We start from the raw sequence: 143,348 nt of genomic DNA, 5'->3' as shown, positions 1-143,348 counted from the left end.
GGAAAGATTTATGCAGAGAAACAACTTTGACCACAAGTCCACCAGGCAGTAACGTCCAAGAGGCCCTGAGGGAAAAGGAGAGGGTGGATCCTGTGGGATGGTTCCCCGAGCAGACTGTCAAAGTCATTTGGCAGAATACCTCATCACCAGAACTTTCCAACAAGCACAAAGACATAGCTTAACGGGTGGTGAGAAAGGTCCTCCCCGTCAGTTCCTTCCTACACACCAGGAGTCTCACCCTCTCTGCACGTTGCCCTCGAGGTGGCTGTGGTAGGGAAGAGACCGTTGTTCACCTCCTTGTAGATTGTGCCTTTGCAAAGAAGGTCTGGAGAGAGATGCAGTGGTTTATGCCGTGGTTCATCCCGAGCAGTTCTGTGACACAGGACTCTGTGCTCTACGGGCTGATCCCAGGGACAGGGACGCACATCGAGACAAACATCAGCTGCAGCTGGAGGATCATCTACTCAGTGAAAGACGCTCTTTGGTCTGCCCGAAACTTGTTGGTCTTCCAGCGCAAAGAGTTGTCCCTGACCAAGTGTTGCAGACTGGCACATTCCAACGCCCAGGACTATGTGCTGAGGGACGCACTAAAGCTTGGGGCAGCCGCTGCACAGGGGAAAGGTCGCTGTCTAAGACCTTTCAGCCGTAGTGCACCGAGGTGCTGGGAATCGTATTGACCCTTCAGGCTGTGTGACTCACATTGAATGTATGCAGTGAATATTACATGTATCACAATTGTACTGAAGCACCTCAGAGTGCAACATGATCTGCAAGGAAAAGCTGAATATTATTACTCTTTTTGTGAAGGCCATTTTGAAATGTCTTGTCATCTTCTATGTTCATAAAATATCTGAAAGTACAGTTTTGCACAAAAAAATCATTTTTCACTCCTCACTGGATACAGGCGAGGTACCAGAGCACTGGAGGTCTGTGAATGTTGTGCCATTGTACAGATAGGCCAAATAATTATAGACCAGTCAGTCTTACTTAGGTAGTATTCAGATTATTAGAATCAATTCTCAGACACAGAGAAAACTGTCAATTAGAAAGGCACAGATTAATCGGGGACAGTCAGCATGGTTTTCTTAAGGGAAAGCTGTGCCTTATTAACTTAACTGAATTTTTTGAGTAAATAACGAGGATTGATGAGGGTAGTGCAGTGAATGTTGTCTACATGGATTTTAGTAAGGTATCTGACAAAGTTCCATATGGCAGACTGGTCAGAAAAGTCAAAGCCACAGGGGACACAGGGGAATGTGGTGGGTTGGATCCAAAATTGGCTCAATGACAAGAAACGAATGGTAATGGTCGACAAATGTTTTAGCGAAAGGAAAGCTCTTTCCAGCGGTGTTCCACAGGGCTCAGTATTGGGCCCCTTGCTGTTTGTGGTGTGTATTAATGATTTGGACTTAAATGTGGGAGGCATAGTTGGGAAATTTGCCCATGTCACAAAAATTGTCCATGTCATGAATTGTGAAGATATCAATGGTTTGGCCGAGTGCGCAGAAAAGTAGCAAATGGGGTTCGATCGGAAATGTCTGAGGTAATGCATTTGGGGAGAGCAAACAAAGCAAGGGAATACTCAATAAATGGGAGGATATTGAGAGGGGTTGAGGAATTGAGAGTCCTTGGAATGCATGTCCAGAGGTCCCTGAAGGTGGCAGGACAGGTGGATAAGGTGCTCAAGAAAGCATATGGAATGCTGTCTTTTATTTGACAAGGTATTGAATATAAAAGCAGGGATGTAATGAGGGAACTGTATATAGCGCTGGTTAGGCCACAGCTGGAATTTTGTGCACAGTTCTGGTCACCAGATTACAGGAAGGACATAATTGCTCTGGAGAAAGTGCAGAGGTGATTTACAAGAATGCTGCCCGGGCATGAAAATTGCAGCTATGAGGAGAGACCGGGTAGGCTGGGGTTGTTTTCCTTAGAACAGAGGAGGCCAAGGGGTGACCTAATTGAGGTGTACAAAATTATGAGGGGCCGAGATAGAGAGGACAAGATGCCCTGTTTACCCCAGTGGAGAGGTCAATTAGCAGGAGGCACAGATTTAAGATGCTTGGAAGAAGGGTTCGAAGGGATATTAGGAATAACTGTGTCACCCAGAGGGTGGTGGGCATTTGGAATTTGTAGCCCAGATTGGTATCGAAGCAGGAACCCTAAAACCATCGGTTGCACACCGCGATTTTACGTGGGCGGGCCAATTACAGCCCGCCCAGCGTAATTCGTGCCTCCTGATATCTGCAGCAAGGGGCGGGCAGCGGCAGGAGGCCAATGACTGCCGGGTCCAATGGCGACCCGGCGGCCTATTCAAAAACGGTGCAGGCAGCCACTGAGTTCGGTCATCTGCTATGTATTGATTTCAGCCTCCAACATGGGATTCCCATTGATAATGGAAAGACGAGCGCATCCTGATCCGGGTGCCAGGCATGCACATTAACAGTGTAACTACTTCAACTAATCAAATGTCCTGGTTCTCCCTTTCAGCCTCACCAGAGCACGCCCGGTCTCAGGAGCCTGAGGGACCGCCGCTGACCCCTGAGACACAGATGATATGAACGTACCAGCGCCACACCCTCTCAGCCAGGCAGGCACCAGCGCCACACCCTCTCAGCCAGGCAGGCACCAGCGCCACACCCTCTCAGCCAGGCAGGCACCAGTGCCACACCCTCTCAGCCAGGCAGGCACCAGCGCCACACCCTCTCAGCCAGGCAGGCACCAGCGCAGATACCAGCACCTCAGTGAGAATAAGATTGTCAGCTAGAAACTCGGTGCACAGCGGTGAGGGCACTTCATACTTGCTTGAGGTGTAGGCGGAGGCAGAGCACGTCCAGGGCGCTGGCAGTTGGAGGACGGCTGGGGACCAGAAACATGCTCAGTCAGTGGCTGCTGATGAGCCTCTTGTGTCGTCCCTGAGACAGCAGATGCTGGAAGTCCAGCAGGTTGTGTGGGAGGATCTGACGGAGATACATGAGGGAATGCGTGCCATGGTCTACGTTGTGGAGGAGTCCATACGGAGCATGAGCAATGCAACGACCCTCATGGCCGAGTGCGCTGCCTCCTCCATAGAGAGAGTGGCAGCTCTCATGGAGAGGCTCCTCCAGGAGAACAACCAGGGCTTCCTGGGGATGCGCTCAGACCTGCAAGCCCTCAATGACCGGCAATGACCTCAGGTGGTCACTGTCAGTGTGGGAGATGGATTGGTACCCAGTATCCCAGCTAGGCGACTATCCATCAGTGGTGAGCAGGGAGGTCCAAAGTGACCTGACGGTGGCGCACCAACTGCCTGTCGTCTCTGCGAGCTCCTCTCAGGCCGCTCTGGGAGGCTCCGTGAGCAGCAGCTCCTCTACCCCTCTGCCAGTGACCGTGGCGTCTGGTGAGGCTACGGCAACTGGGGAGATGCCAGCCATGGCACTGGCCACTCCCTCCCAGGCAGGGACAGCATAGGCTCCATGGCCAGAGGATGCCCACCAAGGTCATCAAGGCCAACAGGACAGCAGAGTGAGCAGGCTGTCTGCAATGCCAGTGTCAACGAGGGGGGAGCACCAAGACGTAGCACCCGCCAGTGTAAATGTAAAGCACTTTATGCACAACACGGGCTTAACACTAGTCGTTTTCTTTTGTCCCGCTTTTAAGTTCCTGTTAAGTTGGTGCTGGTGTTGAACACATTTTCATTTAGTTTAATTTCTGTATGCCAAGCTGTAAAGCATTAAATGGGTTGGTTCTCAACAAGCCTCTGGGTGCTTCATTACTTCTGCAGGTGAAGGGGAATCCATGATGTTATGAGTGACTGTTTGTCACTGAGCTTTATTGAAATGGCACATAGTGCATGTTGCTGACCAAGCAACTATTGCTCTCAGGTATTGAGTATGGAGCCTCCAGCCCTGCCATGTGGTGGTGGTTCATGTGTGGTAGGCAAGCTGAAGGAACAGTAGATCAAAGCCTCCCGAGTGTCCCTGCTTCCCTGGAGGTTGCCCAGGTCGGCATCTATCTCTTCAGCGTTCTCCTGACCGTGTTCGTCCTCGGACTCACGACTGGACTCACTGTCTGCTGCCAGAGCAGCTGTGGCAACATCATCCTCCACTGATTCCCCCCTTTCCGATGCCAGGTTGTGGAGAGTCCAGCATGCAACCACTATCAGTGACACACGATCTGGGGGGTACTGGAGTGTGCCCCCTGGACGGTCCAGGCATCGGAAGTGCATCTTGAGAAGACCGATGGTTGTCTCTGTCACCGCCCTTGTGGTGCCATGACTCCTATTGTACTGCTGCTCAGCCTCTCTTCCTGGATGGCGGAGAGGCGTCATGAGCCACCTTCTGAGGGGATAGCCCTTGTCACCCAGCAGCCATCCATCCAGCCGGGCTGGAGCACTGAAGAGCTGCGGCGCCTGGGAGAGTCTCGGGGTGTACGGGTCATGGGAGCCTCCTGGGTACCTTGCACAGACTTGCAGAATCTGCATCCTATGGTCACACACTATCTGCACGTTCATGGAGTGGAATCCCTTCCTGTTGACGAAGGCTCCCGGCTCACCCGCTGGTGCCTTGATGGCCACTCGTGTGCAGTCGATTGCACCCTGGACGTGGGGGAACTCAACAATCACTGCAAAGCCTCTGGCTCGCTCTGCCTGACTGGCCTCGTCCGTACGGTAGTGAATAAAGTACAGTACCCGCCTGAACAGAGCATCCACCAGCTTGACACAACTATGGACAGCTGACTGGGGGACTCCACATAGATCACCCACTGACCCCTTCTATACCGGAGGGCATAGAAGTTGAGGGCCACAGTGACCTTCAGTGCCACTGGCATGGGGTGTCCACCCACACAGTTGGAACGGATCTCAGGGCCGATCATCTGACAGGTGGAGGTCACTGTCTCCCTTGAGACACGGAGCCTCCTTTGGCATTGCACCTCAGGCATATTGAGTAGCTGCATCGCCGTCTTTAAACCCTGGCAGCAGGTTAGTGGCATCTTCTGCGGTCCCTTCTGCCTCGGACGTCCTGTTGGCCCCGCACCCATGTGCCTGTGCCTCTCCTCCCACAGGTCAGCCTGGAGGCTGAATAGGGACACTTGGTCTCCTCCCTCTTCTACCCCTCTCTTCCTCTTCAGAATAGGGGCCTCCAGCGGAGATCACAATCCCTTTTCGCAGGGTAAGCCAAGGCTGTCTGATACCTGGAAGGCCTCAAATGTTATGAATCCTCCGGGAGCCTGGAAAACAAAACTGAGTCCTGAACTGAAGCCTCTTATTTCTGTCAAAGCACTTCTGAAGCGAAATGAAGATGCCTTATTCACACAAGCAACCAGCAGCAAGTTATATCCTAAACTACAAACTACTCACATTTACAAGCTCTCTGACCCCTCTTACCCCACTCGTGGATGAGGTTTTTGTCAATGTGGCCTGCACGCCAGCACATTTAGCCCATGCGGTAGCCTGAAAATCGCACGGGTTACGTAAAGTCCGGGACACTCAGTGTCTCAAGGGCCTTAACTGGCCAGTTAATTAATGGACGGTGCGCCTCCGACCCCATCGTACACCCACCTAGCGAAATATGCTGAGAGTGCGCTCGGCTGAGGTCAACTCGCTTTATATCACAGTCGGGCATGTCGGGCGGGCGCCTGCACACCGAGCTCAAAATTCTGGCCTGGGAGTTTTGCTCACCTTATACCTGGGCCTGTTGGAGACAAATTGATAAGAGTTTGATCGCTGTGATTAGTGAACAACTCCATCAACATCCTATCATGCAACTACCACAGGTGGTGAACTGGATGAACCTTAAGGGCAGAATTTTGCCCACGTTGGGCAGGATTTGCAGGGTGAGCGGGAGCGGCTGGGAAATGGACCACTGCCCACGAGTGGGCTGTGACCACGATTTCACACTGTGCGGACCAATTAAGGCCTTAACTGTCCCCCCAGCGTGAACGCCAGCTGCAGAAATGTTTGAGAAGGGGCAGGCGGGGGCCTGTTGGCCGCTGGGTCCAATGGCGACCCGGCAGCCAGTTCAAGAACGACGCAGGCAGCGCCAGGGAGGCTGCCCGGGTCAGAGTTGCTGCAAGGACATGGCTGCAAACGAGGATGCAGAGACCAGGCGGGAGAGGAGGTCGGCTGGTCACTCGGTACCCTGTTTTTCGGACGAGTGCCTCGTCGTCCTCCTGGAGGGGGTGGCTGCCAGGAGGGACACCCTTATCCCCAGAGATAGGAGGAGGAGGCCACTGCACCTCAGCAAGAGGGCATGGGAGGAGGTGGCAGCCCGGGTGAGCAGCCACGATGTGGTTTAATGACCTGCTGCGCTCAGGAAGGGCGAGTACCATGTTGGCATGGGTCAGTGTGGTGAAATGTTAAGGGCTGGCCGTCTCCTCGTGGAGCTCAGGGGTTTTACAGTGTGACTGCCAACTGTCTACGACACCGGAGCTGTCCCAGGGGCTGAGTCCTGGCTGCTTGGACTGAGTGCCTTGCGGCATGAGGCCCCCAACTCGGATGAGCCCTGTGAGGTGCTCCTCAGGTGGGGTTGGCCAGGCTGCAATGGTGCTGCAGGGAGAGAGTGGACCAATCAATGCTCCTCTGTCCTTTCAGGAAAAGATATCCTATAACAATATTGAGAGGTCACGGACAGGCGGAGGACCCCCACACCTTCTCAGCCTCTCCCACAATGAGCAGGAGGACTTGGAGCTTGAGAGGTGCCACGCATCTCAATTAACCAGCCATGGAGAGGCTGGGAGTGCCAGGTGAAGGTAAGAGTGCAGTGCACTGAGGTGAGAGTGTCGGATGGTGCAAACATGTAGTCTCATTATTCATGGTAGCCTCCAGACTGGAGTCTCCATAGGCCACTGAATGATGATGGCACCATGATGCACATCGCCATTGTCTCACCAGGGTGCCTGGCATGCATTAAACTAATGACTTGTCCTCATTCTCCCCTAGGTCTGCCACCAAGCAGCGAAGCACACAACCCCCAGGAGCTATACCTGACCCCAGAGGACCACCATGCTCCCCAAGCACATCCGCCACACCCACTCTCTGAACCAGACACCAGCGCAGATACCAGCACCTCGGTGGGCATCAGTTCGGCAGATAGTATCTCAGTGCACATTGGTGAAGGCACTTCACACTCGCTTGAGGTGTAGGCAGAGGCAGAGAGTGCTCAGGGCTGATGATGAGTCTCTGGAGTTGTCCATTAGGCGACAGATGCTGGATGTCCAACGGGATGTGCGGGAGGATCTGGCGGAGATACACGAGGGTATTCGTGCCATGGTCTCCAGTATGGAGGAGTCCCTGTGGAGCATCAGCACTGTGTTGACCCTCATGGCCGAACGCACTTCCTCCTCCATTGAGAGAGTGGCGACTCTCATGGAGAGGCTGCTCCAGGGACAGAATCAGGGGTTCCTGGGGTTGCGCTCAGGCCTGCAAGCCCTCACACAGACGCTAACCTCAAGTGGTCAGTGTCAGTGTGGGAAGTGGATGAGGCACCCAGTATCCCAGCTAGCTGCCCATCCATCAGCAGCAAGCAGGGAGGTGCACAGCGACCTCACGTTGGATCACGACCTTCTTGTTGTCTCTGCGGGCTCCTCTCAGGGCGCTCTGGATGATGGCAGCAGCTCCTCCATCCCTCTGCCAGTGACTGTCACATTTGATGAGGCTGCGATGACTGGGACGATGCCAGCCGTGGCACTGGCCGCTCCCTCCCAGGCGGGGCCAGCACAGGCTCCACTGGCCAGAGGATGACACCAAGATCATCAAGGCCAACAGGACAGCAGAGTCAGCAGGCTGTCTCCAATGCTGCTGCCAGCGAGTGGGGAGCACCTAGGCATAGCAGCTGTAAACATTAGTTTAAAGCACCTTAAGCACAAGAGGGACTGGTCATGGGTGATCTTTTGTTTCTCTTTTTGTTTTTCTTTACTTAATGGTGTGACCACCAACAGCGGATATTGTTCCCTTCAAAGCCATGTGAGTTCCAACATCAGACTAGATTTGCTTTTGTGTTATTGGCGTGAGTCTGTTTCATTTATTTTGTAGGTGCAGGGTACGCCGGTATGTAATGCTGGATGTGGGTGGCTCGAAACTTTATTGCACAGGCACTGAGTGTATCTTGGGGACCAGGGAAAGGGTGATTTCTGTGATCCAGGATGGAGGTGGCAGCCCTGGCATGTGGTGGTAGTTCTTATTTGGCAGCCTAGCTGAAGGAGCGTTGGATCAAGGCATCCCTGGTGTGCCTGCCACACTGGAGATTAGAGAGGTCTCCCTCCACACCCTCAGCGTTCTCCTCACTGCGCTCCTATTCTGACTCACTACGGGATTCATCATATGTGGCCTGTGGAGCTCCCTCAAGATCCTCTTCCTCCAGTGGGTCCCGCCTTGCCATTGCCAGATTGTGGAGGGTGCAGCGTGCAAGCACTATCAGTGACACCCGCTCTAGTGGGGTTATTGTGGTACTCCCCCTGAACAGTCCAGGCATCGGAAGCGCATCTTCTGAAGATATGGTCTTCTCTATCCCCTCCACCCTTGTGGAAGTGTGGCTCCTGTTGTAATGCTGTTCGGCCTCTGTTCTTGGGTGACGGAGAGGAGTCATGAGCCACCTTTTCAACGGATAGCCCTTGTCACCCAGCAGCCATCTATCCAGCCGGGCTGGAGCACTGAAAAGCCGCGGCGCCTGGGAGAGTCTCAGGGTGTACGGGTCACGGGAGCTGCCTGGGTACCTTGCACAGACTTGCAGAATCTGCATCTTATGGTCACACACTATCTGCACGTTCATGGAGTGAGATCCCTTCCTGTTGACGAAGGCTCCCGGCTTACCCACTGGCACCTTGATGGCCACATGTGTGTCAGGGGATGGCACCCTGGACATGGGGGCATCCACCAATCACTGCGAAGCCTCTGCCTCACTCAGCCTGGCTACCCTCATCCATACAGAAATGAATGACAGTCAATACCCGCCTGAACAGAGCTTCTGTCACTAGCTTGACACAACTGTGGACAGCTGATTGGGAGGCTCCACATAGATCTCCCACTGAGCCCTGGAAAGAGCCAATGGATAGAAGTTGAGGGCCACAGTGACCTTCAGAGACACTGGCATGGGGTGTCCACCCACAGTCAGATCTGCAGGTCCTTCAGCATTGCACCTTGGATATATTGAGGTAGCTGCATCGCAGCCTGTAAACCCTGGCAGCAGGATAGTGGCGGCACCTGCAGCCCCTTCTGCCTTGGACTACCTGCTGGCCCTGCGCCCCTTGTGCCTGCAACTCTCCTCCCGCAGGTCACTCCCCTGGAAGCTGCATTGGGACACCTGGCCTCCTCCCCCTTCTGCCCCTCTCTTCCTCCTCAGAGGAGATGCTGCCCAGCGGAGACCACAATCCCCATGACCAAGGTAACAGGAGGCTGTCTGATACCTAGAAGGGGCCACACGATCAAAATCGTCAGGGGGCCTGGGAGACACCAGTGAGTCCTGAAATGAAGCCCTGAACAGAGATGAAGCTGCCAAGTACCGATAAGCAACCAGCAACAAACTATTGCCAAAACCCCTCATTACTCACACTGGAAATGCTGCTGACCCTTATTATCCCGCCCGTGGATGAGGTTTGCGAATGGTCGGCTGCCCGAGCGATGAGCGCAAACTTGCACTGGCAACGTTAAATCGGTGTCACTTGGCTTAAGGGCCTTAACTGGCCTCTTAATTAATGGCGGGAGCGGCTCTGACTCCCATGCGTGCCCGCTGACTGAACTATCCGTGAGTGTGCGATGACGTTGGGACGCTCGCCCCAGGTCTTCGCGCGTCACCTTACGCTCGAGCGTGTTGGGCATGCGCCCGAACGCCGGTGCAAAAAATTCTGCCCCAAGTCTTCTTTCCATCCAGTAATTCCAATGTTCGTTTCTCACCAGTGATTGGAAAGATCATGGTGATTCTTTTGGTAAAAGGCAAATATCTTTACTTTTTATCTCCAAAATTATTATTAGTGTTGTTAGAAACAAGATTTGAGGTGATATTCAAAACACAGTGAACAGTGATGTGAAATAAACAACATGCATTTTAATTTCCAAATCTATGATTGTCCACCAGTGGGAACAGACTTTGGCCTTTTGTTAACTTTAACTGGTTTGAATTGGAATATAAAAGATATTGTTTGGTTTAATAAAGTTTCAGTCCAACAGGAGCCCCAGAGTCAACCCCGAGCAACACCCACCCACCACCTCCTGTTACTGGGCAGCGCGATGTAACCTCCCCTTCACCCACTGTCCTTATCACTTTAATATGTCACATTCAAGCCCAGATGGGCAGCCGATCATAAAATGATTGGGAGTAAAAAATGAAAATGCTGGAGAAACTGAGCAAGTCCTTCGGGCTGATACCTGGCAGGGAGAGACCATGATCATGTTGCTTCTGCATATGTGCAAATGTAGTTTTTGTGGGTATCATTTCTTTTACCGGGTGGTTTCAGCAAAGCTTTTGGCCTTTTTGCCCTTTGGTATTGGAGGCTCTTCTGTGGTTGTTTGTCCTCCTTTGAAGAGGCTTCAGTGCCGAACAGGAGTGATGGCTGCAACCAGTCAAGCCCCAAACCAGCGTTAGGGAGGCAGTGAAGGACAGCGAAAGAGGGACACCCATTGGCTGAGCCTTCTTCATTAAAAGAGTCCTTTTGGAATCCTGTGGAATTGAAGTTGCTGAGACCTACTGTCTGCAGGACTTGCCCAGCGCTGGATACTTCAATGTGACCTTCAAGAATGTTGCTGCCTGTGCCCAGTTCCTGAAGGTGTTTGAGGAGAAGGGAGACCAGCCACAGTTGAGAATCCTCACGGTGGAGCCACTCTTTACTCGGACTCCGCAATGGGACCATGTGGTGACTGTGCTTCACACTCGCTTGAGGTGCAGGCAGAGGCAGAGAGTGGGATATGCGGAAGGATCTGGCGGGGATAAATGAGGGAATGTGTGCCGTGGTCTCCATTGTGGAAGAGTTCCGGTGCAGCAGCGGCACTGCGTTGACCCTCATGGTTGAGCGCACTGCCGCCTCCATGAGGAGAGTGGTGAGTCTCATGGAGAGGCTGCTCCAGGGACAGAATCAGGGGTTCCTGGGGTTGCGCTCAGGCCTGCAAGCCCTCACACAGACGCTAACCTCAAGTGGTCAGTGTCAGTGTGGGAAGTGGATGGGGCACCCAGTATCCCAGCTAGCTGCCCATCCATCAGCAGCAAGCAGGGAGGTGCACAGCGACCTCACGTTGGATCACGACCTTCTTGTTGTCTCTGCGGGCTCCTCTCAGGGCGCTCTGGATGATGGCAGCAGCTCCTCCATCCCTCTGCCAGTGACTGTCACATTTGATGAGGCTGCGATGACTGGGACGATGCCAGCCGTGGCACTGGCCGCTCCCTCCCAGGCGGGGCCAGCACAGGCTCCACTGGCCAGAGGATGACACCAAGATCATCAAGGCCAACAGGACAGCAGAGTCAGCAGGCTGTCTCCAATGTCGGTGCCAGTGAGGGGAGAGCACCCGTAAACGCAAGTTTAAAGCACCTTAAGAACAAGAGGGACTGGTCACCGGTCATCTATTGTTCCCTGTTTTGTTTATCTTGTTTTAATGGTATGACCACCAACAGCGGATATTGTTCCCTTCAATACTATGTGACTTCCAACATTAAATTATATTTGCTTTTGTGTTATTGGCGTGAGTCTGTTTCATTTATTTTGTAGGTGCAGGGTACGCCGGTATGTAATGCTGGATGTGGGTGGCTCAAAACTTTATTGCACAGGCACTGAGTGTATCTTGGGGCCCAAGGAAAGGGTGATTTCTGTGATCCAGGATGGAGGTGGCAGCCCTGGCATGAGGTGGTAGTTCTTATTTGGCAGCCTAGCTGAAGGAGCGTTGGATCAAGGCATCCCTGCCTCCATAGACGTTACTGAGTCTCCCTCCACACCCTCAGCGTTTTCCTCACTGTGCTCCTCTTCGGACTCACTCCGGGATTCATCATCTGTGGCCTATGGAGCTGTGTCAAGATCCTCTTCCTCCAGTGGGTCCCCCTTTGCCATTGCCAGATTGTGGAGAGCGTAGCATGCAAGCACTATCAGTGACACCCGCTCTGGGGGGTTATTGTAGTGCTCCCCCGAACGGTCCAGGCATCGGAAGCGCATCTTCTGAAGTCTTTTGGTCCTCTCTTACCACCCCCCTTTGGAGGCTTGGCTCCTGTTGTATTGCTGCTCTTGGATGACGGAGAGGCATCATGAGCCACCTTTTCAGGGGATAGCACTAGTCTCCCAGGAGCCATCAATCCAGATGGGCTGTAGCACTGAATAGCCTTGACGCCTGGGAGTGTCTCAGGATGTAAGTGACATGGGGTCTGCCTGGGTACCTTGCATAGACTTGCAGAATCTGCATCCTATGGTCACACACTATCTGCACGTTCATGGAGGGGAATCCTTTCCTGTTGACGAAGGCATCCGGCTTACCCACTTGCACCCAGGATGGGAGGGCATCCCAGTAATCGCTGCAAAGCCTCTGGCTCGCTCAGCCTGGCTGGCCTCGTCTTACGGAAATGAGTGAAGTCAATACCCGCCTGAACAGAGCTTCTGTCACCAGCTTGACACAACTGTGGACAGCTGATTGGGAGGCTCCACACAGATGCTCCACTGAGCCCTGGAAAGAGCCAGAGGCATAGACATTGAAGGCCACAGTGACCTTCAGAGCCACTGGCATGAAGTGTCCATCCACGCAGTCGGAGGTCATCTCAGGCCCGATCATCTGACAAATGGAGGTCACAGTCTCGCTGGAACGATGGAGCCACCTTCAGCATTGCACCTCAGACATATTGAAGTAGCTACATCACTGCCTGTAAACCCTGGCAGCAGGATAGTGGCATCTTCTGCGGCCCCTTGTGCCTTGGACTACCTGCTGGCCCTGCGCCCCTTGTGCCTGCAACTCTCCTCCCGCAGGTCACTCCCCTGGACCTGCATTGGGACACTTGGCCTCCTCCCCCTTCTGCCCCTCCCTCCTCAGAGGAGGTGCCTCCAGCAGAGACCACAAGGCTGTCTGATACCTGGAAGGGTCCACACGATCCGAATCCTCAGGGGGCCTGGAAGACACCAACGAGTCCTGGAATGACGTGTGGAAATGCTCTGAATGAAGCCCCGATCAGAGATTCAGCTGACAAGTACCAATAAGCCACCAGCAGCAAGTTATCTCCAAAACTCCTCACTACTCACATCGACAATGCTGCTGACCCTTCTTACGCCGCACGTGGATGAGGTTTAGCGAATTGTGGGCTGCCCACCTGCCTGTGCAAGGACTGACAAGTCGCACGGGGAACATTCAATCGGCATCAGCTGAGTTGCTAAGGGCCTTAACTGGCCTCTTTATCAATGGCAGGCGCGGCTCCGACTTCTGCGTGGGTCCGCTGAGCGAAATATCGCACGAGTGCGCGATGACACCAGGACACTCGCCCGCCGCCATCGCCCGTCATTTTACACTTGTTCAAGTCGGGCGCACGCCCGCCCAGGTGAAAAGTCTGGCCTATATGTATTTCTGTAGACTGTATGTACCTTCTGTAACTTTGTAATTTCTGTAAGGCAACGTGTCACTCTGTACTTTCACCATTTTTTAAAATTAACTTGTACCAAGCACAGGCAGATAAGAACTCTAGAAGACATCTAGACATCAATTAAACAGTTAAGTTAGTGAGCCTCATACCGCTACCTGCACGTTGGTAGAGGAGAATATTGGCATCTTGAAGATGCGATTCTGAAGCCTCGACAGATCTGGCAGAACGCTCCAGTCCAATCCCCAGAGGGTCTCACAGATCATCGTAGCTCAGTGAATGCGGCCTAACCTGGCACTACAAAGGGGTGAAGACTTATTCGTGGGTGTGGACATCACTGCCTAGACCAGCATCTATTGCCCATCCCTAGTTACCCTTGAGAAGGTGATGGTGAGCTGCCTTCTTGAACTGCTTCAGTCTATGTGGTGTAGGTGCATCCATAGCACTGTTAGGGAGGGAGTTCCAGGGTTTTGACCCAGTGACAGTGAAGGAAAGGTGATATATTTCCCAGTCAGGATGGTGAGGGGCTTGAATGGGAGCTTCCAGGTGGTGGTGATTCCATGTGTCTGCTACCCTTCTCCTTCTAGGTGGTAGCGGTGGTGGGTTTGGAAGGTGCAGTACAAGGAGCCTTGGTGAATTTTTGCAGTGCATCTTGGGGATGGTACACACTGCTGCTACTGTGCATCGGTGGTGGAGGGAGTGAAGGTTTGTGAAAAGTCCAGCTAAACGCGATTAGAGATGGGCAATAAATGTTGGCCGAGCCAGCGACACCCACATCCCATCAATCAAAAAAACAAACACCTCACCCGGAGACTTCAGAGAGGCACAACTGATTTGAGCTGGGCTGCTCCAAAAAGCAGGGACAGAATTGTTATGTGAGCCATCGAATGCTGAAGCCTTTTATCCTCAGGGTGGGGATTTGTAGAAAGTTTAGCTTTAATAATTAGCTTGTAGTTCAGTTATGTTTAGTGATCAACCAATCGAAGTATGTTCATCAATTAACCCAACATGACTTTGCTGAATTGTAGTCAATACAGGACATTAGTGCATCACATGACTAGGCCCTTGTTAAAAGTCAGATCCACACTTGATCGAGTGGACACACCACACGGCCCCAAGCCAGTGCTCTGAAGTCAGTCAATGTTGATTCGATTAGAATGTAGCGTCATTGTGCTTCCTAGCAATTGAAATTCAGATTGCATTTCAAAATTTAAATGAAGAAATTTAAAAGGTTTATTGTGTGAAGTAAAACAACTGCAAGGTTCTAAACAATTAATCAGAACCAGCTTAGTCTTTTTAAACTGGGAGTGTTGTAAATATATAACCATCCTCGTCTCTGTAAATTTAGTGAAGTTCTGTAATCGGTTTTTGTAGCTGTGTAGTTCCTGTGACTTTTATTCTTTATGAACCTGTGATATATTAGTCTATATCTTGTACCTGTACCTTGTTACCTTAAGATAAAAGCAAAAAATTGCAGATGCTGGAAATCCAAAACAAAAACAAAAATACCTGGAGGAACTCAGCAGGTCTGACAGCATCTGCGGAGAGGAGCACAGTTAACGTTTCAAGTCTGTATGACTCTTCACCAGAACTAAGAAAAAATAGAAAAGAAGTGAAATATAAGCTGGTTTAAGGGGAGGTGGGACAGGTAGAGCTGGATAAAGGACCAGTGATAGGTGGAGATTGCCAAAAGATGTCATAGACAAAAGGCCAAAGAGGTGTTCACGGTGGTGATATTAGCTAAGAAATATGCTAATGGTGACATTAAGGGTAGAAAGCAGGACGAGCAAGGTACAGATAGCCCTAGTGGGGGTGGGGTGGGGGGAAGGGATCGAAATAGGCTAAAAGGTAGAGATAAAACAATGGATGGAAATACATTGAAAAATAATAGAAATAGGTGGGAAAAGAAAAATACATATAAATTACTGGAAAAAGGGGAATCGGAAAGGGGGTGGGGATGGAGGAGAGAGTTCATGATCTAAAGTTGTTGAACTCAATATTCAGTCCGGAAGGCTGTAAAGTACCTGGTCGGAAGATGAGGTGCTGTTCCTCCAGTTTGCGTTGAGCTTCACTGGAACAATGCAGCAAGCCAAGGACGGGCATGAGAGCAGGGTGGAGTGTTGAAATGGCAAGCGACAGGGAGGTCTGGGTCATACTTGCAGACAGGCCGGAGGTGTTCCTCCAAGCTGTCACCCAGTCTGCGTTTGGTCTCTCCCATTGGGAGAAGTGAATGCAGTAGACTAAATTGAGGGAAGTGCAAGTGAAATGCTGCTTCACTTGAAAGGAGTGTATGGGCCCTTGGACGGTGAGGAGAGGGGAAGTAAAGGGACAGGTGTTGCACCTTCTGCGGATGCATGGGAAGGTGCTGTGGGAGGGGGTTGAGGTGTTGGGGCTGATGGAGGAGTGGATCAGGGTGTCTCGGAGGGAACGATCCCTGCGGAATGCCACCGGGGGGGTGAAGGGAAGATGTGTTTGGTGGTGGCATCATGCTGGAGTTGGCGGAAATGGCGGAGGATGATCCTTCGAATGCAGAGGCTGGTGGGGTGACCTCAAGGTAACCTTGTTACCTTAAGTTTAATACAGCAGTAATCTCTATGCACTGATATATGCATTTGTGTAGACTGTTTGTACTTTCTGTAACTTTGTAATTTCTATGACGCTATGTACCAATTTGCACTTTCACTATTTTAAAAATTAATTTGTAACATTTAGGTGAATGAGTCTAAATGTTAATCAGTAGTGTTGGGCACCACACTCTCCTAACATAATCCAAAAATAGAACTCATCGTGCACATGGGTTGTACTTTGGAAAGAGTTAAAAGCACCAGCTTTAAGCTGTCAGGCACTATGAATTTGAAGATTGAACTGGGAGCAGAAGACCACAGAACTGATAGAGAAAAGGTGGGGGGAGGGGGAGAGAGAGAGAGAGGGGGGGAGGGGGAGTGAGAGAGAGGGAGAGAGGGGGGAGGGGGAGAGAGACGGGAGAAAGAGAGAGGGGGGAGGGGGAGAGAGAGGGAGAGGGGGAAGGAGGGGGAGAGAGAGGGAGAGAGAGAGGGGGGAGGGGGAGAGAGAGGGAGAAAGAGAGAGAGAGGGGGGGGGAGGGGGAGAGAGAGGGAAAGGGGGAAGGAGGGGGAGAGAGAGGGAGAGAGAGAGGGGGGAGGGGGAGAGAGAGGGAGAAAGAGAGGGGGGAGGGGGAGAGAGACGGGAGAGAGAGAGAGCAAGTGAGCCTAGCTTGAATGGAGAAGTAAAAACTGTATTAAGTCAGTAAATTCACTGCCTAATTGGTTAATTCTTATTTTTGGTGCTTAATAAACGTTCCTGAGTTACATTACTAGATTGTGTTCTGTTGCCTGAATGGTTAAAGTCTCAAAAGAACAAACTAATATTGGGTGAGTGGATTTGGAGGTTAAAACCCTGAAAAAACTTAGTGGCCATGTACTGAACAACTCCACACAGACACACACAACAGGAAGAGACCAGCTGAGCTGCTACTTGGATACAAAGCAACAGCAAGATGCCAGAGCTGAGGGAGATCAGTGTAGATCAGGAGGTCTGAGATCATGATGCTGAAAAAATGCAGAGGCTGCTGCAAAGCTTTATGGAGACCACTGAAGGCGGGCGGTGGGGGGGCACGAGACAGTCTGATCAAATACTGCTGAGACAAAAGAATCTGAGGGAGAACGGATACACCATTTTACCCCAAGCTGTACACTGTCATTGCCGAGAAGGGAAACCGTGCGAATCTCCAGCTGCCAGAAGCAGTACTGTGTGGCACAAATTCTCCATGTGTCGAAAAGGATTCTGGTGACAAAGGCATAAGCAGCAGATGAACCAGATGTAGGAGCTGAGGCAAAGCTGACATCCAGTAATCCACAAGCCCAGGTCAGCAATGCTGACGGCAGGCACACAGCTAGCTATCCAGAGGGAAAAGCACCAGTTCCAGAGGGGAACCTAACCCTGACATGATGGCCAGAGTTCCCAAAACAGCAGGCAGGGCCACGATGCGACAGGTTTGGCTCAAAGAAGGGCAGGACTGGGCATTAAATATTCTCGGTGTTTGGGAGAGACAGGAAAGGGGGGAAACGGCCGGGGGTGGATGGGAGCGGCGATATTGGTTAAAGGTGGCTTTACAGTACTGGAAAGAGAGGATGTCCCAGAGGGGTCAAGGACAGGATCTCTCTGGCTAGAGCTAAGGAATGAAAAAGTTGCAATGACATTGATCAGTGTAGTATATAGATCGCCAACTAGTGGAAGGGATGTGGAGAGATAAATTTGCAAAGTAATTTCATAGAGGTGCAAGAATTATAGAGTAATCGTAATGGGGGACTTCAACTATTCAAATTCACACTGGGATAGGAATAGTGCAAAGGGACAAGAGGGGCCAGAGTTCCTGGAATGTGCTTAAGATCATTTTCGGCGGCAGCATCTTTCCAATCCAACCAGAGGGCAGGCACTGCTGGACCTGCTTCTGGGCAATGAGTTGGCCCAAGTGGTCAAATATCACTGGGAGAGCCTCGAGGGGACGGTGATCATTGTATCATAAGGTTTAGATTGCCCATGGAAAAGGACAGAGAACAATCCAGAGCAGGGATAATTAATTGGGGGAAAGACAACTTCGATGAGATGACAATGCACCTGAGTCAAGTGAGTTGGAATCGAATGTTGGCGGAAAAGACAGTGGCTGAACAATGGACCATGTTCAGAGAGAAAGTATTGTAGACAATGTCAAGGTATATTCCCTTGCAGGGAAAGGTCGGACAAATAAATCCAGAACGCCCCTGGATGATGAGAGATGGAGGTGAGGTTGAAATGGAAGGAGTGCACATATGTCAGGTGGAAACTACAATCGACAATCAGGCTAAATATAGAAAGACCAAAAGGGAAGTGAAGAAACTAATAAGAAAAGCAAGGAGAGAGCCTGAAAAGAAGCTTCCAGCGAACATAAAAGGGAATTTCAAGGTCTTCTATCAACATGTATATAAAAAGAAAGGTTGGTAAAAGAAAGGGTAGGGCGGATTAGGGACAACAAACGGGACTTGCACGTGGAGGCTGGAGAAATAGTGGAGGTATTGAACAAGTAACGTCTGTCTTTACAAAGGAAGACGATGCTACCCAGGCCGAGGTGAGAGAGGAGGTAACTGGTACAGTAGAAGAATTTACAATTGATAGGAAGGTGGTGTTGGAAAGGCTATCTTTACTTAAAACAGATAAGGTACCAGGACCGGATGAGATGCATCCGAGTCTTCCAGTCTTCCTTAGACACCGGCGAGGTGCCAGAGGACTGGAGAATTGTGAATGTTACACCCTTGTTCAAAAAGGGTTGCAAGGATAAAGCTGGCAACTACAGACCAGTCAGTTTGACCTCAGTGGTAGGGAAACTTCTGGAAACTATAGTACCGGATAAAATCAATAATCACCTAGACAAGTGCAGGATAATTAAGGAAAGTCAGCATGGCTTCATCAAGGGAAAATCATGTTGAACTAACTTGGAGTTTTGCGGAGGTAACAGAGAAGGCTGATGAAGGAAATGCTGTTGATGTGGTGTATATGGATTTTCAAAAGGCATTTGAGACAGTGCCACACAACAGACTTGTGAGCAAAATTCTAGCTCCTGGAATAAAAGGGAAAGTAGGCACTTGGATAAGAAATTGGTTGAGTGACAGGAAACAGTAGTGATAAATGGTTGTTTTCCAGATTGGAGGAAGGTTTGTAGTGGGGTTCCTCAGGGGTCAGTTGTGGGGCCCTTGCTCTTTCTGATATATATTAATGCTCTAGACTGTGGTTTGCAGGGCACGACTTCAACATTTGCAGTTGATACAAAGATTCAAAATGTTGTCAACTGTGATGAGCATAGTCTTGAACTTCAAAAGGACATCGACGTTGAAGATGCAGAAAATTTGGATTTATTTTAAAGTACTAGCCAGGACCAGCAGCTAAGGCACCAAAGCATACACAAACAGTCGCAGCCTTACATGAAAGCTATAAACTTGTACAAAGGGCTCAGCTGTAAATTTGCAGTTAGGAAATGGGAGACACACGGGCGGGGACACGGGATAACTCAATCAAGAGATGGGGAAGCCCATTTCGCACCGTCTGATAGCAATCTTCAAAAGGACAATGCCCAGTCCCTGCACTGCAATCACTGTACAAGAACACAATTATCAGCCCACCGGGGGGGGGGTCATTGTGCTGTGGCCTTTGTCTAACGAATACCATTAAGTTGTAACTGATAGTAAAAGATATATAAACTGTGCTCATTTCATCCTCGGTGGAGAAGCGCCCGAATTTCCCAGCATTTTCTCCCTGCATGTGTAATAAAGGAACCACTTGAATATTGCATCTGGACTCCGAGTGTTGAAATTTTGTCCCAGAGTATTCCTCGGACCTTTCAATTGGTGCTGCGAGCAGGGCCCGAAGGATGCAGGACACCGACGGGGAAATGGGATGAGTCAGTGTGAATTCATTTTTATTCATACTAAATCCGACTCCGTCCCGATCCAGGAACCGTCAGGCGCCCCACGTATCAGAAACCTGGGCTCCAGGCAATAGTTCAAGGGGTGGTAAGGGTGGGGTAGTTCGCTTGTCTTATAGATTGTTATAATTACATCCGGTATTAGCCGCAAGTAACGAGTTCGGTCAGAAAGGACCCAGGGTAAGAACCGTACCGCTGACAACAACTATACCCCGACCGTCTTACCCAGAGATGGCCAGTGGTGACAAACTCGAGTGGGGACCAGAGGGATCCTTGACACAGCATTGAGCTGACAAAAATAAGAAATCGATAGGCAAAATGATAAAGAACAATTGGAACCCATTTGACTCACCCGCTGATCAGAGAAAATGGTGGGATAATCAGAAAAAAGACAAAGATGATGAAGCCTGGATCCTAATGTTAAGACAACACGTAGAGTTAAGTAAGAAAGTAAATCGAATGTTGGCCAACAAATCCCAAAATGAAGAGCTGGTCCAGGCAAAAAATCTCATGTCAGTTTCGGCAGCTTTACCACAGCCACCAGTAGCTGCACAATACGCAGATAATGTAGATTGGAACGGGCTGGTGGAACAAGCAGCAGGATATGAGGAACAACGGGAAGCGGGTTGGGAATCACCACCCCCGTAACCCGTGGCCCCAATTAAGATAGAGCATGTGCCCCTGGTGCCCGGACAACCAGGCAGACCAGGCACAGCAGCAAGCTGATTTCCGAGCCTTTAGAGCAGAAATGGCACAAGACTTAGGGCAAGCCCCAGTTAATTGGAATACAGTGACTGGAGTAAAACAAGAAAAGGGCGAGAGTGCCCATGAATATGGCAATCGGAGATTTGAGGCATATTGTAACTACAGGGTTGTAGGTGCTGCGCTGAACCGAGACGATGTACAGATTATGCAATTGTACAAGGATGGCCTTAGCCTGGCCCACCAGGCAATCCTAAACACCAGGCCTGGGCCCACCAGGCGATCCTAAACACCGGGCCCACCAGGCGATCCTAGACACCGGGCCCACCAGGCGATCCTAGACACCGGGCCCGGGCTAGTAGACAAGAACACATATGATCGAGGAAGATGGGCCACCGGGGTAGATAACCACATAGGGAAAACTAAGATAAAGGTGTCGGCAGTGAGGTTACAGACCCCACTGAAATGGTGGCCACTGCAGCAGCCGTTCCTAAACCCGAGGTGTGCTTTAATTGTAAAAACCCGAACATAAAATATTTACAGTGTTAGATGTAGCCAATGGATTTTGGTCGATACCACTGGACCAGGAATCCCAAGATAAATTCGCTTTCACAGTGGGAGGGAGACGGTGAACATGGGCGAGGCTCCCACAGGGATTCCACAACAGCCCCAACATCTTCCATCGGGTCACGAGTGAGAAGCTGAGTCCGTGCGACGTAGAGTCTAACAACAGTACAATCTTATAATATGCAGATGATATCCTAATAGCGTCAGAATCGGAAAGGGGCCACATCGGAGCTCTCCTCTGATAGTCATAAAGACACTGAAAAATGCTGGATTTAAGATAAACCCCTTTATGAGTTGCTGACCGGGAGGGCGATGCGCTTGCCAGAGGGCAGAGCCACCGGAAGTGAGGATATGGGACCCATCAGAGATAAAATTAAAAACGATATTAAGCAATTGGATGGACAGCTAAAGGAATTACAACAGGAAGTGAAGGACCAACAGGCTATCAGGGATTTAGAAGAGAGGACAAAAGGGGGACCCCCGTCACCACCGGCTGAGGTCGGAGACATGGTGTTTGTTCAAATCACCCCTAGCCAACCAGGTTTTGCCCCAAAATGGACTGGACCGTACGGAATTATTCACGTGCCTGCGCCGATATGAAGGGAAAAGCTAGGTGGAAACACTGGTCGCAACTGAAAAGGTATGATGTAAGTAAGAAAGACTAAATTACCAGGCAGCGGGGGGAAAACGGGCAACGAGCAGTCCGTACTGTGTAGGCCAAGTGGTTTAGGATTCATTCCCGATCTGGAGGACCGGCCATCTGAAAGACAAAAGGGGGAATCCTCAACTACGGGGAGGGTCACCGTGGGCTGTGCACAAGGAGGGACGTAAAGGAGAAAGCTACAGTGTGTGAGAGATTTTTCGCAATTTACCTTCACACCCCAGGAGAACAACAACTGGGGTCACTGTCCCGGGGAGGAAGACTTGGGAATGACAGATACCTGGCATTGGATCTTGAGGGCCAAACACGGAGAGTTGACTGCAACGGCGGACCCCCGGACCGACACCACCCTGCTATCACAGGACACGACGACACCACAGAGACTATCTTGCCCAGACATGACCCCTGGGCCACAGAATGGACTGGTACTGTATACGGACGGTGAACTCTTGTATGATAATGTTAAACATGAAATTGTACAGGTAATTGTGAACCTGGCAGGTATGCGACTGCCAGAGTATTGCAGAAACCAAGCGCCCCTACGAAAACTGTACAAATTACTGAGTAAGGCTGTGATTAATCAGCCGGCCGACGCCACGGGAGCCACTAGATTCAGGGCACCACCAGAAGAGAGAGTTAGTTAACAATGTACTGACAAGGGTGAACACAGGGACTTCCCTGGTAAACTCTCTCGACATTCAAGGAATCAACTCCGAGGTCACGAATCTTAAAGGGATCATGAGGCAGCTTGCTCATAAGAGTAGCGAGGGGTGGTGAAACGGCAGCGGCCCTAGGGGGCAAGAGTGTGGCATCTGTATTGGAAAGCGTACACGTTATAGAGACCCATGCTAAAGCCACCAGCCAATTAACAGAAAGGGAGGAACGACAAGAGGACAGCACCCAAAAAAGCCAGCTTACGGCCAGTGGCTGATCGGGCAATTAAGACACAATCTGGGCCAGATCCAAAGTGGGGAGGTACCGGGCTGGATCAACAGTGCCCGGTTGTGGGGGATGGACAAGAACCCAGGCGTCATCGACGCATGTACATTGAAAGGAGTGACCAGGGTGTATGCGGTGATTCAGAAGTGCACCTCAAACCAAATGAACGTGATAGGTATGGGCAATCCCCTCAGTCACAGCAGACACGGGCCCACACCCTCAGTACCAAGTGGAGAACATTGGGTTAATCTGAGACAATGACTCCCTCCGGTACTACCCCATAGATATGCATGCCATATGCAAGAATGAGGGCATACACGGGGAATCACTGAGCGGGTGCAGGAGGAAAGGTAGCCTCACAATTAGCTCCCATCCAGTTGGAACGGGGGGGGGGGTGCTGGACAAATGCGGGTACAACCGAACGGAGGGTTGTATATTAGAAATTACCCACAGAGAAAACCATCACACCCGCTCAGGATACAAGGGAACCCCGGCTCCCAGTTACTATCAGACACGCGTGAATGATGTACGTCCAACAAAGGGGTCAGGTCTCAGTCAACCCCTCCGACACACTCCACCATGCCCTGGAACACTATGACGAACCTAAGCAGGCCCCAATTCCCAACCTTCCCGAAAGTCTGACAAAGTTGAAAGGTGTCTTACGAAAGGTGAGGAATCAGCATTACGTGTTACAGGCGGTGTTTAAAAGGCTAATCAATGATATGGAAGAGCACTTGAGAGATCCGACATGGTGGGAGCAAGTGTGGGAATGGGGGCTGAATGCGGACATACACCCCTGGATAAGAATAAGCTCTCATATACTCGTCGCAGTGCAGCTAGTGTTAGCATTGTTTAACTCTAATTCTTTCAATGTCTTCTCCAGACAATCCAAAAAGTACCAGGAGACCATGAGTGGCGTACTGAGAGGCTGCGAGGAGACATTTGCGTTACATTATGGGACCAGCAACACTCACACACACACAGATTACACAATCCACACTGACATCACTAAAAATCACAGACGGAATCTCAGTAACAATCCACATGCTTTGCACAGTCTTGTGTTGGGGGTTTAGTGTTTGATATTTCGAACTGCAGTGACATTCCCGACAAGATGAGTTAAAGTTTTAACCTTAACCAGAAAATGGCTGAAACATTGTTTTCCTGGGATGAACACGTCAAAGGACAGGAAGAATCAGAAAGTTGTCCTGCCCTGGGATTAACATATCAATGGACAGGCCTCCTGGGGAGCAGATTGAGAGACATCCCAACATGCCAGGGGTGGAGTCTGCAAACTGCTCATTCAGGATATACCTGGCTAGGAACCCAATCCGAAAACCGCCTCCAGAGTGCGGAGCTAGTCCCCACTCTGGTTTAATGTGCGTGTGTGTTCCCTCTGTCTCAATCTGCTTTATAACTCTTTGACTTGTTTGTATTTGGATGTTGCTGAGTTGTAACTGAGAGTGAATCATTGGCTCTTGCGTTATTTTGTTTGAAAATGTTCTTTGCTCTCTGTTTTAATGGAATTAATTTTCTCCCCCACCCCTCAAAGAATTTTTATTTTGAAACCTGCAATCTGAAGATCCAGACTGGGACAAGGACTCTTCTTCTTCAGGAGTTTCCTAAGACCTTCTCCAAGGCCGTGCCCCATGGGCCCACGTGAGTTTGTGTCCGTTTCTTACCCTGAGATTTAATTTCCTCTCCGGGACCCTGGTTTTCGGTGGCTCCGGTTAACCAGTTCCTGTTGGACTGCGGGCCTGGAGTTTCAAAAAGAAAATCTTGGGGTTAAAGTAGCCCAGCCTTGCAATCTAAAACTTACATGTTAGCCTCCAGTGTGTGAGGAACAGGAGCCCCACAAGAGGAAATGAAAAGTCCTAAAGTGAAGCTGCCTAAAATCTTGTTATAATTCAGTGACAATGCGTGTATTTTGGGCTGTGCGATCATTCTGACGGTTAAACGGGATTCCCGGTGGTCATTTTACTGAGGGTTTAGATTTCTATCTGCCTTTCTCCAGTTTTCTTTCTGTTTATTTCTTCGCTTTGCGCTATTTAAGCCTTCAAGGAATAATCACAGGTGAATTGATGGGCCTACAGCAGGGCAAGTGAGCTGCAGAAGGGGCAGGGAAAGACTTTTACACATGAGGAGAGGGGGCAGGAGTTTCAGAAGGTAGGAGTCACACAGGGGGCTGATTAAGGGGGAGATTATACAGAGGGGGTGGGAGGCTGCTGTTCGTTTCGGAGGGGGATAATTAGAATGAACATGGGGACAGGGTGCTTGTTCATGTTTGAAATAGTGAGGGGTCGCTGCTACATGTTTAAAATGGTGAATGCATATGAGTTAATAGCTGATATGAGTTTGTATTTATACAGACGTCCAGATAGATAGGGGGTGGGGCGGTGCTGGGAGTGCGGGGACTGTTGTGATGGTGGGTTGGGTGTTAGATGGGGGTTGTTTGAGAGAGATTTTTGAGTGGGCAAACGCGGGGTTAAAAATGGCGCGAGTAATTTGGCGGCCACGAAACAAACGGTCTGGCGAAAATGATGCATAGATGGAATAATTGTCGGCTGATAATGACAGGGAGGAAAAGAATGGGGGTTGGATAATATTTGCGAGGAGGAAAGAAAAAGCTAAATAACCAGTCCAGTATAGATTTTGAAGAGCACACATTGGGGGTTATATATTTCTTTTTTCAGAAAAGGTTGCTGACAGGAAATAGAAGAGAAAATGAAAGATATGATGAAATCTATTTTTTGAATTGTGAATCGGGGAGAGCGCAAACGCAGTCCCCCACTACCACAAATTTTACAGTCGAGTATCCCGCATTTGGGGACATCGCAGGCGTCAGCACACCCGAAGTGCAATGGGCTAGCATCGTCCTGGGAGAACCTTTTTTTTTTGCAAAAATATACTTTATTCATAAAATATCTTCAACCACATTCCAAACCATTTCAAAAACACCATTACAAGGGTACAATCCGGTTCAACTTTAACAAAATGTATCACCAGGTGCATCAGTACAAACAATATTACAATCATTTACAGGCTTTCACTTTGAGCTGTACAGCCCGAGGGGCTCTAAACAGTTCCCAGTCTCTCGGTGCGCTGTGGCAGAAAGGTCTTAGACAGCGGCCCTTCCCCATTGCGCTTTTGCAGCAGCTGCCCCAAGCTTTAGTGCGTCCCTCAGCACGTAGTCCTCGGCCTTGGAATGTGCCAGTCCGCAACACTCGGTCGGGGACAACTCTTTGCGCTGGAAGACCAACAAGTTTCGGGCAGACCAAAGCGCGTCTTTCACCGAGTTGATGATCCTCCAGCTGCAGTTGATGTTTGTCTCGGTGTGTGTCGCTGGGAACAGCCCGTAGAGCACAGAGTCCTGTGTCACAGAACTGCTCGGGATGAACCTCGACAGCAACCACTGCATCTCTCTCCAGATCTTCTTTGCAAAGGCACCAACTACAAGGATGTGAACAACGGTCTCATACCGACCACAGCCACCTCGAGGGCAACATGCCAAGGGGGTGAGACTCCTGACTTTGACAGTCTGCTCGGGGAACCATCCCACAGGGTCCACCCTCTCCTTTTCCCTCAGGGCCTCTAAGACGTTACGTGCTGACCACTGCCTGATGGACTTGTGGTCAAAGGTGTTTTTCTGCATAAATTTTTCCACCAGGGACAGGTGGTACGGCACGGTCCAACTACTTGGAGCGTTCAGCGGCAGCGTGGCCAGACCCATCCTTCGCAACACCGGGGACAGGTAGAACCTCAGCACGTAGTGACACTTGGTGTTTGCGTACTGAGGGTCTACGCACCGCTTGATGCAGCCACACACAAAGGTGGCCATCAGTATGAGGGCGATGTTGGGCACGTTTTTTTCCCCTTTATCTAGAGGCTTGTACATCGCGTCTCTGCGGACACGATCCATTTTCGACCTCCAGATAAAGCGGAAGATGGCTCGAGTGATCGCCACCACGCAGGAGTGTGGAATGGGCCAGACCTGCGCCACGTACAGCAACAGCGAGAGTGCCTCACACCTGATGACCAGGTTCTTACCCGCAATGGAGAGGGAGCGTCGCTCCCACATGCCCAGTTTCCTTTTCACCATAGACACTCGCTCCTTCCAGTTTCTAACGCATGCCCCGGTCCCTCCGAACCATATCCCCAGCACCTTCAGGCCGTCAGCCCTGACAGTGAAGGGGACAAAGGATCGGTCAGCCCAGTTCCCAAAGAACATGGCCTCGCTCTTCCCACGATTTACCTTGGCTCCCGAGGCCAGTTCGAACTGGTCGCAAATGTGGATCAGTCTGCGCACCGACAGCGGATCCGAGCAGAAGACGACGACATCGTCCATGTACAGGGAGGCTTTTACCTGAGTGCCTCCACTGCCTGGGATCGTCACTCCTCTTATGCCCGGATCCTTCCTGATGGACTCGGCCAAGGGTTCTATGCAACACACGAAAAGAACAGGCGAGAGAGGTCAGCCCTGCCTGACTCCAGATTTAATCGGAAAGCTATCTGTTTCCCACCCATTGATTGAGACTGCGCTACTGATGTTAGTGTAGAGCAGTTGGATCCAATATCGAATTCCCTCCCCAAACCCCATTTTGGAAAGCACATCCACCACGTAGGTGTGCGATATTCTGTCAAAGGCCTTCTCCTGATCCAGGCTGATGAGGCAAATGTCCACACCCCTATCCTGCACATAGGCAATCGTATCCCTGAGCAGCGCCAGGCTGTCAGAGATCTTCCTGCCCGGCACAGTGCAGGTCTGGTCATGGTGTATCACCAATTCCAGAGCGGATTCGACCCGATTGGCGATGACCTTGGACAGAATCTTATAGTCCACATTCAACAGTGAAATGGGTCGCCAAATTCTAATTTCCTCCCTTTCTTCCTTGTGCTTGTAGATGAGGGTGATGATGCCTTTCCTCATGGATTCTGACATGCTGCCGGCCAGGAGCATACTCTCGTACACTTCTAGTAGGTCTGGGCCCTTCCAGTCCCACAGAGCCGAATACAACTCCACCGGCAAGCCGTCGCTTCTGGGGAGATTTACTCTTCTCGAAGGACTCAAGGGCCTAAGTCAGTTCGTCAGGAGTTCGCGGTTTGTCAAGCCTCTCCCGTGTACTGTCGACTAAGACCTCCGTGATAGAGGACAAGAAGGACTGGGAGGCCGTGCTGCCCGTGGGCTTCACGTCATACAATCCGGCATAAAACGATTTGCTGATCCTCAAAATGTCGGACTGCGCTGACTTTACTGAGCCGTCTTCTTCCTTCAGGCTGCTGATCACAGAGCTCTCTCTCTGTACCTTTTCGAAGAAGAAACGTGAGCACGTCTCATCCTGCTCCACGGAGCGCGCTCCGGAATGGAAGATGTTCTTGGAGGCAAAGGGCTAGGCTTGCTGGCTCTTCACCTCTTAGAGTTCCTCCTTGACATCGACCCCCACCGACTGCAGCCGGAGCAGATTCTGCATGTATTTCAGGAGTCGGGACATTTCCCTCTGTTCCTTTCTAGCTTTCTGGGTGCCTTTGACGATGAAAAACCTCTTGATGTTTCCCTTGATCGCTTCCCACCAATGTGTCAGGGACTCAAAGAGGGGTTTCATGGTTCTCCAACCTTTGTAATCCCTCTTGAGCTCCTCAATGTTCTCTGGGGTCAGCAGTTGCACGTTTAGCTTCCATGCCCCCCTGTCCACCCTCTGGTCTTCCTCTAAGTGACAGTCAACCAGTAGGAGGCAGTGGTCAGAGAACACCGGCTTGACATCGGTGGATCTGACTGCGAATGCGCGGGACACAAACAGTTAGTCTATCCTGAAACGGATGGACCCGTCTGGTCGCGACCGGGTGTATCTATGCTGTGCTCAGTCTGCAGGGTTGCTGAAGACGTCGTGCAGCTTGGCATCCTTAACTGTTTCCATCGGGGATCTGGACGTAGCGTCCAACCTTCTGTCGGCCCTGCCGGATCGTCCAGCCGCATCGATGTTGCAGTTGAAGTCACCGCCCACAATGACCGGCCTGGACGTCACCAACAGCAGTGGGAGCTGCTGAAAAACCGCCAGCCGGGCGGTCTTTTGTGCCGGGGCATACACGTTAATTAACCGGAGTGGAGCATTCTTGTACATTACTTTTGCTACGAGGAGGCACCCACCCATGACCTCCTTAACCTCGGAGACAGTGAAGTTGCCTCCCCGCAGCAGAATACCAAGGCCGGAGGAACGAGAGTCGTATCCGTCCGATCAGATCGATGGCCCGTATGACCACCACCGTGACCATTGTCTGTAGTAGCTGAGGTGCGGTATCGCACACTCCTGCAGAAACAACAGGTCAGCTTTGACCTTGGCAAGGTAATCCAAGGTCGCTACACATCGCGTAGTTGATTTAATGCTATGCACATTTATGGATACCATCTTTACACCCATTTTAAAGCATTTAGTCTCTTACCAAACCTGTTGCCTCTGAGAGTCCCAGGCCTTTGGTCTGCTCCTGCATACCCATAGTGTTTACAAATTGCCTCACTTTGGATGGGCTGAGGAAACTGTCCTGAACATCCCCATTGGCAATGTTCTGCTCAGGTGGCATCTGGGGTTCGTGCAGAGAATGGGATTTGAAATGTCCTCTGTTGGAGAAGCTTCTCCAATCCTCTCCCTCTCTGGGGCGTTGCTACTCCCGGCTTCCCGGAGCTGGGGTGCGCTGAGCGCCTCACTGCTCCCAGATTCCTGGGGCTGGGATGCGCTGGCCTCTTCGGGTTGTGGGCAAAGTTGGGGTGCGCTGGTCTCCTCATTGTCTCCAATGTTCTGGAGCTCAGGTGTCTCGTCCTCCAACTCCCTAGAGCTTTGCCGCTTCTTCTGCAGGTGTCGCCCAGGCACTTCTTCGTCCGAAGAGCAGCTGCCCTTGTTATCCGTGTCGGATGGGAGACGCCTCTTGCCTCTTGTCTGGGAAGTGGCTTGGTCCCTTCTTCCTTTTGGCTCTCTTCACCAGCTGCCACTCCCCCTGCTGATTTTCCGCTGCTTCCTCCTCCTCCATTGATTCGCTCTCCTGAGGAGTGGGAGGTTCAGGGGGCAGTGCTGTTGATCGGTTGTCTGCTGCCTCAATCTTTTCCTCCACCTTGTCTCTCCCTGTGTCCTCCTTTGTCCCCTTGTTTTCACTGGGGGCCATGGTGGTTGGAGTGTTGCAAGTGTCCTTGGTAGTGGTGACTCGAAGCATTTCTGCTGCTTCCCCCTCTTTGGCTTTGGCTGCCTGTGCATAATTGAGGCAGCGTTTGGGGCAGGTCCTGTAGAGGTGAGCTGCCTCGCCACACAGGTTGCAGCTCTTAGTCTGTTTGCAATCCTTTGTCTGGTGCCCTTCCTGTTTGCAGTTCTTGCAGAGGGCGCCGATGCAGTTGGCCGCCACATGACCAGACTTGCCGCATGAGCAACAAAGTTTGGGTTGCCCAGCGTAAACAAAGTAGCCATGGCTTCTCCCGATAGCGAAGCTGGAAGGAGGGTGGAAGATGGTTCCCTTACCGTCGGGGTCTTGAGCGTGACCTTAACCTGGCGTTTGCATGTCCAAATCCTGAAGGCGTCTCTATCCTCGCTGGAGCTCCCAACTTTGTTGACGTACCTGGCGAGGAAGGTGAACACGTCGGCGACAGGGTCGTAGGGGTTACAGAGACGCACCGTCACCACATGGTCCCGTTGCAACGGCGGAGCAAAGAGCGGCTCCACCGTCAGGATCTTCATCTCCGGCTGGTCTCTGTTCTCCTCGAACACCTTCAGGAACGTGACGCAAGCTGCCACTCGCTTGAAAGTCACATCGAAATGTCCAGCGCTTGGGAAGTCTTGCAGGGAGTAGATCTCCTCCGCTTCAAATCCACATGCCTTCAACAGGATCCGCTTGATGAAGAAGGCCCGATCCATGGGTGCTCCTCCTTCGCTGCCCTTCACCGTCACCCGAACAGTGTTACGTACCCCATCATATGGGGCTCGACTGGTTATAGCCATCGCTTCACGACTACACTTTATCTTAGCCAAAAGGCCGAGTCAATCGAATGTTGGCCAACAAATCCCAAAATGAAGAGCTGGTACCGGCAAAAAATCTCATGTCAGTTTCGGCAGCTTTACCACAGCCACCAGTAGCTGCACAATACGCAGATAATATAGATTGGAACGGGCTGGTGCAACAGGCAGCAGGATATGAGGAACAACGGGAAGCAGGTTGGGAATCACCACCCCCATAACCCGTGGCCCCAATTAAGATAGAGCATGTGCCCCCGGTGTCCGGACAACCAGGCAGACCAGCTCAAGCGGCCGTACCGGCACAAAATGGGCAGCCGGCCCAGGCGCCAATACACGGACAGAGAGCTATAACGGGGGGTTCCTGGCGCAACTGAGAACCACGTATGTGTCCCTGTCACCTAGCGACACTATGAAGCTATTGGAAATAAATTACCCCAACTAAAACCTAGACACGGAATGAGTCGTTTTGGCAAAAATTGAGGGAAATAAGGCAATGCCACCGTCTCCATAACAGGGACGTTCGCGGGTTAGTCCGGATAAAACTACCTGAGGCGTTTTGGGGACGGCTGCGGCGAGCGTATCAGGACGGAACCTGGTGTAATGATATCGCTGCAGACCAGGCACAGCAGCAAGCTGATTTCCGAGCCTTTAGAGCAGAAATGGCACAAGTCTTAGGGCAAGCCCCAGTTAATTGGAATACAGTGACTGGAGTAAAACAAGAAAAGGGCGAGAGTGCCCATGAATATGGCAATTGGAAGTTTGAGGCATATTGTAACTACGGGGGTGTAGGTGCACTGGAGGTTCACTAGAGCTTTCCCCACCAGGGACTGCAACGCCACCACGGCCACAAAGATCCTCGCTTTTGAAGTAGTACCAAGGTGGGGAATCCCTTTACAGATAGATTCGGATCAAGGAGCGCATTTTACGGACAGTATTATGAAAAGGACGTGTGAGCTGCTCGGAGTAAAACAGAAATTTCACGTACCTTACCATCCACAAAGCTCAGGAATGGAAGAATGTATGAACCGCACGTTAAAAAATGCTATTGCAATGGCAAACACAGCAACTAGTAGGGGATGGGTGGATGTGCTCCCCCGCATATTGATGCGACTGAGGGCTACCCCCAACAGGACAACTGGTTTAACCCCTTATGAGTGGATGACCGGGAGGGCAATGCGCTTGCCAGAGGGCAGAGCCACCGGAAGTGAGGATATGGGACCCATCAGAGATAAAATTAAAAACGATATTAAGCAATTGGATGGACAGCTAAAGGAATTACAACAGGAAGTGAAGGACCAACAGGCTATCAGGGATTTAGAAGAGAGGACAAAAGGGGGACCCCCGTCACCACCGGCTGAGGTCGGAGACATGGTGTTTGTTCAAATCACCCCTAGCCAACCAGGTTTTGCCCCAAAATGGACTGGACCGTACGGAATTATTCACGTGCCTGCGTCGATATGAAGGGAAAAGCTAGGTGGAAACACTGGTCGCAACTGAAAAGGTATGATGTAAGTAAGAAAGACTAAATTACCAGGCAGCGGGGGGAAAACGGGCAACGAGCAGTCCGTACTGTGTTAGCCAAGTGGTTTAGGATTCATTCCCGATCTGGAGGACTGGCCATCTGAAAGACAAAAGGGGGAATCCTCAACTACGGGCAGGGTCACCGTGGGCTGTGCACAAGGAGGCACGTAAAGGAGAAAGCTGCCTCTTATATCCAACCTAAACCCTGGTGATCACCAGCAGTGTGCTTCATTACAGAAATAACAATAACCGGGTAACCTCCACGCCAAGATGGAAAAAAGCTGGGTGTCCATGATCATTACCAGGGCCCTGGCTATCGCAGCCACCGGCATACAGAATGTAAACCGTGAAGCAGTGGCCGGTATGGGCTTATACTACAAGAATGTCAGCGACGGATATTGCGTGAAAGGTGTGAATGTCACAACGGAAAGGTCAATGCTCTTCAAGTGTGGCACCGGGCTTACGCAACTATCCATTGGAACGAGCGATGGTGAGAGCCTAGGGCAGAGCTCGCATTCGGGAACGGAACTCCGATGGAAAAATGAGGGTCCACTATGCTTCCAGATCAGCGATGGTTCGGACGGACCCTGGACATGTGCGAAGGGGGCACAGGTCCAGATACAGTGTGTGAGAGATTTTTCGCAATTTACCTTCACAAGGAGGACTTGGGAATGACAGATACCTGGCATTGGATCTTGAGGGCCAAACACGGAGAGTTGACTGCAACGGCGGATCCCCGGACCGACACCACCCCGCTATCACAGGACGCGACGACACCAAAGAGACTATCTTGCCCAGACATGACCCCTGGGCCACAGAATGGACTGCTACTGTATACGGACGGTGAACTCTTGTATGATAATTTTAAACATGAAATTGTACAAGTAATTGTGAACCTGGCAGGTATGCGACTGCCTGAGTATTGCAGTAACCAAGCACCTCTACGAAAACTATACAAATTACTGAGTAAGGCTGTGATTAATCAGGCGGCCGACGCCACGGGTGCCACTAGATTCAGGGGACATCCTGCTTTCCACCGCCAGAAGAGAGAGTTAGTGTGGAAGAATAAAATACATCTACAGGTCAACTAAGGGTTAAACAGTTAGCACCATCGTGGAATACTACAGCACTGTTCCCTCTCTCGTTAGCACCATCGTGGAATACTACAGCACTGTTCCCTCTCTCGTTAGCACCATCGTGGAATACTACAGCACTGTTCCCTCTCTCGTTAGCACCATCGTGGAATACTACAGCACTGTTCCCTCTTTTGTTCTAGCAGGTACACCTGCAGCTGCCAGCTAATTGAGCAGGAGGGGAGAAAGGGAGTGTCATGGGCAGGCTTCCTGGAGTCATTAAGACGGGGCTGGGATGTCTGCCCCCAACACAAGGAGACAGGATCAAGCAATGGTCATCTGTTCTCTAGAGTGTACACTGCCTAGCACTAAAGATAAGGTCAAGCATGGTTATCTATTCTCTGTCTCACTTTTTATTAGTACGTGAGCTTCCCCTAATATCCTGTATAGTCATAAACTTAGAATAGACTAATTGTGTGACAATGATTCTCAATGTAATTGATCATTGAAAGTTAGACAGTCTTATCACCTTCAAGCTCTTTGATATGTACAACCTCTACTATAAATATGTGTGTGCTCTGATGCTTCCTCAGAGTGTGCTTGTATGTTACTGGGCTCTCCGTGATATCACGATTAATAAAGGCTTCCGAGACAAACCTCCTGGGTCTGAGTGTTCACTCCGATTTCCGCGACAGTTAGTTAACAATGTACTGACAGGGGTGAACACAGGGACTTCCCTGGTAAACTCTCTCGACATTCAAGGAATCAACTCCGAGGTCACGAATCTTAAAGGGATCATGAGGCAGCTTGCTCATAAGAGTAGCGAGGGGTGGTGAAACGGCAGCGGCCCTAGGGGGCAAGAGTGTGGCATCTGTATTGGAAAGCGTACACGTTATAGAGACCCATGCTAAAGCCACCAGCCAATTAACAGAAAGGGAGGAACGACAAGAGGGCAGCACCTAAAAAAGCCAGCTTACGGCCAGTGGCTGATCGGGCAATTAAGACACAATCTGGGCCAGATCCAAAGGGGGGAGGTACCGGGCTGGATCAACAGTGCCCGGTTGTGGGGGATGGCCAAGAACCCAGGCATCATCGACGCATGTACATTGAAAGGAGTGACCAGGGTGTATGCGGTGATTCAGAAGTGCACCTCAAACCAAATGAACGTGATAGGTATGGGCAATCCCCTCAGTCACAGCAGACACGGGCCCACACCCTCAGTACCAAGTGGAGAACATTGGGTTAATCCGAGACAATGACTCCCTCCGGTACTACCCCATAGATATGCATGCCATACGCAAGAATGAGGGCATACACAGGGTATCACTGAGCGGGTGCAGGAGGAAAGGTAGCCTCAATTTGCTCCCATCCAGTTGGAACGGGGGGGGGTGCTGGACAAATGTGGGTACAACCGAACGGAGGGTTGTATATTAGAAATTACCCACAGAGGAAACCATCACACCCGCTCAGGATACAAGGGAACCCCGGCTCCCAGTTACTATCAGACACAGCGTGAATAATGTACGTCCAACAAAGGGGTCAGGTCTCAGTCAACGCCTCCGACACACTCCACCATACCCTGGAACACTATGACGAACCTAAGCAGGCCCCAATTCCCCACCTTCCCAAAAGTCTGACAAAGTTTGAAGGTGACTTACGAAAGGTGAGGAATCAGCATTACGTGTTACAGGCGGTGTTTAAAAGGCTAATCAATGATACGGAAGAGCACTTGAGAGATCAAGGGGAATGTCCCCCCACCCACTCAGGGAATGGCTCAGGGAATCCCCCCCCCACCACACAGGTAGCTCTCAGCGATTGCGAGCGAGCATCACGCTGCCCGGGCCTTAATTGGCCCACCCACATAAAATGGCAACTCGCCCTCGATTGGGGGCGTCAATTGGGTTCACGCCGGCCCCTGCACAACTCCCCCCCCCCCGATGGGGGGAAGATTCAGCCCATGAATATATTTCAATCTGCGTCACTCGGCAGTGAGAGAAAAGCTGAAAGGATCAATGATATCCTCAGGCTCGGTGTTCATACTTGAATTGTTGGCCTTTGTGTCATCGCATATCACATTTAGACAAAATGCTTTATAGTAAGGTTGATATAAATTGGAACTATTTCTTCCCTTCTATCACTTTACAGATAAACTGCTTTATGCAATGTGCTGCTGACAGTGGAGAATGGCCTTGGCTGACCTCTTTCTCCGGACATGCTTATTCGTACTGTCCACTTTAACAGGCTTCTCGTGGAACCCGCTCAACAGCTACCACCCAGCAAAATAGATGTGGCTGACTTCTTACCTTCCCACTAACTTCCTCATTTTTAAATTAATCCACTGGCCGTCGACATTTTGTTCAAATCGATGGGATTTTACTTTGTCCGAAAGCCTTGCAGATCCGACTAATAATAATGGATCTTTCTGATGGTGATCAGAGAAACAATGAGCGGGACATCCATCGATGTTTGTCCCCCTGTTGGAGCCACTGTCCTGGGTCATGGGAGAAACTCCGTTTCCTGACCACTGTTTCCATCCCTGGCATCTGTCGAAATCTGAGCTCCTTTATTGACAAGAAATCTTGACCCCAAGATGAGCTTCTGAACACTGAGCTGGACCCGGATTTTCCTCCACTCGTTTCTTTCCGCCCACCCAGCCTTTTTCCAGCTCCCACAAACTCTAATTTTCCTAATGACGGTTTTCCTTTCATTCCCCAATAGCTTGTGACTCCAGCCCCCTCCCCTCCTCCTCTCCCCCGAGCTCTCCCCTCCCCCGCTCCCTCCTCCCCCCCAGCACTTCGCCACGCCCCCCCCAGCTCCCCTCCTCCCCCTCCAGCTGTACCCCCCCCCCGAGCTCCCCTCCTCCCCCCCAGCTCCCCTCCTCCCCCTCCAGCTGTACCCCCCCCCGAGCTCCCCTCCTCCCTCCAGCTCCCCTCCTCCCCCCGAGCTCCCCTCCTCCCTCCAGCTCCCCTCCTCCCCCCCCAGCTCTCTCTCCCCCCCAGATCTCTGCCCGCCCCCCCCCCCCCCGAGTTCTCTCCGCCCCCCCCCCCACCCCCGCCGCTATTTCTATATTTTGTCCTCGGTCCTTTTCTCTCCCGTTTGATTCTCCATCGCCGCGCACACCATTCAGTTTACCGCCAAAACCAACCGCCGCCTCCCGATCCCCGGCAACGGCCGCGTGACCCGCTCAAACCTCGCGAGAGGGCCCCGGAGCGGCCGCCCGTCTCCCCGGCAACGGCCGCGTGACCCGCTCAAACCTCGCGAGAGGGCCCCGGAGCGGCCGCCCGTCTCCCCGGCAACGGCCGCGTGACCCGGCTCAAACCTCGCGAGAGGGCCCCGGAGCGGCATCACGTGACAATGGGTATTTAAGGCGCCGCCGGAGCCCCCCCTTCCCTCCAGAGGGGAGGGTTTGGGAATTTGTGACTCTGGAAACTCTCTTGGGGGAAAGTGAGGGGGAGGCAGGGAGGGAAAAACGGGCCGAATGGTCTTTAGTCCGATGAGGCTGTGTGGAGAGCTCGGGCTCGGCCACTGACATTAACACTCGATGTCCGGCTCTCTCCGCTCTTTCCAAAGCTTCTTGTGACATTCAGGCTTTTTCTTCTCTTTCCATCCGGATGAAGCAAATGTGGCTGCAACAAAACAAGGCCAATGCGGTCAGACATTGTGGAGAATGTACTGCCTGGAAAGATGCTGGAAGCCCATGCAATGATTTCCCTAAAGGAATTGGACATCAGCTTGAATAGGAACAATGGCTGGGGTTGGGGGGAGAGCAGAGGAATGGGATCAATTGGATCTTTTAAAGAGCCAGCACAGCCTCAATGGTCGAATAGCTGCCTTTTTTAATGTATGATTTTAGACACTGAAGAATCAATGGGAATCTGCATTGGTGCAAGAATTCATCACATTAATCCTCATTAATTTAGCATTTAATTAGTTCCCTGATTCAAGAAGCTGCTGATCATTTCCAGAGAGTATTTATATTTTCCTGATGCTCTGGACATTGGTGAGAAGTTGTGTAAACATCAACAGCTTGTGTTTTTGTGCAGGCTCTCCCCATAAAAGGATGCCCCAAACTGCTGAATTGTTTAAGTGCTGTCACTTATTGTAAAGAGTCAACACTAAAATGGAGGCCCTTTGGCAAAACTGTTCACTGATTTTAAACTCCTCAGGAGTTCCCTCCCACTCTGAACTGTTTCCACCTGCCTGTATTTCTCTGTTCCCCTCAGGCTCCCCTTAAATGTTTGCAATCTGTTCTACTACTCTGTGGTAGTAAGTTTCATCAGAGTATGCAAGTATTTTCTCTTTAAAATCTTGATTTGATTTTAGTGGTTCTTGTGTTCATTTAAGCAAATGTGGGACCCCTTTCCCTCAGCAGACTGTCACTGACAGCAATGAGTGTTCATCTGTCCTTGTCGTGTAATTGATCTCCCTATATTTTCTGAACATCAACTTGAATAGGCAAACAAAGCACCCCTCTCAACATCTTTTGCTTTTGGGGGATTTCTGATAGTACGGTGGACACGTGTTGGGGAGTAAGAAGCTGGGGGAAGTCTGGAGGGTATTAAATAATAAAAAGGTACATGTCTTTATTACATCATCTGATTTCTGGATTGTTTAAAAGAATGCAGTCTATTGCATTGAGCTAAAATGAATTGGTGCCAATATTCTACTCTTATTAGGAAGTGAAAACAATTTGGGTACAGTTTCCAGAGATGCTCAACTTGATTTCCAAACCATTAGTATTTTGGCTGTCAACACTGGCAGGGCACCTACAATCATGGCCCTTAAGGGTGTCAAAAATCAATTTCCAGACTTTGTAAACAAACATCCAGCTCTTGGTGCATGAATGGTTTCTTCAGAAGAGCCATTGCAAATCGTTGTAAAGCCTTTTTTATGGTGAAGGAGGGGCAACAAAAGAGAAGGGGCAGCATAGGACGTGAACATGTCCCAACACCGTGCCCTACCCTGCATAGAATGCAATGTACAGGTAACAAAATCACAAGGGCCTTGGTGAGATGTGCATTAGAATTGTATACCTCAACATAGGGGGTATATGTCATCTCTGCCACCTACTGCATGAAGACCAGCAGCTTATCACCTGTCCAGTTTGAAGGTGTTGACCAAAGTACGTTTATAGCACAGACTCTGAAATGGGGGGGCCTCTGGGACATCTCTGTAATGCCTGAGTCTGTGGGACAGGAGAGCAGGGAAACTGGTCACATTTGTCACCTCAGCAAAGTGGTAGCAAGATGTGGCCATTCAGTCTCACGAGGTCACTGGCTTACTTATGGTCCAGGCTACGTAACTAATGCCATCAATGTTGTGTTTCATTCTCAAATAGAAAAGCACCTCCAAAGGACTTTTACACCCAGAATATACATTGTGCGTGACAACACATGAGGTTTCGGTCAATGTGAAGGATGCTGGAAATTATGATGTGTTCCTTCCAAATTTCTCTTGATCTCATCTTCAAAACAAAATCATTTCAATGGATGGCTTGTGGTTGACCTAAGTTTAGCTCCTCTGCCATGGCTCTGACCTCCAGATGAGTGCTCCAAATGTTACCTGAGGTGTGCCAGTGACAAATTGTGTGTGTGCCTCTACAACAGGATTGGTCATTTACAGATTCTTTGGGATTTTAAAGGGGCCACTTTTGCTGCCTACACTAACCTGTAGAGGCTCTGCAGTATCTTTAGTTTGTGAATATGGGGATATTTGAAACCTACCGCATGCAGTACAAATTCATCATGCCAAAAAAAGGCCTGAGCTGCTTCATTTGAAGTGCTCGGTAGAACGCAGTTTACCTTGTTGTAGAAGGTGTTGAGCTTCTTGTGTTGTTGGAGCTGCACTCGTCCAGCCAAGTGGAGAGCATTTCATCACACTCCTGACTGGTGTCACAGAATTCCCTACACCCATTAGCAATAATGCCGGTAGTTGCAAACGTGTTACAAGAAATTAACAGCGAGTTGTCAACCCCCTGATCTTTCCTTCTAGTAGTTGACCCAGGCTGCTTGGTTAAGCACTTTTATTTTTATTTATTTATTTTTTTGCAACAATTTTTATACCATTGGATGGGCAGGATATTCCATTGACAAGGTCATTTTTAAAAAAATTCATTTATGGGATGTGGGCTTCGCTGGCTGGGCCAGCATTTATTGCCCATCCCTGAAGGAGGAGGAGGAGGTGGTGGTGGTGGTGAGCTACCTTCTTGAACCACTGCAGTCCATGTGGTGAAGGTGTACCCATAGTGCTGTTAGGAAGGGAGTTCCAGGATTTTGACCCAGCTATGGTGAAGGAATAGCAATATATTTCCAAGCCAGGATAGTGAGTGGTTTGGAAGGGAACTTCTACGTGGTGGTTTTCTCATGTATCTGCTGCCCTTGTCCTTCAAGATGGTAGTAGTCGTGGGTTTGGAAGGTGCTGTCGAAGGAGCCTTGGCGAATTCCTGCAATGCATCTTGTAGATGGTACACGTTGCTACTGTGTGTTGATGGTTGAGGGAATGAATGTTTGTGGACAAGTGTAGCTTAAGCTCGATAGGACAACGTGCTCCTTCAGAGATCCAGCACTGATCTGATGGGTAGAATGTCCTCCAGTGCTGTAACCAATGATATTAGATACTCTGTCCATATCCTAGGCTTTCCCTGTCTATCATCCCAGCTGTGTATGATCTGATGGTGTTCCCTTCACAAGCCCCTGTCGAGGTGCTATGTGTTTGCCTTATTTCAATATTAACTGTGTGCAGTCTCTTTGACCTTATACTGTGACTGAGTGCTTGAGAAAGCAGTTCATACATCACCTTCCTCCCTCTTGAGACTTTGGCCTGCTCTGCAGAGCTCTTTCCATATCCAGAGTATTGATCTCAGTCAGACCTCCCACTCATACCATGCTAACTGGCACTAAGTCTCACTTTCTTATGCTGTGCTCAGCACTAAATTTCTTGGCGTTGTGGGTGTGTTTTCCATAGCCTGGCTCTTTCTTTTCCCAGGAAGCCTTCGTAAACGGCCTCAGCATACAATCTGGCAACGTGCTCTCTTTTCCCCAGCTGCTCTACAAAGGTGACAACTTTACACCCCTGGTGGCAGAAATGTTATTCTTGAATCTGCAGCCTTAGCTGAATGCAGCAATTTCTCAGTTGCAGGATGTACCTTTTTTTTTCCTGAGTGAGCTTGAGAATGAATGAAAATTTTTCAGAGCAAATGGATTTGCCATCCTCCTTCAAATTCCTCAGGAAGCGCACCCTTTTGTGAGCAGGGCTAGAAGGGGTGGAATGTACAGAAGAATGGGGAGAGAGCAGTCCCCTCGCGTGACTCAAGGGGTTCACACAGACTCGAGGGTCAAATGGCCTCCCTTTGCATTGTTACATTCCATGATGACTCCAAAGCAGGATGGTGTGTTACTCAGCAAGGCTTGCAGGCAATGCTATTGTGAACTGGGACAATCAAGATTGTCTGTCTGTACAATTTGTTGCAGCATCAACTACAGTTGTCATCTGAAGCTTCATATGGCAATGTTCATTTAGTGAAATGCTTCCTTAGAGTAGATCAGGCAGGCATCAATTTGCCCTAAAATCCTGGAGCTGTGTAAAGTCTGAACAAGTGCATGACCTAGATGTTAAGTGTTCTGAATGGGTGCATCACATTTACAACACTTGCATTTGGCAGGGCAGTGATGAGTTCATTTTTGTTTTAAAGAAAGGAAACATGGGCTAGGGCGAGTCCTGAGCTCTGGTAATTAGGACACAAGTGATGTGGTGGGCAGATGCTGATACTGGTCAGATGGAATATTGGAAGTGGAGATGGAGGTGAAATGGGTGCTGTGCCACCACCAATTTTAACATCATTTTAACTTCCCAGTGTTTAATGCAGTTTGTTCGTGTAATACAGGATTAAGTTTAAAAACAAACACTGGAATATGACCTTGGAAACTCAAAAAAAGCCCAAATTTTTAAAGAGCACTACTCTGGTTTGGTTTTCCCTTTTCTTTAACAGTAAGATATGGAGCTGTAACATGGGCCTTCTAAGCAGTGACTCTTGGCAGAATGTTTAGTGGCCAGTTTCTGCTGTGTGATTTCTAGCATTTCCAGCGACTTTCTGCCCTGGGGTTTCACCTCAGCATACGTATTGTGCACCTCTTGTGCACACTTCACAAGCTTGCTACTGCCAGGATTACTACTTTTGCTTTACTTTGCAAAGTAAGCTACACTTGACTGATCCTCTGCTCAGTGCTAATTTTGCTGTTTGGATGGCGCTGAATATGCTAAAGTTCATCCAGAGGCATCCAAGTCCATGATATTACCCTCGCTGCTTAAGCAACACTTGGCCATAGGCACATACCTGCTGCATAATCCATTTGGTCAGCATCAGCCCTGATAATTTTTGTGTGTTAAATAAACCAATATCATTAGAGGATGATGGTAATACTCAAAAGTATAGCACGCGTGCAATTTCCCTTGTTCTCCAGTCTGAAGTCGCTGGCCATTAGTGACTGATACTGATAAACATTTTGATTATTATCAATGACTCAGAATCCTTGCATTTGAAGAACACTCTTTTTTTCAATTTGTGTGATTACGTCTAATAATGACCCTGGAACAAATTCCAGGCAGATTCTGTGAATCTGCTTTTACAAGCTCCGCTCCTTCTTCCAATCACAGCACCTCTTGCAGATGGAGAGCTTCAAATGCAAAGGGGAATGAGCTGGTTGAGTGGGTGAACCTGCTGAAAGTAATGTCTGGGAAGAGTGGAATCAGATTAAAGCTTAACTGTTTTTATTGTTAATTCAACAATTTACAGACTTTATTATATCCTTTGGGAGGAAGGGACTTGCCTGAAGGTGGCAGCTCCAAGTTTTACTTCGCAGACTTTTTTTGTACAATTATCACATGAGAGATCTGGATTTTGCTCATCGTGTCCAGAGGTGAAATGAGAACTACCAGAATGTTGACTGAAGCTTTGCACTTTCACACCGATTTTAATTTGGCGGGGAGGTTTTCTTTCCGGGACAGAGATGAGCATTTTAGAAGATGCAGGCAGCAAATCAACTTGCAGATTCACACTGTCGGCATGAAGCTTAAATGACCAAATAGTGTCTATGGGGGAGAATTGTTGATACACGTACCTATAGGTCCTATAGGGTGTAATAGACAGAGATACCTTGATGTCAACTGACCCACAAGTTTCAGTTCCCAGCATGTGCACCTTTTGTATGGAAGCTCAGAGCTGGCAATGTGAATTCATAACTTGCACCTTTTATGGAGCCTGCTATTACATACTGACTCAGCTACAATTAACAATTAATGTTTTCAAAAGCACTTGAAGTTATTAAGCAATTAATTAATTAAGACATTAATTGCGTAAAAAGACAGACAATTAAGCACAGCTTGCTTTTGTGTCTGTCTGGGGGTTGAGTAACTGGAATTTTGATGTTGCTGAAATTGTCTGGAGTTGGATTCCAGACTTTGATTTTTCTTGCATCCCCTCCAAAACTTTCAAGAAAAGGATCATTAAAGGAAATTGCATGATGGTTCAAACCACAATGCAGGTGCTGTAGTGTCCGGACTGTCACATGACCGGCTGCGAGAGAAACACAGCTGGGAAGATGCTGGGTTAACAGCAGTGCAGTAATATTTTAACAGGAGCAATTACAGCACGAAGATATCGGGATTGGGAGGGTCCAAAATAACAGGCAACACTGAATTAACGCAAGAGTTATTTGAATTCATCTCTGAAAACAATACTGTTGTGACTTTCTTAATTCATTGGAGCACTTCTAATGCAGTAACTTTAAACTGGTGCTGAAAACTGACAGGTATGTTGGCTGTATATTTCTGCTCTGTTTCTCTGCAGCATCCTTCCTGCTGCACTAATACTGGTTTCAGGCTAGCTGAGCACTGATCAAACAATCAAACCATTACCAACTGAGGCAGGAGGGGATCTCCTAGAAAAGTTTCAGGTTCTCTTGACATATGAATGATTTCATATTTTGCAATTTACATTAACTAATGACGTGAATGTGTTCAATCCCAAGTACCAATACTTGATAGTAATGCAAAAGGGTTTCACCCTTACAGTAAACAGCTCTTAAACTGCTGTTGGAATTGATTTTTAGTTTCACCCTAGATGAAAGCCAATCCAGTAGATTCCAGATAAATTTTTCCATAAGCCCATTTTCATACTCATAGGTTGCTATATTATTCGATACGTAAACATTGCAAAGAATATGATCGAACCTCTCCAAAATATAGGATTGTGGGAGTGAACAAAGCATTTTGAGAAGCTCTTTGTCAGTATAAAAACTCGTGGTCTTAGATTGACAGGTGGCAATTAAACGGTGGAGTTATAATAGGCCCTGATATCTTGGAATGATTTAATAGTAAAAGACAGCCAAGAGTATAAACCGGTACCCAACACTTTCCCTTTCCATCCTCCTTTTTCACTGTCAGTGGTAAAGTAAGAGCTTTCAGCCCAGAGATCAATTAGTGCAGAGGGATTACTGTACATTGAAAGACACGGCATGTCTAACCCAAGCAAACACTTTCAATGTTTCCTGTCATCCAGCCAGCAGTGATCTGCAGCTGGATATTATCATCTCCACACAGAATAGAATCATAGAAAGTTTATGGCACAAAGCGGCCACTTGGCCCATTGTGTCTGCTCGGGCTGAAAAACGAGCCACCCAGCCTAATCCCACTTTCCAGCATTTAGTCTGTAACCCTGCAGGTTCCGGCATTTTAAGGTGCATATCCAGACACGCTTTTAAATGAGTGTTTCTGCTTCTACTAATCTTCAAACTTCTTGATCATTCCCCCTACATTTACATCCAAATTATTAGATATACCTCAAAAAGCAGGGGATCTAATACACGTCAACCCACAAATGCAACTATTTATATGGAAGTATTTCTTCTAGAGCGGCTGAGGTGGGATGTGGTCGTGTTTTATGGAGAAGGTGATGGTTGGGACTGAGCACAAAAAGATCAGTTCTATTGATTTGAAATTTTCACTTGAAATAATAAAGTAATAACGAGCATCACTGCGGTCCTGCAGCTGAACCTTGTAGAGTTTAAAGACTTTCCATTCTGGAACTACCTCACTCATTAAAAATTGGTTCCAGTGTCATTATTAGACCTGCATGTTAAGGACTAGCTGACTACACCTTTTGTAGCCTTCATGTGTACTGTGTATGGAAAAGCCTCAAACCATCCTTGTTCCTGTGAAAGGTCTTTGCATTTTGGTGATGTTTCTTTAACAGGATGTGCACAGCAGCTTGACCAGCTCCAGCTCAAAGGATTTTCCCAGCAGTGGCTGCTCTCACTCCAGGCCTTTATCTGTACCTCAGATCAGCAGGAGCTGAATACAAGATTTGTGCCAGCAGGTACAGGCTAGGTTGGGAGTGGACAAAACTGCAGCATTTCAGGTTCTACTTGGAATTTACTCAGATATAAAGAGTCAAATGTTTCTCCTTTAGCAGCCACTACAAAAAGAGTACAGAGCACTGATCTATTACAGAGCATTGTAAACTGTGAGGAGGACAGTATAGAACTTCAAAAGAACATAGACAAGTTGGTAGAGTGGGCAGATAGGTGGCAGATGAAGCTCAATGCGGAGAAGTGTGAGGGGATGCACTTTGGTACAAAGAACATGGAGAGACAATATAAAATAAGGGGTACAATTCTTAAGGACGTGGCGGAGCAGAGGGATCGGGGTGTTTATGTGCATAGGTCATTGAAGGTGGCAGGACAGTGGTGCGAGCAGTTAGTAAAGCATGCAGTATCCTGGGCTTTATTAAGAGGAGCATAGAGTACAAGAGTGGAGAGGTTATGCTGAGCTCATATAAGATGCTATTTAGCCCTCAGCTGGAGTATTGTGTCCAGCTCTGGGCACCACACTATAGAACGGATGTGAACACATTGGAGAGAGTGCAGAAGAGGTTTACAAATATGTCTCCGGGGTAAGAAACTTCAGTTACGAAGATAGATTGGAAACGTTGGGACTGTTCTCCTTGGAGAAGAGAAGGCTAAGAGGAGATTTGATAGAGGTGTTCAAAATCATGAGGGGTCTGGATAGAGTAGATAGGAAGAATCTGTTCCCGCTCTGAAAAGGATCGAGACCGAGAGAGCACAGGTTTAAAGTGATTTACAAAAGAAGCAAACGTGATGTGAGAAAAATCTTTTTCACACAGCGAGTGGTTCGAGTATGGAATGCACTGCCTGGAAGTGTGGTGGAGGCAGGTTCAATCGAGGCATTCAAGAGGATTATCACTAGATGATTATTTGAATAGAAACAATGTGCAAGGGTAAGGGGAAAAGGGAGGAGAATGGTGCTAAGTCATAATGCTCATTCGGAGAGCTGGTGTAAATATGATGGGCCAAATGGTCTCCTTCTGAACCCTAACAATTCTGTGATTCTGTGACATTATCTGATTGGTTTTCCTTGTGGGAACTTTTATGTTTTTCATTCTAATGGTTCAGTTTCTGCTGTGTTTCTCAGCCAAGAGGCAATCATTTCTATTCCTGCTCGCTACTGGATGGTGCAAAATACTTCAATCAATTAAATATTTTTGAAGTGCTGATATCTGTTGTGATGCTGGAAATGTGTCAGTTAATTTACTCACAGCAAAGTCCCACATACAGAAATGACATCATGACAAATAATGTTTTCAGTAATGTTGGTTGAAGGAGAAATATTGGCCAGGAGACCAGGGAGAATTCGGCCACTCTTTCTTGAATAGTGCCATGGAATATTTTGCATCCAGTTATGATGTTAGCTGGAATATCTGCTCAATTCTCTGGGGTGATACTAGATCTCACACAACCCTCTTCCCACAGAAAAACAGCAGTTTAGAGGTCTACTAATGGAAGTCAAATTACTTTTGGTTATTTTAATGGACTATCTCTTTAAATCTATGAGCAGTGGGCAGCCCAGCTCCACAAGCTTTTCACACACAATCTGGAAACAGGCTTTTTATTGGGGTGTGGGGAGCTGTGTAGCTGTTGGGATGAGGCTCTTTGTCAGAACACAGTACTCTCCAAACAAAGGGTCAAAGGGACTCGAAATGTTAGCTGTGTTTCTCTCTCCACAGATGCTGCTGGACCTGCTGAGCTTTTCCAGCATTTTTTGTTCTTGTTTCAGATTTCTATCTGCATCCAGCATCCATCAGCAGTATTTTGCATTTACTCTCTGATCAAATCATGAGTTGTCTGCAATTTTCCGTTTGAATGTCAGACCTGATCTGCAGGGTGTCTTTGTTTTCAATGTGTCTCACTTCTCACTTCCTTGCATGTCTGACCTATCCACATGTTCTTTGTTTTGCTAATGTCTTTAATTTCTTCAATGCTTCTTTCCATTGTTTCCATCTCACTCAACAATGCAGCAGTTTACATCACAGAAACGAGCTGAGATAATTTCACTTTGGGTACAATCGGGAAATTGCACGGGAAGAACACTTGAAATTGTGCAGGTTAGGTTAGGCTTCTGGCCACCAATTCATTTGGAAAATCATGAATGCAAAATCTCCCTGAACCAACGCAACAAGGCAGAATAATAAAAAGTAACTTTATTTTCTCTGTATTCCTTGATGCATTTGAATGGTAGGTGACAGATAATGTTTCAGTGATATATCTGAAACTGGTTTATTGTAATAAAATGAGAATTTGTAATCTGGGTGACCAGTTGTCCCTGAGTAAGCTGATTTAAAATGGCAGAAAAAAAATTATACTGAACCACTTAATTGTTTCATTGGGACACATCAGTAAGTTTCTTATTAAATTAAACAATTCTGATGCGACAAAAACTTTTAAAACATGCCGATGTCCACTACATGCTTTAACCTGGTCTTGCAGGGTATAGCAGAATGGTGCAACTCCCCTGTTTACGATGAGCAGATGTAACAGTCAACAGAACAATGTTTTTACAGCTGCCTGACCATGCTTTACATTTCTTCTGAAACTGCTCCTCATTAAGAGTTGCTTTTCTCACCTTCAATGTGCCATTTACATGTGGGTATTTGCGCTGAAGTTCAGCTCAGGGCCTTGCAATTTTTCTCCTGTGCAGCTAGGCCAGACACTGCCCCCTGTTGGATTTCTGTGCAACTGCAGGCACAACCACACTAAGGCAGTTGTCCACGTTAGAAAATAGGGTGACAGCACCTGTACCCCGCTTCACCCTGTTGGCTGCAGTTTCTTTTGCCTGTGCCAGCCTTCCTATCCTTTGTGCTGTACTCTCCTTCCCTCCACTTTCCTCAGCACAGCCTTAGCGAACCCAAGACCACGGCTCATTCTTCTAAACTCCAGAAAATATTGGCCACTCCATTCAATCTTTACTGAACCATTGTTGCATCCCTACTATGGAAAATATATCCTTCATTTGGTGAGGAGACCAAAACAATGGTACACAATACTCTGGGTATGATCTCGCCAAAGCTCCGTTTGTTGCAGCAAGAATTCATGTAAACACAAATAAGGATCCTCGGCTTTATAAATTGAGGCGTGGAGTCCAAAGGGAAGGAAGTTATGCCAAACCGTTATGATACACTGGTTAGGCTACAGCTGAAGGAACAGGAAGTGACGGAAGGTAAGAAATGCTTTATCTGATTGTGCTGTGCAGCAACACAAAGGTTGACAATTCTTCAGGTGTGAACCCTGGTGAGCACCACTGATCTTTTCCAACTATTAAACCACTGTCCAATAGCACAGAGTGAAATGTGCTCCTGTTACATTTTCCTGAAACTGAAGTCGGTTAAACACAGCAGCCCATGTTGAGCAATGTACATTGAGTTTGGCTGCTGGGTAGTGATGCAGCAATGATGTCATTAGCACAGTGACCTAAGACGCCCCAATGCTCAGGCCCAAGAATCCAGGCCCAAGTGTCACTCCGTGCTGAGATTCTACCTCTTCCCGGTGTTGGGAAGAATGGATATGGCTATGTTACCAGAGAACGCTCCATTCAGTTGGAACCTGCTGTATCACCTATCCCTTGTGGAACAGTTTATGCAGAAAAACCTGTTGACCACAAGTCCATCAGGCAGTGGGCTGCACATATTGTAATGTGGTCCTGCGGGAAAAGGAGATAGTGAATGCTGTCGGGTGGTTTCCTGAGCTGACTGTCAAAGTAATTTGGAAGAATGCCTCATCACCAAAACTTTCAAATTAGCATTAGGATGTAGCTTGGCTGATAGTGACAAAGGCCCTCCCCATCATGTGCATGACGGGTGTGGACACCTGCCTCATCAGCTTGGATCAGGAGAAGGCCTTTGACAGAATATCGCACACCTACATGGGGGATGTGCTCTCCAAAATGGGCTTTGGGGAGGGAATTCGAAATTGGATCCAACTGCTCTACACTAACATCAGTAGCGCAGTATCAATCAATGGGTGGGAAACAGATAGCTTTCCGATTAAATCTGGAGTCAGGCAGGGCTGTCCTCTCTCGCCTGTCCTTTTCGTGTGTTGCATAGAACCCTTTGCCGAGTCCATCAGGAAGGATCCGGGCATAAGAGGAGTGACGATCCCAGGCAGTGGAGGCACTCAGGTAAAAGCCTCCCTGTACATGGACGACGTCGCCGTCTTCTGCTCGGATCCGCTGTCGGTGCGCAGACTGATGCACATCTGCGACCAGTTCGAACTGGCCTCGGGAGCCAAGGTAAATCGTGGGAAGAGCGAGGCCATGTTCTTTGGGAACTGGGCTGACCGATCCTTTGTCCCCTTCACTGTCAGGGCTGACGGCCTGAAGGTGCTGGGGATATGGTTCGGAGGGACCGGGGCATGCGTTAGAAACTGGAAGGAGCGAGTGGCTATGGTGAAGAGGAAACTGGGCATGTGGGAGCGACGCTCCCTCTCCATTGCGGGTAAGAACCTGGTCATCAGGTGTGAGGTACTCTCGCTGTTGCTGTACGTGGCGCAGGTCTGGCCCATTCCAGACTCCTGCGCGACGGCGATCACTCGAGCCATCTTCCGCTTTATCTGGAGGTCGAAAATGGATCGTGTCCGCAGGGAAGCGATGTACAAGCCTCTAGATAAAGGGGGAAAAAACGTGCCCAACATCGCCCTCATACTGATGGCCACCTTTGTGTGCGGCTGCATCAAGCAGTGCGTAGACCCTCAGTACGCAAACACCAAGTGTCACTACGTGCTGAGGTTCTACCTGTCCCCGGTGTTGCGAAGGATGGGTCTGGCCACGCTGCCGCGGAACGCTCCAAGTAGTTGGACCGTGCCGTACCACCTGTCCCTGGTGGAAAAATTTATGCAGAAAAACACCTTTGACCACAAGTCCATCAGGCAGTGGTCAGCACGTAACGTCCTAGAGGCCCTGAGGGATAAGGAGAGGGTGGACCCTGTGGGATGGTTCCCCGAGCAGACTGTCAAAGTCATTTGGCAGAATGCCTCATCGCCAGAACTTTCCAACAAGCACCAAGACGTAGCTTGGCTGGTGGTGAGAAAGGCCCTCCCCGTCAGATCCTTCCTACACGCCAGGAAGCTCACCCCCTCTGCACGTTGCCCTCGAGGTGGCTGTGGTGGGGAAGAGACCGTTGTCCACCTCCTTGTGGATTGTGCCTTTGCAAAGAAAGTCTGGAGAGAGATGCAGTGGTTGCTGTCGAGGTTCATCCCGAGCAGTTCTGTGACACAGGACTCTGTGCTCTACGGGCTGTTCCCAGGGACACACACCGAGACAAACATCGACTGCAGCTGGAGGATCATCAACTCGGTGAAAGAGGCGCTTTGGTCTGCCCGAAACTTGTTGGTCTTCCAGCACAAAGAGTTGTCCCCGACCGATTGTTGCGGACTGGCACAATCCAAAGTCCAGGACTACGTGCTGAGGGACGCACTAAAGCTTGGGGCAGCTGCCGCAAAGGCGCAATGGGGAAGGGTCGCTGTCTAAGACCTTTCTGCCACAGCGCACCGAGAGACTGGGAACTGTTTAGAGCCCCTCGGGCTGTACAGATCAAAATGAAAGGCTGTAAATGATTGTAATATTGTTTGTACTGATGCACCTGGTGATACATTTTGTAAAAGTTTAACCTGCATTGTACCCTTGTAATGTTGTTTTTGAAATGGTTTTGAATGCGATTGAAGATATTTTATGAATAAAGTATATTTTTACCAAAAAAAAAAAAAATCTGTTCTTATCAGTTTAGGCAGCTGCCGCAAAGGCGCAATGGGGAAGGGTCGCTGTCTAAGACCTTTCTACCACAGCGCACCGAGAGACTGGGAACTGTTTAGAGCCCCTCGGGCTGTACAGATCAAAATGAAAGGCTGTAAATGATTGTAATATTGTTTGTACTGATGCACCTGGTGATACATTTTGTAAAAGTTTAACCTGGATTGTACCCTTGTAATGTTGTTTTTGGAATGGTTTGGAATGTGATTGAAGATATTTTATGAATAAAGTATATTTTTACAAAAAAAAAAATCTGTTCTTATCAGTTTAATATCTGATACGTCCCTTATCTGGGGACCATATATTAAATTGATTTTTGGAGCAGGGAGATGGAATAGGGGCTTGCTCCGTCCACTCCACGCATCGACCCGGTATTGCAGTATCTCTGGGAATGGTGCACCACCCCTTTCCAGGGGATTTTCAATGCTAAAAATAGTTTTCTTACAAACATCTGCTTTCTTTACTTTTCAACATGCACATCTTTCAAAACACAACTTTCTTTCTTTCTCATCGCTTCTCGGCCTTTTGGCTAAGATCAAGTGTTGCAGGGGCGACACCATGGTCCTGCCAAGGCAAGGTCGGGATGGAAGGGCGATAACCAATCGCAATCCAAATCCATACCGTGGGCTACCTATCACCGTCCGAGTCACGGTGAACCACAGCGAAGGAGGATCACCTATGGATCGGGGCTTCTTCACCAGGAGGATCCTGTTGAAGGCGTGCGGCTTCCAAGCTACGGAGATCTTCACCCTGCACGACTCCCGCAAAGGCGGTTATTTTGACGTGACGTTCAAGCGGGTGGCAGACTGCGTCCGGCTCCTGAGGGTGTTCGAGGAGAAGAGAGACCTGCCGGAGATGAAGATCCTGACGGCGGAGCCGCACTTTTCTCTGCCGTTGCAACGGGAACGTGAGGTGATGGTGCATGTGTACAACCCCTTCGTCCCTGTCGCCGACGTGGTCACCTTCCTCACCAGGTACTTCGATAAGGTGGGGAGCGGCACCGAGATTCGAGACGACTTGGGGATCTGGACAGGCAAACGCCTGTTTAAGGTCACGCTAAAGACCGACGGTAAGGGAGCCATTTTCCACCCTCCCTCCAGTTTCGCTATCGGGGGAAACCGGGGCTACCTGGTCTACGCTGGGCAACCCAAGCATTGTCGCTCATGCGGCAAGGCTGGTCATGTGGCGGCCAACTGCAGCGCCTCCCTCTGCAAGATCTGCAAACAGGAAGGGCACCAGACAAAAGACTGCAAACAGGCCAAGTGCTGCAACCTGTGTGGCGAGGCAAGTCACCTCTACAGGACCTGCCCCAAACGCTGCCGTACTTACGCACAGGCAGCCAAAGCCGACCAGGGGGAAGCAGAAGAAATGTTCCGTGTCACTCCAACCACCAAGGCCCCCAGGGTGCTCAACGGGACAAAGGAGGACACAGAGAGAGACAAGGTGGAGAAAGAGATTGAGGCAACAGAGAGCCAATCAACAGCACTACCCCCTGAACCTCCCAGTCCTCAGGACAGCGAATCAATGGAGGAGGAGGCAGCAGTGGAAAAGCAGTAGGGGGAGTGGCGGACGGTGAAGAACAAGAAAAGTAAGAGGGAGCGAAGAAGAAGCAAAGGCGTTTCCCAGAGAAGCGGCAAGAGGCGTCTCCCATCCGACACGGATGACAAGGGCAGCAGCTCTTCGGATGATGAAGTGCCAGAGCGGCACCGACAGAAGAGGCGGCAAAGCTCCAGGGCGTTGGAGGACGAGACACCCGAGCTCCAGAAAATTGGAGACAACAAGGAGACCAGCGCACCCCAACTTTGCCTGCAACCTGAGGAGGCCAGTGCACCACAGCCCCTGGAATCTGGGAGCAGTGAGGCAATCATCGCACCCCAGCTCCAGGAAGCCGGGAACAGCAACACCCCAGAGGGGGTGAGTTTTGGAGAAGCTTCTCCAGCAAAGGTCATCTCAAAACCCGCTCTCTACGTGAACCTCCAGATGCCACCGGAGCAGAACACGGCCAAGGAGATCTACCTCAGCCCATCCAAAGTGAAGGAATTTGAGCTCACTACGGGTATGAAGGAGCAGACTAAAGGTCTGGGACTCTCAGAGACAGTGGGTTTGGTAGGAGAATAAATGCTTTAAAATGGGTTTAAAGATTGTATCCATAAATGTGCGTAGCATTAAATCTACTACGCGATGTGTTGCGACCTTGGACTACCTAGCCAAGGTCAAAGCTGACCTGTTGTTTCTGCAGGAGTGTGCGATACCGCACCTCAGCTCCTACAGGCAATGGTCACGATGGTGGTCCCACGGGCCATCGGTCTGGTCGGGCGGAAACGAGTCTCGTTCCTCCGGCCTGGGTATTCTGCTGCGGGGAGGCAACTTCACCGTCTCCGAGGTCAAGGAGGTGGTGGGCGGGCGACTCCTCGTAGCAGACGTAATGTACAAGAACGCTCCACTCCGGTTAATTAACGTGTATGGCCCGGCACAAGGGGCTGAGCAGCTGGAGGTTTTTCAGCAGCTCCCACTGCTGCTGGCGACCTCCAGGCCGGTCATTCTGGGCGGGGACTTCAACTGCATCATCGATGCGGCTGGACGATCCGGCAGGGCCGGAAGCAGATTGGACGCTACGTCCAGATCCCTGATGGAAACAGTTAAGGATGCCAAGCTGCACGACGTCTTCAGCAACCCTGCAGACGGAGCGCAGCGTAGATACACCTGGTCGCGGCCAGACGGGTCCATTCGTTCCAGGATAGACTTCCTGTTTGTGTCCCGTGCATTCACAGTCAGATCCACCGAGGTCAAGCCGGTGTTCTTCTCTGACCACTGCCTCCTACTGGCGGACTGCCACTTGGAGAAGGACCTGAGCGTGGGCAGGGGGACATGGAAGCTAAATGTGCAACTGCTGACCCCAGAGAACATTGAGGAGCTCTAGAGGGATTACAAAGGTTGGAGAACCGTGAAACCCCTCTTTGAGTCCCTGACACACTGGTGGGAAGCGATCAAGGGAAGCATCAAGAGGTTTTTCATCCGCAAAGGCACCCAGAAAGCTAGAATGGAACAGAGGGAATTGTCCCGACTCCAGAAAAAGATGCAGAATCTGCTCCGGCTGCAGTCGATGGGGGTCGATGTCAAGGAGGAGCTCCAAGAGGTGAAGGGCCAGCAAGCCTCGCACTTTGCCTCGGAGGCCTCCAAGATCATCTTCCGTTCCAGGGTCCGCTCCGTGGAGCAGGATGAGACGTGCTCACGTTTCTTCTTCCAAAAGGTACACAGAGAGCGCTCTGTGATCAGCAGCCTGAAGGAAGAAGACGGCTCAGTAAAGTCATCACGGTCCGACATTCTGAGGATCAGCAAATCCTTTTATGCCGGACTGTATGACGTGAAGCCCACGGACAGCACGGCCTCCCAGTCCTTCCTGTCCTCTATCACGGAGGTCTTAGACCACAGTACGCGGGAGAGCCTAGACAAACCGCTAACTCCTGATGAACTGACTAAGGCCCTCGAGTCCTTCGAGAAGAGTAAAACCCCCGGAAGCGACGGCTTGCCGGCGGAGTTGTATTCGGCTCTGTGGGACTTGATCGGCCCAGACCTGCTAGAAGTGTACGAGAGTATGCTCCTGGCCGGCAGCATGTCAGAATCCATGAGGAAAGGCATCATCACCCTCATCTACAAGCACAAGGGGGAAAGGGAGGAAATTAGAAATTGGCGACCCATTTCACTGTTGAATGTGGACTATAAGATTCTGTCCAAGGTCATCGCCAATCGGGTCAAATCCGCTCTGGAATTGGTGATTCGCCCTGACCAGACCTGCTCTGTGCCGGGCAGGAAGATCTCTGACAGCCTGGCGCTGCTCAGGGATACGATTGCCTATGTACAGGACAGGGGTGTGGATACCTGCCTCATCAGCTTGGATCAGGAGAAGGCCTTTGACAGAATATCGCACACCTACATGGGGGATGTGCTCTCCAAAATGGGCTTTGGGGAGGGAATTCGAAATTGGATCCAACTGCTCTACACTAACATCAGTAGCGCAGTCTCAATCAATGGGTGGGAAACAGATAGCTTTCCGATTAAATCAGGAGTCAGGCAGGGCTGCCCTCTCTCGCCTGTCCTTTTCGTGTGTTGCATAGAACCCTTTGCCGAGTCCATCAGGAAGGATCCGGGCATTAGAGGAGTTACGATCCCAAGCAGTGGAGGCACTCAGATCAAAGCCTCCCTGTACATGGACGATGTCGCCGTCTTCTGTTCTGATCCGCTGTCGGTGTGCAGACTGATCCACATCTGCGACCAGTTCGTACTGGACTCGGGAGCCAAGGTAAATCGTGGGAAGAGCGAGGCCGTGTTCTTTGGGAACTGGGCTGACCGATCCTTTGTCCCCTTCACCGTCAGTGCTGACGGCCTGAAGGTGCTGGGGATATGGTTCAGAGGGACCGGGGTATGCGTTAGAAACTGGAAGGATCCAGTGTCTATGGTGAAAAGGAAACTGGGAATCTGGGAGCGACGCTTCCTCTCCGTTGCGGGTAAGAACCTGGTCATCAGGTGTGAGGCACTCTCGCTGTTGCTGTACATGGCGCAGGTCTGGCCCATTCCAGACTGCTGCGCGACGGCAATCACCCGAGCCATCTTCCGCTTTATCTGGAGGTCGAAAATGGATCGTGTCCGCAGGGACGCGCTGTATAAGCCTCTAGATAAAGGGGGAATAAACGTGCCCAACATCGCCCTCACACTGATGGCCACCTTTGTGTGCGGCTGTATCAAGCTGTGCGTAGACCCTCGGTACGCAAACACCAGGTGTCACTACGTGCTGAGGTTCTACCTGTCCCCGGTTTAGCGAAGGATGGGTGTGGCCACGCTGCCGCGGAACGCTCCAAGTAGTTGGACCGTGCCGTACCACCTGTCCCTGGTGGAAAACTTTATGCAGAAAAACACCTTTGACCCCAAGTCCATCAGGCAGTGGTCGGCACGTAACGTCCTATAGGCCCTGCGGGGAAAGGAGATGGTGGATCCTGTGCGATGTTTCCCCGAGCAGACTGTCAAAGTCGTTTGGCAGAATGCCTCGTCTCCAGAACTTTCCAACAAGCACCAAGACGTAGCTTGGCTGGTGGTGAGAAATGCCCTCCCCGTCAGATCCTTCCTGAAGTCTCACCCTCTCTGCATGTTGACCTCGAGGTGGCTGTCGTGGGGACGAGACCGTTGTTCACCTCTTTGTGGAATGTGCGTTTGCAAAGAAGGTCTGCAGAGAGTTGCCGTGGTTTTTGTCGCGGTTCATCCCAAGCAGTTCTGTGACACAGGTCTCTGTGCTCTACGTGTTGATCCCAGGGACAGGGACGCACATCGAGACAAGCAGGTGGAGGATCATCTACTCGGTGAAAGACGCTCTTTGGTCTGCCCGAAACTTGTTGGTCTTCCAGTGCGATGAGTTGTCCCCAGCAGAGTGTTGCAGACTGGCTGGCACATTCCAAGGCCGAGGACTACGTGCTGAGGGACGCACTAAAGCTTGGGGCAGCCGCCACAAATGCGCAGTGGGGAACGGTCGCTGTCTAAGACCTTTCAGCCATAGTGCACCGAGGGACTGGGAAAGGTATAGACCCCTCGGCCTGAAAGACTCACATTGAATGTATGCAGTGAATATTACATTTATCACAATTGTATTGAAGCACCTCAGAGTGCAACATGATCTATGTAGATAACTTGAATACTATTGCACTGTCTGACTGCCTGTAATGAGCATGTTGAAATGTCTGTAATGTTCATTGATCGTATTGAAGCGTCGCAGGGTGCGACATGATCTATTTGAAAAACTGGAATATGATTGCACTTTTTGCGATGGCCATTTTGAAATGTTTTGTAATGTTCTTTCAGATATTTTATGGATAAGGTATATTTTTCCACAAAAAAACGACAACAGTTACAAAGAAAACCAACAGCAGCAACAACAGCTCTTCTCCACAGTCTGAATTAGAATTTCAGAGTCAGAAAACAGAGCAAAAAAACACGCAGCGTCCTGAAATGACAAACCTGAAATGAAAGTGTACTTAGTGTATCAAGCCTTTAAACTGCATTGCTGAAAACTCCTTCCTGCCTGCTAGTGCAACAAGATGCTGCAAAGTATATTACACAGCGAATCAGGCCTTCAGTCGTCTTGACTTGTGCAGCTCCAGTGACTTCAGGCCTCCAAAAGCAGGCCAGTATTTGAAAGGGCTCCTCTTGACAAGTGTAAGACCCTGATCAAACTAAATATTTTAATTTTCTTAACCAGTGAGATTGAACGAACCGTGATGCATGTCCAAGACAAAATAGAATATAAAGCAATGTAAAGTAAATTAATAACAAATTGAGAAAGTAAATATGGAACACAAAATATTTTAAAACTAGGGCACAGGTTAAAAACATGATCCTAATTTCTGTTGAACTGAATGAGGCGAGTCATTACAGTGCGTGACCGATTTGTTTAAGTGTGCGGGCCCATTAAACTTTTTGCACAGCCGCGCAAATTTAAAGGGGCTTATGTGGCGGTGTGTCTGTGAGGAAACCTCTCCTCATATCTTGTATCCCACTGTGAAATCGTCTTCAGCTCCCAAATTGCACTCAGACAATGTGCTACATTTGCATATTGTGCAGGAGTCGGGGGAGGGGTCATGGGGCTGCCCCTTGTCTCTGTACTTGAAATGGCAGCCAGGCAGCAACTGTAGTGCTTCCTCAAATCCAACCTGAAGAAAAGGCAAGACATGTTGGGTGCTGAGAGGGAGAAGCATTGCCACTTTAGGTTCTACTTGGATTTTACTGAGGTAAAAGGTGATTGAAAAAGTCAAGCCTTTCTCCCCTAGCAGTTACCACTGAGGACAGAAATAATACCGAGCGCTGATCTATCACCGAGCACTGAGGCCGGCCAAGGGGAGGCATCTGAAAGCTGCAGAGAGAGCAAGAAGCCAGGATGGACGACTGAGAATACTGGCTGAGATAGACAGCAAAAACTGTGACACAAGCTCAGGTAAGCGTGGTGTTTTGCAGTTCAAGTTCATCACTTTGTGACAGTATAGGTATTTTTCACTTTCCTAGGATAAGGCTGTTCCCTTTCTAGAAGTTAGAAACAGCCGTGCAGATGTATTTTCTGCGCTCCTTTGCTTGCCTGCTGAATAGGACTGATGGGAGGGGAAAAGGTGATTAAAAGAGAGCCGACATCATTGCAGGCTGGCAGATGGTGTGCTGTGCTGTGCACGCAGGTGGTTTTGTTGTTTGGCTTGTGTGTGACTTCTGGTTGAAGCTGAAAGATTTCTAAAATTTTGAAGGAAATAATCTTCGAGAAGGGGAGAAACATTTTCAACATTTTAACAGGATCTAAGGCTGTTCGCTGTGTCGTACCTGTACTTATCCTTGCTGCCACCTGCCTTCTCACTGCTGATCATCATCTTGTGTTATTATAATGATATAATGCATTGGACTTATTTACTGTGACTTCATAACATGACACATTTCCCTTCTGGTGATGTCATGCTGACATCCCGTAAAGGAAATAGACCAACAGTCAGCCCAAAAGAAGGCCCAATGCCAAGCAAAGGAAGCCCATAAACGAGGATGCTAGACACCTCGTACAAAAGAAAGCAGGGCATCAGGAAACAACTCAACAGCAGCTGACGTAGTACTCTCCAGGTTCAGTGCAGGAGAAGCACTGGAATCAGTAAAAAGTAATGCCCCTACATGTCTGAACATACAACTTAGGAGCAGGAGTAGGCCGCTGGGCCCCAAGAGCCTGCTCCACTACTCAGAAGATCATGGCTGATCCGATTGTAACCTCAACCCCACATTCCTGCCTACCAGCGATAACCTTCCAACCCCGCCTTGTTAATCTATCCAGCTCTGTCTTGAAAATATTCAAAGACTCTGTTTCCACCACCTTTCGAGGAAGAGAGTTCCAAGGACTCTCTACACTCTGGGAGAAACGCTGCTGACTTTGCCTTCCCTGTAGATGTGGAAGGACTTTAGCTGCATACCTGGTCAGCTGGCAAGCTCCACAGACCGATCGGCGCAGGCTTGGAGGGCCGAAGGGCCTGTTCCTGTGCTGTACTTTTTTTTCTTCTTTGTTCTTTGACTGCTCAAGCTGAAAGCAAAGACAAAAATACAGCAGGCCTCGATCGAAGAACTCCTCTGCGCTGTGAGCTAGTTGCTCACACGGAAACTCAGCTACAAAGACTCATGGATTGTCTCTCATGCCTGTCACGTGTTCTCCCTTGTGACTGAGTGTTTCTCGAAATTTTCCATTACCTGCCAGTTACACGACACATCTAGCGCAACCGTAGACAGCGACCTTTCTCCATTACGCCTTTGCCCCAAACTTTAGTGCGTCCCTCAGCACGTAGTCCTGGACCTTGGAATGTGCCAACTCTTTGCAATGGAAGACCAACAAGTTTCGGACAGCCAAAGAGTGTCTTTCACCGAGTGGATCCTCCGGCGGTAGTTGATGTTTGTCTCGGCGTGTGTCCCTGGGAACAGCCCCTGGAGCACAGAGTCCATACCTGTGTCACGGAACTGCTCGGGATGCACCTCGACAAGAACCACGGCCACTCTCTTCAGAGTTCTGGTGATGAGGCATTCTGCCAAATGACCCTGACGGTCTGTTCGGCGAACCGTCCGCCGGAATCCACCATCTCCTTTTCCCGCAGGGCCTCTAGGGTGATACGTGCTAACCACTGCCTGATGGACTTGCGGACAAAGGTGTTTCTCTGCATAAGTTTTTCCACACGGGGCAGGTGATACGGCACTTGGAGCGTTCCGCGGCAGGGTGGCCAGACCCATCCTTCGCAACACCAGGGACAGGTAGAACCTCAGCACGTAGTGACGCTTGGTGTTTGGGTCTACACACAGCTTGATACTGCCATACACAAAGGTGGCCATCAGGATGAGGGTGATGTTGGGCATGTTTTTTCCCCCTTCATCCAGAGTTTTTTTACATCATGTCCCTGCAAACAGGATCCACTTTTGACCTCCAGATAAAGCGGAAGATGGCTGGCGTGATCGCCACAGCGCAGGAGTGAGGAATGGGCCAGACCTGCGCCACGTACAGCAACACCTGTCCCTGGTGGAAAAATTTATGCAGAAAAACACCTTTGACCACAAGTCCATCAGGCAGTGGTCAGCACGTAACGTCCTAGAGGCCCTGAGGGAAAAGGAGAGGGTGGACCCTGTGGGATGGTTCCCCGAGCAGACTGTCAAAGTCATTTGGCAGAATGCCTCATCGCCAGAACTTTCCAACAAGCACCAAGACGTAGCTTGGCTGGTGGTGAGAAAGGCCCTCCCCGTCAGATCCTTCCTACACGCCAGGAGGCTCACCCCCTCTGCACGTTGCCCTCGAGGTGGCTGTGGTGGGGAAGAGACCGTTGTTCACCTCCTTGTGGATTGTGCCTTTGCAAAGAAAGTCTGGAGAGAGATGCAGTGGTTGCTGTCGAGGTTCATCCCGAGCTGTTCTGTGACACAGGACTCTGTGCTCTACGGGCTGTTCCCAGGGACACACACCGAGACAAACATCGACTGCAGCTGGAGGATCATCAACTCGGTGAAAGAGGCGCTTTGGTCTGCCCGAAACTTGTTGGTCTTCCAGCACAAAGAGTTGTCCCCGACCGATTGTTGCGGACTGGCACAATCCAAAGTCCAGGACTACGTGCTGAGGGACGCACTAAAGCTTGGGGCAGCTGCCGCAAAGGCGCAATGGGGAAGGGTCGCTGTCTAAGACCTTTCTACCACAGCGCACCGAGAGACTGGGAACTGTTTAGAGCCCCTCGGGCTGTACAGCTCAAAATGAAAGGCTGTAAATGATTGTAATATTGTTTGTACTGATGCACCTGGTGATACATTTTGTAAAAGTTTAACCTGGATTGTACCCTTGTAATGTTGTTTTTGAAATGGTTTGGAATGTGATTGAAGATATTTTATGAATAAAGTATATTTTTACAAAAAAAAAAAAAAATCTGTTCTTATTGTTTGTACTGATGCACCTGGTGATACATTTTGTAAAAGTTTAACCTGGATTGTACCCTTGTAATGTTGTTTTTGAAATGGTTTGGAATGTGATTGAAGATATTTTATGAATAAAGTATATTTTTACAAAAAAAAAAAAAAAATCTGTTCTTATCAGTTTAATATCTGATACGTCCCTTATCTGGGGACCATATATTAAATTGATTTTTGGAGCAGGGAGATGGAATAGGGGCTTGCTCCGTCCACTCCACGCATCGACCCGGTATTGCAGTATCTCTGGGAATGGTGCACCACCCCTTTCCAGGGGATTTTCAATGCTAAAAATAGTTTTCTTACAAACATCTGCTTTCTTTACTTTTCAACATGCACATCTTTCAAAACACAACTTTCTTTCTTTCTCACTCACCCGCACCATCTACACACAAAAAACACGCACGCTCACCCAACGCTCACAGACACCACTCTCATCTCACAAACACTCTACCTCACTCATACAAAAACATCTTTCACTTGCAAATACACCTCTCAAACACTCTCTCAGCTGCACCTTTCGCCTCACAACATTTTCAACCAGCTCTCTGCTGCCGCTCCCGCCCGCTGCTGCTGCTGCTGCTGATACAGCAACAGTCAAAACTCACACCTCAAAGCTCACACACTTTACACAGCTACTCGGAAACGTCTACATCCACGTTCACACAATCCTTACACTGCACAAGGAGCCCATTCCGCCCGTCGTGACTGCACCAGCTCTCCCAATGAACATTTCACTTCGTGCCATTCTCCTGCCTTCTCCACGTAACCCAGCACATGCTTTCTTTTCAAATAATCATCTCATTCCCTCTTCAATTGAACCTGCCTCCGCCACGCTATCAGGCGGTGCATTCCAGACCCTGACCACTCGCTGCTCCTATCACTTTTGCTTCTTCTGCTAGTTACTTTAAACCTGTGCCCGCTCCTTCTCGATCCTTTCATCGGTGCAAGCAGTTTCTCCCTATCTACTCTCTCCAGATACCTCATGATTTTCAATACCTCTATCAAGTCTCCTCTCAGACTTCTTTTCCCCAAGGAATACAGTCCCAACTTCTCCAATCTTACTTCATAACTCAACTTCCTCGCCCCTGGAACCAAACTCGTAAACCTCTTCTGCACTCTCTCCAATGCCTTCACTACCCTCCTAAAATGCAAGTCAAAATGCAATCCATCAGAGTCAGCATGGCTTTATGAAGACTAAATCGTGTTTGACTAAATTGCTAGAGTTCTTTGAAGATGTGACAAGCAAAGTGGATAATGGCGATCCTGTAGATGTAGTATGTCTGGACTTCCAGAAGGCATTTGATAAGGTGCCGCACAAAAGATTAATACACAAGATAAGATCACACGCAGCTAAGGGTAATATATTTGCTTGGATAGAGCTTTGGCTAACCAACAGAAAGCAGAGAGTCAGGATAAATGGGTCTTTTGTGGATGGCAAGCTGTAACTAGTGGGGTGCCACAGGGTTCGGTCCTTGGGCCCCAACTATTTACTTGGATTCAGGAGTAGAAGGTACCATAGCTAAATTTGCAGATGACACCAAAATAGGTGGGAAAGTAAGTTGCAGTGAAGAAATGAGAAATTTACAAATGGATATGGACAGGTTAGGTGAATGGGCCAAAATTTGGCAGATGGAGTTTAACGTGGATAAGTGAGGTTATCCAGTTCAGCTCCTACAGGCAATGGTCACGGTGGTGGTCCCACGGGCCATCGATCTGGTCGGGCGGAAACGACTCTCGTTCCTCCGGCCTGGGTATTCTGCTGCGGGGAGGCAACTTCACCGTCTCCGAGGTCAAGGAGGTGGTGGGCGGGCGACTCCTCGTAGCAGACGTAATGTACAAGAACGCTCCACTCCGGTTAATTAACGTGTATGGCCCGTCACAAGGAGCTGAGCGGCTGGAGGTTTTTCAGCAGCTCCCACTGCTGCTGGCGACCTCCAGGCCGGTCATTCTGGGCGGTGACTTCAACTGCATCATCGATGCGGCTGGACGATCCGGCAGGGCCGGCAGCAGATTGGACGCTACGTCCAGATCCCTGATGGAAACAGTTAAGGATGCCAAGCTGCACGACGTCTTCAGCAACCCTGCAGACGGAGCGCAGCGTAGATACACCTGGTCGCGGCCAGACGGGTCCATTCGTTCCAGGATAGACTTCCTCTTTGTGTCCCGTGCATTCACAGTCAGATCCACCGAGGTCAAGCCGGTGTTCTTCTCTGACCACTGCCTCCTACTGGCGGACTGCCACTTGGAGAAGGACCTGAGGGTGGGCAGGGGGGCATGGAAGCTATTCGTGCAACTGCTGACCCCAGAGAACATTGAGGAGCTCAAGAGGGCTTATGAAGGTTGGAGAACCATGAAACCCCTCTTTGAGTCCCTGACACACTGGTGGGAAGCGATCAAGGGAAACACCAAGAGGTTTTTCATCCTCAAAAGCATCCAGAAAGCTAGAAAGGAAGAGAGGGAAATGTCCCGACTCCAGAAAAAGATGCAGAATCTGCTCCGGCTGCAGTCGGTGGGGGTCGATGTCAAGGAAGAACTCCAAGAGGTGAAGAGCCAGCAAGCCTCGCACTTTGCCTCCAAGAACATCTTCCGTTCCAGAGTCCGCTCCGTGGAGCAGGATGAGACGTGCTCACGTTTCTTCTTCCAAAAGGAACAGAGAGAGAGCTCTGTGTTCAGCAGCCTGAATGAAGAAGACAGATCAGTAAAGTCAGCGCAGTCCGACATTTTGAGGATCAGCAAATCCTTTTATGCCGGATTTTATGACGTGAAGCCGACGGACAGCACGGCCTCCCAGTCCTTCTTGTCCTCTATCACGGAGGTCTTAGTCGACAGTACACGGGAGAGGCTTGACAAACCGCGAACTCCTGACGAACTGACTTAGGCCCTTGAGTCCTTCGAGAAGAGTAAATCTCCCCAGAAGCGACGGCTTGCCGGTGGAGTTGTATTCGGCTCTGTGGGACTGGAAGGGCCCAGACCTACTAGAAGTGTACGAGAGTATGCTCCTGGCCGGCAGCATGTCAGAATCCATGAGGAAAGGCATCATCACCCTCATCTACAAGCACAAGGAAGAAAGGGAGGAAATTAGAATTTGGCGACCCATTTCACTGTTGAATGTGGACTATAAGATTCTGTCCAAGGTCATCGCCAATCGGGTCGAATCCGCTCTGGAATTGGTGATACACCATGACCAGACCTGCACTGTGCCGGGCAGGAAGATCTCTGACAGCCTGGCGCTGCTCAGGGATACGATTGCCTATGTGCAGGATAGGGGTGTGGACATTTGCCTCATCAGCCTGGATCAGGAGAAGGCCTTTGACAGAATATCGCACACCTACGTGGTGGATGTGCTTTCCAAAATGGGGTTTGGGGAGGGAATTCGATATTGGATCCAACTGCTCTACACTAACATCAGTAGCGCAGTCTCAATCAATGGGTGGGAAACAGATAGCTTTCCGATTAAATCTGGAGTCAGGCAGGGCTGACCTCTCTCGCCTGTTCTTTTCGTGTGTTGCATAGAACCCTTGGCCGAGTCCATCAGGAAGGATCCGGGCATAAGAGGAGTGACGATCCCAGGCAGTGGAGGCACTCAGGTAAAAGCCTCCCTGTACATGGACGATGTCGTCGTCTTCTGCTCGGATCCGCTGTCGGTGCGCAGACTGATCCACATTTGCGACCAGTTCGAACTGGCCTCGGGAGCCAAGGTAAATCGTGGGAAGAGCGAGGCCATGTTCTTTGGGAACTGGGCTGACCGATCCTTTGTCCCCTTCACTGTCAGGGCTGACGGCCTGAAGGTGCTGGGGATATGGTTCGGAGGGACCGGGGCATGCGTTAGAAACTGGAAGGAGCGAGTGTCTATGGTGAAAAGGAAACTGGGCATGTGGGAGCGACGCTCCCTCTCCATTGCGGGTAAGAACCTGGTCATCAGGTGTGAGGCACTCTCGCTGTTGCTGTACGTGGCGCAGGTCTGGCCCATTCCACACTCCTGCGTGGTGGCGATCACTCGAGCCATCTTCCGCTTTATCTGGAGGTCAAAAATGGATCGTGTCCGCAGAGACGCGATGTACAAGCCTCTAGATAAAGGGGAAAAAAACGTGCCCAACATCGCCCTCATACTGATGGCCACCTTTGTGTGTGGCTGCATCAAGCGGTGCGTAGACCCTCAGTACGCAAACACCAAGTGTCACTACGTGCTGAGGTTCTACCTGTCCCCGGTGTTGCGAAGGATGGGTCTGGCCACGCTGCCGCGGAACGCTCCAAGTAGTTGGACCGTGCCGTACCACCTGTCCCTGGTGGAAAAATTGATGCAGAAAAACACCTTTGACCACAAGTCCATCAGGCAGTGGTCAGCACGTAACGTCTTAGAGGCCCTGAGGGAAAAGGAGAGGGTGGACCCTGTGGGATGGTTCCCCGAGCAGACTGTCAAAGTCAGGAGTCTCACCCCCTTGGCATGTTGCCCTCGAGGTGGCTGTGGTCGGTATGAGACCGTTGTTCACATCCTTGTAGTTGGTGCCTTTGCAAAGAAGATCTGGAGAGAGATGCAGTGGTTGCTGTCGAGGTTCATCCCGAGCAGTTCTGTGACACAGGACTCTGTGCTCTACGGGCTGTTCCCAGCGACACACACCGAGACAAACATCAACTGCAGCTGGAGGATCATCAACTCGGTGAAAGACGCGCTTTGGTCTGCCCGAAACTTGTTGGTCTTCCAGCGCAAAGAGTTGTCCCCGACCGAGTGTTGCGGACTGGCACATTCCAAGGCCGAGGACTACGTGCTGAGGGACGCACTAAAGCTTGGGGCAGCTGCTGCAAAAGCGCAATGGGGAAGGGCCGCTGTCTAAGACCTTTCTGCCACAGCGCACCGAGAGACTGGGAACTGTTTAGAGCCCCTCGGGCTGTACAGCTCAAAGTGAAAGCCTGTAAATGATTGTAATATTGTTTGTACTGATGCACCTGGTGATACATTTTGTTAAAGTTGAACCGGATTGTACCCTTGTAATGGTGTTTTTGAAATGGTTTGGAATGTGGTTGAAGATATTTTATGAATAAAGTATATTTTTGCAAAAAAAAAAGGTTCTCCCAGGACGATGCTAGCCCATTGCACTTCGGGTGTGCTGACGCCTGCGATGTCCCCAAATGCGGGATACTCGACTGTAAAATTTGTGGTAGTGGGGGACTGCGTTTGCGCTCTCCCCGATTCACAATTCAAAAAATAGATTTCATCATATCTTTCATTTTCTCTTCTATTTCCTGTCAGCAACCTTTTCTGAAAAAAGAAATATATAACCCCCAATGTGTGCTCTTCAAAATCTATACTGGACTGGTTATTTAGCTTTTTCTTTCCTCCTCGCAAATATTATCCAACCCCCATTCTTTTCCTCCCTGTCATTATCAGCCGACAATTATTCCATCTCTGCATCATTTTCGCCAGACCGTTTGTTTCGTGGCCGCCAAATTACTCGCGCCATTTTTAACCCCGCGTTTGCCCACTCAAAAATCTCTCTCAAACAACCCCCATCTAACACCCAACCCACCATCACAACAGTCCCCACACTCCCAGCACCGCCCCACCCCCTATCTATCTGGACGTCTGTATAAATACAAACTCATATCAGCTATTAACTCATATGCATTCACCATTTTAAACATGTAGCAGCGACCCCTCACTATTTCAAACATGAACAAGCACCCTGTCCCCATGTTCATTCTAATTATCCCCCTCCGAAACGAACAGCAGCCTCCCACCCCCTCTGTATAATCTCCCCCTTAATCAGCCCCCTGTGTGACTCCTACCTTCTGAAACTCCTGCCCCCTCTCCTCATGTGTAAAAGTCTTTCCCTGCCCCTTCTGCAGCTCACTTGCCCTGCTGTAGGCCCATCAATTCACCTGTGATTATTCCTTGAAGGCTTAAATAGCGCAAAGCGAAGAAATAAACAGAAAGAAAACTGGAGAAAGGCAGATAGAAATCTAAACCCTCAGTAAAATGACCACCGGGAATCCCGTTTAACCGTCAGAATGATCGCGCAGCCCAAAATACACGCATTGTCCCTGAATTATAACAAGATTTTAGGCAGCTTCACTTTAGGACTTTTCATTTCCTCTTGTGGGGCTCCTGTTCCTCACACACTGGAGGCTAACATGTAAGTTTTAGATTGCAAGGCTGGGCTACTTTAACCCCAGGATTTTCTTTTTGAAACTCCAGGCCCGCAGTCCAACAGGAACTGGTTAACCGGAGCCACCGAAAACCAGGGTCCCGGAGAGGAAATTAAATCTCAGGGTAAGAAACGGACACAAACTCACGTGGGCCCATGGGGCACGGCCTTGGAGAAGGTCTCAGGAAACTCCTGAAGAAGAAGAGTCCTTGTCCCAGTCTGGATCTTCAGATTGCAGGTTTCAAAATAAAAATTCTTTGAGGGGTGGGGGAGAAAATTAATTCCATTAAAACAGAGAGCAAAGAACATTTTCAAACAAAATAACGCAAGAGCCAATGATTCACTCTCAGTTACAACTCAGCAACATCCAAATACAAACAAGTCAAAGAGTTATAAAGCAGATTGAGACAGAGGGAACACACACGCACATTAAACCAGAGTGGGGACTAGCTCCGCACTCTGGAGGCGGTTTTCGGATTGGGTTCCTAGCCAGGTATATCCTGAATGAGCAGTTTGCAGACTCCACCCCTGGCATGTTGGGATGTCTCTCAATCTGCTCCCCAGGAGGCCTGTCCATTGATATGTTAATCCCAGGGCAGGACAACTTTCTGATTCTTCCTGTCCTTTGACGTGTTCATCCCAGGAAAACAATGTTTCAGCCATTTTCTGGTTAAGGTTAAAACTTTAACTCATCTTGTCGGGAATGTCACTGCAGTTCGAAATATCAAACACTAAACCCCCAACACAAGACTGTGCAAAGCATGTGGATTGTTACTGAGATTCCGTCTGTGATTTTTAGTGATGTCAGTGTGGATTGTGTAATCTGTGTGTGTGTGAGTGTTGCTGGTCCCATAATGTAACGCAAATGTCTCCTCGCAGCCTCTCAGTACGCCACTCATGGTCTCCTGGTACTTTTTGGATTGTCTGGAGAAGACATTGAAAGAATTAGAGTTAAACAATGCTAACACTAGCTGCACTGCGACGAGCATATGAGAGCTTATTCTTATCCAGGGGTGTATGTCCGCATTCAGCCCCCATTCCCACACTTGCTCCCACCATGTCGGATCTCTCAAGTGCTCTTCCGTTTCATTGATTAGCCTTTTACACACCGCCTGTAACACGTAATGCTGATTCCTCACCTTTCGTAAGACACCTTTCAACTTTGTCAGACTTTCGGGAAGGTTGGGAATTGGGGCCTGCTTAGGTTCGTCATAGTGTTCCAGGGCATGGTGGAGTGTGTCGGAGGGGTTGACTGAGACCTGACCCCTTTGTTGGACGTACATCATTCACGCGTGTCTGATAGTAACTGGGAGCCGGGGTTCCCTTGTATCCTGAGCGGGTGTGATGGTTTTCTCTGTGGGTAATTTCTAATATACAACCCTCCGTTCGGTTGTACCCGCATTTGTCCAGCACCCCCCCCCGTTCCAACTGGATGGGAGCTAATTGTGAGGCTACCTTTCCTCCTGCACCCGCTCAGTGATTCCCCGTGTATGCCCTCATTCTTGCATATGGCATGCATATCTATGGGGTAGTACCGGAGGGAGTCATTGTCTCAGATTAACCCAATGTTCTCCACTTGGTACTGAGGGTGTGGGCCCGTGTCTGCTGTGACTGAGGGGATTGCCCATACCTATCACGTTCATTTGGTTTGAGGTGCACTTCTGAATCACCGCATACACCCTGGTCACTCCTTTCAATGTACATGCGTCGATGACGCCTGGGTTCTTGTCCATCCCCCACAACCGGGCACTGTTGATCCAGCCCGGTACCTCCCCACTTTGGATCTGGCCCAGATTGTGTCTTAATTGCCCGATCATCCACCGGCCGTAAGCTGGCTTTTTTGGGTGCTGTCCTCTTGTCGTTCCTCCCTTTCTGTTAATTGGCTGGTGGCTTTAGCATGGGTCTCTATAACGTGTACGCTTTCCAATACAGATGCCACACTCTTGCCCCCTAGGGCCGCTGCCGTTTCACCACCCCTCGCTACTCTTATGAGCAAGCTGCCTCATGATCCCTTTAAGATTCGTGACCTCGGAGTTGATTCCTTGAATGTCGAGAGAGTTTACCAGGGAAGTCCCTGTGTTCACCCTTGTCAGTACATTGTTAACTAACTCTCTCTTCTGGTGGTGCCCTGAATCTAGTGGCTCCCGTGGCGTCGGCCGCCTGATTAATCACAGCCTTACTCAGTAATTTGTACAGTTTTCGTAGGGGCGCTTGGTTTCTGCAATACTCTGGCAGTCGCATACCTGCCAGGTTCACAATTACCTGTACAATTTCATGTTTAACATTATCATACAAGAGTTCACCGTCCGTATACAGTACCAGTCCATTCTGTGGCCCAGGGGTCATGTCTGGGCAAGATAGTCTCTGTGGTGTCGTCGTGTCCTGTGATAGCAGGGTGGTGTCGGTCCGGGGGTCCGCCGTTGCAGTCAACTCTCCGTGTTTGGCCCTCAAGATCCAATGCCAGGTATCTGTCATTCCCAAGTCTTCCTCCCCGGGACAGTGACCCCAGTTGTTGTTCTCCTGGGGTGTGAAGGTAAATTGCGAAAAATCTCTCACACACTGTAGCTTTCTCCTTTACGTCCCTCCTTGTGCACAGCCCACGGTGACCCTCCCCGTAGTTGAGGATTCCCCCTTTTGTCTTTCAGATGGCCGGTCCTCCAGATCGGGAATGAATCCTAAACCACTTGGCCTACACAGTACGGACTGCTCGTTGCCCGTTTTCCCCCCGCTGCCTGGTAATTTAGTCTTTCTTACTTACATCATACCTTTTCAGTTGCGACCAGTGTTTCCACCTAGCTTTTCCCTTCATATCGACGCAGGCACGTGAATAATTCCGTACGGTCCAGTCCATTTTGGGGCAAAACCTGGTTGGCTAGGGGTGATTTGAACAAACACCATGTCTCCGACCTCAGCCGGTGGTGACGGGGGTCCCCCTTTTGTCCTCTCTTCTAAATCCCTGATAGCCTGTTGGTCCTTCACTTCCTGTTGTAATTCCTTTAGCTGTCCATCCAATTGCTTAATATCGTTTTTAATTTTATCTCTGATGGGTCCCATATCCTCACTTCCGGTGGCTCTGCCCTCTGGCAAGCGCATCGCCCTCCCGGTCAGCAACTCATAAAGGGGTTTATCTTAAATCCAGCATTTTTCAGTGTCCTTATGACTATCAGAGGAGAGCTCCGATGTGGCCCCTTTCCGATTCTGACGCTATTAGGATATCATCTGCATATTATAAGATTGTACTGTTGTTAGACTCTACGTCGCACGGACTCAGCTTCTCACTCGTGACCCGATGGAAGATGTTGGGGCTGTTGTGGAATCCCTGTGGGAGCCTCGCCCATGTTCACCGTCTCCCTCCCACTGTGAAAGCGAATTTATCTTGGGATTCCTGGTCCAATGGTATCGACCAAAATCCATTGGCTACATCTAACACTGTAAATATTTTATGTTCGGGTTTTTACAATTAAAGCACACCTCGGGTTTAGGAACGGCTGCTGCAGTGGCCACCATTTCAGTGGGGTCTGTAACCTCACTGCCGACACCTTTATCTTAGTTTTCCCTATGTGGTTATCTACCCCGGTGGCCCATCTTCCTCGATCATATGTGTTCTTGTCTACTAGCCCGGGCCCGGTGTCTAGGATCGCCTGGTGGGCCCGGTGTCTAGGATCGCCTGGTGGGCCCGGTGTTTAGGATCGCCTGGTGGGCCCAGGCCTGGTGTTTAGGATTGCCTGGTGGGCCAGGCTAAGGCCATCCTTGTACAATTGCATAATCTGTACATCGTCTCGGTTCAGCGCAGCACCTACAACCCTGTAGTTACAATATGCCTCAAACCTCCGATTGCCATATTCATGGGCACTCTCGCCCTTTTCTTGTTTTACTCCAGTCACTGTATTCCAATTAACTGGGGCTTGCCCTAAGTCTTGTGCCATTTCTGCTCTAAAGGCTCGGAAATCAGCTTGCTGCTGTGCCTGGTCTGCCTGGTTGTCCGGGCACCAGGGGCACATGCTCTATCTTAATTGGGGCCACGGGTTACGGGGGTGGTGATTCCCAACCCGCTTCCCGTTGTTCCTCATATCCTGCTGCTTGTTCCACCAGCCCGTTCCAATCTACATTATCTGCGTATTGTGCAGCTACTGGTGGCTGTGGTAAAGCTGCCGAAACTGACATGAGATTTTTTGCCTGGACCAGCTCTTCATTTTGGGATTTGTTGGCCAACATTCGATTTACTTTCTTACTTAACTCTACGTGTTGTCTTAACATTAGGATCCAGGCTTCATCATCTTTGTCTTTTTTCTGATTATCCCACCATTTTCTCTGATCAGCGGGTGAGTCAAATGGGTTCCAATTGTTCTTTATCATTTTGCCTATCGATTTCTTATTTTTGTCAGCTCAATGCTGTGTCAAGGATCCCTCTGGTCCCCACTCGAGTTTGTCACCACTGGCCATCTCTGGGTAAGACGGTCGGGGTATAGTTGTTGTCAGCGGTACGGTTCTTACCCTGGGTCCTTTCTGACCGAACTCGTTACTTGCGGCTAATACCGGATGTAATTATAACAATCTATAAGACAAGCGAACTACCCCACCCTTACCACCCCTTGAACTATTGCCTGGAGCCCAGGTTTCTGATACGTGGGGCGCCTGACGGTTCCTGGATCGGGACGGAGTCGGATTTAGTATGAATAAAAATGAATTCACACTGACTCATCCCATTTCCCCGTCGGTGTCCTGCATCCTTCGGGCCCTGCTCGCAGCACCAATTGAAAGGTCCGAGGAATACTCTGGGACAAAATTTCAACACTCGGAGTCCAGATGCAATATTCAAGTGGTTCCTTTATTACACATGCAGGGAGAAAATGCTGGGAAATTCGGGCGCTTCTCCACCGAGGTTGAAATGAGCACAGTTTATATATCTTTTACTATCAGTTACAACTTAATGGTATTCGTTAGACAAAGGCCACAGCACAATGACCCCCCCCCCCGGTGGGCTGATAATTGTGTTCTTGTACAGTAATTGCAGTGCAGGGACTGGGCATTGTCCTTTTGAAGATTGCTATCAGACGGTGCGAAATGGGCTTCCCCATCTCTTGATTGAGTTATCCCGTGTCCCCGCCCGTGTGTCTCCCATTTCCTAACTGCAAATTTACAGCTGAGCCCTTTGTACAAGTTTATAGCTTTCATGTAAGGCTGCGACTGTTTGTGTATGCTTTGGTGCCTTAGCTGCTGGTCCTGGCTAGTACTTTAAAATAAATCCAAATTTTCTGCATCTTCAACGTCGATGTCCTTTTGAAGTTCAAGACTATGCTCATCACAGTTGACAACATTTTGAATCTTTGTATCAACTGCAAATGTTGAAGTCGTGCCCTGCAAACCACAGTCTAGAGCATTAATATATATCAGAAAGAGCAAGGGCCCCACAACTGACCCCTGAGGAACCCCACTACAAACCTTCCTCCAATCTGGAAAACAACCATTTATCACTACTGTTTCCTGTCACTCAACCAATTTCTTATCCAAGTGCCTACTTTCCCTTTTATTCCAGGAGCTAGAATTTTGCTCACAAGTCTGTTGTGTGGCACTGTCTCAAATGCCTTTTGAAAATCCATATACACCACATCAACAGCATTTCCTTCATCAGCCTTCTCTGTTACCTCCGCAAAACTCCAAGTTAGTTCAACATGATTTTCCCTTGATGAAGCCATGCTGACTTTCCTTAATTATCCTGCACTTGTCTAGGTGATTATTGATTTTATCCGGTACTATAGTTTCCAGAAGTTTCCCTACCACTGAGGTCAAACTGACTGGTCTGTAGTTGCCAGCTTTATCCTTGCAACCCTTTTTGAACAAGGGTGTAACATTCACAATTCTCCAGTCCTCTGGCACCTCGCCGGTGTCTAAGGAAGACTGGAAGACTCGGATGCATCTCATCCGGTCCTGGTACCTTATCTGTTTTAAGTAAAGATAGCCTTTCCAACACCACCTTCCTATCAATTGTAAATTCTTCTACTGTACCAGTTACCTCCTCTCTCACCTCGGCCTGGGTAGCATCGTCTTCCTTTGTAAAGACAGACGTTACTTGTTCAATACCTCCACTATTTCTCCAGCCTCCACGTGCAAGTCCCGTTTGTTGTCCCTAATCCGCCCTACCCTTTCTTTTACCAACCTTTCTTTTTATATACATGTTGATAGAAGACCTTGAAATTCCCTTTTATGTTCGCTGGAAGCTTCTTTTCAGGCTCTCTCCTTGCTTTTCTTATTAGTTTCTTCACTTCCCTTTTGGTCTTTCTATATTTAGCCTGATTGTCGATTGTAGTTTCCACCTGACATATGTGCACTCCTTCCATTTCAACCTCACCTCCATCTCTCATCATCCAGGGGCGTTCTGGATTTATTTGTCCGACCTTTCCCTGCAAGGGAATATACCTTGACATTGTCTACAATACTTTCTCTCTGAACATGGTCCATTGTTCAGCCACTGTCTTTTCCGCCAACATTCGATTCCAACTCACTTGACTCAGGTGCATTGTCATCTCATCGAAGTTGTCTTTCCCCCAATTAATTATCCCTGCTCTGGATTGTTCTCTGTCCTTTTCCATGGGCAATCTAAACCTTATGATACAATGATCACCGTCCCCTCGAGGCTCTCCCAGTGATATTTGACCACTTGGGCCAACTCATTGCCCAGAAGCAGGTCCAGCAGTGCCTGCCCTCTGGTTGGATTGGAAAGATGCTGCCGCCGAAAATGATCTTAAGCACATTCCAGGAACTCTGGCCCCTCTTGTCCCTTTGCACTATTCCTATCCCAATGTGAATTTGAATAGTTGAAGTCCCCCATTACGATTACTCTATAATTCTTGCACCTCTATGAAATTACTTTGCAAATTTATCTCTCCACATCCCTTCCACTAGTTGGCGATCTATATACTACACTGATCAATGTCATTGCAACTTTTTCATTCCTTAGCTCTAGCCAGAGAGATCCTGTCCTTGACCCCTCTGGGACATCCTCTCTTTCCAGTACTGTAAAGCCACCTTTAACCAATATCGCCGCTCCCATCCATCCCCGGCCGTTTCCCCCCTTTCCTGTCTCTCCCAAACACCGAGAATATTTAATGCCCAGTCCTGCCCTTCTTTGAGCCAAACCTGTCGCATCGTGGCCCTGCCTGCTGTTTTGGGAACTCTGGCCATCATGTCAGGGTTAGGTTCCCCTCTGGAACTGGTGCTTTCCCCTCTGGATAGCTAGCTGTGTGCCTGCCGTCAGCATTGCTGACCTGGGCTTGTGGATTACTGGATGTCAGCTTTGCCTCAGCTCCTACATCTGGTTCATCTGCTGCTTATGCCTTTGTCACCAGAATCCTTTTCGACACATGGAGAATTTGTGCCACACAGTACTGCTTCTGGCAGCTGGAGATTCGCACGGTTTCCCTTCTCGGCAATGACAGTGTACAGCTTGGGGTAAAATGGTGTATCCGTTCTCCCTCAGATTCTTTTGTCTCAGCAGTATTTGATCAGACTGTCTCGTGCCCCCCCACCGCCCGCCTTCAGTGGTCTCCATAAAGCTTTGCAGCAGCCTCTGCATTTTTTCAGCATCATGATCTCAGACCTCCTGATCTACACTGATCTCCCTCAGCTCTGGCATCTTGCTGTGTGCTTTGTGTCCAAGTAGCAGCTCAGCTGGTCTCTTCCTGTTGTGTGTGTCTGTGTGGAGTTGTTCAGTACATGGCCACTAAGTTTTTTCAGGGTTTTAACCTCCAAATCCACTCACCCAATATTAGTTTGTTCTTTTGAGACTTTAACCATTCAGGCAACAGAACACAATCTAGTAATGTAACTCAGGAACGTTTATTAAGCACCAAAAATAAGAATTAACCAATTAGGCAGTGAATTTACTGACTTAATACAGTTTTTACTTCTCCATTCAAGCTAGGCTCACTTGCTCTCTCTCTCTCCCGTCTCTCTCCCCCTCCCCCCACTCTTTCTCCTCTCTCTCTCCCCCTCCCCCCTCTCACTCCCCCTCCTTCCCCCTCTCCCTCTTTCTCCCTCTCTCTCCCCCTCCCCCTCTCCCCCTCCTTCCCCCTCTCCCTCTCTCTCCCCCTCCCCCCTCTCTCTCTCTCTCCCCCTCCACCCCTCTCTCTCACTCCCCCTCCCCCCCTCTCTCTCTCTCTCCCCCTCCCCCCACCTTTTCTCTATCAGTTCTGTGGTCTTCTGCTCCCAGTTCAATCTTCAAATTCATAGTGCCTGACAGCTTAAAGCTGGTGCTTTTAACTCTTTCCAAAGTACAACCCATGTGCACGATGAGTTCTATTTTTGGATTATGTTAGGAGAGTGTGGTGCCCAACACTACTGATTAACATTTAGACTCATTCACCTAAATGTTACAAATTAATTTTTAAAATAGTGAAAGTGCAAATTGGTACATAGCGTCATAGAAATTACAAAGTTACAGAAAGTACAAACAGTCTACACAAATGCATATATCAGTGCATAGAGATTACTGCTGTATTAAACTTAAGGTAACAAGGTTACCTTGAGATCACCCCACCAGCCTCTGCATTCAAAGGATCATCCTGCGCCATTTCCGCCAACTCCAGCATGATGCCACCACCAAACACATCTTCCCTTCACCCCCCCGGTGGCATTCCGCAGGGATCGTTCCCTCCGAGACACCCTGATCCACTCCTCCATCAGCCCCAACACCTCAACCCCCTCCCACAGCACCTTCCCATGCATCCGCAGAAGGTGCAACACCTGTCCCTTTACTTCCCCTCTCCTCACCGTCCAAGGGCCCATACACTCCTTTCAAGTGAAGCAGCATTTCACTTGCACTTCCCTCAATTTAGTCTACTGCATTCACTTCTCCCAATGGGAGAGACCAAACGCAGACTGGGTGACAGCTTGGAGGAACACCTCCGGCCTGTCTGCAAGTATGACCCAGACCTCCCTGTCGCTTGCCATTTCAACACTCCACCCTGCTCTCATGCCCGTCCTTGGCTTGCTGCATTGTTCCAGTGAAGCTCAACGCAAACTGGAGGAACAGCACCTCATCTTCCGACCAGGTACTTTACAGCCTTCCGGACTGAATATTGAGTTCAACAACTTTAGATCATGAACTGTCTCTTCCCCTTTTTCCAGTAATTTATATGTATTTTTCTTTTCCCACCTATTTCTATTATTTTTCAATGTATTTCCATCCATTGTTTTATCTCTACCTTTTAGCCTATTTCGATCCCTTCCCCCCACCCCACCCCCACTAGGGCTATCTGTACCTTGCTCGTCCTGCTTTCTACCCTTAATGTCACCATTAGCACATTTCTTAGCTAATATCACCACCGTGAACACCTCTTTGGCCTTTTGTCTATGACATCTTTTGGCAATCTCCACCTATCACTGGTCCTTTATCCAGCTCTACCTGTCCCACCTCCCCTTAAACCAGCTTATATTTCACTTCTTTTCTATTTTTTCTTAGTTCTGGTGAAGAGTCATACAGACTTGAAACGTTAACTGTGCTCCTCTCCGCAGATGCTGTCAGACCTGCTGAGTTCCTCCAGGTATTTTTGTTTTTGTTTTGGATTTCCAGCATCTGCAATTTTTTGCTTTTATCTTAAGGTAACAAGGTACAGGTACAAGATATAGACTAATATATCACAGGTTCATAAAGAATAAAAGTCACAGGAACTACACAGCTACAAAAACCGATTACAGAACTTCACTAAATTTACAGAGACGAGGATGGTTATATATTTACAACACTCCCAGTTTAAAAAGACTAAGCTGGTTCTGATTAATTGTTTAGAACCTTGCAGTTGTTTTACTTCACACAATAAACCTTTTAAATTTCTTCATTTAAATTTTGAAATGCAATCTGAATTTCAATTGCTAGGAAGCACAGTGACGCTACATTCTAATCGAATCAACATTGACTGACTTCAGAGCACTGGCTTGGGGCCGTGTGGTGTGTCCACTCGATCAAGTGTGGATCTGACTTTTAACAAGGGCCTAGTCATGTGATGCACTAATGTCCTGTATTGACTACAATTCAGCAAAGTCATGTTGGGTTAATTGATGAACATACTTCGATTGGTTGATCACTAAACATAACTGAACTACAAGCTAATTATTAAAGCTAAACTTTCTACAAATCCCCACCCTGAGGATAAAAGGCTTCAGCATTTGATGGCTCACATAACAATTCTGTCCCTGCTTTTTGGAGCAGCCCAGCTCAAATCAGTTGTGCCTCTCTGAAGTCTCCGGGTGAGGTGTTTGTTTTTTTGATTGATGGGATGTGGGTGTCGCTGGCTCGGCCAACATTTATTGCCCATCCCTAATCGCGTTTAGCTGGACTTTTCACAAACCTTCACTCCCTCCACCACCGATGCACAGTAGCAGCAGTGTGTACCATCCCCAAGATGCACTGCAAAAATTCACCAAGGCTCCTTGTACTGCACCTTCCAAACCCACCACCGCTACCACCTAGAAGGAGAAGGGTAGCAGACACATGGAATCACCACCACCTGGAAGCTCCCATTCAAGCCCCTCACCATCCTGACTGGGAAATATATCACCTTTCCTTCACTGTCACTGGGTCAAAACCCTGGAACTCCCTCCCTAACAGTGCTATGGATGCACCTACACCACATAGACTGAAGCAGTTCAAGAAGGCAGCTCACCATCACCTTCTCAAGGGTAACTAGGGATGGGCAATAGATGCTGGTCTAGGCAGTGATGTCCACACCCACGAATAAGTCTTCACCCCTTTGTAGTGCCAGGTTAGGCCGCATTCACTGAGCTACGATGATCTGTGAGACCCTCTGGGGATTGGACTGGAGCGTTCTGCCAGATCTGTCGAGGCTTCAGAATCGCATCTTCAAGATGCCAATATTCTCCTCTACCAACGTGCAGGTAGCGGTATGAGGCTCACTAACCTAACTGTTTAATTGATGTCTAGATGTCTTCTAGAATTCTTATCTGCCTGTGCTTGGTACAAGTTAATTTTAAAAAATGGTGAAAGTACAGAGTGACACGTTGCCTTACAGAAATTACAAAGTTACAGAAGGTACATACAGTCTACAGAAATACATATAGGCCAGACTTTTCACCTGGGCGGGCGTGCGCCCGACTTGAACAAGTGTAAAATGACGGGCGATGGCGGCGGGCGAGTGTCCTGGTGTCATCGCGCACTCGTGCGATATTTCGCTCGGCGGACCCACGCAGAAGTCGGAGCCGCGCCTGCCATTGATAAAGAGGCCAGTTAAGGCCCTTAGCAACTCAGCTGATGCTGATTGAATGTTCCCCGTGCGACTTGTCAGTCCTTGCACAGGCAGGTGGGCAGCCCACAATTCGCTAAACCTCATCCACGTGCGGCGTAAGAAGGGTCAGCAGCATTGTCGATGTGAGTAGTGAGGAGTTTTGGAGATAACTTGCTGCTGGTGGCTTATTGGTACTTGTCAGCTGAATCTCTGATCGGGGCTTCATTCAGAGCATTTCCACACGTCATTCCAGGACTCGTTGGTGTCTTCCAGGCCCCCTGAGGATTCGGATCGTGTGGACCCTTCCAGGTATCAGACAGCCTTGTGGTCTCTGCTGGAAGCACCTCCTCTGAGGAGGGAGGGGCAGAAGGGGGAGGAGGCCAAGTGTCCCAATGCAGGTCCAGGGGAGTGACCTGCGGGAGGAGAGTTGCAGGCACAAGGGGCGCAGGGCCAGCAGGTAGTCCAAGGCACAAGGGGCCGCAGAAGATGCCACTATCCTGCTGCCAGGGTTTACAGGCAGTGATGTAGCTACTTCAATATGTCTGAGGTGCAATGCTGAAGGTGGCTCCATCGTTCCAGCGAGACTGTGACCTCCATTTGTCAGATGATCGGGCCTGAGATGACCTCCGACTGCGTGGATGGACACTTCATGCCAGTGGCTCTGAAGGTCACTGTGGCCTTCAATGTCTATGCCTCTGGCTCTTTCCAGGGCTCAGTGGAGCATCTGTGTGGAGCCTCCCAATCAGCTGTCCACAGTTGTGTCAAGCTGGTGACAGAAGCTCTGTTCAGGCGGGTATTGACTTCACTCATTTCCGTAAGACGAGGCCAGCCAGGCTGAGCGAGCCAGAGGCTTTGCAGCGATTACTGGGATGCCCTCCCATCCTGGGTGCAAGTGGGTAAGCCGGATGCCTTCGTCAACAGGAAGGGATTCCCCTCCATGAACGTGCAGATAGTGTGTGACCATAGGATGCAGATTCTGCAAGTCTATGCAAGGTACCCAGGCAGACCCCATGTCACTTACATCCTGAGACACTCCCAGGCGTCAAGGCTATTCAGTGCTACAGCCCATCTGGATTGATGGCTCCTGGGAGACTAGTGCTATCCCCTGAAAAGGTGGCTCATGATGCCTCTCCGTCATCCAAGAGCAGCAATACAACAGGAGCCAAGCCTCCAAAGGGGGGTGGTAAGAGAGGACCAAAAGACTTCAGAAGATGCGCTTCCGATGCCTGGACCGTTCGGGGGAGCACTACAATAACCCCCCAGAGCGGGTGTCACTGATAGTGCTTGCATGCTACGCTCTCCACAATCTGGCAATGGCAAAGGGGGACCCACTGGAGGAAGAGGATCTTGACACAGCTCCATAGGCCACAGATGATGAATCCCGGAGTGAGTCCGAAGAGGAGCACAGTGAGGAAAACGCTGAGGGTGTGGAGGGAGACTCAGTAACGTCTATGGAGGCAGGGATGCCTTGATCCAACGCTCCTTCAGCTAGGCTGCCAAATAAGAACTACCACCTCATGCCAGGGCTGCCACCTCCATCCTGGATCACAGAAATCACCCTTTCCTTGGGCCCCAAGATACACTCAGTGCCTGTGCAATAAAGTTTTGAGCCACCCACATCCAGCATTACATACCGGCGTACCCTGCACCTACAAAATAAATGAAACAGACACACGCCAATAACACAAAAGCAAATATAATTTAATGTTGGAAGTCACATAGTATTGAAGGGAACAATATCCGCTGTTGGTGGTCACACCATTAAAACAAGATAAACAAAACAGGGAACAATAGATGACCGGTGACCAGTCCCTCTTGTTCTTAAGGTGCTTTAAACTTGCGTTTACGGGTGCTCTCCCCTCACTGGCACCGACATTGGAGACAGCCTGCTGACTCTGCTGTCCTGTTGGCCTTGATGATCTTGGTGTCATCCTCTGGCCAGTGGAGCCTGTGCTGGCCCCGCCTGGGAGGGAGCGGCCAGTGCCACGGCTGGCATCGTCCCAGTCATCGCAGCCTCATCAAATGTGACAGTCACTGGCAGAGGGATGGAGGAGCTGCTGCCATCATCCAGAGCGCCCTGAGAGGAGCCCGCAGAGACAACAAGAAGGTCGTGATCCAACGTGAGGTCGCTGTGCACCTCCCTGCTTGCTGCTGATGGATGGGCAGCTAGCTGGGATACTGGGTGCCCCATCCACTTCCCACTTGAGGTTAGCGTCTGTGTGAGGGCTTGCAGGCCTGAGCGCAACCCCAGGAACCCCTGATTCTGTCCCTGGAGCAGCCTCTCCATGAGACTCACCACTCTCCTCATGGAGGCGGCAGTGCGCTCAACCATGAGGGTCAACGCAGTGCCGCTGCTGCACCGGAACTCTTCCACAATGGAGACCACGGCACACATTCCCTCATTTATCCCCGCCAGATCCTTCCGCATATCCCACTCTCTGCCTCTGCCTACACCTCAAGCGAGTGTGAAGCACAGTCACCACATGGTCCCATTGCGGAGTCCGAGTAAAGAGTGGCTCCACCGTGAGGATTCTCAACTGTGGCTGGTCTCCCTTCTCCTCAAACACCTTCAGGAACTGGGCACAGGCAGCAACATTCTTGAAGGTCACATTGAAGTATCCAGCGCTGGGCAAGTCCTGCAGACAGTAGGTCTCAGCAGCTTCAATTCCACAGGATTCCAAAAGGACTCTTTTAATGAAGAAGGCTCAGCCAATGGGTGTCCCTCTTTCGCTGTCCTTCACTGCCTCCCTAACGCTGGTTTGGGGCTTGACTGGTTGCAGCCATCACTCCTGTTCGGCACTGAAGCCTCTTCAAAGGAGGACAAACAACCACAGAAGAGCCTCCAATACCAAAGGGCAAAAAGGCCAAAAGCTTTGCTGAAAAGAAATGATACCCACAAAAACTACATTTGCACATATGCAGAAGCAACATGATCATGGTCTCTCCCTGCCAGGTATCAGCCCGAAGGACTTGCTCAGTTTCTCCAGCATTTTCATTTTTTACTCCCAATCATTTTATGATCGGCTGCCCATCTGGGCTTGAATGTGACATATTAAAGTGATAAGGACAGTGGGTGAAGGGGAGGTTACATCGCGCTGCCCAGTAACAGGAGGTGGTGGGTGGGTGTTGCTCGGGGTTGACTCTGGGGCTCCTGTTAGACTGAAACTTTATTAAACCAAACAATATCTTTTATATTCCAATTCAAACCAGTTAAAGTTAACAAAAGGCCAAAGTCTGTTCCCACTGGTGGACAATCATAGATTTGGAAATTAAAATGCATGTTGTTTATTTCACATCACTGTTCACTGTGTTTTGAATATCACCTCAAATCTTGTTTCTAACAACACTAATAATAATTTTGGAGATAAAAAGTAAAGATATTTGCCTTTTACCAAAAGAATCACCATGATCTTTCCAATCACTGGTGAGAAACGAACATTGGAATTACTGGATGGAAAGAAGACTTGGGGCAGAATTTTTTGCACCGGCGTTCGGGCGCATGCCCAACACGCTCGAGCGTAAGGTGACGCGCGAAGACCTGGGGCGAGCGTCCCAACGTCATCGCACACTCACGGATAGTTCAGTCAGCGGGCACGCATGGGAGTCAGAGCCGCTCCCGCCATTAATTAAGAGGCCAGTTAAGGCCCTTAAGCCAAGTGACACCGATTTAACGTTGCCAGTGCAAGTTTGCGCTCATCGCTCGGGCAGCCGACCATTCGCAAACCTCATCCACGGGCGGGATAATAAGGGTCAGCAGCATTTCCAGTGTGAGTAATGAGGGGTTTTGGCAATAGTTTGTTGCTGGTTGCTTATCGGTACTTGGCAGCTTCATCTCTGTTCAGGGCTTCATTTCAGGACTCACTGGTGTCTCCCAGGCCCCCTGACGATTTTGATCGTGTGGCCCCTTCTAGGTATCAGACAGCCTCCTGTTACCTTGGTCATGGGGATTGTGGTCTCCGCTGGGCAGCATCTCCTCTGAGGAGGAAGAGAGGGGCAGAAGGGGGAGGAGGCCAGGTGTCCCAATGCAGCTTCCAGGGGAGTGACCTGCGGGAGGAGAGTTGCAGGCACAAGGGGCGCAGGGCCAGCAGGTAGTCCAAGGCAGAAAGGGCTGCAGGTGCCGCCACTATCCTGCTGCCAGGGTTTACAGGCTGCGATGCAGCTACCTCAATTTATCCAAGGTGCAATGCTGAAGGACCTGCAGATCTGACTGTGGGTGGACACCCCATGCCAGTGTCTCTGAAGGTCACTGTGGCCCTCAACTTCTATCCATTGGCTCTTTCCAGGGCTCAGTGGGAGATCTATGTGGAGCCTCCCAATCAGCTGTCCACAGTTGTGTCAAGCTAGTGACAGAAGCTCTGTTCAGGCGGGTATTGACTGTCATTCATTTCTGTATGGATGAGGGTAGCCAGGCTGAGTGAGGCAGAGGCTTCGCAGTGATTGGTGGATGCCCCCATGTCCAGGGTGCCATCCCCTGACACACATGTGGCCATCAAGGTGCCAGTGGGTAAGCCGGGAGCCTTCGTCAACAGGAAGGGATCTCACTCCATGAACGTGCAGATAGTGTGTGACCATAAGATGCAGATTCTGCAAGTCTGTGCAAGGTACCCAGGCAGCTCCCGTGACCCGTACACCCTGAGACTCTCCCAGGCGCCGCGGCTTTTCAGTGCTCCAGCCCGGCTGGATAGATGGCTGCTGGGTGACAAGGGCTATCCGTTGAAAAGGTGGCTCATGACTCCTCTCCGTCACCCAAGAACAGAGGCCGAACAGCATTACAACAGGAGCCACACTTCCACAAGGGTGGAGGGGATAGAGAAGACCATATCTTCAGAAGATGCGCTTCCGATGCCTGGACTGTTCAGGGGGAGTACCACAATAACCCCCCTAGAGCGGGTGTCACTGATAGTGCTTGCACGCTGCACCCTCCACAATCTGGCAATGGCAAGGCGGGACCCACTGGAGGAAGAGGATCTTGAGGGAGCTCCACAGGCCACATATGATGAATCCCGTGGTGAGTCAGAATAGGAGCGCAGTGAGGAGAACGCTGAGGGTGTGGAGGGAGACCTCTCTAATCTCCGGTGTGGCAGGCACACCAGGGATGCCTTGATCCAACGCTCCTTCAGCTAGGCTGCCAAATAAGAACTACCACCACATGCCAGGGCTGCCACCTCCATCCTGGATCACAGAAATCACCCTTTCCCTGGTCCCCAAGATACACTCAGTGCCTGTGCAATAAAGTTTCGAGCCACCCACATCCAGCATTACATACCGGCGTACCCTGCACCTACAAAATAAATGAAACAGACTCACGCCAATAACACAAAAGCAAATCTAGTCTGATGTTGGAACTCACATGGCTTTGAAGGGAACAATATCCGCTGTTGGTGGTCACACCATTAAGTAAAGAAAAACAAAAAGAGAAACAAAAGATCACCCGTGACCAGTCCCTCTTGTGCTTAAGGTGCTTTAAACTAATGTTTACAGCTGCTATGCCTAGGTGCTCCCCACTCGCTGGCAGCAGCATTGGAGACAGCCTGCTGACTCTGCTGTCCTGTTGGCCTTGATGATCTTGGTGTCATCCTCTGGCCAGTGGAGCCTGTGCTGGCCCCGCCTGGGAGGGAGCGGCCAGTGCCACGGCTGGCATCGTCCCAGTCATCGCAGCCTCATCAAATGTGACAGTCACTGGCAGAGGGATGGAGGAGCTGCTGCCATCATCCAGAGCGCCCTGAGAGGAGCCCGCAGAGACAACAAGAAGGTCGTGATCCAACGTGAAGTCGCTGTGCACCTCCCTGCTTGCTGCTGATGGATGGGCAGCTAGCTGGGATACTGGGTGCCTCATCCACTTCCCACACTGACACTGACCACTTGAGGTTAGCGTCTGTGTGAGGGCATGCAGGCCTGAGCACAACCCCAGGAACCCCTGATTCTGTCCCTGGAGCAGCCTCTCCATGAGAGTCGCCACTCTCTCAATGGAGGAGGAAGTGCGTTCGTATTCATATTCATAAAATATCTTCAATCACATTCCAAACCATTTCAATAACAACATTACAAGGGTACAATCCAGGTTAAACTTTTACATAATGTATCACCAGGTGCATCAGTACAAACAATATTACAATCATTTACAGCCTTTCATTTTGATCTGTACAGCCCGAGGGGCTCTAAACAGTTCCCAGTCTCTCGGTGCGCTGTGGTAGAAAGGTCTTAGACAGCGACCCTTCCCCATTGCGCCTTTGCGGCAGCTGCCCCAAGCTTTAGTGCGTCCCTCAGCACCTAGTCCTGGACTTTGGATTGTGCCAGTCCGCAACAATCGGTCGGGGACAACTCTTTGTGCTGGAAGACCAACAAGTTTCGGGCAGACCAAAGCGCCTCTTTCACCGAGTTGATGATCCTCCAGCTGCAGTCGATGTTTGTCTCGGTGTGTGTCCCTGGGAACAGCCCGTAGAGCACAGAGTCCCGTGTCACAGAATTGCTCGGGATGAACCTCAACAGCAACCACTGCATCTCTCTCCAGACTTTCTTTGCAAAGGCACAATCCACAAGGAGGTGAACAACGGTCTCTTCCCCACCACAGCCGCCTCGAGGGCAACGTGCAGAGGGGGTGAGCCTCCTGGCGTGTAGGAAGGATCTGACGGGGAGGGCCTTTCTCACCACCAGCCAAGCTACGTCTTGGTGCTTGTTGGAAAGTTCTGGCGATGAGGCATTCTGCCAAATGACTTTGACAGTCTGCTCGGGGAACCATCCCACAGGGTCCACCCTCTCCTTTTCCCTCAGGGCCTCTAGGACGTTACGTGCTGACCACTGCCTGATGGACTTGTGGTCAAAGGTGTTTTTCTGCATAAATTTTTCCACCAGGGACAGGTGGTAGGGCACGGTCCAACTACTTGGAGCGTTCAGCGGCAGCGTGGCCAGACCCATCCTTCGCAACACCGGGGACAGGTAGAACCTCAGCACGTAGTGACACTTGGTGTTTGCGTACTGAGAGTCTATGCACCGCTTGACGCAGCCACACACAAAGGTGGCCATCAGTATGAGGGCGATGTTGGGCACGGTTTTTCCCCCTTTATCTAGAGGCTTGTACATCGCGTCTCTGCGGACACGATCCATTTTTGACCTCCAGATAAAGCGGAAGATGGCTCGTGTGATCACCACCACGCAGGAGTGTGGAATGGGCCAGACCTGCGCCACGTGCAGCAACAGCGAGAGTGCCTCACACCTGATGACCAGGTTCTTACCCGCAATGGAGAGGGAGCGTCGCTCCCACATGCCCAGTTCCCTTTTCACCATAGACACTCGCTCCTTCCAGTTTCTAACGCATGCCCCGGTCCCTCCGAACCATATCCCCAGCACCTTCAGGCCGTCAGCCCTGACAGTGAAGGGGACAAATGATCGGTCAGCCCAGTTCCCAAAGAACATGGCCTCGCTCTTCCCACGATTTACCTTGGCTCCCGAGGCCAGTTCGAACTGGTCGCGGACGTGGATCAGTCTGCGCACCGACAGCGGATCCGAGCAGAAGACGGCGACATCATCCATGTGCAGGGAGGCTTTGAACTGAGTGCCTCCACTGCCTGGGATCGTCACTCCTCTTATGCCCGGATCCTTCCTGATGGACTCGGCAAAGGGTTCTATGCAACACACGAAAAGAACAGGCAAGAGAAGACAGCCCTGCCTGACTCCAGATTTAATCGGAAAGCTATCTGTTTCCCACCCATTGATCGAGACTGCGCTACTGATGTTAGTGTAGAGCAGTTGGATCCAATTTCGAATTCCCTCCCCAAACCCCAATTTGGAGAGCACATCCACCATGTAGGTGTGCGATATTCTGTCAAAGGCCTTCTCCTGATCCAAGCTGATGAGGCAGGTATCCACACACCTGTCCTGTACATAGGCAATCGTATCCCTGAGCAGCGCGAGGCTGTCCGAGATCTTCCTGCCCGGCACAGTGCAGGTCTGGTCATGGTGGATCACCAATTCAAGAGCGGATTTGACACGGTTGGCGATGACCTTGGACAGAATCTTATAGTCCACATTCAACAGCGAAATGGGTCGCCAATTTCTAATTTCCTCCCTTCCCCCCTTGTGCTTGTAGATGAGGGTGATGATGCCTTTCCTCATGGATTCTGACATGCTGCCGGCCAGGAGCATACTCTCGTACACTTCTAGCAGGTCCGGGCCCATCCAGTCCCACAGAGCCGAATACAACTCCGCTGGCAAGCCGTCGCTTCCGGGAGTTTTACTCTTCTCGAAGGACTCAAGGGCCTTAGTCTGTTCGTCAGGTGTTAGCGGTTTGTCCAGGCTCTCCCATGTACTGTCGTCTAAGACCTCCGTGATGGAGGACAGGAAGGACTGGGAGGCCGTGCTGTCTGTGGGCTTCACGTCATACAATCGGGCATAAAAGGATTTGCTGATCCTCAAAATGTCGGACTGCGATGACTTTAGTGAGCCGTCTTCTTCCTTCAGGCTGCTGATCACAGAGCTCTCTCTGTTACTTTTGGAAGAAGAAATGTGAGCACGTCTCATCCTGCTCCACGGAGCGGACTCTGGAACGGAAGATGATCTTGGAGGCCTCCGAGGCAAAGAGCGAGGCTTGCTGGCCCTTCACCTCTTGGAGTTCCTCCTTGACATCGACCCCCATCGACTGCAGCAGGAGCAGATTCTGCAGGTTTTTCTGGAGTCGGGACCTTTCACTCTGTTCCTTTCTAGCTTTCTGGGTGCCTTTGAGGATGAAAAACGTCTTGATGTTTCCCTTGATCGCTTCCCACAACTGTGTCAGGGACTCAAAGAGGGGTTTCACGGTTCTCCAGCCTTTGTAAGACCTCTTGAGCTCCTCGCTGTGCTCTGGGGTCAGCAGTTGCACGTTTAGCTTCCATGCCCCCCTGCCCACCCTCTGGTCTTCCTCCAAGTGACAGTCAACCAGTAGGAGGCAGTGGTCGGAGAACACCGGCTTGACGTCGGTGGATCTGACTGCGAACGCGCGGGACACAAACAGGAAGTCTATCCTGAAACGGATGGACCCGTCTGGCCGTGACCAGGTGTATCTACGCTGCGCTCAAGCGGCCGTACCGGCACAAAATGGGCAGCCGGCCCAGGCGCCAATACACGGACAGAGAGCTATAACGGGGGCTTCCCGGCGCAACTGAGAACCACGTATGTGTCCCTGTCACCTAGCGCAACCATGAAGCTATTGGAAACAAATTACCCCAACTAAAACCTAGACATGGAAATGAGTTTTGGCAAAAATTGAGGGAAATACGGCAATGCCACGATCTCCATAACAGGGACGTTCGCGGGTTAGTCCGGATAAAACTACCTGAGGCGTTTTGGGGACGGCTGCAGCAAGCGTATCAGGACGGAACCTGGTGTAATGATATCGCTGCAGACCAGGGACAGCAGCAAGCTGATTTCCGAGCCTTTAGAGCAGAAATGGCACAAGTCTTAGGGCAAGCCCCAGTTAATTGGAATACAGTGACTGGAGTAAAACAAGAAAAGGGCGAGAGTGCCCATGAATATGGCAATTGGAAGTTTGAGGCATATTGTAACTATGGGGGTGTAGGTGCACTGGAGGTTCACTAGAGCTTTCCCCACCAGGGACTGCAGCGCCACCACGGCCACAAAGATCCTCGCTTTTGAAGTAGTACCAAGATGGGGAATCCCTTTACAGATAGATTCGGATCAAGGAGCGCATTTTACGGACAGTATTATGAAAAGGACGTGTGAGCTGCTCGGAGTAAAACAGAAATTTCACGTACCTGACCGTCCACAAAGCTCAGGAATGGAAGAATGTATGAACCGCACGTTAAAAAATGCTATTGCAATGGCAAACACAACAACTGGTGGGGGATGGGTGGATGTGCTCCCCTGCATATTGATGCGACTGAGGGCTACCCCCAACAGGACAACTGGTTTAACCCCTTATGAGTTGCTGACCGGGAGGGCTATGCGCTTGCCAGAGGGCAGAGCCACCGGAAGTGAGGATATGGGACCCATCAGAGATAAAATTAAAAACGATATTAAGCAATTGGATGGACAGCTAAAGGAATTACAACAGGAAGTGAAGGACCAACAGGCTATCAGGGATTTAGAAGAGAGGACAAAAGGGGGACTCCCGTCACCACCGGCTGAGGTCGGAGACATGGTGTTTGTTCATATCACCCCTAGCCAACCAGTTTTTGCCCCAAAATGGACTGGACCGTACGGAATTATTCACGTGCCTGCGTCGGTATGAAGGGAAAAGCTAGGTGGAAACACTGGTCGCAACTGAAAAGGTATGATGTAAGTAAGAGAGACTAAATTACCAGGCAGCGGGGGGAAAACGGGCAACGAGCAGTCCGTACTGTGTAGGCCAAGTGGTTTAGGATTCATTCCCGATCTGGAGGACTGGCCATCTGAAAGACAAAAGGGGGAATCCTCAACTACGGGGAGGGTCACCGTGGGCTGTGCACAAGGAGGGACGTAAAGGAGAAAGCTGCCTCTTATATCCAACCTAAACCCTGGTGATCACCAGCAGTGTGCTTCATTACAGAAATAACAATAACCGGGTAACCTCCACGCCAAGATGGAAAAAAGCTGGGTGTCCATGATCATTACCAGGGCCCTGGCTATCGCAGCCACCGGCATACAGAATGTAAACCGTGAAGCAGTGGCCGGTATGGGCTTATACTACAAGAATGTCAGCGACGGATATTGCGTGAAAGGAGGTGTGAATGTCACAACGGAAAGGTCAATGCTCTTCAAGTGTGGCACCGGGCTTACGCAACTATCCATTGGAATGAGCGATGGTGAGAGCCTCGGGCAGAGCTCGCATTCGGGAACGGAACTCCGATGGAAAAATGAGGGCCCACTATGCTTCCAGATCAGCGATGGTTCGGACGGACCCTGGACATGTGCGAAGGGGGCACAGGTCCAGATACAGTGTGTGAGAGATTTTTCACAATTTACCTTCACACCCCAGGACAACAACAACTGGGGTCACTGTCCCGGGGAGGAGGACTTGGGAATGACAGATACCTGGCATTGGATCTTGAGGGCCAAACACGGAGAGTTGACTGCAACGGCGGACCCCCGGACCGACACCACCCCGCTATCACAGGACACGACAAGAGACTATCTTGCCCAGACATGACCCTTGGGCCACAGAATGAACTGGTACTGTATATGGACGGTGAACTCTTGTATGATAATGTTAAACATGAAATTGTACAGGTAATTGTGAACCTGGCAGGTATGCAACTGCCTGAGTATTGCAGTAACCAAGCGCCCCTACGAAAACTGTACAAATTACTGAGTAAGGCTGTGATTAATCAGCCGGCCGACGCCACGGGTGCCACTAGATTCAGGGGACATCCTGCTTTCCACCGCCAGGAGAGAGAGTTAGTTAACAATGTACTGACAGGGGTGAACACAGGGACTTCCCTGGTAAACTCTCTCGACTTTCAAGGAATCAACTCCGAGGTCACGAATCTTAAAGGGATCATGAGGCAGCTTGCTCATGAGAGTAGCGAGGGGTGGTGAAACGGCAGCGGCCGTAGGGGGCAAGAGTGTGGCATCTGTATTGGAAAGCGTACACGTTATAGAGACCCATGCTAAAGCCACCAGCCAATTAACAGAAAGGGAGGAACGACAAGAGGGCAGCACCCAAAAAAGCCAGCTTACGGCCGGTGGATGATCGGGCAATTAAGACACAATCTGGGCCAGATCCAAAGGGGGGAGGTACTGGGCTGGATCAACAGTGCCCGGTAGTGGGGGATGGCCAAGAACCCAGGCGTCATCGACGCATGTACATTGAAAGGAGTGACCAGGGTGTATGCGGTGATTCAGAAGTGCACCTCAAACCAAATGAACGTGATAGGTATGGGCAATCCCCTCAGTCACAGCAGACACGGGCCCACACCCTCAGTATCAAGTGGAGAACATTGGGTTAATCCGAGACAATGACTCCCTCCGGTACTACCCCATAGATATGCATGCCATACGCAAGAATGAGGGCATACACGGGGTATCACTGAGTGGGTGCAGGAGGAAAGGTAGCCTCACAATTTGCTCCCAACCAGTTGGAACGGGGGTGGTGCTGGACAAATGTGGGTACAACCGAACGGAGGGTTGTATATTAGAAATTACCCACAGAGGAAACCATCACACCCGCTCAGGATACAAGGGAACCCCGGCTCCCAGTTAGTATCGGACACGCGTGAATAATGTACGTCCAACAAAGGGATCAGGTCTCAGTCAACCAGGGGGTCATTGTGCTGTGGCCTTTGTCTAATTAATACCATTAAGTTACTGATAATAAAAGATATATAAACTGTGCTCATTTGAACCTCGGTGGAGAAGTGCCTGGATTGCCCAGTGTTTGCTCCCCGCATGCGTAATAAAGGAACCACTTGAATATTGCATCTGGACTCCGAGTGTTGAACTTTTGTACCAGAGTATTCCTCGGTTCTTTCAACGTGTTGGTGGATTGAGCAGACAAGTGGCAGATGAAGTTCAATGTACAGAAGTGTGAGGTGATCCATTTTGGCAGGAAGAATATGGTGAGACAGCATAAAATAAAGGAAGAGCCTCTAAAAGAGGTGCACAAACAGAGGGAACTCAGACGTACATAGGCCATTGAAGATGGCAGGACGTGTTGAGAGCAGTTAATAAAGCAGATAGTATCTTAGGCTTTATTAATAGGGGCATTGAGTACAAGAGTAAGGAGGTCATGTTGAACTCGTATAAGACACTAATTAGGCCTCATCTGGAATACTGCGTCCAGTTCTGGGCGCCATACTTGAGGAAGGATGTGAAGACATTGGAGAGGGTACAGAGGAGATTCACAAGAATGATTCCCGGGATGAAGAACTGTAGCTATGAGGATAGATTGGAGAGGATGGGACTGTTTTCCTTGGAGAAAAGAAGGCTGTGAGGAGAGTTGGTGGAGGTATTCAAGATCCTGAGAGATATGGACAAGGTAAATCGTGAGAAACTGTTTCCACTCAAGTGAACATCAAGGACTAGAGGGCACAGATTCAAAATAATTGGCAAAAGGAGTAAATGTGATGTGAGGAAAGATTAATTCACCCAGAGGGTGGTTGGAGTCTGGAACAAAATTCCTGAGAGGGTGCTGGAGGCAGATTCGATCGAGGTATTCAGAAGGGAATTGGATCGTTACCTGAAAAGACAGAATGTGCAAGGTTACGGGGATGAGGCAGGGGAGTAGGACTAGGTGGAAGGCTCTTTCAGAGACCCAGTGCAGACTTGATAGGCCGAATGGCCTCCTTCCACACTGTAAAAAATTCTGTGACATCACAAAGCAGTATCAAGGTTTTGTGATTTAGAGATAGATCATGAAATCGGAAATGATCAAAACAAAGGGCGTACATTTATTGTGAGCTGTACAGCCCGAGGGGCTCTAAACAGTTCCCAGTCCCTCGGTACACTGTGGCAGAAGGGTCTTAGACAGCGACCCTTCCCCATTGCGCCTTTGCGGCAGCTGCCCCAAGCTTTAGTGCGTCCCTCAGCACGTAGTCCTCGGCCTTGGAATGTGCCAGTCCGCAACACTCGGTCGGGGACAACTCTTTGTGCTGGAAGACCAACAAGTTTCGGGCAGACCAAAGAGCGTCTTTCACCGAGTTGATGATCCTCCAGCTGCAGTTGATGTTTGTCTCGGTGTGTGTCCCTGGGAACAGCCCGTAGAGCACAGAGTCCTGTGTCACAGAACTGCTCGGGATGAACCTCGACAGAAACCACTGCATCTCTCTCCAGACTTTCTTTGCAAAGGCACAATCCACAAGGAGGTAGACAACGGTCTCTTCCCCACCACAGCCACCTCGAGGGCAACGTGCAGAGGGGGTGAGCCTCCTGGCGTGTAGGAAGGATCTGACGGGGAGGGCCTTTCTCACCACCAGCCAAGCTACGTCTTGGTGCTTGTTGGAAAGTTCTGGCGATGAGGCATTCTGCCAAATGACTTTGACAGTCTGCTCGGGGAACCATCCCACAGGGTCCACCCTCTCCTTTTCCCTCAGGGCCTCTAGGACGTTACGTGCTGACCACTGCCTGATGGACTTGTGGTCAAAGGTGTTTTTCTGCATAAATTTTTCCACCAGGGACAGGTGTTGCTGTACGTGGCGCAGGTCTGGCCCATTCCTCACTCCTGCGCTGTGGCGATCACGCCAGCCATCTTCCGCTTTATCTGGAGGTCAAAAGTGGATCCTGTTTGCAGGGACATGATGTAAAAAAACTCTGGATGAAGGGGGAAAAAACATGCCCAACATCACCCTCATCCTGATGGCCACCTTTGTGTATGGCAGTATCAAGCTGTGTGTAGACCCAAACACCAAGCGTCACTACGTGCTGAGGTTCTACCTGTCCCTGGTGTTGCGAAGGATGGGTCTGGCCACCCTGCCGCGGAACGCTCCAAGTGCCGTATCACCTGCCCCGTGTGGAAAAACTTATGCAGAGAAACACCTTTGTCCGCAAGTCCATCAGGCAGTGGTTAGCACGTATCACCCTAGAGGCCCTGCGGGAAAAGGAGATGGTGGATTCCGGCGGACGGTTCGCCGAACAGACCGTCAGGGTCATTTGGCAGAATGCCTCATCACCAGAACTCTGAAGAGAGTGGCCGTGGTTCTTGTCGAGGTGCATCCCGAGCAGTTCCGTGACACAGGTATGGACTCTGTGCTCCAGGGGCTGTTCCCAGGGACACACGCCGAGACAAACATCAACTACCGCCGGAGGATCCACTCGGTGAAAGACACTCTTTGGCTGTCCGAAACTTGTTGGTCTTCCATTGCAAAGAGTTGGCACATTCCAAGGTCCAGGACTACGTGCTGAGGGACGCACTAAAGTTTGGGGCAAAGGCGTAATGGAGAAAGGTCGCTGTCTACGGTTGCGCTAGATGTGTCGTGTAACTGGCAGGTAATGGAAAATTTCGAGAAACACTCAGTCACAAGGGAGAACACGTGACAGGCATGAGAGACAATCCATGAGTCTTTGTAGCTGAGTTTCCGTGTGAGCAACTAGCTCACAGCGCAGAGGAGTTCTTCGATCGAGGCCTGCTGTATTTTTGTCTTTGCTTTCAGCTTGAGCAGTCAAAGAACAAAGAAGAAAAAAAAGTACAGCACAGGAACAGGCCCTTCGGCCCTCCAAGCCTGCGCCGATCGGTCTGTGGAGCTTGCCAGCTGACCAGGTATGCAGCTAAAGTCCTTCCACATCTACAGGGAAGGCAAAGTCAGCAGCGTTTCTCCCAGAGTGTAGAGAGTCCTTGGAACTCTCTTCCTCGAAAGGTGGTGGAAACAGAGTCTTTGAATATTTTCAAGACAGAGCTGGATAGATTAACAAGGCGGGGTTGGAAGGTTATCGCTGGTAGGCAGGAATGTGGGGTTGAGGTTACAATCGGATCAGCCATGATCTTCTGAGTAGTGGAGCAGGCTCTTGGGGCCCAGTGGCCTACTCCTGCTCCTAAGTTGTATGTTCAGACATGTAGGGGCATTACTTTTTACTGATTCCAGTGCTTCTCCTGCACTGAACCTGGAGAGTACTACGTCAGCTGCTGTTGAGTTGTTTCCTGATGCCCTGCTTTCTTTTGTACGAGCTGTCTAGCATCCTCGTTTATGGGCTTCCTTTGCTTGGCATTGGGCCTTCTTTTGGGCTGACTGTTGGTCTATTTCCTTTACGGGATGTCAGCATGACATCACCAGAAGGGAAATGTGTCATGTTATGAAGTCACAGTAAATAAGTCCAATGCATTATATCATTATAATAACACAAGATGATGATCAGCAGTGAGAAGGCAGGTGGCAGCAAGGATAAGTACAGGTACGACACAGCGAACAGCCTTAGATCCTGTTAAAATGTTGAAAATGTTTCTCCCCTTCTCGAAGATTATTTCCTTCAAAATTTTAGAAATCTTTCAGCTTCAACCAGAAGTCACACACAAGCCAAACAACAAAACCACCTGCGTGCACAGCACAGCACACCATCTGCCAGCCTGCAATGATGTCGGCTCTCTTTTAATCACCTTTTCCCCTCCCATCAGTCCTATTCAGCAGGCAAGCAAAGGAGCGCAGAAAATACATCTGCACGGCTGTTTCTAACTTCTAGAAAGGGAACAGCCTTATCCTAGGAAAGTGAAAAATACCTATACTGTCACAAAGTGATGAACTTGAACTGCAAAACACCACGCTTACCTGAGCTTGTGTCACAGTTTTTGCTGTCTATCTCAGCCAGTATTCTCAGTCATCCATCCTGGCTTCTTGCTCTCTCTGCAGCTTTCAGATGCCTCCCCTTGGCCGGCCTCAGTGCTCGGTGATAGATCAGCGCTCGGTATTATTTCTGTCCTCAGTGGTAACTGCTAGGGGAGAAAGGCTTGACTTTTTCAATCACCTTTTACCTCAGTAAAATCCAAGTAGAACCTAAAGTGGCAATGCTTCTCCCTCTCAGCACCCAACATGTCTTGCCTTTTCTTCAGGTTGGATTTGAGGAAGCACTACAGTTGCTGCCTGGCTGCCATTTCAAGTACAGAGACAAGGGGCAGCCCCATGACCCCTCCCCCGACTCCTGCACAATATGCAAATGTAGCACATTGTCTGAGTGCAATTTGGGAGCTGAAGACGATTTCACAGTGGGATACAAGATATGAGGAGAGGTTTCCTCACAGACACACCGCCACATAAGCCCCTTTAAATTTGCGCGGCTGTGCAAAAAGTTTAATGGGCCCGCACACTTAAACAAATCGGTCACGCACTGTAATGACTCGCCTCATTCAGTTCAACAGAAATTAGGATCATGTTTTTAACCTGTGCCCTAGTTTTAAAATATTTTGTGTTCCATATTTACTTTCTCAATTTGTTATTAATTTACTTTACATTGCTTTATATTCTATTTTGTCTTGGACATGCATCACGGTTCGTTCAATCTCACTGGTTAAGAAAATTAAAATATTTAGTTTGATCAGGGTCTTACACTTGTCAAGAGGAGCCCTTTCAAATACTGGCCTGCTTTTGGAGGCCTGAAGTCACTGGAGCTGCACAAGTCAAGACGACTGAAGGCCTGATTCGCTGTGTAATATACTTTGCAGCATCTTGTTGCACTAGCAGGCAGGAAGGAGTTTTCAGCAATGCAGTTTAAAGGCTTGATACACTAAGTACACTTTCATTTCAGGTTTGTCATTTCAGGACGCTGCGTGTTTTTTTGCTCTGTTTTCTGACTCTGAAATTCTAATTCAGACTGTGGAGAAGAGCTGTTGTTGCTGCTGTTGGTTTTCTTTGTAACTGTTGTCGTTTTTTTGTGGAAAAATATACCTTATCCATAAAATATCTGAAAGAACATTACAAAACATTTCAAAATGGCCATCGCAAAAAGTGCAATCATATTCCAGTTTTTCAAATAGATCATGTCGCACCCTGCGACGCTTCAATACGATCAATGAACATTACAGACATTTCAACATGCTCATTACAGGCAGTCAGACAGTGCAATAGTCTTCAAGTTATCTACATAGATCATGTTGCACTCTGAGGTGCTTCAATACAATTGTGATAAATGTAATATTCACTGCATACATTCAATGTGAGTCTTTCAGGCCGAGGGGTCCATACCTTTCCCAGTCCCTCGGTGCACTATGGCTGAAAGGTCTTAGACAGCGACCGTTCCCCACTGCGCATTTGTGGCGGCTGCCCCAAGCTTTAGTGCGTCCCTCAGCACGTAGTCCTCGGCCTTGGAATGTGCCAGCCAGTCTGCAACACTCTGCTGGGGACAACTCATTGCACTGGAAGACCAACAAGTTTCGGGCAGACCAAAGAGCGTCTTTCACCGAGTAGATGATCCTCCACCTGCTTGTCTCGATGTGCGTCCCTGTCCCTGGGATCAACACGTAGAGCACAGAGACCTGTGTCACAGAACTGCTTGGGATGAACCGCGACAAAAACCACGGCAACTCTCTGCAGACCTTCTTTGCAAACGCACATTCCACAAAGAGGTGAACAACGGTCTTGTCCCCACGACAGCCACCTCGAGGTCAACATGCAGAGAGGGTGAGACTTCAGGAAGGATCTGACGGGGAGGGCATTTCTCACCACCAGCCAAGCTACGTCTTGGTGCTTGTTGGAAAGTTCTGGAGACGAGGCATTCTGCCAAACGACTTTGACAGTCTGCTCGGGGAAACATCGCACAGGATCCACCATCTCCTTTCCCCGCAGGGCCTATAGGACGTTACGTGCCGACCACTGCCTGATGGACTTGGGGTCAAAGGTGTTTTTCTGCATAAAGTTTTCCACCAGGGACAGGTGGTACGGCACGGTCCAACTACTTGGAGCGTTCCGCGGCAGCGTGGCCACACCCATCCTTCGCTAAACCGGGGACAGGTAGAACCTCAGCACGTAGTGACACCTGGTGTTTGCGTACCGAGGGTCTACGCACAGCTTGATACAGCCGCACACAAAGGTGGCCATCAGTGTGAGGGCGATGTTGGGCACGTTTATTCCCCCTTTATCTAGAGGCTTATACAGCGCGTCCCTGCGGACACGATCCATTTTCGACCTCCAGATAAAGCGGAAGATGGCTCGGGTGATCGCCGTCGCGCAGCAGTCTGGAATGGGCCAGACCTGCGCCATGTACAGCAACAGCGAGAGTGCCTCACACCTGATGACCAGGTTCTTACCCGCAACGGAGAGGAAGCGTCGCTCCCAGATTCCCAGTTTCCTTTTCACCATAGACACTGGATCCTTCCAGTTTCTAACGCATACCCCGGTCCCTCTGAACCATATCCCCAGCACCTTCAGGCCGTCAGCACTGACGGTGAAGGGGACAAAGGATCGGTCAGCCCAGTTCCCAAAGAACACGGCCTCGCTCTTCCCACGATTTACCTTGGCTCCCGAGTCCAGTTCGAACTGGTCGCAGATGTGGATCAGTCTGCACACCGACAGCGGATCAGAACAGAAGACGGCGACATCGTCCATGTACAGGGAGGCTTTGATCTGAGTGCCTCCACTGCCTGGGATCGTAACTCCTCTAATGCCCGGATCCTTCCTGATGGACTCAGCAAAGAACAGGCGAGAGAGGACAGCCCTGCCTGACTCCAGATTTAATTGGAAAGCTATCTGATTCCCACCCATTGATTGAGACTGCGCTACTGATGTTAGTGTAGAGTAGGATCCAACTGGATCCAATTGCGAATTCCCTCCCCAAACCCCATTTTGAGAGCACATCCACCATGTAGGTGTGCGATATTCTGTCAAAGGCTTTCTCCTAATCCAGGCTGATGAGGCAGGTGTCCACACCCCTGTCCTGCACATAGGCAATCGTATCCCTGAGCAGCGCCAGGCTGTCAGAGATCTTCCTGCCCGGCACAGTGCAGGTCTGGTCAGGGTGTATCACCAATTCCAGAGCGGATTTGACCCGATTGGCGATGACCTCGGACAGAATCTTATAGTCCACATTCAACAGTGAAATGGGTCGCCAATTTCTAATTTCCTCCCTTTCTTCCTTGTGCTTGTACATGAGGGTGATGATGCCTTTCCTCATGGATTCTGACATACTGCCGGCCAGGAGCATACTCTCGTACACCCCTAGCAGGTCTGGGCCCATCCAGTCACACAGAGCCCAATACAACTCCGCCGGCAAGCCGTCGCTTCTGGGGAGATTTACTCTTCTCGAAGGACTCAAGGGCCTAAGTCAGTTCGTCAGGAGTTCGCGGTTTGTCCAGCCTCTCCCGTGTACTGTCGCCTAAGACCTCCGTGATAGAGGACAAGGAGGACTGGGAGGCCGTGCTGTCCGTCGGCTTCACGTCATAAAATCCGGCATAAAAGGATTTGCTGATCCTCAAAATGTCGGACTGCGCTGACTTTACTGATCCGTCTTCTTCATTCAGGCTGCTGAACACAGAGCTCTCTCTCTGTTCCTTTTGGAAGAAGAAACGTGAGCACGTCTCATCCTGCTCCACGGAGCGGACTCTGGAACGGAAGATGTTCTTGGAGGCAAAGTGCGAGGCTTGCTGGCTCTTCACCTCTTGGAGTTCTTCCTTGACATCGACCCCCACCGACTGCAGCCGGAGCAGATTCTGCATGTTTTTCTGGAGTCGGGACATTTCCCTCTCTTCCTTTCTAGCTTTCTGGATGCTTTTGAGGATGAAAAACCTCTTGGTGTTTCCCTTGATCGCTTCCCACCAGTGTGTCAGGGACTCAAAGAGGGGTTTCATGGTTCTCCAACCTTCATAAGCCCTCTTGAGCTCCTCAATGTTCTCTGGGGTCAGCAGTTGCACGAATAGCTTCCATGCCCCCCTGCCCACCCTCAGGTCCTTCTCCAAGTGGCAGTCCGCCAGTAGGATGCAGTGGTCAGAGAAGAACACCGGCTTGACCTCGGTGGATCTGACTGTGAATGCACGGGACACAAAGAGGAAGTCTATCCTGGAACGAATGGACCCGTCTGGCCGCGACCAGGTGTATCTACGCTGCGCTCCGTCTGCAGGGTTGCTGAAGACGTCGTGCAGCTTGGCATCCTTAACTGTTTCCATCAGGGATCTGGACGTAGCGTCCAATCTGCTTCCGGCCCTGCCGGATCGTCCAGCCGCATCGATGATGCAGTTGAAGTCACCGCCCAGAATGACCGGCCTGGAGGTCGCCAGCAGCAGTGGGAGCTGCTGAAAAACCTCCAGCCGCTCAGCTCCTTGTGACGGGCCATACACGTTAATTAACCGGAGTGGAGCGTTCTTGTACATTACGTCTGCTACCAGGAGTCGCCCGCCCACCACCTCCTTGACCTCGGAGACGGTGAAGTTGCCTCCCCGCAGCAGAATACCCAGGCCGGAGGAACGAGAGTCGTTTCCGCCCGACCAGATCGATGGCCCGTGGGACCACCACCGTGACCATTGCCTGTAGGAGCTGAACTGGATAACCTCACTTATCCACGTTAAACTCCATCTGCCAAATTTTGGCCCATTCACCTAACCTGTCCATATCCATTTGTAAATTTCTCATTTCTTCACTGCAACTTACTTTCCCACCTATTTTGGTGTCATCTGCAAATTTAGCTATGGTACCTTCTACTCCTGAATCCAAGTAAATAGTTGGGGCCCAAGGACCGAACCCTGTGGCACCCCACTAGTTACAGCTTGCCATCCACAAAAGACCCATTTATCCTGACTCTCTGCTTTCTGTTGGTTAGCCAAAGCTCTATCCAAGCAAATATATTACCCTTAGCTGCGTGTGATCTTATCTTGTGTATTAATCTTTTGTGCGGCACCTTATCAAATGCCTTCTGGAAGTCCAGACATACTACATCTACAGGATCGCCATTATCCACTTTGCTTGTCACATCTTCAAAGAACTCTAGCAATTTAGTCAAACACGATTTAGTCTTCATAAAGCCATGCTGACTCTGATGGATTGCATTTTGACTTGCATTTTAGGAAGGTAGTGAAGGCATTGGAGAGAGTGCAGAAGAGGTTTACGAGTTTGGTTCCAGGGGCGAGGAAGTTGAGTTATGAAGTAAGATTGGAGAAGTTGGGACTGTATTCCTTGGGGAAAAGAAGTCTGAGAGGAGACTTGATAGAGGTATTGAAAATCATGAGGTATCTGGAGAGAGTAGATAGGGAGAAACTGCTTGCACCGATGAAAGGATCGAGAAGGAGCGGGCACAGGTTTAAAGTAACTAGCAGAAGAAGCAAAAGTGATAGGAGCAGCGAGTGGTCAGGGTCTAGAATGCACCGCCTGATAGCGTGGCGGAGGCAGGTTCAATTGAAGAGGGAATGAGATGATTATTTGAAAAGAAAGCATGTGCTGGGTTACGTGGAGAAGGCAGGAGAATGGCACGAAGTGAAATGTTCATTGGGAGAGCTGGTGCAGTCACGACGGGCGGAATGGGCTCCTTGTGCAGTGTAAGGATTGTGTGAACGTGGATGTAGACGTTTCCGAGTAGCTGTGTAAAGTGTGTGAGCTTTGAGGTGTGAGTTTTGACTGTTGCTGTATCAGCAGCAGCAGCAGCAGCGGGCGGGAGCGGCAGCAGAGAGCTGGTTGAAAATGTTGTGAGGCGAAAGGTGCAGCTGAGAGAGTGTTTGAGAGGTGTATTTGCAAGTGAAAGATGTTTTTGTATGAGTGAGGTAGAGTGTTTGTGAGATGAGAGTGGTGTCTGTGAGCGTTGGGTGAGCGTGCGTGTTTTTTGTGTGTAGATGGTGCGGGTGAGTGAGAAAGAAAGAAAGTTGGGTTTTGAAAAGTAAAGAAAGCAGATGTTTGTAAGAAAACTATTTTTAGCATTGAAAATCCCCTGGAAAGGGGTGGTGCACCATTCCCAGAGATACTGCAATACCGGGTCGATGCGTGGAGTGGACGGAGCAAGCCCCTATTCCATCTCCCTGTTCCAAAAATCAATTTAATATATGGTCCCCAGATAAGGGACGTATCAGATATTAAACTGATAAGAACAGATTTTTTTTTTTTTTGTAAAAATATACTTTATTCATAAAATATCTTCAATCACATTCAAAACCATTTCAAAAACAACATTACAAGGGTACAATCCAGGTTAAACTTTTACAAAATGTATCACCAGGTGCATCAGTACAAACAATATTACAATCATTTACAGCCTTTCATTTTGATCTGTACAGCCCGAGGGGCTCTAAACAGTTCCCAGTCTCTCGGTGCGCTGTGGCAGAAAGGTCTTAGACAGCGACCCTTCCCCATTGCACCTTTGCGGCAGCTGCCCCAAGCTTTAGTGCGTCCCTCAGCACGTAGTCCTGGACTTTGGATTGTGCCAGTCCGCAACAAACGGTCGGGGACAACTCTTTGTGCTGGAAGACCAACAAGTTTCGGGCAGACCAAAGCGCCTCTTTCACCGAGTTGATGATCCTCCAGCTGCAGTCGATGTTTGTCTCGGTGTGTGTCCCTGGGAACAGCCCGTAGAGCACAGAGTCCTGTGTCACAGAACTGCTCGGGATGAACCTCGACAGCAACCACTGCATCTCTCTCCAGACTTTCTTTGCAAAGGCACAATCCACAAGGAGGTGAACAACGGTCTCTTCCCCACCACAGCCACCTCGAGGGCAACGTGCAGAGGGGGTGAGCCTCCTGGCGTGTAGGAAGGATCTGACGGGGAGGGCCTTTCTCACCACCAGCCAAGCCACGTCTTGGTGTTTGTTGGAAAGTTCTGGCGATGAGGCATTCTGCCAAATGACTTTGACAGTCTGCTCGGGGAACCATCCCACAGGGTCCACCCTCTCCTTTTCCCTCAGGGCCTCTAGGACGTTACGTGCTGACCACTGCCTGATGGACTTGTGGTCAAAGGTGTTTTTCTGCATAAATTTTTCCACCAGGGACAGGTGGTACGGCACGGTCCAACTACTTGGAGCGTTCCGCGGCAGCGTGGCCAGACCCATCCTTCGCAACACCGGGGACAGGTAGAACCTCAGCACGTAGTGACACTTGGTGTTTGCGTACTGAGGGTCTACGCACCGCTTGATGCAGCCGCACACAAAGGTGGCCATCAGTATGAGGGCGATGTTGGGCACGTTTTTTCCCCCTTTATCTAGAGGCTTGTACATCGCGTCACTGCGGACACGATCCATTTTCGACCTCCAGATAAAGCGGAAGATGGCTCGAGTGATCGCCGTCGCGCAGGAGTGTGGAATGGGCCAGACCTGCGCCACGTACAGCAACAGCGAGAGTACCTCGCACCTGATGACCAGGTTCTTACCCGCAATGGAGAGGGAGCGTCGCTCCCACATGCCCAGTTTCCTTTTCACCATAGCCACTCGCTCCTTCCAGTTTCTAACGCATGCCCCGGTCCCTCCGAACCATATCCCCAGCACCTTCAGGCCGTCAGCCCTGACAGTGAAGGGGACAAAGGATCGGTCAGCCCAGTTCCCAAAGAACATGGCCTCGCTCTTCCCACGATTTACCTTGGCTCCCGAGGCCAGTTCGAACTGGTCGCAGACGTGCATCAGTCTGCGCACCGACAGCGGATCCGAGCAGAAGACGGCGACGTCGTCCATGTACAGGGAGGCTTTTACCTGAGTGCCTCCACTGCCTGGGATCGTCACTCCTCTTATGCCCGGATCCTTCCTGATGGACTCGGCAAAGGGTTCTATGAAACACACGAAAAGGACAGGCGAGAGAGGGCAGCCCTGCCTGACTCCAGATTTAATCGGAAAGCTATCTGTTTCCCACCCATTGATTGAGACTGCGCTACTGATGTTAGTGTAGAGCAGTTGGATCCAATTTCGAATTACCTCCCCAAACCCCATTTTGGAGAGCACATCCCCCATGTAGGTGTGCGATATTCTGTCAAAGGCCTTCTCCTGATCCAAGCTGATGAGGCAGGTATCCACACCCCTGTCCTGTACATAGGCAATCGTATCCCTGAGCAGCGCCAGGCTGTCAGAGATCTTCCTGCCTGGCACAGAGCAGGTCTGGTCAGGGTGAATCACCAATTCCAGAGCGGATTTGACCCGATTGGCGATGACCTTGGACAGAATCTTATAGTCCACATTCAACAGTGAAATGGGTCGCCAATTTCTAATTTCCTCCCTTTCCCCCTTGTGCTTGTAGATGAGGGTGATGATGCCTTTCCTCATGGATTCTGACATGCTGCCGGCCAGGAGCATACTCTCGTACACTTCTAGCAGGTCTGGGCCGATCAAGTCCCACAGAGCCGAATACAACTCCGCCGGCAAGCCGTCGCTTCCGGGGGTTTTACTCTTCTCGAAGGACTCGAGGGCCTTAGTCAGTTCATCAGGAGTTAGCGGTTTGTCTAGGCTCTCCCGCGTACTGTGGTCTAAGACCTCCGTGATAGAGGACAGGAAGGACTGGGAGGCCGTGCTGTCCGTGGGCTTCACGTCATACAATCCGGCATAAAAGGATTTGCTGATCCTCAGAATGTCGGACCGTGATGACTTTACTGAGCCGTCTTCTTCCTTCAGGCTGCTGATCACAGAGCGCTCTCTGTGTACCTTTTGGAAGAAGAAACGTGAGCACGTCTCATCCTGATCCACGGAGCGGACCCTGGAACGGAAGATGATCTTGGAGGCCTGCGAGGAAAAGTGCGAGGCTTGCTGGCCCTTCACCTCTTGGAGCTCCTCCTTGACATCGACCCCCATCGACTGCAGCCGGAGCAGATTCTGCATCTTTTTCTGGAGTCGGGACATTTCCCTCTGTTCCTTTCTAGCTTTCTGGGTGCCTTTGCGGATGAAAAACCTCTTGATGCTTCCCTTGATCGCTTCCCACCAGTGTGTCAGGGACTCAAAGAGGGGTTTCACGGTTCTCCAACCTTTGTAATCCCTCTTGAGCTCCTCAATGTTCTCTGGGGTCAGCAGTTGCACATTTAGCTTCCATGCCCCCCTGCCCACCCTCAGGTCCTTCTCCAAGTGGCAGTCCGCCAGTAGGAGGCAGTGGTCAGAGAAGAACACCGGCTTGACGTCGGTGGATCTGACTGTGAATGCACGGGACACAAACAGGAAGTCTATCCTGGAACGAATGGACCCGTCTGGCCGCGACCAGGTGTATCTACGCTGCGCTCCGTCTGCAGGGTTGCTGAAGACGTCGTGCAGCTTGGCATCCTTAACTGTTTCCATCAGGGATCTGGACGTAGCGTCCAATCTGCTTCCGGCCCTGCCGGATCGTCCAGCCGCATCGATGATGCAGTTGAAGTCCCCGCCCAGAATGACCGGCCTGGAGGTCGCCAGCAGCAGTGGGAGCTGCTGAAAAACCTCCAGCCGCTCAGCCCCTTGTGCCGGGCCGTACACGTTAATTAACCGGAGTGGAGCGTTCTTGTACATTACGTCTGCTACCAGGAGTCGCCCGCCCACCACCTCCTTGACCTCGGAGACGGTGAAGTTGCCTCCCCGCAGCAGAATACCCAGGCCGGAGGAACGAGAGTCGTTTCCGCCCGACCAGATCGATGGCCCGTGGGACCACCATCGTGACCATTGCCTGTAGGAGCTGAGGTGCGGTATCGCACACTCCTGCAGAAACAACAGGTCAGCTTTGACCTTGGCTAGGTAGTCCAAGGTCGCATCACATCGCGTAGTAGATTTAATGCTACGCACATTTATGGATACAATCTTTAAACCCATTTTAAAGCATTTATTCTCCTACCAAACCCACTGTCTCTGAGAGTCCCAGACCTTTAGTCTGCTCCTTCATACCCGTAGTGAGCTCAAATTCCTTCACTTTGGATGGGCTGAGGTAGATCTCCTTGGCCGTGTTCTGCTCCAGTGGCATCTGGAGGTTCACGTAGTGAGCGGGTTTTGAGATGACCTTTGCTGGAGAAGCTTCTCCAAAACTCACCCCCTCTGGGGGGTTGCTGTTCCCGGCTTCCTGGAGCTGGGGTGCGATGATTGCCTCACTGCTCCCAGATTCCAGGGGCTGTGGTGCACTGGCCTCCTCAGGTTGCAGGCAATGTTGGGGTGCGCTGGGCTCCTTGTTGTCTCCAATTTTCTGGAGCTCGGGTGTCTCGTCCTCCAACGCCCTGGAGCTTTGCCGCCTCTTCTGTCGGTGACGCTCTGGCACTTCCTCATCCGAAGAGCTGCTGCCCTTGTCATCCGTGTCGGATGGGAGACGCCTCTTGCCGCTTCTCTGGGAAACGCCTTTGCTTCTTCTTCGCTCCCTCTTACTTTTCTTGTTCTTCACCGTCCGCCACTCCCCCTGCAGCTTTTCCACTGCTGCCTCCTCCTCCATTGATTCGCTGTCCTGAGGACTGGAAGGTTCAGGGGGTAGTGCTGTTGATTGGCTCTCTGTTGCCTCAATCTCTTTCTCCACCTTGTCTCTCTCTGTGTCCTCCTTTGTCCCGTTGGGCTCCCTGGGGGCCTTGGTGGTTGGAGTGACACGTAACCTTTCTTCTGCTTCCCCCTGGTCGGCTTTGGCTGCCTGTGCGTAAGTACGGCAGCGTTTGGGGCAGGTCCTGTAGAGGTGACTTGCCTCGCCACACAGGTTGCAGCACTTGGCCTGTTTGCAGTCTTTTGTCTGGTGCCCTTCCTGTTTGCAGATCTTGCAGAGGGAGGCGCTGCAGTTGGCCGCCACATGACCAGCCTTGCCGCATGAGCGACAATGCTTGGGTTGCCCAGCGTAGACCAGGTAGCCACGGTTTCCCCCGATAGCGAAACTGGAAGGAGGGTGGAAAATGGCTCCCTTACCATCGGTCTTTAGCGTGACCTTAAACAGGCGTTTGCCTGTCCAGATCCCCAAGTCGTCTCGAATCTCGGTGCCGCTCCCCACCTTATCGAAGTACCTGGTGAGGAAGGTGACCACGTCGGCGACAGGGACGAAGGGGTTGTACACATGCACCATCACCTCACGTTCCCGTTGCAACGGCAGAGAAAAGTGCGGCTCCGCCGTCAGGATCTTCATCTCCGGCAGGTCTCTCTTCTCCTCGAACACCCTCAGGAGCCGGACGCAGTCTGCCACTCGCTTGAAAGTCACGTCGAAATAACCACCTTTGCGGGAGTCGTGCAGGGTGAAGATCTCCGTAGCTTGGAAGCCGCACGCCTTCAACAGGATCCTCCTGGTGAAGAAGCCCCGATCCATAGGTGATCCTCCTTCGTCGCTGTGGTTCACCGTGACTCGGACGGTGATAGGTAACCCACGGTATGGATTCGGATTGCGATTGGTTATCGCCCTTCCATCCCGACCTTGCCATGGCAGGACCATGGTGTCGCCCCTGCAACACTTGATCTTAGCCAAAAGGCCGAGAAGCGATGAGAAAGAAAGAAAGTTGTGTTTTGAAAGATGTGCATGTTGAAAAGTAAAGAAAGCAGATGTTTGTAAGAAAACTATTTTTAGCATTGAAAATCCCCTGGAAAGGGGTGGTGCACCATTCCCAGAGATACTGCAATACCGGGTCGATGCGTGGAGTGGGCGGAGCAAGCCCCTATTCCATCTCCCTGCTCCAAAAATCAATTTAATATATGGTCCCCAGATAAGGGACGTATCAGATATTAAACTGATAAGAACAGATTTTTTTTTTTTTTTTTTTGTAAAAATATACTTTATTCATAAAAAATCTTCAATCACATTCAAAACCATTTCAAAAACAACATTACAAGGGTACAATCCAGGTTAAACTTTTACAAAATGTATCACCAGGTGCATCAGTACAAACAATATTACAATCATTTACAGCCTTTCATTTTGATCTGTACAGCCCGAGGGGCTCTAAACAGTTCCCAGTCTCTCGGTGCGCTGTGGTAGAAAGGTCTTAGACAGCGACCCTTCCCCATTGCACCTTTGCGGCAGCTGCCCCAAGCTTTAGTGCGTCCCTCAGCACGTAGTCCTGGACTTTGGATTGTGCCAGTCCGCAACAATCGGTCGGGGACAACTCTTTGTGCTGGAAGACCAACAAGTTTCGGGCAGACCAAAGCGCCTCTTTCACCGAGTTGATGATCCTCCAGCTGCAGTCGATGTTTGTCTCGGTGTGTGTCCCTGGGAACAGCCCGTAGAGCACAGAGTCCTGTGTCACAGAACTGCTCGGGATGAACCTCGACAGCAACCACTGCATCTCTCTCCAGACTTTCTTTGCAAAGGCACAATCCACAAGGAGGTGAACAACGGTCTCTTCCCCACCACAGCCACCTCGAGGGCATCGTGCAGAGGGGGTGAGACTCCTGGCATGTAGGAAGGATCTGACGGGGAGGGCCTTTCTCACCACCAGCCAAGCTACGTCTTGGTGCTTGTTGGAAAGTTCTGGCGATGAGGCATTCTGCCAAATGACTTTGACAGTCTGCTCGGGGAACCATCCCACAGGGTCCACCCTCTCCTTTTCCCTCAGGGCCTCTAGGACGTTACGTGCTGACCACTGCCTGATGGACTTGTGGTCAAAGGTGTTTTTCTGCATAAATTTTTCCACCAGGGACAGGTGGTACGGCACGGTCCAACTACTTGGAGCGTTCCGCGGCAGCGTGGCCAGACCCATCCTTCGCAACACCGGGGACAGGTAGAACCTCAGCACGTAGTGACACTTGGTGTTTGCGTACTGAGGGTCTATGCACCGCATAATGCAGCCACACACAAAGGTGGCCATCAGTATGAGGGCGATGTTGGGCACGTTTTTTCCCCCTTTATCTAGAGGCTTGTACATCGCGTCCCTGCAGACACGATCCATTTTCGACCTCCAGATAAAGCGGAAGATGGCTCGAGTGATCGCCATCGCGCAGGAGTGTGGAATGGGCCAGACCTGCGCCACGTACAGCAACAGCGAGAGTACCTCACACCTGATGACCAGGTTCTTACCCGCAATGGAGAGGGAGCGTCGCTCCCACATGCCCAGTTTCCTTTTCACCATAGCCACTCGCTCCTTCCAGTTTCTAACGCATGCCCCGGTCCCTCCGAACCATATCCCCAGCACCTTCAGGCCGTCAGCCCTGACAGTGAAGGGGACAAAGGATCGGTCAGCCCAGTTCCCAAAGAACATGGCCTCGCTCTTCCCACGATTTACCTTGGCTCCCGAGGCCAGTTCGAACTGGTCGCAGACGTGCATCAGTCTGCGCACCGACAGCGGATCCGAGCAGAAGACGGCGACGTCGTCCATGTACAGGGAGGCTTTTACCTGAGTGCCTCCACTGCCTGGGATCGTCACTCCTCTTATGCCCGGATCCTTCCTGATGGACTCGGCAAAGGGTTCTATGCAGCACACGAAAAGGACAGGCGAGAGAGGACAGCCCTGCCTGACTCCAGATTTAATCGGAAAGCTATCTGTTTCCCACCCATTGATTGAGACTGCGCTACTGATGTTAGTGTAGATCAGTTGGATCCAATTTCGAATTCCCTCCCCAAAGCCCATTTTGGAGAGCACATCCCCCATGTAGGTGTGCGATATTCTGTCAAAGGCCTTCTCCTGATCCAAGCTGATGAGGCAGGTATCCACACCCCTGTCCTGTACATAGGCAATCGTATCCCTGAGCAGCGCCAGGCTGTCAGAGATCTTCCTGCCTGGCACAGAGCAGGTCTGGTCAGGGTGAATCACCAATTCCAGAACGGATTTGACCCGATTGGCGATGACCTTGGACAGAATCTTATAGTCCACATTCAACAGTGAAATGGGTCGCCAATTTCTAATTTCCTCCCTTTCCCCCTTGTGCTTGTAGATGAGGGTGATGATGCCTTTCCTCATGGATTCTGACATGCTGCCGGCCAGGAGCATACTCTCGTACACTTCTAGCAGGTCTGGGCCGATCAAGTCCCACAGAGCCGAATACAACTCCGCCGGCAGGCCGTCGCTTCCGGGGGTTTTACTCTTCTCGAAGGACTCGAGGGCCTTAGTCAGTTCGTCAGGAGTTAGCGGTTTGTCTAGGCTCTCCCGCGTACTGTGGTCTAAGACCTCCGTGATAGAGGACAGGAAGGACTGGGAGGCCGTGCTGTCCGTGGGCTTCACGTCATACAGACCGGCATAAAAGGATTTGCTGATCCTCAGAATGTCGGACCTTGATGACTTTACTGAGCCGTCTTCTTCCTTCAGGCTGCTGATCACAGAGCGCTCTCTGTGTACCTTTTGGAAGAAGAAACGTGAGCACGTCTCATCCTGCTCCACGGAGCGGACTCTGGAACGGAAGATGATCTTGGAGGCCTCCGAGGCAAAGTGCGAGGCTTGCTGGCCCTTCACCTCTTGGAGCTCCTCCTTGACATCGACCCCCATCGACTGCAGCCGGAGCAGATTCTGCATCTTTTCCTGGAGTCGGGACATTTCCCTCTGTTCCTTTCTAGCTTTCTGGGTGCCTTTGCGGATGAAAAACCTCTTGATGCTTCCCTTGATCACTTCCCACCAGTGTGTCAGGGACTCAAAGAGGGGTTTCACGGTTCTCCAACCTTTGTAATCCCTCTTGAGCTCCTCAATGTTCTCTGGGGTCAGCAGTTGCACATTTAGCTTCCATGCCCCCCTGCCCACCCTCAGGTCTTCCTCCAAGTGGCAGTCCGCCAGTAGGAGGCAGTGGTCAGAGAAGAACACCGGCTTGACCTCGGTGGATCTGACTGTGAATGCACGGGACACAAACAGGAAGTCTATCCTGGAACGAATGGACCCGTCTGGCCGCGACCAGGTGTATCTACGCTGCGCTCCGTCTGCAGGGGTGCTGAAGACGTCGTGCAGCTTGGCATCCTTAACTGTTTCCATCAGGGATCTGGACGTAGCGTCCAATCTGCTTCCGGCCCTGCCGGATCGTCCAGCCGCATCGATGATGCAGTTGAAGTCCCCGCCCAGAATGACCGGCCTGGAGGTCGCCAGCAGCAGTGGGAGCTGCTGAAAAACCTCCAGCCGCTCAGCCCCTTGTGCCGGGCCATACACGTTAATTAACCGGAGTGGAGCGTTCTTGTACATTACGTCTGCTACCAGGAGTCGCCCGCCCACCACCTCCTTGACCTCGGAGACGGTGAAGTTGCCTCCCCGCAGCAGAATACCCAGGCCGGAGGAACGAGAGTCGTTTCCGCCCGACCAGATCGATGGCCCGTGGGACCACCATCGTGACCATTGCCTGTAGGAGCTGAGGTGCGGTATCGCACACTCCTGCAGAAACAACAGGTCAGCTTTGACCTTGGCTAGGTAGTCCAAGGTCGCAACACATCGCGTAGTAGATTTAATGCTACGCACATTTATGGATACAATCTTTAAACCCATATTAAAGCATTTATTCTCCTACCAAACCCACTGTCTCTGAGAGTCCCAGACCTTTAGTCTGCTCCTTCATACCCGTAGTGAGCTCAAATTCCTTCACTTTGGATGGGCTGAGGTAGATCTCCTTGGCCGTGTTCTGCTCCAGTGGCATCTGGAGGTTCACGTAGTGAGCGGATTTTGAGATGACCTTTGCTGGAGAAGCTTCTCCAAAACTCACCCCCTCTGGGGGGTTGCTGTTCCCGGCTTCCTGGAGCTGGGGTGCGATGATTGCCTCACTGCTCCCAGATTCCAGGGGCTGTGGTGCACTGGCCTCCTCAGGTTGCAGGCAAAGTTGGGGTGCGCTGGCCTCCTTGTTGTCTCCAATTTTCTGGAGCTCGGGTGTCTCGTCCTCCAACGCCCTGGAGCTTTGCCGCCTCTTCTGTCGGTGCCGCTCTGGCACTTCATCATCCGAAGAGCTGCTGCCCTTGTCATCCGTGTCGGATGGGAGACGCCTCTTGCCGCTTCTCTGGGAAACGCCTTTGCTTCTTCTTCGCTCCCTCTTACTTTTCTTGTTCTTCACCGTCCGCCACTCCCCCTGCTGCTTTTCCACTGCTGCCTCCTCCTCCATTGATTCGCTGTCCTGAGGGCTGGAAGGTTCAGGGGGTAGTGCTGTTGATTGGCTCTCTGTTGCCTCAATCTCTTTCTCCACCTTGTCTCTCTCTGTGTCCTCCTTTGTCCCGTTGAGCTCCCTGGGGGCCTTGGTGGTTGGAGTGACACGGAACATTTCTTCTGCTTCCCCGTGGTCGGCTTTGGCTGCCTGTGCGTAAGTACGGCAGCGTTTGGGGCAGGTCCTGTAGAGGTGACTTGCCTCGCCACACAGGTTGCAGCACTTGGCCTGTTTGCAGTCTTTTGTCTGGTGCCCTTCCTGTTTGCAGATCTTGCAGAGGGAGGCGCTGCAGTTGGCCGCCACATGGCCAGCCTTGCCGCATGAGCGACAATGCTTGGGTTGCCCAGCGTAGACCAGGTAGCCACGGTTTCCCCCGATAGCGAAACTGGAAGGAGGGTGGAAAATGGCTCCCTTACCATCGGTCTTTAGCGTGACCTTAAACAGGCGTTTGCCTGTCCAGATCCCCAAGTCGTCTCGAATCTCGGTGCCGCTCCCCACCTTATCGAAGTACCTGGTGAGGAAGGTGACCACGTCGGCGACAGGGACGAAGGGGTTGTACACATGCACCATCACCTCACGTTCCCGTTGCAACGGCAGAGAGAAGTGCGGCTCCGCCGTCAGGATCTTCATCTCCGGCAGGTCTCTCTTCTCCTCGAACACCCTCAGGAGCCGGACGCAGTCTGCCACTCGCTTGAACGTCACGTCGAAATAACCGCCTTTGCGGGAGTCATGCAGGGTGAAGATCTCCGTAGCTTGGAAGCCGCACGCCTTCAACAGGATCCTCCTGGTGAAGAAGCCCCGATCCATAGGTGATCCTCCTTCGCTGTGGTTCACCGTGACTCGGACGGTGATAGGTAACCCACGGTATAGATTTGGATTGCGATTGGTTATCGCCCTTCCATCCCGACCTTGCCTTGGCAGGACCATGGTGTCGCCCCTGCAACACTACACTTGATCTTAGCCAAAAGGCCGAGAAGCGATGAGAAAGAAAGAAAGTTGTGTTTTGAAAGATGCGCATGTTGAAAAGTAAAGAAAGCAGATGTTTGTAAGAAATCTATTTTTAGCATTGAAAATCCCCTGGAAAGGGGTGGTGCACCATTCCCAGAGATACTGCAATACCGGGTCGATGCGTGGAGTGGACGGAGCAAGCCCCTACTCCATCTCCCTGCTCCAAAAATCAATTTAATATATGGTCCCCAGATAAGGGACGTATCAGATATTAAACTGATAAGAACAGATTTTTTTTTTTTTTTTGTAAAAATATACTTTATTCATAAAAAATCTTCAATCACATTCAAAACCATTTCAAAAACAACATTACAAGGGTACAATCCAGGTTAAACTTTTACAAATTGTATCACCAGGTGCATCAGTACAAACAATATTACAGTCATTTACAGCCTTTCATTTTGATCTGTACAGCCCGAGGGGCTCTAAACAGTTCCCGGTCTCTCGGTGCGCTGTGGTAGAAAGGTCTTAGACAGCGACCCTTCCCCATTGCGCCTTTGCGGCAGCTGCCCCAAGCTTTAGTGCGTCCCTCAGCACGTAGTCCTGGACTTTGGATTGTGCCAGTCCGCAACAATCGGTCGGGGACAACTCTTTGTGCTGGAAGACCAACAAGTTTCGGGCAGACCAAAGCGCGTCTTTCACCGAGTTGATGATCCTCCAGCTGCAGTTGATGTTTGTCTCGGTGTGTGTCCCTGGGAACAGCCCGTAGAGCACAGAATCCTGTGTCACAGAACTGCTCGGGATGAACCTCGACAGCAACCACTGCATCTCTCTCCAGACTTTCTTTGCAAAGGCACAATCCACAAGGAGGTGAACAACGGTCTCTTCCCCACCACAGCCACCTCGAGGGCATCGTGCAGAGGGGGTGAGACTCCTGGCGTGTAGGAAGGATCTGACGGGGAGGGCCTTTCTCACCACCAGCCAAGCTACGTCTTGGTGCTTGTTGGAAAGTTCTGGCGATGAGGCATTCTGCCAAATGACTTTGACAGTCTGCTCGGGGAACCATCCCACAGGGTCCACCCTCTCCTTATCCCTCAGGGCCTCTAGGACGTTACGTGCTGACCACTGCCTGATGGACTTGTGGTCAAAGGTGTTTTTCTGCATAAATTTTTCCACCAGGGACAGGTGGTACGGCACGGTCCAACTACTTGGAGCGTTCCGCGGCAGCGTGGCCAGACCCATCCTTCGCAACACCGGGGACAGGTAGAACCTCAGCACGTAGTGACACTTGGTGTTTGCGTACTGAGGGTCTACGCACCGCTTGATGCAGCCGCACACAAAGGTGGCCATCAGTGTGAGGGCGATGTTGGGCACGTTTTTTCCCCCTTTATCTAGAGGCTTGTACATCGCGTCCCTGCAGACACGATCCATTTTCGACCTCCAGATAAAGCGGAAGATGGCTCGAGTGATCGCCATCGCGCAGGAGTGTGGAATGGGCCAGACCTGCGCCACGTACAGCAACAGCGAGAGTACCTCACACCTGATGACCAGGTTCTTACCCGCAATGGAGAGGGAGCGTCGCTCCCACATGCCCAGTTTCCTTTTCACCATAGCCACTCGCTCCTTCCAGTTTCTAACGCATGCCCCGGTCCCTCCGAACCATATCCCCAGCACCTTCAGGCCGTCAGCCCTGACAGTGAAGGGGACAAAGGATCGGTCAGCCCAGTTCCCAAAGAACATGGCCTCGCTCTTCCCACGATTTACCTTGGCTCCCGAGGCCAGTTCGAACTGGTCGCAGACGTGCATCAGTCTGCGCACCGACAGCGGATCCGAGCAGAAGACGGCGACGTCGTCCATGTACAGGGAGGCTTTTACCTGAGTGCCTCCACTGCCTGGGATCGTCACTCCTCTTATGCCCGGATCCTTCCTGATGGACTCGGCAAAGGGTTCTATGCAGCACACAAAAAGGACAGGCGAGAGAGGGCAGCCCTGCCTGACTCCAGATTTAATCGGAAAGCTATCTGTTTCCCACCCATTGATTGAGACTGCGCTACTGATGTTAGTGTAGAGCAGTTGGATCCAATTTCGAATTCCCTCCCCAAAGCCCATTTTGGAGAGCACATCCCCCATGTAGGTGTGCGATATTCTGTCAAAGGCCTTCTCCTGATCCAAGCTGATGAGGCAGGTATCCACACCCCTGTCCTGTACATAGGCAATCGTATCCCTGAGCAGCGCCAGGCTGTCAGAGATCTTCCTGCCTGGCACAGAGCAGGTCTGGTCAGGGTGAATCACCAATTCCAGAGCGGATTTGACCCGGTTGGCGATGACCTTGGACAGAATCTTATAGTCCATATTCAACAGTGAAATGGGTCGCCAATTTCTAATTTCCTCCCTTTCCCCCTTGTGCTTGTAGATGAGGGTGATGATGCCTTTCCTCATGGATTCTGACATGCTGCCGGCCAGGAGCATACTCTCGTACACTTCTAGCAGGTCTGGGCCGATCAAGTCCCACAGAGCCGAATACAACTCCGCCGGCAGGCCGTCGCTTCCGGGGGTTTTACTCTTCTCGAAGGACTCGAGGGCCTTAGTCAGTTCGTCAGGAGTTAGCGGTTTGTCTAGGCTCTCCCGCGTACTGTGGTCTAGGACCTCCGTGATAGAGGACAGGAAGGACTGGGAGGCCGTGCTGTCCGTGGGCTTCACGTCATACAGTCCGGCATAAAAGGATTTGCTGATCCTCAGAATGTCGGACCGTGATGACTTTACTGAGCCGTCTTCTTCCTTCAGGCTGCTGATCACAGAGCGCTCTCTGTGTACCTTTTGGAAGAAGAAACGTGAGCACGTCTCATCCTGCTCCACGGAGCGGACTCTGGAACGGAAGATGATCTTGGAGGCCTCCGAGGCAAAGTGCGAGGCTTGCTGGCCCTTCACCTCTTGGAGCTCCTCCTTGACATCCACCCCCATCGACTGCAGCCGGAGCAGATTCTGCATCTTTTCCTGGAGTCGGGACATTTCCCTCTGTTCCTTTCTAGCTTTCTGGGTGCCTTTGCGGATGAAAAACCTCTTGATGCTTCCCTTGATCACTTCCCACCAGTGTGTCAGGGACTCAAAGAGGGGTTTCACGGTTCTCCAACCTTTGTAATCCCTCTTGAGCTCCTCAATGTTCTCTGGGGTCAGCAGTTGCACATTTAGCTTCCATGCCCCCCTGCCCACCCTCAGGTCTTCCTCCAAGTGGCAGTCCGCCAGTAGGAGGCAGTGGTCAGAGAAGAACACCGGCTTGACCTCGGTGGATCTGACTGTGAATGCACGGGACACAAACAGGAAGTCTATCCTGGAACGAATGGACCCGTCTGGCCGCGACCAGGTGTATCTACGCTGCGCTCCGTCTGCAGGGTTGCTGAAGACGTCGTGCAGCTTGGCATCCTTAACTGTTTCCATCAGGGATCTGGACGTAGCGTCCAATCTGCTTCCGGCCCTGCCGGATCGTCCAGCCGCATCGATGATGCAGTTGAAGTCCCCGCCCAGAATGACCGGCCTGGAGGTCGCCAGCAGCAGTGGGAGCTGCTGAAAAACCTCCAGCCGCTCAGCCCCTTGTGCCGGGCCGTACACGTTAATTAACCGGAGTGGAGCGTTCTTGTACATTACGTCTGCTACCAGGAGTCGCCCGCCCACCACCTCCTTGACCTCGGAGACGGTGAAGTTGCCTCCCCGCAGCAGAATACCCAGGCCGGAGGGACGAGAGTCGTTTCCGCCCGACCAGATCGATGGCCCGTGGGACCACCATCGTGACCATTGCCTGTAGGAGCTGAGGTGCGGTATCGCACACTCCTGCAGAAACAACAGGTCAGCTTTGACCTTGGCTAGGTAGTCCAAGGTCGCAACACATCGCGTAGTAGATTTAATGCTACGCACATTTATGGATACAATCTTTAAACCCATATTAAAGCATTTATTCTCCTACCAAACCCACTGTCTCTGAGAGTCCCAGACCTTTAGTCTGCTCCTTCATACCCGTAGTGAGCTCAAATTCCTTCACTTTGGATGGGCTGAGGTAGATCTCCTTGGCCGTGTTCTGCTCCAGTGGCATCTGGAGGTTCACGTAGTGAGCGGATTTTGAGATGACCTTTGCTGGAGAAGCTTCTCCAAAACTCACCCCCTCTGGGGGGTTGCTGTTCCCGGCTTCCTGGAGCTGGGGTGCGATGATTGCCTCACTGCTCCCAGATTCCAGGGGCTGTGGTGCACTGGCCTCCTCAGGTTGCAGGCCAAGTTGGGGTGCGCTGGGCTCCTTGTTGTCTCCAATTTTCTGGAGCTCGGGTGTCTCGTCCTCCAACGCCCTGGAGCTTTGCCGCCTCTTCTGTCGGTGCCGCTCTGGCACTTCATCATCCGAAGAGCTGCTGCCCTTGTCATCCGTGTCGGATGGGAGACGCCTCTTGCCGCTTCTCTGGGAAACGCCTTTGCTTCTTCTTCGCTCCCTCTTACTTTTCTTGTTCTTCACCGTCCGCCACTCCCCCTGCTGCTTTTCCACTGCTGCCTCCTCCTCCATTGATTCGCTGTCCTGAGGACTGGAAGGTTCAGGGGGTAGTGCTGTTGATTGGCTCTCTGTTGCCTCAATCTCTTTCTCCACCTTGTCTCTCTCTGTGTCCTCCTTTGTCCCGTTGAGCTCCCTGGGGGCCTTGGTGGTTGGAGTGACAAGAAACATTTCTTCTGCTTCCCCGTGGTCGGCTTTGGCTGCCTGTGCGTAAGTACGGCAGCGTTTGGGGCAGGTCCTGTAGAGGTGACTTGCCTCGCCACACAGGTTGCAGCACTTGGCCTGTTTGCAGTCTTTTGTCTGGTGCCCTTCCTGTTTGCAGATCTTGCAGAGGGAGGCGCTGCAGTTGGCCGCCACATGACCAGCCTTGCCGCATGAGCGACAATGCTTGGGTTGCCCAGCGTAGACCAGGTAGCCACGGTTTCCCCCGATAGCGAAACTGGAAGGAGGGTGGAAAATGGCTCCCTTACCATCGGTCTTTAGCGTGACCTTAAACAGGCGTTTGCCTGTCCAGATCCCCAAGTCGTCTCGAATCTCAGTGCCGCTCCCCACCTTATCGAAGTACCTGGTGAGGAAGGTGACCACGTCGGCGACAGGGACGAAGGGGTTGTACACATGCACCATCACCTCACGTTCCCGTTGCAACGGCAGAGAAAAGTGCGGCTCCGCCGTCAGGATCTTCATCTCCGGCAGGTCTCTCTTCTCCTCGAACACCCTCAGGAGCCGGACGCAGTCTGCCACTCGCTTGAACGTGACGTCGAAATAACCACCTTTGCGGGAGTCGTGCAGGGTGAAGATCTCCGTAGCTTGGAAGCCGCACGCCTTCAACAGGATCCTCCTGGTGAAGAAGCCCCGATCCATAGGTGATCCTCCTTCGTCGCTGTGGTTCACCGTGACTCGGACGGTGATAGGTAACCCACGGTATGGATTCGGATTGCGATTGGTTATCGCCCTTCCATCCCGACCTTGCCTTGGCAGGACCATGGTGTCGCCCCTGCAACACTACACTTGATCTTAGCCAAAAGGCCGAGAAGCGATGAGAAAGAAAGAAAGTTGTGTTTTGAAAGATGCGCATGTTGAAAAGTAAAGAAAGCAGATGTTTGTAAGAAATCTATTTTTAGCATTGAAAATCCCCTGGAAAGGGGTGGTGCACCATTCCCAGAGATACTGCAATACCGGGTCGATGCGTGGAGTGGACGGAGCAAGCCCCTACTCCATCTCCCTGCTCCAAAAATCAATTTAATATATGGTCCCCAGATAAGGGACGTATCAGATATTAAACTGATAAGAACAGATTTTTTTTTTTTTTTTTATTGTAAAAATATACTTTATTCATAAAAAATCTTCAATCACATTCAAAACCATTTCAAAAACAACATTACAAGGGTACAATCCAGGTTAAACTTTTACAAAATGTATCACCAGGTGCATCAGTACAAACAATATTACAATCATTTACAGCCTTTCATTTTGATCTGTACAGCCCGAGGGGCTCTAAACAGTTCCCAGTCTCTCGGTGCGCTGTGGTTGAAAGGTCTTAGACAGCGACCCTTCCCCATTGCGCCTTTGCGGCAGCTGCCCCAAGCTTTAGTGCGTCCCTCAGCACGTAGTCCTGGACTTTGGATTGTGCCAGTCCGCAACAATCGGTCGGGGACAACTCTTTGTGCTGGAAGACCAACAAGTTTCGGGCAGACCAAAGCGCCTCTTTCACCGAGTTGATGATCCTCCAGCTGCAGTCGATGTTTGTCTCGGTGTGTGTCCCTGGGAACAGCCCGTAGAGCACAGAGTCCTGTGTCACAGAACTGCTCGGGATGAACCTCGACAGCAACCACTGCATCTCTCTCCAGACTTTCTTTGCAAAGGCACAATCCACAAGGAGGTGAACAACGGTCTCTTCCCCACCACAGCCACCTCGAGGGCAACGTGCAGAGGGGGTGAGACTCCTGGCGTGTACAAAGGATCTGACGGGGAGGGCCTTTCTCACCACCAGCCAAGCTACGTCTTGGTGCTTGTTGGAAAGTTCTGGCGATGAGGCATTCTGCCAAATGACTTTGACAGTCTGCTCGGGGAACCATCCCACAGGGTCCACCCTCTCCTTCTCCCTCAGGGCCTCTAGGACGTTACGTGCTGACCACTGCCTGATGGACTTGTGGTCAAAGGTGTTTTTCTGCATAAATTTTTCCACCAGGGACAGGTGGTACGGCACGGTCCAACTACTTGGAGCGTTCCGCGGCAGCGTGGCCAGACCCATCCTTCGCAACACCGGGGACAGGTAGAACCTCAGCACGTAGTGACACTTGGTGTTTGCGTACTGAGGGTCTACGCACCGCTTGATGCAGCCGCACACAAAGGTGGCCATCAGTATGAGGGCGATGTTGGGCACGTTTTTTCCCCCTTTATCTAGAGGCCTGTACATCGCGTCCCTGCAGACACGATCCATTTTCGACCTCCAGATAAAGCGGAAGATGGCTCGAGTGATCGCCATCGCGCAGGAGTGTGGAATGGGCCAGACCTGCGCCACGTACAGCAACAGCGAGAGTACCTCACACCTGATGACCAGGTTCTTACCCGCAATGGAGAGGGAGCGTCGCTCCCACATGCCCAGTTTCCTTTTCACCATAGCCACTCGCTCCTTCCAGTTTCTAACGCATGCCCCGGTCCCTCCGAACCATATCCCCAGCACCTTCAGGCCGTCAGCCCTGACAGTGAAGGGGACAAAGGATCGGTCAGCCCACTTCCCAAAGAACATGGCCTCGCTCTTCCCACGATTTACCTTGGCTCCCGAGGCCAGTTCGAACTGGTCGCAGACGTGCATCAGTCTGCGCACCGACAGCGGATCCGAGCAGAAGACGGCGACGTCGTCCATGTACAGGGAGGCTTTTACCTGAGTGCCTCCACTGCCTGGGATCGTCACTCCTCTTATGCCCGGATCCTTCCTGATGGACTCGGCAAAGGGTTCTATGCAGCACACAAAAAGGACAGGCGAGAGAGGGCAGCCCTGCCTGACTCCAGATTTAATCGGAAAGCTATCTGTTTCCCACCCATTGATTGAGACTGCGCTACTGATGTTAGTGTAGAGCAGTTGGATCCAATTTCGAATTCCCTCCCCAAAGCCCATTTTGGAGAGCACATCCCCCATGTAGGTGTGCGATATTCTGTCAAAGGCCTTCTCCTGATCCAAGCTGATGAGGCAGGTATCCACACCCCTGTCCTGTACATAGGCAATCGTATCCCTGAGCAGCGCCAGGCTGTCAGAGATCTTCCTGCCTGGCACAGAGCAGGTCTGGTCAGGGTGAATCACCAATTCCAGAGCGGATTTGACCCGGTTGGCGATGACCTTGGACAGAATCTTATAGTCCATATTCAACAGTGAAATGGGTCGCCAATTTCTAATTTCCTCCCTTTCCCCCTTGTGCTTGTAGATGAGGGTGATGATGCCTTTCCTCATGGATTCTGACATGCTGCCGGCCAGGAGCATACTCTCGTACACTTCTAGCAGGTCTGGGCCGATCAAGTCCCACAGAGCCGAATACAACTCCGCCGGCAGGCCGTCGCTTCCGGGGGTTTTACTCTTCTCGAAGGACTCGAGGGCCTTAGTCAGTTCGTCAGGAGTTAGCGGTTTGTCTAGGCTCTCCCGCGTACTGTGGTCTAGGACCTCCGTGATAGAGGACAGGAAGGACTGGGAGGCCGTGCTGTCCGTGGGCTTCACGTCATACAGTCCGGCATAAAAGGATTTGCTGATCCTCAGAATGTCGGACCGTGATGACTTTACTGAGCCGTCTTCTTCCTTCAGGCTGCTGATCACAGAGCGCTCTCTGTGTACCTTTTGGAAGAAGAAACGTGAGCACGTCTCATCCTGCTCCACGGAGCGGACTCTGGAACGGAAGATGATCTTGGAGGCCTCCGAGGCAAAGTGCGAGGCTTGCTGGCCCTTCACCTCTTGGAGCTCCTCCTTGACATCGACCCCCATCGACTGCAGCCGGAGCAGATTCTGCATCTTTTCCTGGAGTCGGGACATTTCCCTCTGTTCCTTTCTAGCTTTCTGGGTGCCTTTGCGGATGAAAAACCTCTTGATGCTTCCCTTGATCACTTCCCACCAGTGTGTCAGGGACTCAAAGAGGGGTTTCACGGTTCTCCAACCTTTGTACTCCCTCTTGAGCTCCTCAATGTTCTCTGGGGTCAGCAGTTGCACATTTAGCTTCCATGCCCCCCTGCCCACCCTCAGGTCTTCCTCCAAGTGGCAGTCCGCCAGTAGGAGGCAGTGGTCAGAGAAGAACACCGGCTTGACCTCGGTGGATCTGACTGTGAATGCACGGGACACAAACAGGAAGTCTATCCTGGAACGAATGGACCCGTCTGGCCGCGACCAGGTGTATCTACGCTGCGCTCCGTCTGCAGGGTTGCTGAAGACGTCGTGCAGCTTGGCATCCTTAACTGTTTCCATCAGGGATCTGGACGTAGCGTCCAATCTGCTTCCGGCCCTGCTGGATCGTCCAGCCGCATCGATGATGCAGTTGAAGTCCCCGCCCAGAATGACCGGCCTGGAGGTCGCCAGCAGCAGTGGGAGCTGCTGAAAAACCTCCAGCCGCTCAGCCCCTTGTGCCGGGCCGTACACGTTTATTAACCGGAGTGGAGCGTTCTTGTACATTACGTCTGCTACCAGGAGTCGCCCGCCCACCACCTCCTTGACCTCGGAGACGGTGAAGTTGCCTCCCCGCAGCAGAATACCCAGGCCGGAGGAACGAGAGTCGTTTCCGCCCGACCAGATCGATGGCCCGTGGGACCACCATCGTGACCATTGCCTGTAGGAGCTGAGGTGCGGTATGGCACACTCCTGCAGAAACAACAGGTCAGCTTTGACCTTGGCTAGGTAGTCCAAGGTCGCAACACATCGCGTAGTAGATTTAATGCTACGCACATTTATGGATACAATCTTTAAACCCATATTAAAGCATTTATTCTCCTACCAAACCCACTGTCTCTGAGAGTCCCAGACCTTTAGTCTGCTCCTTCATACCCGTAGTGAGCTCAAATTCCTTCTTAGCCAAAAGGCCGAGAAGCGATGAGAAAGAAAGAAAGTTGTGTTTTGAAAGATGTGCATGTTGAAAAGTAAAGAAAGCAGATGTTTGTAAGAAATCTATTTTTAGCATTGAAAATCCCCTGGAAAGGGGTGGTGCACCATTCCCAGAGATACTGCAATACCAGGTCGATGCGTGGAGTGGACAGAGCAAGCCCCTATTCCATCTCCCTGCTCCAAAAATCAATTTAATATATGGTCCCCAGATAAGGGACGTATCAGATATTAAACTGATAAGAACAGATTTTTTTTTTTTTTTGTAAAAATATACTTTATTCATAAAAATCTTCAATCACATTCAAAACCATTTCAAAAACAACATTACAAGGGTACAATCCAGGTTAAACTTTTACAAAATGTATCACCAGGTGCATCAGTACAAACAATATTACAGTCATTTACAGCCTTTCATTTTGATCTGTACAGCCCGAGGGGCTCTAAACAGTTCCCAGTCTCTCGGTGCGCTGTGGTAGAAAGGTCTTAGACAGCGACCCTTCCCCATTGCGCCTTTGCGGCAGCTGCCCCAAGCTTTAGTGCGTCCCTCAGCACGTAGTCCTGGACTTTGGATTGTGCCAGTCCGCAACAATCGGTCGGGGACAAATCTTTGTGCTGGAAGACCAACAAGTTTCGGGCAGACCAAAGCGCGTCTTTCACCGAGTTGATGATCCTCCAGCTGCAGTTGATGTTTGTCTCGGTGTGTGTCCCTGGGAACAGCCCGTAGAGCACAGAGTCCTGTGTCACAGAACTGCTCGGGATGAACCTCGACAGCAACCACTGCATCTCTCTCCAGACTTTCTTTGCAAAGGCACAATCCACAAGGAGGTGAACAACGGTCTCTTCCCCACCACAGCCACCTCGAGGGCATCGTGCAGAGGGGGTGAGCCTCCTGGCGTGTAGGAAGGATCTGACGGGGAGGGCCTTTCTCACCACCAGCCAAGCTACGTCTTGGTGCTTGTTGGAAAGTTCTGGCGATGAGGCATTCTGCCAAATGACTTTAACAGTCTGCTCGGGGAACCATCCCACAGGGTCCACCCTCTCCTTATCCCTCAGGGCCTCTAGGACGTTACGTGCTGACCACTGCCTGATGGACTTGTGGTCAAAGGTGTTTTTCTGCATAAATTTTTCCACCAGGGACAGGTGGTACGGCACGGTCCAACTACTTGGAGCGTTCCGCGGCAGCGTGGCCAGACCCATCCTTCGCAACACCGGGGACAGGTAGAACCTCAGCACGTAGTGACACTTGGTGTTTGCGTACTGAGGGTCTACGCACCGCTTGATGCAGCCGCACACAAAGGTGGCCATCAGTATGAGGGCGATGTTGGGCACGTTTTTTCCCCCTTTATCTAGAGGCTTGTACATCGCGTCCCTGCAGACACGATCCATTTTCGACCTCCAGATAAAGCGGAAGATGGCTCGAGTGATCGCCATCGCGCAGGAGTGTGGAATGGGCCAGACCTGCGCCACGTACAGCAACAGCGAGAGTACCTCACACCTGATGACCAGGTTCTTACCCGCAATGGAGAGGGAGCGTCGCTCCCACATGCCCAGTTTCCTTTTCACCATAGCCACTCGCTCCTTCCAGTTTCTAACGCATGCCCCGGTCCCTCCGAACCATATCCCCAGCACCTTCAGGCCGTCAGCCCTGACAGTGAAGGGGACAAAGGATCGGTCAGCCCACTTCCCAAAGAACATGGCCTCGCTCTTCCCACGATTTACCTTGGCTCCCGAGGCCAGTTCGAACTGGTCGCAGACGTGCATCAGTCTGCGCACCGACAGCGGATCCGAGCAGAAGACGGCGACGTCGTCCATGTACAGGGAGGCTTTTACCTGAGTGCCTCCACTGCCTGGGATCGTCACTCCTCTTATGCCCGGATCCTTCCTGATGGACTCGGCAAAGGGTTCTATGCAGCACACAAAAAGGACAGGCGAGAGAGGGCAGCCCTGCCTGACTCCAGATTTAATCGGAAAGCTATCTGTTTCCCACCCATTGATTGAGACTGCGCTACTGATGTTAGTGTAGAGCAGTTGGATCCAATTTCGAATTCCCTCCCCAAAGCCCATTTTGGAGAGCACATCCCCCATGTAGGTGTGCGATATTCTGTCAAAGGCCTTCTCCTGATCCAAGCTGATGAGGCAGGTATCCACACCCCTGTCCTGTACATAGGCAATCGTATCCCTGAGCAGCGCCAGGCTGTCAGAGATCTTCCTGCCTGGCACAGAGCAGGTCTGGTCAGGGTGAATCACCAATTCCAGAGCGGATTTGACCCGGTTGGCGATGACCTTGGACAGAATCTTATAGTCCACATTCAACAGTGAAATGGGTCGCCAATTTCTAATTTCCTCCCTTTCCCCCTTGTGCTTGTAGATGAGGGTGATGATGCCTTTCCTCATGGATTCTGACATGCTGCCGGCCAGGAGCATACTCTCGTACACTTCTAGCAGGTCTGGGCCGATCAAGTCCCACAGAGCCGAATACAACTCCGCCGGCAGGCCGTCGCTTCCGGGGGTTTTACTCTTCTCGAAGGACTCGAGGGCCTTAGTCAGTTCGTCAGGAGTTAGCGGTTTGTCTAGGCTCTCCCGCGTACTGTGGTCTAGGACCTCCGTGATAGAGGACAGGAAGGACTGGGAGGCCGTGCTGTCCGTGGGCTTCACGTCATACAGTCCGGCATAAAAGGATTTGCTGATCCTCAGAATGTCGGACCGTGATGACTTTACTGAGCCGTCTTCTTCCTTCAGGCTGCTGATCACAGAGCGCTCTCTGTGTACCTTTTGGAAGAAGAAACGTGAGCACGTCTCATCCTGCTCCACGGAGCGGACTCTGGAACGGAAGATGATCTTGGAGGCCTCCGAGGCAAAGTGCGAGGCTTGCTGGCCCTTCACCTCTTGGAGCTCCTCCTTGACATCGACCCCCATCGACTGCAGCCGGAGCAGATTCTGCATCTTTTCCTGGAGTCGGGACATTTCCCTCTGTTCCTTTCTAGCTTTCTGGATGCCTTTGCGGATGAAAAACCTCTTGATGCTTCCCTTGATCACTTCCCACCAGTCTGTCAGGGACTCAAAGAGGGGTTTCACGGTTCTCCAACCTTTGTACTCCCTCTTGAGCTCCTCAATGTTCTCTGGGGTCAGCAGTTGCACATTTAGCTTCCATGCCCCCCTGCCCACCCTCAGGTCTTCCTCCAAGTGGCAGTCCGCCAGTAGGAGGCAGTGGTCAGAGAAGAACACCGGCTTGACGTCGGTGGATCTGACTGTGAATGCACGGGACACAAACAGGAAGTCTATCCTGGAACGAATGGACCCGTCTGGCCGCGACCAGGTGTATCTACGCTGCGCTCCGTCTGCAGGGTTGCTGAAGACGTCGTGCAGCTTGGCATCCTTAACTGTTTCCATCAGGGATCTGGACGTAGCGTCCAATCTGCTTCCGGCCCTGCTGGATCGTCCAGCCGCATCGATGATGCAGTTGAAGTCCCCGCCCAGAATGACCGGCCTGGAGGTCGCCAGCAGCAGTGGGAGCTGCTGAAAAACCTCCAGCCGCTCAGCCCCTTGTGCCGGGCCGTACACGTTTATTAACCGGAGTGGAGCGTTCTTGTACATTACGTCTGCTACCAGGAGTCGCCCGCCCACCACCTCCTTGACCTCGGAGACGGTGAAGTTGCCTCCCCGCAGCAGAATACCCAGGCCGGAGGAACGAGAGTCGTTTCCGCCCGACCAGATCGATGGCCCGTGGGACCACCATCGTGACCATTGCCTGTAGGAGCTGAGGTGCGGTATCGCACACTCCTGCAGAAACAACAGGTCAGCTTTGACCTTGGCTAGGTAGTCCAAGGTCGCAACACATCGCGTAGTAGATTTAATGCTACGCACATTTATGGATACAATCTTTAAACCCATATTAAAGCATTTATTCTCCTACCAAACCCACTGTCTCTGAGAGTCCCAGACCTTTAGTCTGCTCCTTCATACCCGTAGTGAGCTCAAATTCCTTCTTAGCCAAAAGGCCGAGAAGCGATGAGAAAGAAAGAAAGTTGTGTTTTGAAAGATGTGCATGTTGAAAAGTAAAGAAAGCAGATGTTTGTAAGAAATCTATTTTTAGCATTGAAAATCCCCTGGAAAGGGGTGGTGCACCATTCCCAGAGATACTGCAATACCAGGTCGATGCGTGGAGTGGACAGAGCAAGCCCCTATTCCATCTCCCTGCTCCAAAAATCAATTTAATATATGGTCCCCAGATAAGGGACGTATCAGATATTAAACTGATAAGAACAGATTTTTTTTTTTTTTTGTAAAAATATACTTTATTCATAAAAATCTTCAATCACATTCAAAACCATTTCAAAAACAACATTACAAGGGTACAATCCAGGTTAAACTTTTACAAAATGTATCACCAGGTGCATCAGTACAAACAATATTACAGTCATTTACAGCCTTTCATTTTGATCTGTACAGCCCGAGGGGCTCTAAACAGTTCCCAGTCTCTCGGTGCGCTGTGGTAGAAAGGTCTTAGACAGCGACCCTTCCCCATTGCGCCTTTGCGGCAGCTGCCCCAAGCTTTAGTGCGTCCCTCAGCACGTAGTCCTGGACTTTGGATTGTGCCAGTCCGCAACAATCGGTCGGGGACAAATCTTTGTGCTGGAAGACCAACAAGTTTCGGGCAGACCAAAGCGCGTCTTTCACCGAGTTGATGATCCTCCAGCTGCAGTTGATGTTTGTCTCGGTGTGTGTCCCTGGGAACAGCCCGTAGAGCACAGAGTCCTGTGTCACAGAACTGCTCGGGATGAACCTCGACAGCAACCACTGCATCTCTCTCCAGACTTTCTTTGCAAAGGCACAATCCACAAGGAGGTGAACAACGGTCTCTTCCCCACCACAGCCACCTCGAGGGCATCGTGCAGAGGGGGTGAGACTCCTGGCGTGTAGGAAGGATCTGACGGGGAGGGCCTTTCTCACCACCAGCCAAGCTACGTCTTGGTGCTTGTTGGAAAGTTCTGGCGATGAGGCATTCTGCCAAATGACTTTAACAGTCTGCTCGGGGAACCATCCCACAGGGTCCACCCTCTCCTTATCCCTCAGGGCCTCTAGGACGTTACGTGCTGACCACTGCCTGATGGACTTGTGGTCAAAGGTGTTTTTCTGCATAAATTTTTCCACCAGGGACAGGTGGTACGGCACGGTCCAACTACTTGGAGCGTTCCGCGGCAGCGTGGCCAGACCCATCCTTCGCAACACCGGGGACAGGTAGAACCTCAGCACGTAGTGACACTTGGTGTTTGCGTACTGAGGGTCTACGCACCGCTTGATGCAGCCGCACACAAAGGTGGCCATCAGTATGAGGGCGATGTTGGGCACGTTTTTTCCCCCTTTATCTAGAGGCTTGTACATCGCGTCCCTGCAGACACGATCCATTTTCGACCTCCAGATAAAGCGGAAGATGGCTCGAGTGATCGCCATCGCGCAGGAGTGTGGAATGGGCCAGACCTGCGCCACGTACAGCAACAGCGAGAGTACCTCACACCTGATGACCAGGTTCTTACCCGCAATGGAGAGGGAGCGTCGCTCCCACATGCCCAGTTTCCTTTTCACCATAGCCACTCGCTCCTTCCAGTTTCTAACGCATGCCCCGGTCCCTCCGAACCATATCCCCAGCACCTTCAGGCCGTCAGTGAAGGGGACAAAGGATCGGTCAGCCCAGTTCCCAAAGAACATGGCCTCGCTCTTCCCACGATTTACCTTGGCTCCCGAGGCCAGTTCGAACTGGTCGCAGACGTGCATCAGTCTGCGCACCGACAGCGGATCCGAGCAGAAAACGGCGACGTCGTCCATGTACAGGGAGGCTTTTACCTGAGTGCCTCCACTGCCTGGGATCGTCACTCCTCTTATGCCCGGATCCTTCCTGATGGACTCGGCAAAGGGTTCTATGCAGCACACGAAAAGGACAGGCGAGAGAGGGCAGCCCTGCCTGACTCCAGATTTAATCGGAAAGCTATCTGTTTCCCACCCATTGATTGAGACTGCGCTACTGATGTTAGTGTAGAGCAGTTGGATCCAATTTCGAATTCCCTCCCCAAAGCCCATTTTGGAGAGCACATCCCCCATGTAGGTGTGCGATATTCTGTCAAAGGCCTTCTCCTGATCCAAGCTGATGAGGCAGGTATCCACACCCCTGTCCTGTACATAGGCAATCGTATCCCTGAGCAGCGCCAGGCTGTCAGAGATCTTCCTGCCTGGCACAGAGCAGGTCTGGTCAGGGTGAATCACCAATTCCAGAGCGGATTTGACCCGGTTGGCGATGACCTTGGACAGAATCTTATAGTCCACATTCAACAGTGAAATGGGTCGCCAATTTCTAATTTCCTCCCTTTCCCCCTTGTGCTTGTAGATGAGGGTGATGATGCCTTTCCTCATGGATTCTGACATGCTGCCGGCCAGGAGCATACTCTCGTACACTTCTAGCAGGTCTGGGCCGATCAAGTCCCACAGAGCCGAATACAACTCCGCCGGCAGGCCGTCGCTTCCGGGGGTTTTACTCTTCTCGAAGGACTCGAGGGCCTTAGTCAGTTCGTCAGGAGTTAGCGGTTTGTCTAGGCTCTCCCGCGTACTGTGGTCTAGGACCTCCGTGATAGAGGACAGGAAGGACTGGGAGGCCGTGCTGTCCGTGGGCTTCACGTCATACAGTCCGGCATAAAAGGATTTGCTGATCCTCAGAATGTCGGACCGTGATGACTTTACTGAGCCGTCTTCTTCCTTCAGGCTGCTGATCACAGAGCGCTCTCTGTGTACCTTTTGGAAGAAGAAACGTGAGCACGTCTCCTCCTGCTCCACGGAGCGGACTCTGGAACGGAAGATGATCTTGGAGGCCTCCGAGGCAAAGTGCGAGGCTTGCTGGCCCTTCACCTCTTGGAGCTCCTCCTTGACATCGACCCCCATCGACTGCAGCCGCAGCAGATTCTGCATCTTTTCCTGGAGTCGGGACATTTCCCTCTGTTCCTTTCTAGCTTTCTGGGTGCCTTTGAGGATGAAAAACCTCTTGATGCTTCCCTTCATCACTTCCCACCAGTGTGTCAGGGACTCAAAGAGGGGTTTCACGGTTCTCCAACCTTTGTAATCCCTCTTGAGCTCCTCAATGTTCTCTGGGGTCAGCAGTTGCACATTTAGCTTCCATGCCCCCCTGCCCACCCTCAGGTCTTCCTCCAAGTGGCAGTCCGCCAGTAGGAGGCAGTGGTCAGAGAAGAACACCGGCTTGACGTCGGTGGATCTGACTGTGAATGCACGGGACACAAACAGGAAGTCTATCCTGGAACGAATGGACCCGTCTGGCCGCGACCAGGTGTATCTACGCTGCGCTCCGTCTGCAGGGTTGCTGAAGACGTCGTGCAGCTTGGCATCCTTAACTGTTTCCATCAGGGATCTGGACGTAGCGTCCAATCTGCTTCCGGCCCTGCCGGATCGTCCAGCCGCTTCGATGATGCAGTTGAAGTCCCCGCCCAGAATGACCGGCCTGGAGGTCGCCAGCAGCAGTGGGAGCTGCTGAAAAACCTCCAGCCGCTCAGCCCCTTGTGCCGGGCCGTACACGTTAATTAACCGGAGTGGAGCGTTCTTGTACATTACGTCTGCTACCAGGAGTCGCCCGCCCACCACCTCCTTGACCTCGGAGACGGTGAAGTTGCCTCCCCGCAGCAGAATACCCAGGCCGGAGGAACGAGAGTCGTTTCCGCCCGACCAGATCGATGGCCCGTGGGACCACCATCGTGACCATTGCCTGTAGGAGCTGAGGTGCGGTATGGCACACTCCTGCAGAAACAACAGGTCAGCTTTGACCTTGGCTAGGTAGTCCAAGGTCGCAACACATCGCGTAGTAGATTTAATGCTACGCACATTTATGGATACAATCTTTAAACCCATATTAAAGCATTTATTCTCCTACCAAACCCACTGTCTCTGAGAGTCCCAGACCTTTAGTCTGCTCCTTCATACCCGTAGTGAGCTCAAATTCCTTCTTAGCCAAAAGGCCGAGAAGCGATGAGAAAGAAAGAAAGTTGTGTTTTGAAAGATGTGCATGTTGAAAAGTAAAGAAAGCAGATGTTTGTAAGAAATCTATTTTTAGCATTGAAAATCCCCTGGAAAGGGGTGGTGCACCATTCCCAGAGATACTGCAATACCAGGTCGATGCGTGGAGTGGACAGAGCAAGCCCCTATTCCATCTCCCTGCTCCAAAAATCAATTTAATATATGGTCCCCAGATAAGGGACGTATCAGATATTAAACTGATAAGAACAGATTTTTTTTTTTTTTTTTTTTTGTAAAAATATACTTTATTCATAAAAATCTTCAATCACATTCAAAACCATTTCAAAAACAACATTACAAGGGTACAATCCAGGTTAAACTTTTACAAAATGTATCACCAGGTGCATCAGTACAAACAATATTACAGTCATTTACAGCCTATCATTTTGATCTGTACAGCCCGAGGGGCTCTAAACAGTTCCCAGTCTCTCGGTGCGCTGTGGTAGAAAGGTCTTAGACAGCGACCCTTCCCCATTGCGCCTTTGCGGCAGCTGCCCCAAGCTTTAGTGCGTCCCTCAGCACGTAGTCCTGGACTTTGGATTGTGCCAGTCCGCAACAATCGGTCGGGGACAACTCTTTGTGCTGGAAGACCAACAAGTTTCGGGCAGACCAAAGCGCGTCTTTCACCGAGTTGATGATCCTCCAGCTGCAGTTGATGTTTGTCTCGGTGTGTGTCCCTGGGAACAGCCCGTAGAGCACAGAGTCCTGTGTCACAGAACTGCTCGGGATGAACCTCGACAGCAACCACTGCATCTCTCTCCAGACTTTCTTTGCAAAGGCACAATCCACAAGGAGGTGAACAACGGTCTCTTCCCCACCACAGCCACCTCGAGGGCATCGTGCAGAGGGGGTGAGACTCCTGGCGTGTAGGAAGGATCTGACGGGGAGGGCCTTTCTCACCACCAGCCAAGCTACGTCTTGGTGCTTGTTGGAAAGTTCTGGCGATGAGGCATTCTGCCAAATGACTTTGACAGTCTGCTCGGGGAACCATCCCACAGGGTCCACCCTCTCCTTATCCCTCAGGGCCTCTAGGACGTTACGTGCTGACCACTGCCTGATGGACTTGTGGTCAAAGGTGTTTTTCTGCATAAATTTTTCCACCAGGGACAGGTGGTACGGCACGGTCCAACTACTTGGAGCGTTCCGCGGCAGCGTGGCCAGACCCATCCTTCGCAACACCGGGGACAGGTAGAACCTCAGCACGTAGTGACACTTGGTGTTTGCGTACTGAGGGTCTACGCACCGCTTGATGCAGCCGCACACAAAGGTGGCCATCAGTATGAGGGCGATGTTGGGCACGTTTTTTCCCCCTTTATCTAGAGGCTTGTACATCGCGTCCCTGCAGACACGATCCATTTTCGACCTCCAGATAAAGCGGAAGATGGCTCGAGTGATCGCCATCGCGCAGGAGTGTGGAATGGGCCAGACCTGCGCCACGTACAGCAACAGCGAGAGTACCTCACACCTGATGACCAGGTTCTTACCCGCAATGGAGAGGGAGCGTCGCTCCCACATGCCCAGTTTCCTTTTCACCATAGCCACTCGCTCCTTCCAGTTTCTAACGCATGCCCCGGTCCCTCCGAACCATATCCCCAGCACCTTCAGGCCGTCAGCCCTGACAGTGAAGGGGACAAAGGATCGGTCAGCCCAGTTCCCAAAGAACATGGCCTCGCTCTTCCCACGATTTACCTTGGCTCCCGAGGCCAGTTCGAACTGGTCGCAGACGTGCATCAGTCTGCGCACCGACAGCGGATCCGAGCAGAAGACGGCGACGTCGTCCATGTACAGGGAGGCTTTTACCTGAGTGCCTCCACTGCCTGGGATCGTCACTCCTCTTATGCCCGGATCCTTCCTGATGGACTCGGCAAAGGGTTCTATGCAGCACACAAAAAGGACAGGCGAGAGAGGGCAGCCCTGCCTGACTCCAGATTTAATTGGAAAGCTATCTGTTTCCCACCCATTGATTGAGACTGCGCTACTGATGTTAGTGTAGAGCAGTTGGATCCAATTTCGAATTCCCTCCCCAAAGCCCATTTTGGAGAGCACATCCCCCATGTAGGTGTGCGATATTCTGTCAAAGGCCTTCTCCTGATCCAAGCTGATGAGGCAGGTATCCACACCCCTGTCCTGTACATAGGCAATCGTATCCCTGAGCAGCGCCAGGCTGTCAGAGATCTTCCTGCCTGGCACAGAGCAGGTCTGGTCAGGGTGAATCACCAATTCCAGAGCGGATTTGACCCGGTTGGCGATGACCTTGGACAGAATCTTATAGTCCATATTCAACAGTGAAATGGGTCGCCAATTTCTAATTTCCTCCCTTTCCCCCTTGTGCTTGTAGATGAGGGTGATGATGCCTTTCCTCATGGATTCTGACATGCTGCCGGCCAGGAGCATACTCTCGTACACTTCTAGCAGGTCTGGGCCGATCAAGTCCCACAGAGCCGAATACAACTCCGCCGGCAGGCCGTCGCTTCCGGGGGTTTTACTCTTCTCGAAGGACTCGAGGGCCTTAGTCAGTTCGTCAGGAGTTAGCGGTTTGTCTAGGCTCTCCCGCGTACTGTGGTCTAGGACCTCCGTGATAGAGGACAGGAAGGACTGGGAGGCCGTGCTGTCCGTGGGCTTCACGTCATACAGTCCGGCATAAAAGGATTTGCTGATCCTCAGAATGTCGGACCGTGATGACTTTACTGAGCCGTCTTCTTCCTTCAGGCTGCTGATCACAGAGCGCTCTCTGTGTACCTTTTGGAAGAAGAAACGTGAGCACGTCTCATCCTGCTCCACGGAGCGGACTCTGGAACGGAAGATGATCTTGGAGGCCTCCGAGGCAAAGTGTGAGGCTTGCTGGCCCTTCACCTCTTGGAGCTCCTCCTTGACATCGACCCCCATCGACTGCAGCCGGAGCAGATTCTGCATCTTTTCCTGGAGTCGGGACATTTCCCTCTGTTCCTTTCTAGCTTTCTGGGTGCCTTTGAGGATGAAAAACCTCTTGATGCTTCCCTTGATCACTTCCCACCAGTGTGTCAGGGACTCAAAGAGGGGTTTCACGGTTCTCCAACCTTTGTAATCCCTCTTGAGCTCCTCAATGTTCTCTGGGGTCAGCAGTTGCACATTTAGCTTCCATGCCCCCCTGCCCACCCTCAGGTCTTCCTCCAAGTGGCAGTCCGCCAGTAGGAGGCAGTGGTCAGAGAAGAACACCGGCTTGACCTCGGTGGATCTGACTGTGAATGCACGGGACACAAACAGGAAGTCTATCCTGGAACGAATGGACCCGTCTGGCCGCGACCAGGTGTATCTACGCTGCGCTCCGTCTGCAGGGTTGCTGAAGACGTCGTGCAGCTTGGCATCCTTAACTGTTTCCATCAGGGATCTGGACGTAGCGTCCAATCTGCTTCCGGCCCTGCCGGATCGTCCAGCCGCATCGATGATGCAGTTGAAGTCCCCGCCCAGAATGACCGGCCTGGAGGTCGCCAGCAGCAGTGGGAGCTGCTGAAAAACCTCCAGCCGCTCAGCCCTTTGTGCCGTGCCGTACACGTTAATTAACCGGAGTGGAGCGTTCTTGTACATTACGTCTGCTACCAGGAGTCGCCCGCCCACCACCTCCTTGACCTCGGAGACGGTGAAGTTGCCTCCCCGCAGCAGAATACCCAGGCCGGAGGAACGAGAGTCGTTTCCGCCCGACCAGATCGATGGCCCGTGGGACCACCATCGTGACCATTGCCTGTAGGAGCTGAGGTGCGGTATCGCACACTCCTGCAGAAACAACAGGTCAGCTTTGACCTTGGCTAGGTAGTCCAAGGTCGCAACACATCGCGTAGTAGATTTAATGCTACGCACATTTATGGATACAATCTTTAAACCCATATTAAAGCATTTATTCTCCTACCAAACCCACTGTCTCTGAGAGTCCCAGACCTTTAGTCTGCTCCTTCATACCCGTAGTGAGCTCAAATTCCTTCACTTTGGATGGGCTGAGGTAGATCTCCTTGGCCGTGTTCTGCTCCAGTGGCATCTGGAGGTTCACGTAGTGAGCGGATTTTGAGATGACCTTTGCTGGAGAAGCTTCTCCAAAACTCACCCCCTCTGGGGGGTTGCTGTTCCCGGCTTCCTGGAGCTGGGGTGCGATGATTGCCTCACTGCTCCCAGATTCCAGGGGCTGTGGTGCACTGGCCTCCTCAGGTTGCAGGCAAAGTTGGGGTGCGTTGGTCTCCTTGTTGTCTCCAATTTTCTGGAGCTCGGGTGTCTCGTCCTCCAACGCCCTGGAGCTTTGCCGCCTCTTCTGTCGGTGCCGCTCTGGCACTTCCTCATCCGAAGAGCTGCTGCCCTTGTCATCCGTGTCGGATGGGAGACGCCTCTTGCCGCTTCTCTGGGAAACGCCTTTGCTTCTTCTTCGCTCCCTCTTACTTTTCTTGTTCTTCACCGTCCGCCACTCCCCCTGCTGCTTTTCCACTGCTGCCTCCTCCTCCATTGATTCGCTGTCCTGAGGACTGGAAGGTTCAGGGGGTGGTGCTGTTGATTGGCTCTCTGTTGCCTCAATCTCTTTCTCCCCCTTGTCTCTCTCTGTGTCCTCCTTTGTCCCGTTGAGCTCCCTGGGGGCCTTGGTGGTTGGAGTGACACGGAACATTTCTTCTGCTTCCCCGTGGTCGGCTTTGGCTGCCTGTGCGTAAGTACGGCAGCGTTTGGGGCAGGTCCTGTAGAGGTGACTTGCCTCGCCACACAGGTTGCAGCACTTGGCCTGTTTGCAGTCTTTTGTCTGGTGCCCTTCCTGTTTGCAGATCTTGCAGAGGGAGGCGCTGCAGTTGGCCGCCACATGACCAGCCTTGCCGCATGAGCGACAATGCTTGGGTTGCCCAGCGTAGACCAGGTAGCCACGGTTTCCCCCGATAGCGAAACTGGAAGGAGGGTGGAAAATGGCTCCCTTACCATCGGTCTTTAGCGTGACCTTAAACAGGCGTTTGCCTGTCCAGATCCCCAAGTCGTCTCGAATCTCAGTGCCGCTCCCCACCTTATCGAAGTACCTGGTGAGGAAGGTGACCACGTCGGCGACAGGGACGAAGGGGTTGTACACATGCACCATCACCTCACGTTCCCGTTGCAACGGCAGAGAAAAGTGCGGCTCCGCCGTCAGGATCTTCATCTCTGGCAGGTCTCTCTTCTCCTCGAACACCCTCAGGAGCCGGACGCAGTCTGCCACTTTGCTTGAACGTGACGTCGAAATAACCACCTTTGCGGGAGTCGTGCAGGGTGAAGATCTCCGTAGCTTGGAAGCCGCACGCCTTCAACAGGATCCTCCTGGTGAAGAAGCCCCGATCCATAGGTGATCCTCCTTCGTCGCTGTGGTTCACCGTGACTCGGACGGTGATAGGTAACCCACGGTATGAATTCGGATTGCGATTGGTTTTCGCCCTTCCATCCCGACCTTGCCATGGCAGGACCATGGTGTCGCCCCTGCAACACTACACTTGATGTTAGCCAAAAGGCCGAGAAGCGATGAGAAAGAAAGAAAGTTGTGTTTTGAAAGATGCGCATGTTGAAAAGTAAAGAAAGCAGATGTTTGTAAGAAATCTATTTTTAGCATTGAAAATCCCCTAAAAGGGGTGGTGCACCATTCCCAGAGATACTGCAATACCGGGTCGATGCGTGGAGTGGACAGAGCAAGCCCCTATTCCATCTCCCTGCTCCAAAAATCAATTTAATATATGGTCCCCAGATAAGGGACGTATCAGATATTAAACTGATAAGAACAGATTTTTTTTTTTTTTTTGTAAAAATATACTTTATTCATAAAAATCTTCAATCACATTCAAAACCATTTCAAAAACAACATTACAAGGGTACAATCCAGGTTAAACTTTTACAAAATGTATCACCAGGTGCATCAGTACAAACAATATTACAGTCATTTACAGCCTTTCATTTTGATCTGTACAGCCCGAGGGGCTCTAAACAGTTCCCAGTCTCTCGGTGCGCTGTGGTAGAAAGGTCTTAGACAGCGACCCTTCCCCATTGCGCCTTTGCGGCAGCTGCCCCAAGCTTTAGTGCGTCCCTCAGCACGTAGTCCTGGACTTTGGATTGTGCCAGTCCGCAACAATCGGTCGGGGACAAATCTTTGTGCTGGAAGACCAACAAGTTTCGGGCAGACCAAAGCGCGTCTTTCACCGAGTTGATGATCCTCCAGCTGCAGTTGATGTTTGTCTCGGTGTGTGTCCCTGGGAACAGCCCGTAGAGCACAGAGTCCTGTGTCACAGAACTGCTCGGGATGAACCTCGACAGCAACCACTGCATCTCTCTCCAGACTTTCTCTGCAAAGGCACAATCCACAAGGAGGCGAACAACGGTCTCCCCCCCACCACAGCCACCCCGAGGGCACCGCGCAGAGGGGGCGAGACTCCCGGCGTGCAGGAAGGACCCGACGGGGAGGGCCCCCCCCACCACCAGCCAAGCCACGCCCCGGCGCCTGCCGGAAAGCTCCGGCGATGAGGCACTCCGCCAAACGACCCCGACAGTCTGCTCGGGGAACCACCCCACAGGGTCCACCCCCCCCCCACCCCCCAGGGCCTCCAGGACGCCACGTGCCGACCACCGCCTGATGGACTTGTGGTCAAAGGTGTTTTTCTGCATAAATTTTTCCACCAGGGACAGGTGGTACGGCACGGTCCAACTACTTGGAGCGTTCCGCGGCAGCGTGGCCAGACCCATCCTTCGCAACACCGGGGACAGGTAGAACCTCAGCACGTAGTGACACTTGGTGTTTGCGTACTGAGGGTCTACGCACCGCTTGATGCAGCCGCACACAAAGGTGGCCATCAGTATGAGGGCGATGTTGGGCACGTTTTTTCCCCCTTTATCTAGAGGCTTGTACATCGCGTCCCTGCAGACACGATCCATTTTCGACCTCCAGATAAAGCGGAAGATGGCTCGAGTGATCGCCATCGCGCAGGAGTGTGGAATGGGCCAGACCTGCGCCACGTACAGCAACAGCGAGAGTACCTCACACCTGATGACCAGGTTCTTACCCGCAATGGAGAGGGAGCGTCGCTCCCACATGCCCAGTTTCCTTTTCACCATAGCCACTCGCTCCTTCCAGTTTCTAACGCATGCCCCGGTCCCTCCGAACCATATCCCCAGCACCTTCAGGCCGTCAGCCCTGACAGTGAAGGGGACAAAGGATCGGTCAGCCCACTTCCCAAAGAACATGGCCTCGCTCTTCCCACGATTTACCTTGGCTCCCGAGGCCAGTTCGAACTGGTCGCAGACGTGCATCAGTCTGCGCACCGACAGCGGATCCGAGCAGAAGACGGCGACGTCGTCCATGTACAGGGAGGCTTTTACCTGAGTGCCTCCACTGCCTGGGATCGTCACTCCTCTTATGCCCGGATCCTTCCTGATGGACTCGGCAAAGGGTTCTATGCAGCACACAAAAAGGACAGGCGAGAGAGGGCAGCCCTGCCTGACTCCAGATTTAATCGGAAAGCTATCTGTTTCCCACCCATTGATTGAGACTGCGCTACTGATGTTAGTGTAGAGCAGTTGGATCCAATTTCGAATTCCCTCCCCAAACCCCATTTTGGAGAGCGCATCCCCCATGTAGGTGTGCGATATTCTGTCAAAGGCCTTCTCCTGATCCAAGCTGATGAGGCAGGTATCCACACCCCTGTCCTGTACATAGGCAATCGTATCCCTGAGCAGCGCCAGGCTGTCAGAGATCTTCCTGCCTGGCACAGAGCAGGTCTGGTCAGGGTGAATCACCAATTCCAGAGCGGATTTGACCCGGTTGGCGATGACCTTGGACAGAATCTTATAGTCCATATTCAACAGTGAAATGGGTCGCCAATTTCTAATTTCCTCCCTTTCCCCCTTGTGCTTGTAGATGAGGGTGATGATGCCTTTCCTCATGGATTCTGACATGCTGCCGGCCAGGAGCATACTCTCGTACACTTCTAGCAGGTCTGGGCCGATCAAGTCCCACAGAGCCGAATACAACTCCGCCGGCAGGCCGTCGCTTCCGGGGGTTTTACTCTTCTCGAAGGACTCGAGGGCCTTAGTCAGTTCGTCAGGGGTTAGCGGTTTGTCTAGGCTCTCCCGCGTACTGTGGTCTAGGACCTCCGTGATAGAGGACAGGAAGGACTGGGAGGCCGTGCTGTCCGTGGGCTTCACGTCATACAGTCCGGCATAAAAGGATTTGCTGATCCTCAGAATGTCGGACCGTGATGACTTTACTGAGCCGTCTTCTTCCTTCAGGCTGCTGATCACAGAGCGCTCTCTGTGTACCTTTTGGAAGAAGAAACGTGAGCACGTCTCATCCTGCTCCACGGAGCGGACTCTGGAACGGAAGATGATCTTGGAGGCCTCCGAGGCAAAGTGCGAGGCTTGCTGGCCCTTCACCTCTTGGAGCTCCTCCTTGACATCGACCCCCATCGACTGCAGCCGGAGCAGATTCTGCATCTTTTCCTGGAGTCGGGACATTTCCCTCTGTTCCTTTCTAGCTTTCTGGGTGCCTTTGAGGATGAAAAACCTCTTGATGCTTCCCTTGATCACTTCCCACCAGTGTGTCAGGGACTCAAAGAGGGGTTTCACGGTTCTCCAACCTTTGTAATCCCTCTTGAGCTCCTCAATGTTCTCTGGGGTCAGCAGTTGCACATTTAGCTTCCATGCCCCCCTGCCCACCCTCAGGTCTTCCTCCAAGTGGCAGTCCGCCAGTAGGAGGCAGTGGTCAGAGAAGAACACCGGCTTGACCTCGGTGGATCTGACTGTGAATGCACGGGACACAAACAGGAAGTCTATCCTGGAACGAATGGACCCGTCTGGCCGCGACCAGGTGTATCTACGCTGCGCTCCGTCTGCAGGGTTGCTGAAGACGTCGTGCAGCTTGGCATCCTTAACTGTTTCCATCAGGGATCTGGACGTAGCGTCCAATCTGCTTCCGGCCCTGCCGGATCGTCCAGCCGCATCGATGATGCAGTTGAAGTCCCCGCCCAGAATGACCGGCCTGGAGGTCGCCAGCAGCAGTGGGAGCTGCTGAAAAACCTCCAGCCGCTCAGCCCTTTGTGCCGGGCCGTACACGTTAATTAACCGGAGTGGAGCGTTCTTGTACATTACGTCTGCTACCAGGAGTCGCCCGCCCACCACCTCCTTGACCTCGGAGACGGTGAAGTTGCCTCCCCGCAGCAGAATACCCAGGCCGGAGGAACGAGAGTCGTTTCCGCCCGACCAGATCGATGGCCCGTGGGACCACCATCGTGACCATTGCCTGTAGGAGCTGAGGTGCGGTATCGCACACTCCTGCAGAAACAACAGGTCAGCTTTGACCTTGGCTAGGTAGTCCAAGGTCGCAACACATCGCGTAGTAGATTTAATGCTACGCACATTTATGGATACAATCTTTAAACCCATATTAAAGCATTTATTCTCCTACCAAACCCACTGTCTCTGAGAGTCCCAGACCTTTAGTCTGCTCCTTCATACCCGTAGTGAGCTCAAATTCCTTCACTTTGGATGGGCTGAGGTAGATCTCCTTGGCCGTGTTCTGCTCCAGTGGCATCTGGAGGTTCACGTAGTGAGCGGATTTTGAGATGACCTTTGCTGGAGAAGCTTCTCCAAAACTCACCCCCTCTGGGGGGTTGCTGTTCCCGGCTTCCTGGAGCTGGGGTGCGATGATTGCCTCACTGCTCCCAGATTCCAGGGGCTGTGGTGCACTGGCCTCCTCAGGTTGCAGGCAAAGTTGGGGTGCGTTGGTCTCCTTGTTGTCTCCAATTTTCTGGAGCTCGGGTGTCTCGTCCTCCAACGCCCTGGAGCTTTGCCGCCTCTTCTGTCGGTGCCGCTCTGGCACTTCCTCATCCGAAGAGCTGCTGCCCTTGTCATCCGTGTCGGATGGGAGACGCCTCTTGCCGCTTCTCTGGGAAACGCCTTTGCTTCTTCTTCGCTCCCTCTTACTTTTCTTGTTCTTCACCGTCCGCCACTCCCCCTGCTGCTTTTCCACTGCTGCCTCCTCCTCCATTGATTCGCTGTCCTGAGGACTGGAAGGTTCAGGGGGTGGTGCTGTTGATTGGCTCTCTGTTGCCTCAATCTCTTTCTCCACCTTGTCTCTCTCTGTGTCCTCCTTTGTCCCGTTGAGCTCCCTGGGGGCCTTGGTGGTTGGAGTGACACGGAACATTTCTTCTGCTTCCCCGTGGTCGGCTTTGGCTGCCTGTGCGTAAGTACGGCAGCGTTTGGGGCAGGTCCTGTAGAGGTGACTTGCCTCGCCACACAGGTTGCAGCACTTGGCCTGTTTGCAGTCTTTTGTCTGGTGCCCTTCCTGTTTGCAGATCTTGCAGAGGGAGGCGCTGCAGTTGGCCGCCACATGACCAGCCTTGCCGCATGAGCGACAATGCTTGGGTTGCCCAGCGTAGACCAGGTAGCCACGGTTTCCCCCGATAGCGAAACTGGAAGGAGGGTGGAAAATGGCTCCCTTACCATCGGTCTTTAGCGTGACCTTAAACAGGCGTTTGCCTGTCCAGATCCCCAAGTCGTCTCGAATCTCGGTGCCGCTCCCCACCTTATCGAAGTACCTGGTGAGGAAGGTGACCACGTCGGCGACAGGGACGAAGGGGTTGTACACATGCACCATCACCTCACGTTCCCGTTGCAACGGCAGAGAAAAGTGCGACTCCGCCGTCAGGATCTTCATCTCCGGCAGGTCTCTCTTCTCCTCGAACACCCTCAGGAGCCGGACGCAGTCTGCCACTTGCTTGAACGTGACGTCAAAATAACCACCTTTGCGGGAGTCGTGCAGGGTGAAGATCTCCGTAGCTTGGAAGCCGCACGCCTTCAACAGGATCCTCCTGGTGAAGAAGCCCCGATCCATAGGTGATCCTCCTTCGTCGCTGTGGTTCACCGTGACTCGGACGGTGATAGGTAACCCACGGTATGAATTCGGATTGCGATTGGTTTTCGCCCTTCCATCCCGACCTTGCCATGGCAGGACCATGGTGTCGCCCCTGCAACACTACACTTGATCTTAGCCAAAAGGCCGAGAAGCGATGAGAAAGAAAGAAAGTTGTGTTTTGAAAGATGTGCATGTTGAAAAGTAAAGAAAGCAGATGTTTGTAAGAAATCTATTTTTAGCATTGAAAATCCCCTGGAAAGGGGTGGTGCACCATTCCCAGAGATACTGCAATACCAGGTTGATGCGTGGAGTGGACAGAGCAAGCCCCTATTCCATCTCCCTGCTCCAAAAATCAATTTAATATATGGTCCCCAGATAAGGGACGTATCAGATATTAAACTGATAAGAACAGATTTTTTTTTTTTTTTGTAAAAATATACTTTATTCATAAAAATCTTCAATCACATTCAAAACCATTTCAAAAACAACATTACAAGGGTACAATCCAGGTTAAACTTTTACAAAATGTATCACCAGGTGCATCAGTACAAACAATATTACAGTCATTTACAGCCTTTCATTTTGATCTGTACAGCCCGAGGGGCTCTAAACAGTTCCCAGTCTCTCGGTGCGCTGTGGTAGAAAGGTCTTAGACAGCGACCCTTCCCCATTGCGCCTTTGCGGCAGCTGCCCCAAGCTTTAGTGCGTCCCTCAGCACGTAGTCCTGGACTTTGGATTGTGCCAGTCCGCAACAATCGGTCGGGGACAAATCTTTGTGCTGGAAGACCAACAAGTTTCGGGCAGACCAAAGCGCGTCTTTCACCGAGTTGATGATCCTCCAGCTGCAGTCGATGTTTGTCTCGGTGTGTGTCCCTGGGAACAGCCCGTAGAGCACAGAGTCCTGTGTCACAGAACTGCTCGGGATGAACCTCGACAGCAACCACTGCATCTCTCTCCAGACTTTCTTTGCAAAGGCACAATCCACAAGGAGGTGAACAACGGTCTCTTCCCCACCACAGCCACCTCGAGGGCATCGTGCAGAGGGGGTGAGACTCCTGGCGTGTAGGAAGGATCTGACGGGGAGGGCCTTTCTCACCACCAGCCAAGCTACGTCTTGGTGCTTGTTGGAAAGTTCTGGCGATGAGGCATTCTGCCAAATGACTTTGACAGTCTGCTCGGGGAACCATCCCACAGGGTCCACCCTCTCCTTATCCCTCAGGGCCTCTAGGACGTTACGTGCTGACCACTGCCTGATGGACTTGTGGTCAAAGGTGTTTTTCTGCATAAATTTTTCCACCAGGGACAGGTGGTACGGCACGGTCCAACTACTTGGAGCGTTCCGCGGCAGCGTGGCCAGACCCATCCTTCGCAACACCGGGGACAGGTAGAACCTCAGCACGTAGTGACACTTGGTGTTTGCGTACTGAGGGTCTACGCACCGCTTGATGCAGCCGCACACAAAGGTGGCCATCAGTATGAGGGCGATGTTGGGCACGTTTTTTCCCCCTTTATCTAGAGGCTTGTACATCGCGTCCCTGCAGACACGATCCATTTTCGACCTCCAGATAAAGCGGAAGATGGCTCGAGTGATCGCCATCGCGCAGGAGTGTGGAATGGGCCAGACCTGCGCCACGTACAGCAACAGCGAGAGTACCTCACACCTGATGACCAGGTTCTTACCCGCAATGGAGAGGGAGCGTCGCTCCCACATGCCCAGTTTCCTTTTCACCATAGCCACTCGCTCCTTCCAGTTTCTAACGCATGCCCCGGTCCCTCCGAACCATATCCCCAGCACCTTCAGGCCGTCAGCCCTGACAGTGAAGGGGACAAAGGATCGGTCAGCCCAGTTCCCAAAGAACATGGCCTCGCTCTTCCCACGATTTACCTTGGCTCCCGAGGCCAGTTCGAACTGGTCGCAGACGTGCATCAGTCTGCGCACCGACAGCGGATCCGAGCAGAAGACGGCGACGTCGTCCATGTACAGGGAGGCTTTTACCTGAGTGCCTCCACTGCCTGGGATCGTCACTCCTCTTATGCCCGGATCCTTCCTGATGGACTCGGCAAAGGGTTCTATGCAGCACACAAAAAGGACAGGCGAGAGGGGGCAGCCCTGCCTGACTCCAGATTTAATCGGAAAGCTATCTGTTTCCCACCCATTGATTGAGACTGCGCTACTGATGTTAGTGTAGAGCAGTTGGATCCAATTTCGAATTCCCTCCCCAAAGCCCATTTTGGAGAGCACATCCCCCATGTAGGTGTGCGATATTCTGTCAAAGGCCTTCTCCTGATCCAAGCTGATGAGGCAGGTATCCACACCCCTGTCCTGTACATAGGCAATCGTATCCCTGAGCAGCGCCAGGCTGTCAGACATCTTCCTGCCTGGCACAGAGCAGGTCTGGTCAGGGTGAATCACCAATTCCAGAGCGGATTTGACCCGGTTGGCGATGACCTTGGACAGAATCTTATAGTCCATATTCAACAGTGAAATGGGTCGCCAATTTCTAATTTCCTCCCTTTCCCCCTTGTGCTTGTAGATGAGGGTGATGATGCCTTTCCTCATGGATTCTGACATGCTGCCGGCCAGGAGCATACTCTCGTACACTTCTAGCAGGTCTGGGCCGATCAAGTCCCACAGAGCCGAATACAACTCCGCCGGCAGGCCGTCGCTTCCGGGGGTTTTACTCTTCTCGAAGGACTCGAGGGCCTTAGTCAGTTCGTCAGGAGTTAGCGGTTTGTCTAGGCTCTCCCGCGTACTGTGGTCTAGGACCTCCGTGATAGAGGACAGGAAGGACTGGGAGGCCGTGCTGTCCGTGGGCTTCACGTCATACAGTCCGGCATAAAAGGATTTGCTGATCCTCAGAATGTCGGACCGTGATGACTTTACTGAGCCGTCTTCTTCCTTCAGGCTGCTGATCACAGAGCGCTCTCTGTGTACCTTTTGGAAGAAGAAACGTGAGCACGTCTCATCCTGCTCCACGGAGCGGACTCTGGAACGGAAGATGATCTTGGAGGCCTCCGAGGCAAAGTGCGAGGCTTGCTGGCCCTTCACCTCTTGGAGCTCCTCCTTGACATCGACCCCCATCGACTGCAGCCGGAGCAGATTCTGCATCTTTTCCTGGAGTCGGGACATTTCCCTCTGTTCCTTTCTAGCTTTCTGGGTGCCTTTGAGGATGGAAAACCTCTTGATGCTTCCCTTGATCACTTCCCACCAGTGTGTCAGGGACTCAAAGAGGGGTTTCACGGTTCTCCAACCTTTGTAATCCCTCTTGAGCTCCTCAATGTTCTCTGGGGTCAGCAGTTGCACATTTAGCTTCCATGCCCCCCTGCCCACCCTCAGGTCTTCCTCCAAGTGGCAGTCCGCCAGTAGGAGGCAGTGGTCAGAGAAGAACACCGGCTTGACCTCGGTGGATCTGACTGTGAATGCACGGGACACAAACAGGAAGTCTATCCTGGAACGAATGGACCCGTCTGGCCGCGACCAGGTGTATCTACGCTGCGCTCCGTCTGCAGGGTTGCTGAAGACGTCGTGCAGCTTGGCGTCCTTAACTGTTTCCATCAGGGATCTGGACGTAGCGTCCAATCTGCTTCCGGCCCTGCTGGATCGTCCAGCCGCATCGATGATGCAGTTGAAGTCCCCGCCCAGAATGACAGGCCTGGAGGTCGCCAGCAGCAGTGGGAGCTGCTGAAAAACCTCCAGCCGCTCAGCCCC

General features: G+C 51.0%; 5 non-coding genes and 8 pseudogenes across 5 annotated transcripts; 3 read left to right on the top strand and 10 right to left on the bottom strand.

Annotated features, from left to right (window-relative positions):
* Positions 1-25,611: 25,611 nt before the first annotated feature.
* Positions 25,612-25,774, bottom strand: LOC144669866 (U1 spliceosomal RNA). Its single transcript, XR_013573768.1, has one exon. It is a non-coding gene; the product is annotated as a U1 spliceosomal RNA (small nuclear RNA).
* Positions 25,775-50,813: 25,039 nt separating this feature from the next.
* Positions 50,814-50,987, top strand: LOC144669735 (U2 spliceosomal RNA; annotated as a pseudogene).
* A 9,669-nt stretch (positions 50,988-60,656) lies between these two features.
* On the top strand, positions 60,657-60,835 carry LOC144669695 (U2 spliceosomal RNA; annotated as a pseudogene).
* Positions 60,836-65,597: 4,762 nt separating this feature from the next.
* On the top strand, positions 65,598-65,760 carry LOC144669855 (U1 spliceosomal RNA). Its single transcript, XR_013573767.1, has one exon. It is a non-coding gene; the product is annotated as a U1 spliceosomal RNA (small nuclear RNA).
* A 34,436-nt stretch (positions 65,761-100,196) lies between these two features.
* On the bottom strand, positions 100,197-100,373 carry LOC144669676 (U2 spliceosomal RNA; annotated as a pseudogene).
* A 5,346-nt stretch (positions 100,374-105,719) lies between these two features.
* LOC144669658 (U2 spliceosomal RNA) lies at positions 105,720-105,901 on the bottom strand. Its single transcript, XR_013573709.1, has one exon. It is a non-coding gene; the product is annotated as a U2 spliceosomal RNA (small nuclear RNA).
* Positions 105,902-111,249: 5,348 nt separating this feature from the next.
* On the bottom strand, positions 111,250-111,428 carry LOC144669763 (U2 spliceosomal RNA; annotated as a pseudogene).
* Positions 111,429-116,779: 5,351 nt separating this feature from the next.
* On the bottom strand, positions 116,780-116,962 carry LOC144669765 (U2 spliceosomal RNA). Its single transcript, XR_013573733.1, has one exon. It is a non-coding gene; the product is annotated as a U2 spliceosomal RNA (small nuclear RNA).
* Positions 116,963-120,805: 3,843 nt separating this feature from the next.
* Positions 120,806-120,983, bottom strand: LOC144669812 (U2 spliceosomal RNA; annotated as a pseudogene).
* Positions 120,984-124,825: 3,842 nt separating this feature from the next.
* Positions 124,826-125,003, bottom strand: LOC144669811 (U2 spliceosomal RNA; annotated as a pseudogene).
* Positions 125,004-128,836: 3,833 nt separating this feature from the next.
* LOC144669826 (U2 spliceosomal RNA) lies at positions 128,837-129,020 on the bottom strand. The gene has a single exon (XR_013573754.1). It is a non-coding gene; the product is annotated as a U2 spliceosomal RNA (small nuclear RNA).
* A 5,350-nt stretch (positions 129,021-134,370) lies between these two features.
* Positions 134,371-134,549, bottom strand: LOC144669783 (U2 spliceosomal RNA; annotated as a pseudogene).
* Positions 134,550-139,899: 5,350 nt separating this feature from the next.
* LOC144669802 (U2 spliceosomal RNA) lies at positions 139,900-140,077 on the bottom strand (annotated as a pseudogene).
* Positions 140,078-143,348: the final 3,271 nt, after the last annotated feature.

This window comes from Cetorhinus maximus, chromosome 29, assembly GCF_964194155.1.
Source record: "Cetorhinus maximus chromosome 29, sCetMax3.hap1.1, whole genome shotgun sequence".
NCBI classification, from domain to species: Eukaryota; Metazoa; Chordata; class Chondrichthyes; order Lamniformes; family Cetorhinidae; genus Cetorhinus; species Cetorhinus maximus.
Note: the sequence above shows the minus strand (reverse complement) of the source record. Positions and strands in the feature narration are given on the sequence as shown.